Here is a 142620-nt window from a genome sequence, read left to right on the forward strand (position 1 = left end):
TTATACTTGCACCAATCCCGCTATGTTTGTGGTTCACATTCCCAAGCTGGTCTCCAAAACTGCCTTTTAAATCAAAGGAGAGTGGGATTTGCACTGTGCAGGTGTGCTAAGGGAGGCAGCAAATCCAAAATGACCAGGCTGCAGGGTGCTGATAGTACGGGTTTTGGACTAGAATTGCTCCGGCATCTCCCTATAAAGAGCAATAATCATGCACAGCCAATGCCTGTTGCTACAACACATTTGTGAGCAGCTCGAGAACAAAATTCTCTTTGCACCGGAGGGTTTCCGAGACTCCACTTCTCCCGTGATGGGGAATGCCCACGTGCGTGCTCGCCACTTGGCAGCTGCAAACGAAACACCGGCTGGGTTTCACTAAGCTTTGAGGTGCTGAGCTGGGATTTTCTGTGCACTGAAAAGGTGGCGACGGAGAGCAGCCGAGCCCCTCCTCCCCTGCCAGCTCGTCCCCTTTCCCTCTGCTCTGGGCAAGGAAAGCAGCTGCTGGGACAGAGGCTGACCTATATTCCAGCGCTGAGCGATGCCTTACTGGCCACCACTTCCCTCCCCCGCCACCATTCTGGGCTGGAAAAGGCAGAGGACGGCCAAATCTGAGCACAGTGCGAGCATCACTTCCATACCCCAAAATAAGCCAGGGGAAACGAGACCTCAGTCCTTGCAGCAGGGTGTGCTTCACTTTAAAGATCGTGACGCGTGCGATCATCCTGGAGGAGAGATCTGAGCAGGAGATAGCGCTGAGAAAGGAAGGATGTTTCGGCACCGGCACAGGTGAGGGAGGAGGTGCCATTCGACTCGACAGGAACCCTGTGCCGAAAAGATAATTTCAAGCAGAGCTGTGGTTTACCGCAGTGTCCTCGTGACCGGCTGAGCGGTCGGGTGGCAGGGGTGGCAGGGAACGGGCTCATTTTCCCACAGCCAGGGCCCGCGCAGGCGTGTCAGGGCTTGGCTGCGGCGAAACAGCGGCTTTCTACTCACCCATGTGGCCCCCGGCTTGCATTAAACCCTCTCGCATTACCTCCTTGCATTAAAACCCTTTCCCCAGATTTCTGAAGCCGCCGGCGTGAAGGGTGACAGCCATGCACAGCGTGGTGCACAAGGACCTGTGGGTCTTTTCCCCCACTGGGACGATGCCCGAAGCACCTGGTGATAGCGATGCTCAGCTGTTACGGGATGAGAATCGAGGAATGACAAGAATCGTGAGGCTTTTCATGATCTCCACAGGTTTAGCACCATGACCTCCAAGCTGACAGCAATCTGCCCCGCACCCTCTTTGCTCAATGCTAGACCTCTCCACTTGCAATTGGGCAATAGCTCTCCTGGGGTTATTTCTCACCTGTTTCCATTCATTCATCTCCAGAGGAGAAACTTTGCGCGGCTTTTCCTGAAAAGAAAGCAAATCACTCTCACTCCTCCTTGACAAGGGCTGTTTCACTGACATGTGGGGCTGCTTCTTCTACAGGGGCTGCAAGTGCCGGCCGGGCTTTGCAGCACCGCGGCGGTATCATCACCGGCTGATGTCGAAGGTGCCACCTGAATGTGAGAATTAAGCAAAAATCCTAAGGAGGCTAATAGCGAGGCGGTGTGGTGAGACAGGCAGAGCGGCAGCCGGCGGCTCCGGGATTTCAGGGCTTCAGCTCTGCCATGCAAAGCGGCTTATGGACGGCACATCTGAGCCAGAGCCTGGATTAGAGGCAAAACCGGCTCTGGCCCCAGGGAAATCTCTGCGCAGCAGCTCAAGGCGCTTGCTGGGCAGCTCAGAGAGTGCCCTCGTCGTTGTCCCCAACAGCACTCGGGCTTCTGATCCCCGCACCAGCCTCCTAATGGCGTGCCACCAGCCATCTGGAGTTTGTTAAGTTGAATTTTGCAGCGTGGAGCAGCTGAGTTGGCCCAGGTGCTCACAAAGCCCTTCGGTGCCGGGGCTCAGTCTGCAGTGGAGGTTGGGAGCGGTGACCCAGACACGACTGCACAATTTGGGCGGTGCAGGGCCAGGTTCCTCTTCTTTGCGCTATTTCAAAGAGGAACTCATCTGTCAGTATTGCACGCCACATTGGTGCCGCTGCTCAGCAATGTCTGTTTTTAACCTGGTGCTGTACCAGCACGGTGTTGTCCCTCCATCAAGAAGTGCGGTCACGGTGGAGGATGGGGATGCCCCAACTTGCCCAGACATGGCCCCGAGCAACCTGCTGCAGCTGTCCTGCTGGGAGCAGGGTTGGCCCAGAGACCTCCACACCTTCCTTCTCAGTCACACATGCCTTCTAGAAGAGCCAAATATGACGATGCTGGCACACCCCAAGGGCAGCAAGGTCTCTAGCAAACCCTGGCCTCTGGAAGACCAGGTCTTGCTCCAGTGGCTTTGGCTGCAGGGATGTTTCACAGCTCAGTGCTACGGAAACCCACCATGTATTTTCAGCTGGGCAGCATCTCCTATCTGCAGCTGCCTTTTAAAAATTAAAAAAATCAACCAAACAACAAACCCAAACCTAAAATAACTTCTTTTTCTTCTTCATATGCTTGCATAAAAATACGGCCCAGATCCTTGGAGACACGCGGTTTGTGAATTGATGTGAACAGAGAAGCTAGGCGCCTGTCTCCTCTTCCTAGCTCTTTTTAGAAATGCACTAAATTCCTACAAACTGCAATAAAACACACCAAGACGTTTGCAGATGATTTCATAGATCTGGGAGAGTTATTCCAACTAACAAACAGCCACAATATGCTCAGTGCAGGCAGGGTCATACCAGCCATCCTCTCTGCAGCCTGGCATAGGGGCAGATGACGCCCTGGTGTGGATGGAGGTGTTGGGAGGGGGTTGCCTAGACACGGCAGAGTCCTGGCCTTCAGCTGGGAAGGTGCATATGGGCTTGGGCTACCCTATATGGCCACAGCTTCTCACTCTGGAGCTCACCTAGAGCTAGTTTAGCCTAGACCTGAACGTTTTCCCCCAAGGGCATCGCAACTCATGTGATGAGCATCTGGTCCCAACATCTTCCTCGCCTTGGGAAGGGAGAGGTCTCTGGGACACATGAGAAGCAGATCTGTCCTTGTTGGGTCTGCAGATGTAAAACTGGGGGTAATGAGAGCTCTTTCAGCACATCATTAATAGCACTTTTTGGAGTCAGGCGCTGTGGCTCTGATGTGGCTCTGCCACTGCAGAGTCCTGTGGCTTCCTATGACACTTGGTTTCTAAAAGGCTTTTATCCACTTCACAGCACTTTTGCCCCACCTCAGGGATCTGCAAGCGGGGTCAGATGCCAGGAGTGGGTAGAGAGCCAGCAGGGTCAGATCCTCACCCACAGGGCCCTAACCCCATGCCAGACGGATGCCCCGCAGGAGGAGAGGGTGTGCCATGACTTCGAGCCCATCTCTGCCAGGGCCTCCTCCAAAATTTGTCATGGCATGTGATATGACAGGTCCGCCTTAGTACCCGTGACATGGTAGCAACAGCACGAATGCTGTGCCACACAACCTGCCCACCGGGCAGAAAAACACCAAACATCTCCTTGACCATGCCCAAGATTTCAGTCAGTACTGTTTCCAAAAACATCTCTGCAAGAGCAGTGCATGGATGGGCGTGATGCTCAGCTCAGGCACCTCCTAGAAGAAGAAAGGGCTGCAGAGATCACCCAGGGCGGTCTGTGAGGGGAAGGGGTGGCACAGTATGAGGTCCAATGGCTCAGTACAGCACGCTTGGCTTTCTCAAATGCCTTTGATTGAGGACCACACAACAGTTGTGATGCAAAAATTGCCTTGCACAGTGCTAAGGAGGCAGATGTCAGGTGGATCACACTTGGCTGAGCCACAGATCTCACAACGCTTCTGTTAGCAGGAGATGTCAAGGTTTAGTTGTGTCTACCAGGCCTTCCTGCCAACACCTAGTCTGCTATTTGGCCAATAACATAAAACCTTTCCTGGTGAAACATGCAGCTGATGCAGCCATTGATGGAACAGGAAGGATTGCTGTTAGAGACCTACAGGTACAGTTAAATGCTCAAGAGATCAGCAAAATGCATCGCGCACAGCTGAATATATTGTAAAAGCAGTGACTGCGCTAGATGCCATGGGCCAGCCCTGCAAAGTGATGTTCACTGGGTGGAAGTTAACACAATGGTGAGTTAGAAGGCTTTGATGGTTTACAACCCCTTCTTTCCTTGAGATGAGGAAGACAATAACATGGTCATCTGAGAGTTGAAATGCTTTAATTCAACTTTGGGCGTTAGTTGTGGCTCATGACACATAGGAGACCAGACACAGCCGTCACCCTTGTCTGGGAACAAGGAGATACGGGTTGTAATTGATGGATCTGCCACTTAATTGAAAACTACATCCATCCAGGGAAAAGCCCAGGAAATCAACCAGACAAGTCTCTTCTGTTGCCATCCTGTTGGATATAGTGGCCTCTCTGAACTATCACTGCTTGTTACCTGCCTTGCATGGGAAAGTTAATACCGTCATCTCTCTGCTCACATCTAGAAAATGAGATATTGCCACAGAGACACTTAAGTGCCCGCTGTCTGGAGCGTGTCCAGAGGAACATGTACATGAACTTTTCTACTCCACTTTAAAAAAAACCCATGTAGCTTTTGTTTAAATCATCTTAATCTAGGAGGAAGCTATAGGAAAGAGGTGTTTTGATAGTCTGTCATGATATGGGGAAGGATGGGAGCAATTTGAGACTCACTGTGATTCATGTTCAAAAACCTCTGAATCGAAAATCTCATTATTTGAAAAATCTCTGAATCTGTGATTTGCGCATTATTGGGTATTTTGAGGTCTCATAACGACCAAAGTTGTAAGATTGCTGAAAGGATGGGGTCAGAGACATCTCCGCTTATCTGTCACTTGTGGTATCAAAGGCTGCTGCTGATACAAGGCCCCTGTGAGAGCATCACGACTCTTCAGAACATACCCATTTGCGAGGCGGCAAGAGGAACAACACAGTGTTGAGTCAAAGATGCCTAATTTTCAGTTTTCTGCATGTCACATACTTTCAGGATTGATCTTTATTTGGATTTTTAGTGGTTTGGCTTGCTTCCATTCAAAACTGAAGGAAGGGGAAGGAAGTGCAAATTTTAGCGTGTTTTAATGCAAAATCCATCTTTGAAGAATGGAGCAAAAAACAAAGAGTGAAGATGAGGACAACAGCACAAGCAAAGAGTCTGGAAAGATCCCCTGAAGGTACAGCCTGCTCCTTCACCCCTGCAGGTAAAGGACCCACATCCCTCCATAAGGCACAGCTTGGATGAAGGCAGACTGGTGGGATAGGTCCCCAGAAACCATCACCATGGGTCCAGCAATGGCTGACCCGCTCGCCCTGCCGACGCTTTCCAGGGGAACTGATAACCCAGCAGAAAACCCTCTTGTATGGTTCAGCATGTTACTCCCTTGGGGACCGACTCCCGCAGGATGGCCGGCTCTGGGTGGAAGCTGAGGAAGCTGAGGATCACATAGGAAACATGAGGATTGGTTGCTTTCGCATGCCACCCTCCACGGGGTACAGCTCTTTGGTTAAGGTTTTCCAACACTGCGACACAAAACCTTACTTCAGCTGGGACTTTGGCTGCTTTTGAGCTTGTGCTAAATTAGTTGATACTAAATGCCTGACGAGATTAGATTTATTCCCTGACTGAGTGGGTCTTCATGACTACCTTGATCTGTGGAACACAGGAGATAACATCTCTTTGTAAAAGATTTGTGAGCATGCATGACCACCAATCATCTTCCCCGTTTCTATACAACATGCAGTGACTGAAACCTGAGGGTTTGGAGCTGGTTGGTTCAGACACAACACAACACCTAGTTTTAAACTTGAGGAGTTCATGGAAAGAAGAAAAAAATAATCAATAAAAAACCTGCATGTTATCATGAAATATCCTTCAAAGATGGTTTTTAACTTAAGTTTTAAAGTTCTTCGTGTCACTTAAAATACCGTATTAGAAATGGTCAAGCACAGCAGTAAATTACAGTGTTCAGCTGCTATGAATACAGGATGCTGGATTTTTGTGAAAGGCAGGGGTATCAGAAAAAGAGGCTGAATTGTACTTCTCTAATGGTTAAAATTCTCTCTGCTGAAAATAGCATTTTGTTATTTTTAGTGCTGTAGTAGAGAGAGGTACTAAACTTGTGATACATGATTTAAGAAGAAGGGTAAGCTAAAATCAAATTTAGAATAAATAAATGATTTCTTGGTTAATTTCTGAGTAATTTCAAAATCGACTTCACAGAAACACAGTTTAGTAGCTTAGAAATACTTGAAACTGTGATAGGTAGTATTTTCAACACAATTATACTTGCTGTTTATTTTTTTAGTATTTCAAATCACTCACACATGTATTTATATCCTTCCCTGGACCTGTCTCTCTATTTCTACACCTGTTCTGCCAAAATATAGAGCTGTCTAGAACTCATCTCATTTTCAGACTGGCTGTTTAAATGAGTTTTTATGGTGGTGGTGATGTAACCCTAAGCCTGAAATGTCAGCAGAGTTTTCTTATTAACACACTGCCACAGAGCATGCTGAGCTAAATTCTTTTCCCTCCTTCCTCTCGGCATTTTCCAGGCAAAGGAGCCAAACCACCTTCCGTATTGGCTGATCCTACCCCGATTCCTCCACCACCTGGAAGGAGGAAAGGGCTGCTCCTGGTTCAGGGGGCCCTGGACCAGCAGAAAGCCATGATGCACCGGTGACTCTCTAACCTGGCAAATACTGAACTATTTTAAGTGCATCCACCTTCCTGGCCAGTCCGCTTTACTGTGTTAAACTCATGTTACTGCCCAGCTGTCAGTGTCTATTCCCAAGATGACTGCGATAGCAGCCCTATTGCTATGAGAGCACTGGAAACATGCACACCTTCTCTTTCACCTTCTCTCCATTCTTTCTTTTACGAGCACGGCTGGGCTGATGCTGCTTAGACTGCACCCAGGGCAGGTACCATGGTTCAGGGGTGCACCATTGACAGTAACGTCATCAAGCTCTTGAAATGACCTCTTACAGCAATCTGCAACCAGGGCTCCAGAAAACCATGGGCTAAGAAAGCTGGTCGGCAGACAACTACTATCCCTCACTTAAAAGCTGTCGATGCCCAGAGACATGGTTAGACCTTGAGTCGATATGGTTAGACCCTGCCTAGGCCGCACAACTTGAGAAGCATAGCAAGGTAGGCCCCATCGCTGATTCCCCATGGCCAACACAGTAACACTGACCAGGGCTGATCTGCACCACAAGAAATGACCACAGGTATGTATGAAAGCTCTGGGATCAATTGTGCGTGTTCCTTCTGTCACTTCCAAGTGCTCAGAGAAGGAGTAAACTCTGCAGCTCCATGGGTTTTTGGGCTGCTTCAAGTCAGGCTTCTCTCCTTGACATAATTTTCATGGGCTGTAAAAGTATCAGGAGACCTGGCAAGACTGCTGCAGCTCGATGCCTCTGACTAGAGCCAGAAAAAGCTTTACTTCAAGTAAAGTAACAACTCACAGCACAGATCTTGGAAAATTCAATTCCATCCCAACAATTATTACGAATTATTACCAATAGATCTTCCTTTATTTAATTTTGCAAGATAGAAGCCAGTGATGTTAACATTAAACTAGAATTCAAGCCATATTAGTAAAATTCATCATAAATCTTGACTATGTTTAGCAGCTGACTTAGAAATTGCTACAAATGAGACTTTACAGCCTCTGCAAGACTCATAGCAGAATCTATGCAGCCATTGAAGTTGGATTGAGTAAATCCATCACCCCCACAAATCAGGAGAGGTTGAGTATGAAGAGTCATTTGTCGCGGAAAATTGGGCACAGCTTTTGTAACCTGAAAAAGAAAAGCATACAGAGAGATGGAAAAGAAAGTATTTTATTTACTTCCATTTCATGCCAGAAAGGTCAGTATTCCTGACAAACATGCCTTCATATGAAGCACCCCTCCCATCCCAGACTGTAGGTCCAAGCATTAACGATGAAAGTACCATAGTAATATATTTATCTTCTGGAGTTAAATAATTAGTATAAAGCTTTCCTGCTTGTGGACATTTAGAAACTTTACAGTCTCACCCTGTCTTGTGCTCAACTCGCCTCAGCAGAAATGAATTGCCTGACCCTGGACAGATGAGGCATGGAGATCTCTAAGCCAAAAACTATGAAGATACATGATCTCACATCGGCAAAGGTGGGCTTGCAAAAACCCCCAGATATGTAACTGTTCAACAAAGGAAAGGGAGCCTGACGTTTCCAAGAGCCTGCAACGTGACGGGGTTGACCAGCCGACCTCCCTGGATGGGAAGTGAGGGAGACTGCAGAGTAACAACTGTCACGATGACCTGCCCATGCTTCATGCTGCTGTGCAAGCGTACATACAGCCTTGGGGCAACCCACCCTGTCTCCAGCTCTGCTGTGCTGGTCTCCTTTTTCATCTGAGCAGCACAAGAATTTTTAGACATTGCTAGAGATACAACCAACACTTCATCTGGCAGTAGCATGGGATAAGCTCTGAATAAGGATGCTTTGATAAATACTTAATGTCATTCTCAATGTATGTATTGTATTCATTTTAAATATAATTTTCCTGGCACTATACGCTCAATTAAACTTGTATCTGTGGAGTGGCAGCTCTTGCACAGTTCTATGTAACATTTCTAAAAATGCATGGACTTTCTTTTGGCCAGTACCTATTAACCTGAAGCTACCTGGAACTCATGGGGAGAACAAGACCTCTTTTCGGTATTGTACGTTATGACAAACACCAATGTGTGTCAAACGGCAGAGCAAAAGCACACTGTGTTTGTGTTTTTACCATGCTTGGCTGTGTCACACGTTGTTCTAGCCTGTTTGAAAACCTATGTACAAAGGCTGAGTGTCTGTGCTGTACTAAATCAGTGCATCCCAGAGCGGCACTGGGGAATCTCAGAACAGAGATAACGCGGCAGCAGCACTGGCCTAAAGGTAACCGTGAGGGCAAGGCAGGCTCAGGAGAAGGGGTAAAAAAAGATAAGAAGATGCTGGACAGCTTGATGATGAAGTGATCAGCAGAAATAGTCTGAGAAAAAGAATGACAAAACAAGACCCATAAGGATGAAATGTTGAAAAAGAGGAAAAAATATCTAGAAAGCCAGAGAGAGAGAGAGACAAAAAAAAAAAAGCCCAAGAGCAGAAGCACAGCAGTAGAGCAGCAATAGAGATCAAACCACAGAGATCATAAAGCATGACACAGAGAGTACAATTTTCTTTCGATCATTTCTTGACTTTCTGCCTTTGGTCCAAAGATAAGTTTTGGATTCCATTACTGTATCCCATCATGCAACTGTCGGCTTTGGTGAACAAGACGTAAAGCCCAATGCATCTTGTTCAGTCCTTGGAATTTTTCCATTGACTCAAATGTACACTTGCCTAGCCACTGCCATGCCATTATCTGCCATTTCCAAGTTTGGATCAGCTGCAAATCACCCACATTTATGTTACTGGCTGCATTTTGTGTAAAGGAGGAAATTATCTGAAATGAATTTGTAGATAGTTGTGATCCATTCTCCATTATTCAACTTAACAGAAGAATCTTGTCATGTATGGTAAATCCAGCCAGAGATCGTCTTTCTCAGACTAATTTTAGGTCAGTACTTAATTTATTCCTAACTTTTTCTTACAGATCAAGGTCACTGAGCATAAAACAGTGAAGAAAGGTTTAGCAGAAAAAGGCTTTCTGAGTGTCCTTGAGCTTCTTGACTACCCAGTGCTTATTTGATGCTGGCTGTACCGAACAGCTTCCGGTTTGTCATACTGATCACAGGATCAATATTTTCACATCTCAGCCTGCATCTTTTTGCCTGTGTGGCAAGACTCTGTGCACAATGTAGTAAAGGCCCTCGCTCTAGACGTAGCGACTGGGGAAAGGAATGACCCTGCCCCTTCTTCAAGGGGGTGTCCCACATAAATTCCAAATTACCCTCGGTCATATGGCACAGCCTGTTGGATCTCCATCCTTGAAGACTTCAAGACTCAGCTAGACAAAGCCATGGTCGAGGTCACCTAGTGCTGGCAATATTTCTGCTCTGAGCAGAGGTCCTGAAGAGGTCCCTTCTGAGGTCCCCTCGGAAGAGGTCCAATTTCTATGATTCTGTGTTTTCCCACTATCCCTTATACATATAAAGTGCTTCTGTCAGAGGGACATGATGGGTTGGGAGGCTGTTGGCTCTGAATGCTAACAGTGTCTTATCATAATTAAGGCAGGGGATCCAGAATTGCAGCTGTGCTGCTGAGTAGTGTCAGTAGAAGTTTGGAAGTCCTAATCCCTCATCCGCCACAGATAATTGTAATGTCTGCATTTTAATCCCAGGATTGTGTTTGGCCATGTGAAGGATGTTACAACCGGATTTAATTAACAAGCAGGATAAATCCTGTCTAAAAGAGTCAGGGGAAAGATGCACCCATCTTATCAGTTCCCTTTACTTCTGTGGCAACAGCTTATTATAATTGAAAGTAAAGACAGCTTTAAGAGAAAGAGGGAGCTCTGTCCCAGATATTTAATTTAGGCAGTGATTATTTTATAGGGTGGCAATAGAGATCTCTTTATTGAGATAATGGATCTGACCTACACTGACTTATTTGCAATCTAAGACATATTGACATTCATCCACCGAATTAAAGACTGGTGATAATTCCTCCTGTGACACAGCCATAAAGCACAAGCAGCTGCTGAAGTCGGTGGTTTTGGTCAGTAGCAGCACAGTCGATAGCAGGCAACAGAGGCAGGAGAAGGAAGCAAGAAACTGTAGGGAGGTTTGAGAAAACAACAGAGCATCATCCAGCAGTATGATGTCTGAATGTAATTTTTAAATAGGGAAACAGGACGCACACCTAGTGATTTAGGAAATCGACAATTTTGAAGCAATTGTGGAAAGTAAGAGTTCATTCCTACAGTCACTGTTCCAGCTGCTTCTAAAAGATGAAGCAATAGGTACAAGGTTATAGTTAATCCTGTGTGGTCATAATTTTGCCAGGATTCACAAAGCATAGTTGTTTGGTAGAATGCAATTGAGACTTTTTTTTTTTTAATTATTCAGTAGTAAGAAATTAACTGCCATTCTTCCCTTTTCCTTTATCCATGTTTTCATGGTGAAATAAATCAGAACAGGCCATATATGATGCATGTGTTTATAGGCCACCTTTGACACTACGCTAAATGTGTGAGTAGTGTAAGGAAAAGGCATATTAAGCCCTTTTCTTGCACACATAAACAAAGTAGCTGAATTTGACAAATTTTATGATAGAGCTCTGTGGTAGCACCAGTATCTAGAATGCACTAATTCTGTCTAAAAATACTTCTTTCTTTGTTTTGGGAGCCCTTTCCAGAGTTGGTCAACCAAGTGTCTCTCTGTTGGAGACAGATCCAATTCTTCTCCTCCCTACCACCTGCAGCTCTTGTACTCGCAAGCAGTTTGAAGCAGAAAGGTAACAGATAATGCAGAAGAAGAGACCAGAAGTCACAACCAGAAAAAGATGCCTTAACAGTGACAACTGTACAGAGATACTGTTACAAGCAAAAAAAAACCAACCCTGAACTGATAAAAGAGGAACATACAAAACGTAGCATGATTTTTGTATGAGTCATCTGAAACACTAAAACCTATGTTAAGGTCATTTTTATATGACAACTGAGAACAAAAACTATGAACTGGGAAGTGATTTGCAAACTACCAATGCCTAACTCACAGAAAAATAAACTTTGTGCTAACGAGACCAGGTTCCTAAATTGGATGCAGATCAAGGGGTAAGAGTAGACTTCACAGCAGTCATCTATAGTAACTTTTCCAGACTTCATAAAAGGAAAAATTTTGAGGGGACTGCTTTAAGTAAATAGTTTGCATCAACTTCCACATTCAATTTCATGAACGTAATTTAAGAGGCTTTGGATAAACATGTAGATATACTCCAATACTTTAGGAAATTGCCAACAATTTCCTTGGATTTTTAAAAGAAGTCTGTAAAATATACACATTTTGCTATTATTACCCTTAGGTAGTTTACTTTCAAATATTTTTCACATAACATTCTATTAAATTGAACTGGGCCAAATCAAACAATAACAATTAGTACATATGAACGCAAGCACTTCTGCTACTCTGTGGTAGGGTGGGAATTTTGCTAATAATATCACATACTTTCGGATACAGAAGAGACAGATTGAGTCATATTTTTAAATACCAGCAAAAATCCCACTGAAATATGTGGGATTTACTTCCTTCCTGTGCAGTGCTCGTGTCCCTACTTACCAGAAGTGCTGCATGACTTACCACTGAGCCAGGTCCACTACATAAAAAGATGACTAGAAACGATCTGGCTGTCATTGGCCAGCCTTGGACGCTGCTCACGGCTACGTGGAGGAATGTATTATGGATATCGAGCAACTACTCCCTTTCCTCTTGCTCCTTGAGCATGAAAACCACTGGCTTGTACTATGTCCTGTGTCTTGCGATACACTGGGCACTGCCTTGGCAGCACCCTCCCAGCTGACTGATCCCACCACAGATTACCTGAGAATATCTCCATTTCTGACACTTGATGCTGGCTGGTTTAGGCAAGGATGGCACAATCCTCTCCAGGTGACTGAGAATTAACTGCTGCACCTCTGCAGGGTCTGAATCCAGGTGCTCGCTTCCAAACGTCACAGTTGTGTGAACTACAACTGAGGGACCTATTTCAGGAGACTCTGAAATAAAGGAGAGAGATGCATTTGAGATTACTCATTAAGACTCGCCTTCCCCACATGGTGACAGTTGTGCCTCTAGCCTAGGAATCAATAAGAAGGAAAATATCTGTGGCACCACCCTGTTCTTCCAGCTGGAAAAAAACACAAGGAGTAACACCACAAATTGTTCGTGAGAAACACAGTGAAGAAATCCAGGCTTTTTGCAAAATTTGCGATGGTTTTTCCACTGCAATAACCCTAGCTCTACATATGTCTCCTAGAGGAACCTCAAGGCATTCCCACACCCTGCAAGTAGCAGCTGGCAGGAGCAGGGAATATACTGGAAGCAAACCCTTCCCCTTTTTCCTCCTGGATATTTCAACAGGCTCTACAAGGAGGGCGACGAACTGGCAATTGTGGCAAACCAGCAAAAGAGAACAACAAACAAAAACACAAAAATAGGATTTTTTCCAGTGAGGTCTATGTATAGTAACAATCAGTGCCCCTACAACGGCAGGGCACTCGGAGGCACACAGTCACAGCCGCCCACCTGCAAGGCGAGGTGAGGCTTCCCAAAGGGCTATGCTTGCGGCTGGGACTCGTGCTGTCACTGGCGAGGGTCAAGGAGAAACCCTTCACCAAAGGCTGAAGCTCACCCAGCCATGTGATAAGATTAAGGTATTGGATAATGCACCTTTTTTTTGGTTTTTTTTTTTCAGATGGAACATTATTCTTGGCAATGGAATGGCTCTGACGTTGCTTGTGGGATCGATGCCCAGGGGCTTCATGAAGGCACGTGAAGTCCTTCTGAGCTCAGCAGCGCTCACCAGATGTAAACCAAACAAAACGCAGTTGTGGTCACCGTAAGCCCGATGCACACAAGCCACCACACTGGCAACGGTGCCACCTCAAGTCTCATGCCAACAAGCCACCTGCTCTGTCGAAGAAGCATGGGCAGTTGGGTCACCGGAGCCCATTTCTTACCCACCTATATCAGACTAATTTATATTCTTCCTCCCCTGAGTGTTTGAAATGCACGTCCCCTTAAGGGGACAATCTCTGCAACAATACGAAAGACTTGAACATGAAATCATCACAAGATAAAAAATACCTTTAAGGCAAAGGACAAAAAAAGAAGAGTGTTTGTTGCATTACTGTGAAAAACATCTGCTCCCCTAATAATTGGTTGTATGTTGGCCATGCAACAGTATTGACATAGTTGAAAAGCTAGAAAAAAACCAATACTTTACATTTATGGAGGGGAAGAAAGGGAACAGAAACCAGGGCAAGTTAGCTTGAGAAATCAGGGCCTCCTTTTGGCCTGCACAAGTGAACTCAACTCAAATTTTGCTGCTCTAGCAACTTCCAGGAAATCGATGTGTGGTTATCTACATGCACATTTTGGGGAGTGTGAACCTTCAATACAACTTGGTTCGACTTGATGATCTTAAAGGTATTTCCCATCCTAAAGGATTCTATGATTCTGTCCTCAGGCAAATACGTGCAAGTGAGCAAAACTCAAAAAAAAAGTTTGTCCCTTAAAAATCAACCAGGCTGCAGTGCTGGGGGAGGAACGGAAGGCAGTTCAAGTGCTGATGTTCATCCCAGCAGACTTGGAAACGGCCAGGCTTTGTTAAGGCTGAGGTTGGTTGCAGGTTCTCTACAGCAAGGGACTTCTGTCTCCACCAGCATGTTGCCTTGTCACCTTATAGACTTAGTCTGGACAGCCAACAACCAGCAGACATAGAATTTGTCTAGAACAGGGGATTTTCAGACTCAGTGATTTCCCTGTGCCAAGGCACGATGAGGACCCAGCAGGTGCTTGTGCAAGTCGTCCCTGCTGAGGCTGTTCCGCTTTCAATGAGCAGGATGCATTTGCTGGAGCAAGGACGCAACCTGGGTTTTGCTACATTTCAGCTGAGAGCTCAAACTCACCAGAAAGGCAGAAAGCCTTTTTTGGCTAAACCTTTGTTTGAATTAGCACATTCCTAGAAAAATATTTTAGTTTCATCAAACGAGCACTTTATGACCAAGGAATCCACAAAGAAAGAGGCAGTTGAACACTTTCTGATCAGTTCTGGCTGTTAGGTACCAAGCTTGATAGAAATTGTTCTCTCTGCTGGTGAAGAGATCTCCAGCACAGCTCCTCCAGTTGGGGATCCCATTTGAGAAGATGAGAAATTCCAGCTTTCCAAAGGCAACCAAAATGTCCTTCTCTGATAAGCTTTCTGTCCTGGGCTGATCACTTCAGAATACACCAATGAGGCGCAGCAGCACCAGGTCCTAGCACCCACAGCAAGCATGAAAACAATGGCTTTAACTTCAGTTGGAAGGACCCCTTCATCGAGTCTTTTTCTTGGGTGGGCCAGCTCAGTCAAGCCTTGCTCTCGAAAACTGGGAAAATGTGGCAAAAAGGGTGGGAAGATGTTTCCTGGTTGTGATCAGGAATGCACCCTGACAGACAATGTCTGAAGGCACCAAGCCACAGTGCTGCCTTTTCTCAAAGTTCTCCTTTCCCAAGTGAGGCACTCCTAAGAGCAGAAGATCACTCACTTCACTGCCTGGGTTGGGCTTGCAAGCTCTGTTTTCAGCAAGTACTAGAGCTCTTTTCCTGGGTGATTTCCTGAAGTGTCCACAAACTTTGAATTTGTTTTCTATTTTAATCTGAAGTGCTGATTTTGCTCTCTTGTGTCTTGGGCTTGAAAGTAAGACTTAACCAGCAGGGATGGACAGGTCCCAAGATGGATTTGGGATGAGGATAAGGCAGATTTAGGGATGAAGACTGTAGAGTGAAACAAGGACCACTCTTGTCTAGAAGCAGCGGCTTAGCCAAAGGGGCCATCTTCTTCCCTGAGCTCTGATGAACTGGTTGCCCAAGTCTAACACCCAGCCTCAGATTCATCTTCCTGGGATTCTTCCTGACACCCCCAAGCCTGGTTTCACAGCCTAGCACAGGACATACCTCTGTTCGCATCAGCTTTTCCAACTGTCTGGAAAAACATCAGGAACACTGCTCAGTCTCTCCTTCCCATTCTGGGGGAGAAAACAGGTCTTCTGGCATTTCTACATAAAGCGTGTCAGGGACAAAAGACCAAGTGGGGAAGCCTATTAGGTACCTTGGGGTTTATTATAGTGTACATGGTATTTGGCAAATTCTTCCACATAAACTTGGCTCATTAAAAGATGTCTAAGCATTTTAATAAAATAAATATTCATTGCTTGCTGTGACTTGTTATAGCCAATGATTCTTGGACAGGACCGCCTTCTTTCAAATCTCTCATCTCTTCCATAGCATGTACAAAACAAGTTTCAGGAGAACAGGCAGTTCGTTGAGTTTTTAATTCCTCCTTTGAGCTACTCATAGCTTGGAGAGCTTCCAGAGGCCACTGAGTCACAGCCTTCCAGTACTGAAATATGCAGCCTGTGAGGATCAAGTTTAGCCTCAAGCCCTTTTCTTTCTTCTGCAAAAATACTGGCTAAGAGAGGAGTTTAAAATAGATTTTTCCCTGAAAGCAATGGGGGTATCTCAGCCTTGATGCACTGGGTATGAACGACTGTTCAGCTGTCGCAGGAGTTAAAACTGTCGTTTTCCTCCCAACGCATTTAGAACAGGCTGCAACATCTAGCTTAAAAACAAGAGCTTCTGGCAGAGCTTCTCATGAGATTTTAATTTCCTTTATTTGTGGCAAGGAGGCAAGCCGTCCACGGCCATGCTAGCTGATGACGAAGTAGCATGGGACATGTGGCAAGCCTGGGAATGCTCGGCAATGTAAGGGGTAATGATCTGAGGGTGAATGGAAGCAGCATAAAAGCTTTAATCTGCTCCCAGTTCTCTCCCCCTCTCATCCCAGCTGCACGGCAATTAATGCGATCACTTGATGCGGTGGCAGCCGTAAGACGCCGGGTAGATCAGAGCTAGAATGAGACGGCAGAGTTGGCTGTAGCTCATACCTACTTAACGAGCAAGGAGCTGCTCTGCCAGCGTTGGCAGCGCCCTCAGCATCTGCCATTGCTGAGGGACCCTACTGAAAACCGACGAGCGGTGAGCTTGCGCCTGGACCTCCTTCCTCTGTCCAGCCCACGCGGCAACGTTGGCTGCAGGGGCTGAGTGCGTGATCCCCGTCCCCTCTGGTCTGCCTCTGTTAACTGGCACCAGGAAGAACGCAGCTTTTTGTGCAGAGACCCCGGTGAGGCTGCGGCCCGGGAAGGAAGCGACGCAGTCATCTCGTGCAGTGACAGCAGTCTGTGTCCGAGGTTCAGACTGTCCTCTTCCCCATGACATAGGGAAGATGCAACACTGTATCTACAGGTTTCTTTTGCTTCTGCATTAAGTTTTCTTCATTTTACTGTTAATTTCTTTTGCTCTGCTGCATTGCACAGGACTGACACAGGCAGATAATAGATGCAAATTGATGAACATGAGGATAAACACATTTTTTTCAAGAATCGTTTTGTTTCCATGTAAACAGAAAAGAACTGTGTGATCTTTGGTGTATCGCCTCATCCAGCTCAGTGTCCCGTCCGTGACAGCGAAGGTGTTGCAGGAGCCGCTACGTCCCTGCCTGGCCCAGCAGCAGCAGCTGGGGCTGTGCAGACCCTGCAGACTGTGGAGCAGCCGGCTCGTAGGGATGGGAAGAGGGGCACAGCCAGGCTCTGATGTGGGTCCCGGATTTAACACGACCACCCTCCTTGGGATGTCTTGGCCACCACCACTATCTACACGCAGTCATTCTGAGCAGCCTGCAAGGCTGGGCAGAGTATTAGGGATGAACAAATCTCAGGTTTTTTGTCTCAAAGTATGAAGTTCCACCAGTCCTCCACAGACAAGTCTAGTCCACAAAGACCTTACGGGAGACACTGAAGCACTTCAGACCAAAGTCCGGCTGCACTGTCAGTCTGATCAGCAGTGTCTTCCCCTCTTAGCGAGTCTGAAACCACGTACATGGAAAAGGAAAATGGATGAATTGAAAAGACGGGATTAAATAAATGCAGAATTAAATAAGTGAGGAATTGAAAAGTGAGGATCTAACCGCATCTTCCGCATCCTAAAGGGACGGTGACAGAGATGTCAGAGCCAGAGTTTTCTCAGTTCAAAGCAACAGGACAAGAGTCAATGGGCACAATGGCAATGAGGGAAAACCCCAGTTGGACATGAAGATCCAGCCCCTTCCCATGTGAGTGGGGCATCCCTGGGATGGGGCCCTGGGTGGTGGTGGGTCTCCATCCTCAGGGACTGCCCCGACTCACCTGGACACCTGCTGTAGCTGTGACGTTTGCTCTGCTGGGAGCAGGGTCAGGCCAGAGACCCTCACCCTGGTGCCTCCAGCTGGAGCCTGGTGGGTTTGTATAAGCCCACGAAAACAGACAAGGAAGACCTCCAGCACTGAGTAACGTGAAGTACAAGCTGTCACAGGTAGAGGACACATCAGCTATGTGTAAGGGGTGTCAAAGACAGAAAGCATGAAAACAATTAGAGCTCACCATACATTGCATTTCAGCCATTTACAACTGTGAATTAAGCACTGTCAAAGTCTCCCCATGTTGAACTCTCTGGGGGAACTGGACCTTGACCTGCCACCTGGGAATGAGGGGAAAGGTGTTTGGATTGTGAGCAGAGGAAGGTGGCCATCAGCTTTTTAACATTTCGGGACTGTCTCAACACTCATCATTAATTCCCAGCTAGAGAAATCACACAGGCTTTATAAAGAAAGAGAAGGACAGACTGCTGACAAGTGAGAATTTATGCAGGATTAAGCCTGTTAGGAGTATTATCTTCCAGAAAAAGGATGGGGCTAATAAAAGACTCCCCGGAGAAGAGCACAGAGAACAGAGCCCAGGGCCACTTCCCCAGCACAGTGGCTTGTGGCTCAAGAGCATCTGGCACCAGAACGGTGGCTCCTAGCTTTGAATAACGTGTAGGGCAGAATGATGAGACGGAAGAGCATGGTGTCCCGGGTGAAGCTGCTCAGCAAAGCTGCTCGGGCTAGAAGCATAGCTGTCACTGTTATGGTGGGGAAAAAAGACTTGTGGGCAAATTCCTCCACTCATTCTGTACTGCAGGATGGTGACAATATGAACAGCCCATGGTGCCAAGTCCTTTCACAGGGATCTCTTCTGCCCTGGGAAGTTCTCAGATGATATTAAGGGTGTAAAGTCAGCTCCTGTGGTGGCCATGTCCTCCTTACCATCAGTCTCAGGGAAGGAAGGGGACGGACAGATCACTAAAGCATGAACACCTCAATAAAACAAAACATAACTTCTCAGAGAAAGCCTACAGTGGTTTATCTGTCCACCAAAATCTTCTTCCTTGCAAAATGCAGAAGCTACTTTTCTCTGGTGAATCTATGCCAAGGTCAGGGTTCAGAGTCCCTACGTTCAAGAGACATTTTAGAGATCAGTTCTGATCCCTGGGATCCACAGAGGCCTGAAGTTTCCTGAGCAGGGAGAACACCATCAGAGCCTGAAAGTCATAGGGTTCATTTGGCAAATGGTCAGGATGGTATCTGTCATGTTCTGGGAGTGTGACAGGTCGAAAAGTAACTGTGGAAGGGAGGAACCGGGGTAAACATGGATTTCAAGGTGCCAGGAAGGGGACAGATCACAGTGGTCTTGGGACTGTATTCATGGCAGAAAGTACCCTAAGAAGGACCCATTCGCCCTTTGACACTGCCCGTGTGGCTAGCAACAGAGACTTGGCAAAGACGTGGAGAAGCAGCTATAGCTTCTCCTACTATCCCCAAGAAACCAGAAGCCAACTGGATTTGTCCAAACAATAATATTCTAGGAGAGAAAATCATGTCTGAGGGCCATTGTGGAGCATATCCTGCAGTTCCTCAGCTGAAAGGCTTTGAAGCAAGAAACCCCGTACCGCAAGGGACACAGCGTCCATCCACCAAGGCACCAAGGCCAGAGTGTTCAGAGAGGCTGATCAGCCTCAACCTTAGTAGTTGTTGCACTGGTCTAGGACTTAAGGACATTTTTGGGGAAGTGTGACGCAGCACTGGCTGCAATCTGCATGCCCTGGAGGTGCCCTGTGGCTCAAAGGCTCTGCAAAGCCCATAAATCCACCAACCCTTGGGAGAACGAGATCTGCTTTGATAAAGGCATAAAAGACCTGCAGATCAGTTTGCAGGCTCCATAGATACATCCACAAAAGGTCCACAAAGAGAATTGAAAACTTTTACTGGTTCAGCTGCGCTGACATTAAAACTTGCCGGACAGCGAAGGTTGAGGAATTGTCTGTTTTCGCCAAGGGGGTTTGGTTGGAGTCACTTCCTAGTTAATTTATTAGTGTGTTCAGTAAATACTCAACATTGTTTGCCTCAGAGTCACAGGATTTAGGTAGGGAGGGACCTCTGGAGGTCTCTAGTCCAACCTCCTGCTCAAAACAGGGACCAGCTTTGAAGTCAGATCGTACTCCTGCTGTTTGAGTGCTCAGCTGAATGGCTGGGAACCCCTCCAGTGCTGGCATGGACATCTCTCCTTCCTAGGGGATCGATCCTATGGTTACAACCTAGTCTCCAGAAGAGACCTGTATATGGATGTGATAGGCACACATCTTTGACAGGAACGTCTTCCTCATTCCTAGAGGGACAGCGTCAAGCATTTTCCTCGTGTTCCTGCCCAAAACCTGGAGTCAGAAGAGATACTGATAAAAGACAAGACGTTGCTTCCTGCCCCTCAGGATTTTTTAATCTTACTGGGGAGATGTGTTTTTTGCTATCCAAAACCCATTTTGGTCCTGGGTAGCACGAGGGGAAGGGGAAGAGCTTCATCACTGCCATGCCAAACAAACCCTTGAAGCTAGGCTGTAAAGGAGATGCTGCGGGGTTAGCGCGGAGGGCAGCAGAGAAGCTGGACACCTCCAGATGGGCTGGAACTGCATCCCTGCTCCCTGGGAAGGATCAGCAGGCTGCCGGAAGTCAACATGCAGGCCTCATAGAACTATATCTAAAATTAATAAAAAGAACAGTGATTAACTTTACCACACCTAGCAAACGAGCAAGAGAGATGGAGGTTCACTTTCAAAATGCCACGCTGCTATTTGGCAAAAGGCTTAGTGAGCTTCCTGAGTTACCCCCAGATGTTCCCGTGGTTCATAAGGTCTCCCTGGAATAAAATCTGCTCTGTCTCACAAGGCACATTTTGGAAGAGTCCATGTAAAGAATGGCACTAATTTTTTTATATTCAGAAATTCAGCATTTCATTAGCCTTACAGTCTCTGATTAGTTTTCTAAAAGGCAGGCAGGGCAGGCAGGGGTTTACAAAGCAGTTGGCCATGTAATGAAGTGAAAACCTAAATAACTCTTTAACTCTTCCACCTTTCAAAAAATTCTTATTTCAGAACTGAGAAGATAAAGGAATCTGTATTTTAAAATTAAAAAGGATACTCAAGAATTACACCGATCCTGAAAACCTGTAAGATGAATCTTCCCTTTAAATTATATAACCTTGCAATCCTGAAGCGAAAGAAGGGAACCGCTTCCATTTTTGTGTGTCATCTATCTTTAGTTCTCCAGAATGCAAAGAGATGCAAAGACTGCAGTGTTACAGAAATGAGGCTTGAAATAATTTATACCGAAGAATTCCCACTGTCCCCTCGACCAGTTATAAATATTGATGGGGTGTTTAAGGCAGCCAATCACACAAATATTTAATATTCATACATACCGCGCAGGGAATTAAACATACACTTCTTGTAGGCTCTTCCTTATGTAACGTTCGAGCGCATTACCTTTGTGGATGGAGACACGATTTTATGAACAGCAACTGACATCCTCAGCTGATGCAAAAAGCCTTCCTTCTTGGAGGCTCATCGCACTCCAGATTACATTAGTAACAGCAGTATCAGAGAAACAGTTTTATTATTGATTCGTCGGCATAAATCGGGAAGAAAACAGATGTCATCTGTAGTTATCAGTAAGGAACTAGGCTGTGTCACGATGAAGCCAACTAATGGTAGCACGTTGTGCTGCGGGGGCTCCCTGGGTGCCGGTGCCTTCCCCAGCAGGCTCAGCTGTGCAGGGGTAAGGCTCGCTACCTCCTCCCCATCGCAGCAAGGATTCATCCATCGCAGAAGACCGTATTCCTCTCTAGCAGTGCAAACAAAGACGAAACTCTGAGAAGTCATGCTGTTCTGTCTCACCCACCTGGACTGACAGAAAGACGGCATGGTCATCCAGCTTGTTCTGCATTATAAAGTCCAGGGGACATGCTGATGAGAGTTATGTTGAATGCAAAGTTATGATTTAAAGAATAACATTACACTACAAATATCTGAAGAACCAGTAACCCTTGAGCAGTCTGCATAAAGGAATTAAGGAGAAAACAAAAAGAGAGGGGATGCCTCCGTATGAAGAGGCTTTATGAGTTTGTGAGTGCTGTGCAACAAGCAGTGATTCAGAGTGCTGCAGCTCGTCACAACGCAGTGAGGTGTGAGCCGTCCTTAGGGAAGCAAGTAAAGGCTGAGATTTCTGGAGAATTACAGACTGCAACTCACTGGCTCTGTTAACAAACACATCCTATTGTATAATTGTAACAAGGCTGTTTCAGGTATTTCACCAGTAAAATGTGAAATTTGCGTAAGAAAGAGAGTTTTACACATCTGCTTTACTAAATGAGTCAAAGCAGGGATTACCACGTCTCATACAAACGAAAAGGACAGTTTGGACTTTCATAGTGAGGGCTAGACTTTGCCTTCTGGCCTTTGAGGGCTAGCCTACCTGCTTTTAGGTAGACATTATATAGATGTAGATATTTTTTGTATAATGACGTGTTTAACAAAAAGTCCCTTAGCAGAAAGCTAGAATTATCTCCTTTGGGTCTCTATAGTTGAATGCTGTTTACTAAAATGTTACCATTTGAGGTGGTAACGAGGGTTAGATAAACCTCCGTTAATTGTGGATACATCAAAGTAGGTGTAGAAACACTAGAAAAATCAAATTTCTGTTTGTGTCTGATTCATTAGTCATTTTTACTTGTGCCTAGAGAACTGCAGCCATGCTCCTCTATCTGTTGAGGATGCACTCCTGATAAGCATTGCAGCCACATCTGATGGGCAGCACCACAATTTTCCTATTTAGCTTCATGCAATGGAGGGCGGGATGCATGCAGGTGCTTGAGAAATAATAAACCACTGAAAATACAGGGACAGTGTATACGGCATAGAGGAGGAACAGTGGAAGCAGGACCATTCAGGCATCAACTGGAGAAGGTGACGGCTTTTTGGGAAGGATGACTGTCCTGAAAGATCTCAGCTGCTTCACCCAGGAGACCCAATGTAAATCTTAGTCTGAGCATTTCTGCTTTCTCTCTTTGAATGCTTTCTTCTTCATTGTCACCATCATCTTCTTCAGACGAATCGGGATCAATCAAGGTTGAAGAATGGGAAGAACGATGAGTGACTGGAGTGTGGTGTTAAAACATCAGCAATGGCACCCCAAAAAACCAGACAGCAGACAAGGGACAGTGAGGTGCTGCTGTGCCTCCCATTGAAATGTTCTGGAGATCAGTCAGAAGCACGGAAAGAAAAATCGAAATGCAAAATACTTTCATATGTGCTAAAACAAACATAAAGGAACTTTATATTCAAGTATTCTGGCTGCAGCATTCCATACATGTAAATAAGTTTCACATTGAGCCCCCATTGCCCATGCTGTCATAGTACGTATGTGCGTGTGTGTCTATTATCAGCAGAGCCGTGCACGTGTTTGAAGAAGAGTGAATCACTTGGTGACCGCTTTTGATTTTTATACTTCTGCACGTCAGCATTACTGAACCAAATACAGGCACACCTTCCAATCCTTCTGTGCTCACCTTGAGCACTTGCAGCCAGAAATACTGCTCCAGCTAACATCTACTGCTCTCTCTCTAGTACTGCTTTTCCTGCAACAAAGTGCAAACCTGCAAGATGCAAGTTCACCAGGAAAGACGGTGCAGTCAAGGTGGCTGGTTGACTGTTTGTATGTCACAAGGAGGGCCCTACCAGAGAGAAATCATCTTCAGTTGCTGGTCCCCAGCTTGTTCCAGCCCTATGAAGGTATTCAATTTGTTCTTCTTGGAAAAAATCACTCATATAAACAGATCTCTCCCATGATATGAGGGAAATTTCAGTGAGAAAGGTATGTGTCAACACTGATGTCCTGGTAGTTTCTATGTATTTGTAACAATATGCCCCAAATAACACGCTATTTGGTTAAACTGCATTTGGAGACAGCAAAGACACAGTACTTAGCTATTTGATAATTCCATCGTAACGCCACATTTGTTGTTCTCAGTGCTGGCGCTTTGAGACCACATATGCAAGCAGATGAGGAGAGGATGGGTGAATTTCTCCCTTGCGCTGTGTCCTCTTCTGCACAGCTAGAATCAGGCAGCTGGGATGGACAACACCAGCAGGTGCTATTAACTATCAAGTACTTACCATTGAAAACAATGATGGCAATATTATCTTAGATGGAAGAAAATCTTCAGCTGCACCTTGTCAGTAACAAGCAGACAATGCAAAAAAAAAAAAAAAAATCACTCTGTATTTGGCTTTTCTTACACTCTTTTTTTACATACTCACTATTGATCCCTGCTGGAGGAAGCATATCAGGGTGGATGCATCTTTGTTTTGGCCAGTTCAGCCATTCTGTTGTTTTATTTCCCCTCTTTTCAGATGAACAAGCTAAATTCTTAGGAGAAATAACGAAATTGAGCTTCCATAGTGATGAGTTGATTCATCTCTCCAACTCCTTTGCTCCCAGCATAAACTGCTGTTGCACTTCCAAAAGCCATTGCTACCCAGCTGGCTTTGGAGCAAAGAAGGGCGTAGTTGGAAGAGCTGACTTGAACTGTACTATCACCCCAACAAGGACTGGTTGCGGTGACACAGGACAGCCCCACCCATCAGTCTGGCTGAGCAACAGACCTTTCTGAAAAGATCCTGCTGGTTATGGTGCATCCACGGCTGAATATAAGCCAGCAGTGCAAAGGTGGCAAATCACATCACATCGGGGCCTTGAGCAACATGATCTAACTTCGCAGCTGGATCTAACTTCAAACCTTGCGTGGGAGTAGGACCAGACAACCTCCAGTGGTCCCTTCCAACCTGAATGACGGTGACTCTAATTGGTAGAGGCAGACAACGGAACAGGAGGCAACATTCACAGACTGAGCCCTGGGAACTTCAGATTGCAGATAAAGAATCACTTCTTCCCTCAGTGGAGGTGCAGCCCTGGGACAGGTCACCAGCAATGTGGAGGATCTCCACCCTGTTGTTTTTTTTTTAAAAACCTCAGCTAGACAAGGCACGGCTGCCCTGTCCTTGTGTTAGCACAGCCTGCTGTGAGTGGGAGCTGGAACAGAGATCTTCAGAGGTCACAGCCAGCAGTGTGGCCGCTATACTGTGACACTCCCTCATGATAGCTTATTACATTAAATCGCATGTTTATGGTGTAAGAGAGGAAAGGCATGCTCAACCTTACGGCTGATTTCTAGCATGGTTATGGAGCGTGGATATAAGGACAAGTTTTGCAATTCCCTGCCCAGCAGGTACTAACATCACTGGTGTCTGCAGACCATGGGCAGGAAGCAAGGAATCCCAACTGAACAAGGAAGACTAGAAACAGAAGTCTCCCAGGTCTAAATCTGAACATGCTTTAGCGCAGTGAACTTGGTAATACGTAATAATTATGTATTAGGCAGCAGCTGATAATGAAAATCCTTCCTTACTCTGTGACAGTGAGTCACAGTGCTTTGTAGATCACCACAAAGGTGGTAGGTTTTTACCATCACTTCACGGATGTGGTTAAACCTGGTCATCGTCGCAATGTGAGCAATAACAGAATGGGGAAGCATTTTCAGCTCCTAATGAACTTGATTAAAGTCAAATGCTAGCGGTTATTCTTGAGCTATTCTATGCCAACACACTCTTGGTATATGAAATACATTTAATAAATAAAACATATACTTACTCAACTGCCATCTTCCAGAAACAGATGAGAAGTTTCTGCCTTGTGGAATGTCCTCCAAGCTTTACCGAGCAGCCGTACTATGTGCAGCCATTTCAAGGATTTTCCGTGATTATAAAAGCACACTGGCTAACTCTGAATTAGACTGAACAGCCTCAATTATATAACTCATTACTACTTCCAAGCACGCTTAGTGGAAAGGAGTTGTAAAGTAATGGATGATGGGAGATAAATTGGCATGTGTATGAATCAATGTTTAAACAAAGGAACTCCAGCTCTTTCTTGGAATAGCAACATTTTGATGTCTCAGATCCCCTGACACTGGTTTCATAAATGCAGTAACGTAAACCATGTGCTGGGTGGTGATTTTCTGAGGACCTTCCCGCTTTCATTGTGTATTTTATTACAGGCCAAATGTGACATTAAATGTTATCCGCTGTGGCTTGGAGTTAAATACTTGCTCTGTTCAGAATAGCAACACTCAATTAAACAGCATTTTTCATGATCTACACCCTCTATTGTCACTGTGTTTAAGGGAAATAATAGGAGCACTGACCTATATTGCGTTTCTTATTATCGATGGAGATGAAGCGTATGCAGGGATTATCGGTGATGTACTGTGCAGCCCAGGGGACATCAATCCGTGTACTGGCTTCATAAAAAAGTCCCAGAGCGTAGCGGGAGGAGTAGCTTGCAGATTCCAGTTGCTGCTTTTGACTTTCATTAATTACTGTGAAAGAAAAAAAAGAGAAAAATCAGACAATCCCTCTTCTCTTCAAACATTAAATGTGTGAATGCTGTGCTTAAACTGATTATTCCTTCCTGAAGATGACCGGACTGCTAAAACTAAGAATTTAATATTAAGCCTAGCGCTTTGTAGTATTTTTTCTGGGACACCTCTTCATGAAGTTTTAATGGCGCATGATGTAGAGTACGTCCTTCACACACAACCCTCCCCCATCTGTTGGTGGTTTATCTCCCAGTTCTCTGCTAGTTGCCTCTGACTTGAAACTTCGATGACCAGTGACTTTTTTCCAAATCTTTTCTCAAAGGGTGAATAAATGGGAATAAAAGGTTTGGGTTGCCTCTAACACATCAAGAAAATGATTGTATGACTCTGCAAAAACCCCAGTGACTTCACATATCAACAAAATGAACACAGGGACTCTTGGGGAAAATAGCCCTGCAACTTCTGTGTTGCAATTCAAGTGGATGAAGAAAACTCTGCACTTCAGCACACAAAGGGCTCGTAGTGAAGTTCAGCTCCTTCAGCTGAAGGTATTTTAAAGCAGTTTAGAAAATTTCAGAGCAAATATAAATCCATTCCTTCCTCTGACTGACTCTTCTAATTACAGTAAAATCTGCTTTTTGCCTCAATTTTAGAATCCACATAAAAACCTGCGCAAAGTAGCATTAGCCCCCCTGTGCATTCAAATGCTGTTTTATTTCATGCCAAAGAGAAATACAACAGTTTCACTAATCGTGGAGTTAGGTACCATGTCTTTCTTTGTACTGTTGAATGGACAGTCAACGCTTCTGCAAGCTGGAGCAGGATGTACAAAGACAGAATCACAGCGGTCTCCCGCTTGTTCGCAAAACTGCACGCTCTTTTGGGCTTGTCTGGAGATTTGATATCGAGAGGCAAAGAACAACCACCGACGTGCTTCATTTTTGTGCAAAATTCAGCTGACATGACGAACATCTTGTACGAAGAAAGGAGCAGCTGATGACTACATCCACTGTGGCGCTTCCCACAGGCAGCAGGTCAGGTGTTGAGTGGTATCTTCAGAAGGACTTCAGCAGAAGTCCTGCCCCAAGACAGACCAGCCCTGAACAGCTTGCTGCACCTGCGGTGTAGGACCTGCTGGGACCAGCGTTAGGCTGGAGACCCCCACCCTGGTGCCTCCAGCCAGAGTTGGTGGGACTGTGTGATTCTGCAAACCTTGCCCACACCACCACCACGCGACTCAATTAACGTGCTTCAGAGAAATACGCTGGCGTGACTGACCTTGCTGTCGTGACTAGTGCTGCTCCTCAGAACTTGCAACCAGGATGGCTTCATCACACACTCACTCCACCAACACGTGCTCTTTTCCTGGGAACCGATACTTCCTGCTGTGCCAAGGTGAGACTTCTAGGAACCAGGACTATAAATCAAACCTCCGTGCACGGTGTCGTGACGCAGGCACTCCTGAGTCACGCAGTGCTGGCCAGGGGCAGGGGTCCAGCAGAGTGTTCTCCAGCAGTATGCACGTTTGAGAGTACGTTCAGTTGTGCTGAGAAGTCCTTGCAACAACTGCCACTAAACCTGTAAAGCCTACATACCACCAGTCCACATCAAAGTCCATTCTCACCACTGCTACCGGCACACTCCCTTCTCAAACTGCATCAAGGCTGCCTGTGTTTGGAGTCTGTTTGCAAGCAGAGGACAATGAGCAGGGGAGAGTGTTATTCCTGACTCAGTCCTGGTGGAGAGGAGGGCTGGTGTCACCCCAGCTCTTACCAACCTGTGGGTGACCGTTTCAGCTGTGCAAGTCTACAGGTGCCAAGTCCAAACTCCTTGTCATGACTGATCCATTCTGGCAACATTGCCATGTGACGTCCCAAAATGTGCAGGGAGACAACTGATGTCCCTATTCAGTTCCCCTCTGTGAGGCTCAATAAGTAAGCCATGCAGCCTACTATGTCTCACAAGACAAGGTTCACCAAGGACATAGAGTACACTCTTTACAGACAGGTATCTTCTACAGGAGGATGCACGGTCTGCTGTCACAATCTCTCACCTGAAAACCCACCAGGCTACTCGTAGGTATCTACTCGATTCCATTGTTTCTTTAGTTGTGTATTTTTTCTGTGATGTCTCTCCACTCTATTCCTCCATGGATCATGGAGAAGATTGATTTCAGAGGCTGCTTTCTGCCTCCTCCCCTGAAACAGCGACCTCATGTACAGAGTGCTCTCCTAACTCAGGGTCCTGGCTGTTTTCCTCCACCCCACCACGACCTCTGCACCCACACCAGCCTTACTTGATCACCAGAGGATCACAAGTCAGATTCCATCTCAAATCCCATCAGAAATAAACCTTGAAATGCCCCCCAAGAAAAACCCTCACAAATTTTAACACAAATACGCTGGGGAACAGAGAAATGTGGACGACACATAGAAACACTGATCAACCCATGAAAGCTAGGGAGAGGAAAGGAGGAGAAATGAGGCATCTGGCCCTAGGGGGGGTGGTGGTGGAGCTGCCTGACAGAGGAAGCCAGAGGACAGGCCTGCTCCAGGAGGGTAGGACTGACTGAGCACAATGGGTTTTGAAGAAGCTCCTTTTCCCTCTTCAGCCCCCCTCTGAGGTGGTGTTGAGGAGGCCCAGTTGCCTGTCACCTCACTCCTGCACCTAGATCTTTCCAAGGAGGATCCACTCCTCTCCATGGACCTCAGGAACTCCTCTAAGCGTTGGCTTAAAGACCTCTTGACCTCTGCTGTCACTTTACCTTGGCAAAGCTGCCTCTATGTAAGTTATGGCGTGGTAGGGTTCCCGTTTGCCATACTGCTGTTCTGTGACCAAGACCCAGTAATAGTTTGGCATGGAGGATGCCCTGGGGAGACGGAATAGCGCACCGGCTAAGGACACCGTTTGCCATACTGCTGTTCTGTGACCAAGACCCAGCAATAGTTTGGCATGGAGGACGCTGTCGTTATGCTACTGCCTTGAACGCGCTTCTGCAGCACACATACATGCTCTCCATGGAAGAACAACCCCGTACAACGTGCTCCAGGAAAAACCTGAGCGCAGCAGTTGCAAGAGCTGCTCTTCCAGGTCATTTCTTCTTGCTTCACCCTGAGCATGTCCCACATGAGGAAGTGGTGGCTCCCATCTTGCCCCAGGATTCCAGATGTGGTGTGGACCCTCTGCCTGTGTGTGCTGACTGGCTGATCAGCTCCGAAAGCCACAGTGTGCAAAGGACCCTGCCCAGGCTCACTCTGCCTTCCTTCAGGCCAGGCTGCTCCTCTGGGGAGCTCCCGGGTGTGTGGGGCCCCATGCCAAACCTTCAGTGCAGCCTGGCAGGGCGGCTGCCCTAGGCTGTGGTGGGGTGCTGGCTTTCATCCCGGCTTTTCGTGCCTTTCAAAGGTTTTGTAGTGACCCGGGCACTGGCAGCGCTCCCCCAGTTCCGTGAGTCTTCTGCAGGCTGTCATCTCCGTCCTCCTCCATTCTTCCCCTCTCCACAGCTTCTCTCCAGCCTCTGCAGCCCCCAGGACCAGGAGATCTTGCAGTGTGGCACTGCCGCTTGGCAAAGCCTGCGACAAGGAGGGGAAGGGACGGGGTTAAGCGGGGTCGCGGGTCAGGCTGGAACACTGCCCCAGAGGAAAGGATGCCAGCGGGACAGGACCTCGCACATCCCGCCTCGCTGGAAATGTTCCCTGGCCTGTGCTAACTCCCTGCTAAAGCCGTGAATTTAACAGCACAGGCACATGGTGCCAGCATCCGTGAACCGTCTCAGGGGCTCTTCACTGCCAAGTCCGAACGGCGACGTTAGCAATTTCAGTGCTCATCCCAGTTCCTCCTGGCAGACCACAAGAGCCCAGACAGCGTACAGAGCTGCTGCTAAACACACGCTGCACGGCAGAGGGGACAGATCTTGTCCAGAAACTCCCGTCCTTCCAGGTAAGGCCTCTGCACAGCTGGGTTTTGAGATCTCCATCACCACCAGGCCCTCTTCCTACAGCTATGATAAATAATCACAATGTATTACGCATTCTTATCGTGCTTCGAAAGAATATAAAAGTCCTATAAACAAGCAAATAAATATGAAGCTGCAATATCCCATCTAAAACATTAGTCTTTGTCCACCTTACTTTGGCAACTCCTTTCTCCTTGGGGAGAAAAAAATAAACAAGAACTCCTCCAGCCTGCAAAGCAAACTCCCCCAACAAAGCTCAGGGCATCTGAGATAGAGACAAACTGCCCAGCTCGGGGGCTGCAGGTGCCGTACCCTGCCTCTGCTCTGCAGCACACGTGGACTGCTGCAGGGGAAGGGACCGGTGGGTTTAAATTTGCTCAGGCAAATGGTTTATTACACGGAGCGCTTCAGCAGGTACAACCTTCACAACATGAAGTGTTGCCAAAGCCGAGCCGGCCAGTTGGCTCTGAAGTACCTTGTTTAAGACTTAACATTACTTTATGGACCGGTCTTCACAAGCTATAAAGTTTCAGAAGGTGTTAGAGGTCATTGGGGATGGATGCTGAACAGCAGCGTGACAATCAAAGGTAAGTTACAATTTCATCAGCTTTAAGCGTACACATATGCATGGAGCTTGGCCGGGGTATGCTGGGAAAGCGGATGAAGGCAGGCAGTGAGCCCAGCTGAGCAACCTCCCTCCCAGGAGAGGGGAGAAGAGGGAGGGCAGGCAGCTTCCAGGGTGTGGGCACCAGCCAGAAGTGACAGAGCTGTGACTTAACAGATCAAAGGGCTGTGAACAGCTAGGGTAGCTGGTTCACAGTGGCGAGGGAAGAACAGCACAGGCTAAGGACACTGGGTGATACTGCCCAGCACCTGCAGGCACTTCGGGGACAGTGGCAGACTGCTCACTGGCAAGAAGTGAACTGCAGAAACACCAAGGAGTTTCTCCAGACTCAGTTCTGCCCTGTCCTTGGGTAACCCAGAGCTGGAAGGTGCAGAACCTGCAGGGTGGAAACAGAGGGGCAGTGCTGCAATGCTAGCCACCCCACACGCGAGTGCATTGGACTCACAGTGCTCTGGTGTGAGGCAGCTGCAGCAGGGCTGGGCATCCCCGGGGATGGGGATCCCCCACCGCTCGGGGCTCCTTCCCGGGGACACCCCGCTTGCACGAGGCCGAGCTGCTTCCTTGGGGCCGGCTGGGGTTTCCCGTGCTGCAGCCCATGCCAGTGCCTCTGGGGCTCTTTCTGACCGTATGTACCATAGACCAGAAATGACTAATACCCATTGTCCCAAATAGGTTTATGTCTCAAAATTTAAAAGTGTATAAATTCAATTACTGATGTAAGTTTGCTAACCAATTTGCTCAACTATTACTTAGGTTTTTTAAAAATAACGTCTGTGGTTCACCAGATGCAACTGGCTGCAAATTTACAAAAACGAGGAAGTTTTTATACCTTGAGAAGACAGGCAATAAAGTGATGTCAAGCTTGAAATCCAGCAACAAAAAAGCTGAACTGTACATGAAAGCAATGCTACGGGTTGTAAGACTGAGGTTTTTCCCCTGCTCCATCCATTATGTGTTTTAGCAAGGCCAACAAGTTGATCTAAGGACATGAAGAGAGCCTTCATTTTGAATTTCCATACTTTTATTGGCTTAAATGAAAACCAGACTGTTGTTTTAATGTTGTGTATGAAACCACAAAATAACTATTAATTTTTCCCCTTCCAACAAAAACGGTTAAGATGATTTTAATAACATTTTGGAAAAAAAACCCCAGCTTTCAGACCACGGAATTGTCCAGCATACAAGAATCAGCCATAGCGGTATTTTTAAAGCAAAGCATAAAGACATGAAGATCTTATATTTTCCACTGAAAAACTCAGCTACAACTGCATTGCGAATGTCACTGAAGTAAATGTCCTCTGGAGATTTCATCACATCAAAGCAAGGGGCATGTATACTTTATTTGCTGTTTCTCTAGACACTGACAGCAGAGTGGATTACTTATCTGTAACACTCAATAAATATAATAAGGGCCTTTTATCTGCTGTTCCAGTACTTTAATGTCACCTCACTGCCTCACTCGTGTTGTGGGAAGGAGAGGACCCAGAGATCCCATTAGGGCCAGCAAGAGAGAGGACAGCCAAGGCATCAGCTGGCAGGCTGGGAGCACAGGCACCATGCCATTCAGGAGTCCAGGACTGAGCCCTGCCTACCATCACGGAGGCCAGGGAAGCAAAAATAAACCCAGCTGCTCTGATGGCCAAGAACCGATTAGGATGATCAAGATTTAATCCTGGATGTTTAGTCATTTGCCAGCAAGTAAGGGAGGGGATTGCAATATGCACTTTTATCTGCAGAAAGGCACCGCAGCAGCTAGGCAACACCTGGACCGTTCACCGCCAGCTCGAGGCAGTTGTCAGAGGCTCCGGCAAGGACCAGACTTGCAACTTTGAGCAAGCAGAGATGAGGAAGAGACATGATGGGTCGGTAAAGGATTCAGGGCAGTCTGGTAACTGAAGCAGATAAGTTACTTGTAACTTCACACAAAGTCCTGTGTACCTGTCACTGCAGGTCACAGCTGCTGGGGACAGGGAAAAACCACACTGGGAACTGCAGGGAAAAGCAGATGCTACAATGTGAGATGCATTTAAAATAATACTTGTTTTGGAAAGTTTTGCTATTCCTAATTCGGTACTTCTAAAAGCTTGTGGATACTTATCTCCCTATCAAGTCACCAGATGATTCCAGAGCTCAGCTGGGATGCTTGTGTCCAGCTCTTGCATGCACATAAGGATGTGTGGGCAAACTTGGGTAAACAAATTAAGATCCTGGTTTGAAAGACTTCCAAGGATGAGAGGGAAAACACTCTTATTTTGTTTCACCGTACAGTCTCTCTGGGTGGCACAGAGGATGTTGCATCCTGACAACTAGCAGCTCCAAAGAAGACAACAGACAGATACAGTTTCTGTTATCACACACAGCTATCGCTGGATATATTCAAAATCGCTTACTAGGTATGGCCAAGGTAACTGTAAATCTAGAGACATCTAGACATTAACAGCCTCTGACGCACAAAGAAAAAAAAAAAACTATAGCAGGACTTTTAATGAATCATAGTGCTATTAAAACAGTAAAATACAAGGATGCTTGACTTACAGTGTTTTCTTTTAGGAAAAGATCACTCTTTTTTAGTCTTAACTTCTTTTACTGGAAACTCCTTATTCTTCTAATAATCCAACAGCTTTAGCTTTGGTGGTATTAGAGCCTGGCTTGAGCTTTGTGACTTTTCCAGAGTATCCTCCCAATTCAGCGTAACTCCTGCTCTGCGTGGGCCTGCTTTCAGAACTTTCTGAAGCCATTCCTAGCAAGCAGGTCTGACACGGTGTGTCTGATGGGACTAGTGGCTTCTGCTCAGCACAACAGTCCTGCTGGCGCTGTAAGAAATCAGGAAAAATGAAAACACTCTGAATGATACTGTGATTTGTTTTAAGGGATGAAACTGCCCCCCGTGTCCCTCCACAAGGACTACAGGAGGGAAAAGGTACTTCTACAGTTACCCTCTATTCCTCCCTGCTTGAGTTTTAGGCAGCAAAAACTTGAGCTGAAGCTTTGTCGGCAACCTTGGCTTATGCAGTGCGTCAGTACCAGCTCCTGCTTCGACATGTTTGCAAAGAAAATATCCCCTTCATCTCTTGAAAGGCTCAGCATTGAGGTCAGACAGGGAGATGCCCCTGCACCCCGGGAGGAAACCAGCTATCTTTTGTCACTGCCCAGCTGCCCTCCAGTCTTCAGGACCTTCCTCTTCTGGAAATAAAACCAGTCCTGCCCAACTCCCAGTCCCCACCTGCCATGGGATGGCACAAAGAGAAATAAAACGTCCTGCCCCTGTCTCCTTTTGTTCTCTTTCCCACCTTCCAGAAAATTTTGTCAGACATTTGGATTTAAGAAAACCTGACGAATTTATGAAGGATTTTGGTAGGTGTTGCTTGTTTCCCAGCAGAGGGACAAGCTGGTGCACAAGCCCCCCTACAATCGCCTAGTACTCAATTTGGCCTTTGACTAGGAAGGTTTCTCTCTGCTTTCTTCATTTTTTCCATACTTTATTTCTGTAACCATATGCTTCTTTCACAGCTATGCCCTCAATAACCCTGCCACTGACGCTATCCCCCAAAAGGTTTTGTTATTTCCTTAGACTTTGCTTAAGATTTTATTTGCAGCATCTGACTTACTGATATGCTGACAGCAAATCTAAATGTGTCAATCAGATGTTGTCAGTGACACAGTATTTGTAAGCGGCTAGTAATCACTACTATTTTAAAAGTTAAAAAGGAAACTCTGTGGTTAAACGGCAACAAAGATATTTTTAGCCGAGGTATCAAGAGATTTTAGTAAGACGCTCACCCAGCAGAATAGGCAGCTCAGCTAAGTACCTGGAGTTACGGTTTATTGTCACAGCTGACAGAGTGCTACCAGAGCTCTGTTCGGGAGATGAATTATCAGGACAGCACGTTATCATAACCTTCACACAACGAAGCCTCCTTGGATGGCAACCACTCCTTCCCCCGCAGGCTTGTGGAGACCTTTCCTGCCGCTCTCCGGAGCAAGAAGCCGCTGCCCTGAGCTCTCCAGTTGAGCGGTGACAAAGGAGAGACTTTTCAGGCAATCCCCCTCTGCATGGTCATCAATGCTGACACCACGCCATGACGCTGGCCCTCTGCCACCGCGCTGACCGTTTCAAGATGCAGGCTGTTCCTGCTTCTGCCTTTGCGTAGGAGGGAGCAGAGGTTATGAGAAAGGCTTCATTTTTAAGTTCAGTTTCCTTATCAAACAGCTCGAGATTCTTTTAAAAAGGCAGCAGAAAAGTTAAATGGAACAATGCCTATATCTGCATTGAAATACTCACTAAACATACTTTTAATTTTCTAATCATGCTCAGCTTTTGTTTGAATAATCTTGTTTGGATCCAACACGATGCTCACTCCTGCGTGTATGCAACATCCTTAACAACTCGACTTAATCACTGCAGTCCTGGCTGACTTGGCAGAAAGCTTCTTTATCTAAAGTCTGTGGCACAGGAATGAAAGGCATATTTAGAAATGCAGATGATTAAGCGGAAAATAAAGATGCTGGGGAAAAAAAGACAGTACACGTAAGTTTTTATGAAGCTTCTAATGATTTTGAGAATTAAGCTTGAATACCTATCCACCAGCTGCTCTTGATAAGACGATTAGCAATCCACTCACTATTAAACTAAGGCCTCCATCAATTTTCACAAGAAACATTTACGTTAATCCCCTACAGCACCGCACATTGTGTTCGAGTCAACTATTGCTATCAATAGAGAAGTGAAACTGCACCGTTTCTAGGATCGAGGCACGAGGGCAGAGCACCACCAGCTCCTGTCTCCTGGAGGAAGGGCAGGTGAGGAGAGGAGGGATGAGGAACCGGGGAGATGCTCCATGGGATCTTTGCCAAGCGCTGGACTGTGCTGCAGCTGCTGCGCTAACATTCACTCAGCAGCATGGGAAGGGCTGATGCATTCGGGTGCGAACACCCTGGCACCACCCCAAAGGCCAAGCCCAGCGTCTGCCTCCTCCAGCCCAAACTGGCATAAATCTTGCGGTTTTGTTGTAGGAGACTGGTATAGGAGCACGCTGCAAAACTGTCTTCGTTTTCTCTCCCTTTAAATTGAACCCTGTTATACCTCCTTATACGCTCAGGTCATACTTTTTACCCAAAATAACCCTGACCCAAACCTACAATCTTTTTTTATATATATATATATATATACACATTTTTATTTTACTTTTAATATATAATTAAATTTTTAAATTTAACAAACCTCTCTCCTCCTTCCCCAATTCCACAGGTTATTCTTAACCTGTATACTGTATTATACACAGCTGAGGAGCTCCATGCTGTTCTCTTCAGCCTGATAGCTCAGGGTCCAATTTGCAGGTGGATTTAATGTGTTTGTTGACATTAGATTCACAGTTTTTGTATTTGTATTAATGGGGAAAATAACTTTTGAGACTCATTATTTGGATGACTGGGTTGAGAGTACAGAAGCTAACTCTTAACCAAAAATCTAGTCATTTCCACAGTGATGCCATTGGAAGCAACACAGCCCCGAAGATGTGTACGACGGCGGCGCAGGGCATTTTAGTCTCATGAACCTGCAGCATATGCGATACCCAACACATAATACCCACAGAAATACCGCTCACTGTGGTTTATTATATCTATGGGTTTGATTCAAAATTGATGACACCTTAGTTTAAATATGAACCTCTGGTAAGCTTCCACCCTGGGAAGAACATGATATGACATTTATGAGCAAGTAAAACTGAAGGAGAAGACAATAACTGATTTTTCACAATCCAAACTCTTCCTATGGTTACACCACCACCCGCCTGGGGAGAGAAAGCCAGTCTCATAATGGTTTAAAATGCCCATATTTTAGCTGGGAAATTTCTTCCAGTTTTTCCTGGGAGAGAGGAGAGATAAACACCTTTGTGGAGCCACCAGAACAGACTGACTCCTTCCAGCAAAGAATGAAGATACCCAGGATTTTCCAGGAGATTTTGGGACATGCTTGGAACTTACAGTCACTTACAAAGAACCCCAAGAAATCAGTCAATAAAGTCCGAATAAAAAATATAATAAACATGTATACACCAGTTCTACTTTGTAATCATTTGTAGGTAATGACACAGAATATATACATGCCATCATACAACTCTCACTAGCACAACTGCAAATATAGTTTCCATACTATAGACAGAACAACATTTATTAGGTGTTATTCTGGCAAAGCCCACTAGTTTCTGTGACTGGCACTGAAGTCGATAGAAGCTGAAGTCATATTCCAGAAAAATCTGATTTTATTCAGAGACCTCTGTATAGATTTAAGATCTTATCTTTGAGCTAAGAGACTTTTAAAAGTTTAGCTAGAAAAATAAATAAAGCTCATTGTCACATTTCCTCTGGATTAATTTGCAAATTAATCCAGATTCATCTCCCTGCTGCGCCACATCATTACAGAAGACTTAGAAGAGTGTCCTTCCTACACCAAGTTACAAAGTACTACACGCAGTTTTGTTAATCTCTGGTGCCAAAATGTAAAAGCTCATTACTTACATAATCTTCATCATAAAACATTTAGCAAATAACTTATGCACCTACTGTACACAGCATTGAGCTGAATAATAAAGTTGAGAGGATTTATTTTCTTGAAGTATGACACTAGCTGCCGAAATAGCATTAAAAGCTTTTCAAGGCAATACAGGCAGACATTGGCTTACTGCTCTGTGTTTGGACTTGGACGGGATAAACACATAAATAAATTGAATTAGATCTGCCTGATGTTTCAGGCTTCTAGGCTGCAGCTCCCCACTGACTATGGTAGAAGACCCTAATGGCATGCAAAACTGAAGCATGGCAACCGGAGGATCATCCACAAGGTCTCAGAACAGACCGACTCCTTGCAATGCTTTCCTATGACTAAACTCAAGTCAATAGCTGTAATGCAATACCAGACAGTGGTAATGCACGCTCACAGAATCAAGATGCAGCTTTACAATAATGGACAACAAAGTTATTTCAGTTTAAGTACTAGAGAAAATGCTTCCAGGCGTTAATTATTGAGGAAGGATTCAGCTGGCCACTGGAAATCTCCACTTAATACAAAAAAATTAACATATTTTCCTCTCTTTTTAAAGTTGACACACATGTCTAGTTCATCACCAGGAGGATGCAAAAGGAAATAATACAGGGTAGAGCTGTGCACATCACAAAGACGCAGCGATTGTATTCAACTTGTACAGGAACCGCCGTGGGGTGATTTTTAGGGGATTTTTCCCCCCATTCAGACCAGACTTGTTAGTAAGTGCCAGTATTACCTCTATTCAGACCTCTCCTTTTTCTGTTTTCTCAATCAGTCCAAACAGCTTTATTGGGCTTTCCAGTTCTTGTGCTGGAAGAGAGGTTTACACTTCAGACTGCTAATACAATACAGCTGTCTCTTCCAGGCTGAAGAATCCCAGGCTATTTAGTCCTCCCTTGCTGAGAAGCCACCCCATGCCTCTGGCCATCCACCCCTGTGGGCATCTCTGATGCTTTTTGAATGATGAAAACACAACTGCACGCAATATTGACGTTGCAGGCACACCAAGGATGTATCCAGCAGCAGTGTGATATCCCCCTCCTCTGTTCACTATTTATTTAATTCATGTTTAACATTCAGTTTTCTTTCACAGTCCTAGGGAGAGATGAGCTTATATTTTCATCGACCTCAAGCTCTCACTGAAGTTGGTCAGATCAGGTCTCTGCATCTGATACATGAAGTTAGGATTCTTTTTTACAAATCACTTGACATATTTACGCTTCTGATCACGAAATCAAAGGGGGACAGAAGAAACCACTGCCCTTTGTGAAGGAAAACAGAACAGGTTATAAGGACTGGTGTCTGTATTCACTTAAAACTGTATCTGAATGGAGCTGGTGAACCATGGTGAGAGGCGGCAGCGTTGGAAGCATAGTGCTGACATGAGTTTTGGAAATGAGTGGAAGAATACATACAGAAGATGCTCCAATCAACTTGTATCTTTCTTGAGTAGGCCAACTACACAACCACACAATCAGGAGAACAACACTAGAGAAAGAGAGGTCCCTCCCTCCCCAAACCTTCTGCTAACGCTTACCTGGCTTTCTGTCACAAGGCAGACCCAGCATCAGCTCTGAGCGCGTCCCAGCCCACCAGTAGTGCTTTTACCGGATGTCACTTTTGTACTGCAAGTTTAGTAGTACCTCATATTCCCACACATTTTCCAGACAAGGAATACACAAACGGGAGGAGTTTGGCCTAGTGAAACCTGAACAGGAGCCTGAGTGGCCAGTTCTGGTCTACCTCCTCACTTATGTCATTGACCTGCAACACAGCCTTGGGCAAGGCATGTAACCTTCCTAAACACAGGTTTTCTACTGCTCAAACAAAAGTAACTAAAATGATCTTTCTCATAACATTGTGGGAATTAATCAATCAAATTCCTTCCTAAACAGTAGACGTAGCAGAACTGAAAACGCAGCCAAGAAGTGCTTTGCTGCCATCCCCTCCTCCTGTGTACAGATATAGTTTCCATATGGTTTTTTACTGGTAAGGAAAGATTGTGTTAAATACTGGAGCATCTGTCTGCTGCTTTAAATACTAAAGAAAAATGGTTACTGGGGAACTAAATGACCTTACACATCTGTAGGGAATTTTTGGACATCTATTCTACTGTTAATTCTCACTACTAAGTTTTGTTTTCTCAATTCATCATAAATAGTCTCCCTTCTTTAATATTAATATTCTTTAATATTATTAATGACCATGAATTTAATATTAATGACCATCTGCCACATAATTTAGCTTAAATGTTTCCAAGCTGCTTCTCTTCAGTTCATTACTTCGGCCTGAAGTTGCCTATATATTTTGTCATCCTCAGATGCATCATCTAACAGAACTGCTAATTTCCACTCTCTTTTACTGCAGTAAACCTGGACCTATTGACAGGGACCTCACTGCATACTGATACATCTCTTGGAGCGTGTTGGACCTAGCGAGAACGGTGTTCTCCCAGAATTGCTCTCCTGATGCACGGCTAGGCACATCTCCAATCGCACTGACCTTGCGCAGTCACTTCACTGAAGAAATGTGAACTGCACTGTATTTACTGATTTTGCTATACCTTGGAGGAAGCTGGGCACCTGACTTCTCTAAGACACGTAAGCCGTGATGGTACAGTCAAACACATACATGGATATGAATATCATTTAGCATGCTGTTTTTTAAATCTGCAAAGAATTATTCCCTTACGGATGGGAGAGCAATCAGCTGCCTAATCTATTCTGCTTCCACCATAGCAAAGCTGGGACCAGTATTAAAGCAAAGAAGGAAACAAATAGTAGCACAGAATAAATCCAAAAGTGAAAAGGGATTCTGAAGTCAGCCTCAGTATGACAAGTCCTGAAACCACTCCGGAGTGGTAGAGTTGCTGCAAGGAGACTGTTTTCCCCATTTGATAACACTCTGTCCTCTCCCTTGGATTGGTGAGCTGAAAACCCAAGAAATATCGAATCATACTGCTCATGTCACCATATGCTGAGCAAAGTGTCCACTAACTAAAAGGCAAAAGGATCACGAAGTTACCAGTGAGAAGTGGAGGAACAGCACTGGCACAGAGACATGCCAGTATCGAGGTGCTAGAAAATTCATGACAAATCACACACAAATATTTGCAGAAAAAAGGCCTAAATTATATTCGGAGGAAGTCTGTGATTTTCTACTGTTGGGAGAAATCTTCTCATCATGAGCTTAAACACTGAATACATTTAAATGTAATTTAAAACTCCCAATGAGGCTTTCAAGTCGATGTTTTCAAAGGCACACAAATTATTTCAGAGGATGGGCTTGTATTCTACTAAGACAAGACCAAGAGAACTGTGCTTGGTTTGTCAGTACACTTACCTATAAGACAAGCAGCAAGAAGATGCAATAGGTTTCAAGAGAAAAGACACAAAGTGAGAGACATTCTGAGAGATGACACAAGGCAAAGACACTTGTTTCTCGCCTCATTACCACGGAAAACAAATACTTGCTAAATGCAATCCACCACAAAGGGGCATGTGTAAATACAATGCCCATACCTAGGCCTACGCTACCTTGCACCAGTAGCTTTCTGATTATCAGCCTTTTGCCTAATCACATCTACTTGCTCCCTGTCTTAGAGGATTTTTACGAAGCCTTTAATTCACCGCAAATGCATTTTAAAAGCAGCCAGTAAATATAAGGCAGTAAAATACTGCCTTATCAGTATTTTAGAGGGTTGTGGGGGAGGAAATAAAATCATAAACTTTATTCTTTCAAGAGGAAAATAAAACTTTTCTGAAAACATAATATCTAATGGAAAAGTTTATTTTTAGAAGCTGTCTGCTTCTGTAATAATTAGTTGAACAGAATTTGGGACATGCAGTTTCAGGAATCCATACCCTGAGGTAAAGCTACGTAATACTGGAGCATCACAGGGCTGATGATCTTTATAATCATGTCACAAACATCTACAGATCCAAATTTACATAGAATTTAAAGCTTAATATTCACAATACTGTGTACAAAGTGTAAAAAAAAAAAAAAAGAAATAAAATCCATTTATTTTCATTTGAGAAACACCTAAGCAGTCTTGAAAGATAAAGCAAATCCACTTTCTGGGGAAGAAGAGTCTATTGTACAATGGCAAATGCCAAGATTCACAACTACCTGCCTGGACAGACGTTTCCTGCAGGAAGAAATTCTCATCTGCCACATCTTTCAGAATTTACATTACTCTCATCTTCTCTAAAAATGCCCCAGGTAAACTGTTTTCTTTTAATCTCACACCAAATTATGTTAGCTTTACTATCAACCACCAGAACTGTGGAATACCCAATAACCCCCCTCACATACGCAAAAAGACCCAGGATATAAAATGCCACTGAGAACTACATGTGCCATACTGACACTGTCAATGGGTAGAGCACACATGAGATTTGTGGGGTTTTTTTTAATCAAATAGTTTGTGGCTGTGTTTCTTCCTGATTTTTGTTTTGCTTTTATTTTTTTCCCCTGCAGCTGAATTAGTTACAGACTTTATGGGACTTTCCTCCCACAAGTTCTAATAAAGCAAAGACTGAAAAGCTGAAACAAACAGTTTTATCCTTTTACTATTTTTAGAAGTGTATTTGAATTCTTATGTGCATATTTCAGTAACGAAAAGGGCAGGGGAGAGGGGAAAACATCATTTCCGATGTATTCCAGCACTGCAAACGTAAGAATCTGATGCAGTGGACAGAGAGGGATAGGAAGGAGAGAAAAAGGAAGAAACCAGGACTGAATAAAGAAATGCAAGGAGAGAAACAGAAGGGCAGATGAGAATCAAGGTACCAGGTGGTATGTACAGAAGACAGACAGCATGAACTACAAGGCAATAGGGCAGGAAGAAAACAATAATGGAAAACATGGCAGAGGTAACAGATTTACAAACAAAAAAGGTTAAGGAAAATCACTTTTCAAAAAGAAAGTGAAGGATGAATCAAGAGAAATGTGAACTAAAAGAGGAAAACATAGAACTGAAGTTAAGAGAGAGGCAGAGCAGAATGAAGGCTCACAACCAAGATTAACACACACTTTTGTGTATTTCCATGGCAGATGTTCTGTCTCCCTAAATTTAGAAGAGATAATGGGATGAATCCTTTTACTGAATTGGCAGGGTACTTTATTTTCGATTATGCAGTTTAAGAATTGAAGTTGCCTTGGCTGGTGCTAAATGTCTGAAAACCTCAACCATACTCTGGTACCTTCTCTATGGGTAATGTGGTTTTTGGAGATCCTGCTTATATTAAAAACATTTTTCTATTTTCTCCTTTGTCTGTCCAGTGTTTTGCAGCACACACCAGTTTGAGGGTCTGTGCCCTTTCTTCAGGTCTGGACTGTAGCCACATAAATAGGCAGGCTCTTTAGTTCCTGATGTTTTCATGCTAAAATTTAAACAAGTATTTCAGGTTGAAATAAGGGACACAAAAGATGTGCTGGTGGAATAAATCTAGTCTGTTGGACACTGCTGAGAATGTTACTGACAGGAGTCCATCCAAATGGAGACATTTAAGTGAGGTTCACAGATGTCACTGGTTCATTAAGAAAAAAGATGATTGGAATTTCTTTTGCTTCTGCAGTCAACTTCGTCTAAAAACCCCATCATCTTTGCTTTTGAAACATCTCACATAACTCAGGCAAGTTCAGCCGACCACACTGGACTCAACATTTAATGCAGGGTTGCCCGCAACTGCAGAAAACTAGATATCGTGCTCTGAGTGGACCACAGCAGCCCATGCTGCCACTGCTAACACCACCATGCCGGTCAAGGATTGCTTCCCCAGGTATGTTCGACAGACAGCTTTTGCGCGTGTTGCTCTACGTTTTAGAGCTCAAATGGGAAATAATTTTATGGGGCTTTATATTGGATGTCTCCTATCAACCAGAAGTTAGTGGAGCAGCTGTCATCATCTTTACAGTTCAGGGTTAAAACTGGTGACTGAGCAAATTAAATGTCGCTGCTTACTGATGGAAACTTTATAGGAAACCTGCAGTCTGTGTTTACCAACACTTTGCTGAAGCTAAGACAGTTACCAGTTTAAGTTTTTGTAAAAGATTTTTTTTTTTTGTTAAGATTACTCTCTCTAACTTAGAATTTGGTTACCAAATATAAATTAAAATTTCCACCCACCCATCCCCCAACAGGGAATACCTCAGGTTCTAGGAGACGTTGTCAGAACTTAAACAACTCTCTAAAGATTTCCATTGTAACTGCTGAAAGGAATAATCTAGGGAGCTGCTTTTCTTCTCCCAAATATGCTATGTGGGTTGTGATGTACTCTTCTGAACTGCAGAACCATGCCAGAACAGATCTCTCTACCATAAAGTACCTTAAAAAATTATTATATTCTATGATTGAATGCGCAGCAGTCCCAAACAAGTTTTGAGCTCATTCTACATTTTCAGAAAACAAACCGAAAGGCTAAGACAATAAAGAAATAAACCTGAATAATGACTTGGGCCCACCAGCAGATGCAATGGTAAAATACACTAAAATACAACAAATGCAGGAATGTTCTTCTGTACTATTGTCCAAATATAGAATAAAAGGAAGCGGAATTCTATCACATAAGGATGGATGACAAAGCATCTTCAAATACAGAAATACAGTACTGAGAAAGCTGTTACTTTTTATAACGTCTTGACTGGCAACAAATAATAGATAGTTTCCACTGAAAAGTGCTAAAACAGCTGGCTGATCTCCCTGTGGCCTCTTTGATGTAGATTTTTAACACATCCTGGAATTCTAAGGAAATCACAAAGATGTGCAAGGGTTTCAATATTGTGCCAAAAGGACAAACAGAAGAGACTCAGGTAGGGGGAAAAAAGCAGTTCATCAGTCCCCAAGTATAGTGAGTGCAATCTGATGGGGAGCTCACTTAATAAAAACGACAGAATTAATGGTAACGTGACTCCAAAACAGGTCTTCCTGGCCTATTCCTGAACAAATCTAAGCTCTCTTCAGAGGGACTGCCCATTTGGTTGGTTAAAGTAAGTACATACAGGCAATACATGAATCTTTGTGAGGTATACAACTCAGCCCTGTATGGCATAAGGCTTAAAAGAGAGCATCATACTCTAACAATAAAGGTCATGCTAAATGGGTTAGGAACTGGTGGGCTGACAGGTCTCGAGGTGCAGCTGTCAGTGGGTATTTCTAGCAGGTCTCTACAGAGACTGGTAAGAAGCTTAAAAGTATACAAACAATTTAATTGCTGAAAAATTAATGGCAATGGAATTTGCTAATGGCACAAAGCCTGTCTGAGTGGGCACTCATGCATGATCTGTAGCACCATGCAGGAAGCTAGAGTAGAGCTTGAATTTGTATACAACAGGTGCATACTGAAATGTTGTGTCCAATTTTGATCTTAAAAAGGATCTGGAAGAAAAAGATGTCCGAGAGGTGGGATAATTAAAGAAGCTCAGCACTCCTCTAGACAGAGAATTCCCGTCACTAGAAGGGTCTGCAGCTGGCCCCGGAAAAACACTTCAAGAACCAACAACTAGAAAGAAAACTTTTCAAAAGCAGTTGGTTAACTAACAGGTGCTTCATCTTTGATGGTTTCTGCAAACCCAGAACAAATTTCTCTACTGAAGTGCCAGAGGGAAACCTAAGTATGCTTTATTATCATCCAGGTTACTGGGCTTAACACAGAAGGTACGTGGATGAAAGGTGACAGCCTGTGACATACCAGTGAATAGACACATCAAATCATCTGCTCGATCCTTTCAAACTTTGCACAATTTGTGAGACCTGCACAAATGCTACCCTCTGATATCAATCCACAGATTTCAATGAGCTTGAAACAATGTCATCCTTACTCACCTAGGCATAACCTGGTCCTCCTCAAAGCGGGGAATGAATTATAGGAGCGCAAGCATTCAACATTTGGCTTTCCTTCCAAAGGCTTGGTTGATTTATGCACTGGGAGCATAGAGACTGCACTCCCATAAGGAAAGGGAACTCAGATGAAGAACACAGGGGAGCTTGCTGCACTGGCCTTTCCAACTGCACCTTTAGACAGGAGCTCTGGAGGAACGGGTGATGCTCCCTCTCCCCCTCACCCTACTGCACCAGCCTGTATGACTCATGGAAGGCAGGATCAAAACATGACTTCCCCACATATAACAAGTGACCTCATATCTAAGATAGAAAAGTGATACTCTATTATATGCCTCTCAGTGGTTCTGGTTCTTCACACTGCATGCCGTCTGACAGAGGAAGCACAGCGCTCAATTACTGACTAGACACAAGGCCTTACAGATAAAATAGCTGCTATTATTTAACAAAACAGCTGTCAAGAACAGCTATCAAACAGCCTCTCATTTCAAGAGAGTAACTGTCTGGCATTAGTGAATAATTCTTAAGGAATGGGCAGGCCAGGGAAACTTCCCATTTTGGCAGCGGAGCCTGAATTGAAAAGAATTCTGAAGTTTTATACAAACTTCATAAGAAGGGGGGGAAAAAGAGGAGAAAATACCTTTAATCAAAAAAAACCCCCAACAACCAACAAACATTCATGTGTATCCCAGGTTGCCTGCTTGGTAAGAAAATGTGTCAGGAGCAAGCCTGAACAGCAATTGCCCTCCACCTGTCCTGGCACCGCCACTTACTTCAACACAGCCCCCTGGCATTGCTGCAGCCCCGTACCCCACGCAGCGCGTCTGCCCCCTCCTCCCCAGGGCTGATTCACACAACCCCTCTGCCTCACCTCTTCCTACCTGGAGGAGTGCCTATGGGGAAGGCGAGAGCCCACAGGCGGCCAGGCAGTTGAGCTCAGAAAACAGGGTGCAGGATGTGTCCCTCCACCAGCGCACAGAGCGCTGGTAGCACTGCCATCTGCCGCAAGAGCGCTGAACGTCAGCCAAAGGCACGGCTGGAACACAAAGCAGTACAAAGCACCTTCCGCTCTTAGGCACGCGGAAACGTATTAAAGGCAGCCTTTGCTGTGCGAAGCGTTATGTTGCTATGTAAGCGTCATCAAACTTCAGCATCCCCAGCTCCTGTGTCAGGCTTTGAAAGCAAGTGTAGGGCTCTGTTTGCCTCATTTTTTCCTTATTTTTCATTTAAAACTTCTCTCACTAGCTATACAAAGTACAAAATTAATTTTTCGGACATGGTCAAAGCAGCTTACAATTTTATGTGAGACTAACTCTGGATTTAAAAAAAAAACCAAACAAACGAAAACCAAACCCACCGTATGTTGCAGAATAAAACTGATACCGCTGTAACCACATGAAAAATACTATCATGATTGTTGCAAAAACAGTATTTCTGTTTCTGAATAGCTGTATGACATAATCAAAGCTCTCTGCCAAAAACTGCCAGAGGAAAAACTCTTGCAGCTCCCCTGCCCCCATCATAACAAACTCATGACAGGAAAAAAATGTAAAGAATAATAGTAGAATTATGTCAGATGATTAAAAATCTCCAGTAGAGGAGAATCACAATTAAAAAAATACCAAGTTTTTGATGAGACACTACAAATTTGGGACCAAATATCTTGATTCACAACAAAAATCCCATTGATGCCCACGGGAATCTATCTGGGCCAAACTGTTTACTGAAATAACATCTAAGTTGCAAAGTCACTGTGGCAATAAGCACCACTTCACTGGAAAAGATGATATGGATCATTTCCTGGGCAATGTTTAACTCTGCCCTTTTATTATGTGTTGCATCATTGTTAATTCATATCTAGTAAGGAACAAAGGTCTTCAAATTAACACGCTTAAAGCCGAATAAAACTGCCACTACATCTCCAGGCTACTGTTCAGAAGGTTCACTCTCAATCACTAGGATTGAAAATGACTTATTTTGGACAAATCCCTTCATTCTGTGGAACTTGGACTTGTCACAAAGGCAACAGAAACCCATTAAGTGAGTGGTCCAGGCTTCACAGAGTATTATGTCTCTTCCCTGGATCAACTTGTGTATGTTTAAATATAATCCAGAACAAGCAGCTAAATGTTATCACATTAATAGTAAATAACAGCAGTGCTTTTCAACTTAAACAGGCGAACCAAAATAGGAAACTTCTTTTGGAGGAATAAAAACCCCAGGAAAACCTTGTTATATTTCAGAACATTCTGCTGAAAACCTACTGGCACAGGTTCTTGTCCTACAAGAATCTCTCAACAACCAGTTACTGGAGGGAAAATCAATTACAGCTCAGTCCCTTCTGCAGGAAATTGATACGGTATTTTCTCACCTGACTAACGAGAAGTCAGAAAAAAACCCCCAAAATCCAAACAACACAACAAAACAAAGAAAACCTGTCCGGTTATCTGGAAGCAGTTCTTTCCAAAAAATCACATCCTGGACCTTAACAAATGGTCTACTCTGTTAGTTCACATGTAATCCACCTGCCTCATTAAAACATATTATTCTAAGTTTTCTACTCACGGCACTGGCTAACAAAAAGGCACAGCAAGCGTATCCTAAACATGCGTAAAAAGTTGCAATTTACCTCCACTCTCGCTTGGCATAAAACATGCCCCTTCCTACCCTTGCTCTGCTGCAACTTACAGGAAGGATGTTAAAGTGCAGAACTCTCTCTTCTTGTATTTGAAATTGATTTAGCACATAAGGTCCCAGTCCTAAATGAGGCTTTTTATACTGTCACACAAACAATAAAAGATACTTCAGTATTCAAATTACATCAAACTATAGAATGACCATAATGGTTAAAAATATCCTAAGCAACAGAGTCAATACCAGCCACTTAAATATGCATTGTTTATAAGACCGAAAACTCTTCTTTTTATAAATAAAGATTTTACCTATTCCATTGAAGAAAGATTTCTGTGCAGCCATACTTTAAAAAAATAGCTTAAGTTAAGAAAACACTTTAAGGTTGAAGCTTTCCTAGTCCAAGTCTCAGCCTGCAGCAGATTTTGCAGTTGAGTAATAAACCCTTTTAAAATATGGTTTATTATGGAAATACTGTCAGAGCCTTAATTAAAGTAGGCGCCACAACAGTAGAGCTGCTTACACAACAAATGGATTCTGCAAAGAACATCAGGCACTCGCTGACCTCTGCATTAAGTGCTTTTATTTCAGCCCACCATTTCAAATGGCACTGTCGACAAAGTCATCCAAATGAGATCACTCATATATCCCGCTGCACAGCCCACGGAGCGCTTGACAGAAACGAGAGAGATGAAACAGCAGCTAATGTCACCAGCAGCAGTTTGAAACTATGAATGTCTCCTACAACAGACCAAGGAATCGTTGTTGTCTGGGAAATGAAAAAGGACCTTTAAACCAGACTTTCAGGTCTGAGATTTAATTCAACTTTGGGTCAAATCTGCTGTGTAGATCACAAAAGAACTACGCTCCCTTGTCAACAATATTTCTGTCTTATTAAATTTTCATAAAGGGTGAAATCCTGGCCTCACTGAAGTCACAGGAAATTTTGCCAATGGCTTCAGAGCCCAAGTTTTACCCAAAGTGAATCAGAGAATCACCTGGTCATTAGAAAATTCGAGGCTTTTAGAAAAATGATGCTTTATGACAGGAATTTGTGATATGCTAATGAAATGGATCAAGATGGAAAGAGTCTGATAAATAACCTTAGTATCCTTCTATCACAGAAATTCAGAGTCCACGTGTAAAAATGCATTCAGCGTGCCTATCCCAAGCAGGAATGTTCCCAGGGCACAGTGACTCCCATCTTACTACAGCCTTCATTTTGGCATGTGCGCCATGTGTCTAGGTTTAATCCCACAGTTCCTTATCCCGAGGCAAACAGGATTCTTTCCCAGTCAATTATGTTAATTGCAAAAGAACTTGTCTGTCCCTAGGGAAACTGTGGGAAGATCGCTGCATCACCACGCCAGCGATTCTGGCCACATCCTCAATGCCGCTGCAAAAACTGCAGGGGAGGACTAAGAAAAAAGGGCTTTGGCCTCCAGGTTTAACTAACGCTGTGGGCTGCACAAGTAGACTGCTTGGAGGGGATGCTGAAGGCTGTCTGAATGGACAGTGGCCCTGGACACTAACAGTTTTTACGTGGTGTGCGTGGGTGTGTTTTTCAGGGTGCAATGCAGGCACAGTCTCCCCTTAATTTTTGAAAATGCCACCTGGGCATCAGCAAACGTCCCCACTGCCAACTTCCTTTTGTGTTCAGTCTTCCCAAAAAAAACATTAGGAGCATACAGGACGTCAGGTATTTTGTGACAAGAAAACCAGTCATATAAAGTATGCCTTGACATTCAGGTTTCTTTGGTGAAAGAAATGCAGTGCTAGCACATGCAAGGAGCCCTGTTTAGGAATATGTGAAGACACAGAATTGAAAGCCGTGTCTGCTAATGAAAAGCTCGCAGACTGCGCTGTATCCAGCCCACAAAGAGAAGGCCAAGGAATAACTTAATCCCACTGTGATTGCGTAAGAACGGGAAACAAACATTTGATAGAGGACTTTTCACTTTGGCAGACACAAGTCTAATAGGAAATAATGGCTTGCTAAATCTAGACTCATTTCAAGGCATGACATAAAGGGAGAAATAAATCAGTCAGAGGAAAGGAATGGAAGACCTCTTGCTCTTCCCAAAAGCTGAAAAATCACAAGCCAGAGCAAACCCCACTAAAACATACCAAGCATCATTTGGATCATCCATCACTGAAAGTGTTTATGCCAAGATGGGATGTTTCTTTCTAGATCGGCCCCAATTAAAACAGTCTTATGGTCTGCAGGGGACTCTTTTATCTGGTCATAGCGGTCCCTCTGGGCTTCCTAATCTGTAATCTAATTTTCAATCATGGAACGGGACTGCTATGTACTCTCCTTGGTTCCATCCTCGGAAGTGTCATGCGGCGCAGGATGTGGTAAATAAAAGCACACAGCACTTATTTTTTAAAGCTGGCTGGGATGAGATAGGGAGGAAAGACTATTTGTGGGTGGTTTAAATGAATGTACTGTATTTAATTCATGGCATTCATCAGATGACACAGCAAGAGGTGCATAACAAGGATCAAACAATTAAGATTTACTGAGAAAATGCTGCAATTCTACTTATTTGGAATGAGTAAAGATGGCTGGTCCTCAGCCAGCCACCAAATTTTCCTTTTCCATTCATCAGTTTCCCCCAAAAGCCTGGGAGTGAAATACATATCTATTTGTGTTGGGTTTAGTGACATCGTATTTAAGAACATACCAGGTCTCACTGTCCCGCTGACAAAGTCTGGTGTGTAAAATAGGGACAGAACTAAAAAATAAACATGTCTGAGCATGGTCCCTCTGTTCAGCATTTAACCGGCTCCAGCTTGCTTCTGATCATTTTTAATTCTTTGTGGGTTTGCCAGAGTGGAGGTGGCCAAGCGGCTCTTCTACCTGCCTGACATTGCTGCGCTGCTCGTGATTTCAACACACTTCACGCTTGGCAGAGCGGGGCCCAGGTCTGCCAAAAGCTTGGGTACATATTTGTAATAAATAATAATAAATCTACCTCACCCAAGAATGCATTTTTTCAGCAATGCCCTAGTCTCTCTCCAATTCTCCACATGATCAACAGACAAAAGATGCTCTTATCTTGCGTGTTTCTTTGAAAAGAATGTGTGTAATTAGAAAGAAATATAACTGATACAAAGTTAGCTCAGTGGAAAACTGCGGGAACGGTGAAATGATCAAATTCATTTGTAAAACCAGACAAAACTAAACGTTTGCTCATGTTTACCCAATGGGGCTCTAAAAAAATATTAAAGAACGTTTTAATAGTACATTTCACAGCCTAGATAACAACAGATAACAACTGTATGAAAAAAACCCTAATTCCAAATCTTGGGCAACTTGTCTTTTGAGCATAAATGAAAACACTCAGTACTGCTCTGAAATCAGCAGTCTCCTACTTTCTATATGATAAGCAAATCTGTTTATTAAATATCAAGTGGCCAATTTTCATGCCACAAAAGCTGTATGTATAATTACTTTAAGTTTTTCTGGAAGGCAGCACTGCAGTGTTCTGGACAGACAGTCATTCTTTTAATCCGTTGATGTTTGGACTTCATGAGTGGGAGCTCCTTTAAAATTAACATGAAAGAACTATACGCACATAAAGAGCATATTCACAGCCAGACAAATAATAAATAGTTCAATGAGGTCAGATTGTTATATTACAGCAAAGACTTGTCTACCATGTGTGCATGTTATTTAAAAGTTCAAAAAGTCACACACATTTTTAACAAACCAAAAACACACATTATGAGGTTATTACTATTGAGTCTTCAGAGCAATAGCTTAGCGGACTGGAATAACAACCCAAGTTGAAGTTTATGATGTCCCAGGTCTTTTTCTGCACGTCAGATTTAAGCCCCATGCAGCTCTGTAACCAGACAGCAATTCCCACCCTTTACTCACTCAACCTAGGATTCCCATAAACTGCAAACTTCCTCCACCGTAACTAAGAGAAACTAAAACCAAAAATCATGCAAATCACTCCCCAAAACACATATCTGTCTGTCTCAGAAAAGGAAAATGAAAATAATTACTCTACTGTAGTTTGAATTCTACGTAATTATTTTCTCTCACTTCAGTTAGCACGAGAGAAACAGAAATAGCCTGACTGCTTTGTGGGTAAGTCGCAATGCATTTAGCAAATTTCCACAGTCCCTGCAGTAGATTTAAGGCTCATGAGCTCCGTTCGGTTAAATTAGAAATTCCACAGTTTTGAAAAAATTAGTAACTCCTCAAAACAGAGAAGTGCAAATGTAGCTGTTTAACCACCTTAAAACCCTGTTTAAAATAAATCCAGTTCGTTAAGTAAGGAAAGGAAGTAAAAATGTCAGCATCACCCCTACCACATTTCCTCCGGAGTGCTGTATGTGGGGAGCATGTCAGCATGAAAACCATGCAGTGTCGTCAGCCCGCGGAGCAAACTGTGGTTATTTGCACCTCCAAAACCCGGGACTTGGTTCCGCCAGGGAGGGCTTGGCCCTGTGCACAATGCAGGGGTGGTCCTGCTGTCCTCAGCTTCCTGGAAGCCTGACTGGAAAGGGAATTTTTTTGTTGCCAGATTGTAGGATTTGGGAAAGGCCCTGGAGGGGGATTCCACCATCAGGCTACGCTAAAATGTTGAACAACCTGCCAGGGGAAGCTCAGCTGGTCACTGGGTCAGGGCTCATTTGTCCCTCAGACTTCATGTTTCCGGGATATTTGAGGAAAAACCCACATCACAACCTTGCTGGTGGCGTCACTCCCCCTCGCGCAGCTGCATTTCTTGTGTGGCCCCTGGAAGCTGACACACTCATCCCTCCCTATAGGTAGGTGGCTGAATTTTTCAGTGGAAGAGGAAGCCTAACAAAACTCTTTCCCCTACCTTTGCAAAGGAAAAGGACCACCAAAACACAGTACTTCACTTCATCCGGGCCTCCATAGTGGAAGCAAACGGGGCAAAGAGGAAGCTAATTTTGGTTTCCCACCTTTGTGCCATCTCTGGGAGCAAACTCACAGCTCTATAGGCTTGGGCACATATCCAGCTGCAGTGGTCGCTTCTCTGGATGATCAGGGTCACTGAGATGGAAAAGGCCAAAAAAATCCTTGATACCAACTCCACAACAGGGGGGACATGCTCCTAACTAACTAAGTACCTCTAATGAACAAGGTTACAAATATAGCTCACTAATTTTAAACCGAAATAGTTACCAGCATCCAAATCAAAGTTATTAAATCCCCAAAGAAAACACAGTAAGTGCTGATTTTATAAAAGCATTCAGAGAAATACCCAGTGATACCTCTGTAAGATGCACAATTACCTGTGGCAGCAGAGGAACCCCTTAAAACCGTGTTGCATCCTTCATTTCACCAGTCAAAATCACAGGGATTACAAATCCCAAGGGACCTAATTGGTACCTAAACGTGCTGTCTCTGCCTGCTTTATTGTTTAACTTTTAGCTGGTGACACCGCTCGGAGCAGGACAGAGCCGGCCATAAAACTAGTGTGTCTACTTATTCTGGCAAGTCCCTGCCACTACCAGCCTCCTGCGGAGATGCTGGAGGATGTCTCAGCCCCCTCCACCAGCCGTTTCAGCCCGCAAAGGTCTGTCTGAACAAGCCCCAGCCTCCAGCAGCTCCAGGATGTTTGCCAGACAGAGAAGCTGTCTGTCAAGTCAAACTGCCAGCCTCGCTGTCCTCTGGAGGCCACCACTTCACTGCTCACTTAAAACATGGTGGATCTATGTGTTTTCTGGTTAAGTGCTTTGAATGGGCCCGGCAATCAAGTGTTTTCATGTGCCCCCTTATTTTCACACTAAATAGAATACCCGCCTAGAGTTTTAATTCAACAACTCTCCAAACTAAAGCAGGTTACCTTCTCCTAGTTGTTATGAAATACAAAAGGTGTCTACAAAGCATTTCGAGAAGTGTAAATTGCATTAAAAACCTGATTTTAAGGTTTTTATAAAAACTTGGACTGGGCTTAAATTTGAGAAAAGACTCAGTCTGCCCCTGATTTGTAAATTGTAGATTCACATGGAGGATATCAGAGGGAAAAGTGTCTCAAATACTTCATGCATTCATATTAACCAATAACACAAATATGAACACTTACGGAATTCCTTTTACTTTAAAGGGGAGGAATTTAAGATACAGTCTTCAAACTGACTGTGAACAAGATGACAAAACCTGACAACTAGGAAGGCGATTCAGGCTACCTGAAACACCATGGGCTTCCCTAAACAATTCTTTGCATGCAACCGATGGTACTATCATCAACTGAAAATTAAGTTTAAGGCCTGCACTCCCAGATAACATTGCTGCACCTCAGCTTTGGCACCATCATACAGATCTGAAAGATCATGCACATCACAGTCAAATTTCAAGTTACTATCAAGTCATGTACACGTGATGGAGGGAACAGTAAGGCAGTGCAAAGTTCTCGTTACTTGCCCAAACAGGCCCGTATTTAAAGGCTGCATGAATAAATCTGATGCTGATCTATGTACTCTGGTTAGCTGCTTCTAAAACGAAACCTCCATCCTGATGTGATCTGATCACTGTATTGTTTATCCAGTCATGCTGGATCCACTCCAAAATTTCAGGCAGTCTGTTCAAAATTACCTAAGTTGAAGCTTGCTATAATCACATCTGATTTAGCCTACAGCTGTGTCTTACCAACTTGATTAAAAGAATGAAAACAAAGCCCCAGTGAAAATTAAAGCCACAGGTAGACCCCACCTTCAAAATACCGAGAGGGAAGAATCTGGCTCATCGTTCCTGTGCTACCCAGCAAAAGTCACTAGCATTGCTCATTGTAGTAAGGGTGGATCTTAAGGCACGACTTCATTTAAAATGGTCTGCAAGTGATAAGCAATAGCCAATTAGTATCTGTCTGATCTGCTGAACAGAAAAACTCAAAACACTGTAGCCAAAACAGCTCATCTCATTTGAGGGCTAAATACATTCCAAGCTCCAGTTGCAAAAAAGTAGTATTAGTTCCCACTTCAAAACATGAAATTAAATAAATAAATAAAATACCACTTCTAGCATGCTCCATGTTTTGGGATTGACAGAACTCAATTTATCAAAGAATATACAGGATTTCCCCTTGCTATACCCCATTAATTACGAAAAATAACACCATGCAAATTAAAATAACAGAAAACTTGGCAGAAGAGATTTTTGGCTTATTGGGCAGTCAGAGTCCTGACTTGCTTTAATTTGGCTGCCACAAACCTGAACTTCTCCTTGTTACCCTGTAGCTTAATAGGGAAGGAAAAAGGAGAAAGGATGCTATGTACCACGATTAGTGAGGAATCACTTCAGGGATAGTCTTACTATGAGAAAATATTGACATTCCAGATGTTTCCATTCAAAATTGTAAAACTGCGATAACATGGAATTCTCAAACATCACACACACACCTAGCCAGCCTTGGAAAATTCACCAAAACCTAGTGAACCTTGTTTTTAAAGAATATCATACACAAAGCATACATACACACCTACACAGACACACACACTCAATATATACTCTTTTAAAACTGTGCAAATCTAAAGCATCCCTGAAGCTAGTGCAAAGCAACCAGGCTTTCCCCAAGTCTTTGCACATACAGTCACCAGGGCTTAGGTGCTGTCAGAGGAATGCTTTACAGCAGTCTGCCAACCTAGCTCCGATCACCTCGTGCAAAAGCAGATTGATAAGCGACACGGAGGTTCTCTCTGAAACGGACAGTATGCTTTATTTTGCAGGTCTCACTCCTAGTTCTCCATTACTGTGGTTTCCAGCAGCCTAAACAGCAAACCTTCACTTTCCAGCCAGATTGCGGAACTCCACAACCTTTACCAAGGCTCAGGGAACATCTGAAAAGATTGAGGGACACAGAGGTGTCCGCACCCATGCTCACAAATAAAGACTGCTGGAGCATTTCTCCATTCCTGTGCTGCATGTGAACTGGCACATTAGGTGTCTGATCTGGATATTAAACCCCAAGGTACTACTGTCTGGGAACAAGTACATGCAAATGATCCATAAAACAAGAATAAGCCAGAAAAAAAATGAACCAGAAATTTGTTTTTGCTCTAGCTTCCAGAATGCGTAATCCTCTATTATGCTTGTGCAGATGAAGAACATGCAACATTCTCTTCATCGTTCTAAAAACACTTAGAGGAAGTACAAATAATCTAGCTAACATCTTCAAATCTTGCACAAGATTTGTAATCCTAATACAATTGATGACTCACAATTTGTAGCCTCAGTCAGTGAAACTGCTGACATCAAAATCATTGCCAACAGTGAGCTGGCACGATTATTATGCCCACTTACTGTCAGCTGGCCAACTGCCTCTCAAAAATAGAACCAGAGATATGAGGTCTAATTAGAAGTGTCTGAATTACCAGGGTTCCTATATTTAAAAAAAAAAAGTTATTGATGAGAACTCAGCAGAAGGCTTCCATTCCACTACAAGTATTCCAGTAAAATATTCTCTGTACAGTATACAGAGAATTAAAACTCCAATTTAATGACTGGCCCCATGAAAAACTTCCTACCTGGCAGTTTTGTCCTTTGTTCAGAGTGGAAGATTTACAACTAATTCTTTAGTTTTTATGAGAAGATGTTTTAGGTGCACTGCAACTAAAGAACATCTCACAAAGGATCACAACCATCAGACATCCGCAAAGAGAAGATACATGCTATAAACTGTGTTGAGAGTTTTTGAAGTCCACTCTACTGTAAGCCAGTAATGTACAATGCGTTTATAAAAACATTTAAAATTTAGGGCTGGTCAGATTACACATAACCATTTATTATGAAAACACGTTTACCACATGTGTGCAGTACTGGTTTACTTCCTACATTATTAGAAAGCATGCTGAGAAAGCACAGAATTGTATGTGAAATCAGAGCCCATATCTAGATGCATCCTGGAGGTCAATACAAGTCCACATTAACTCCTTCAGCAAGGACCTCATCTTGCGTCTATGCTTTGGAGCCTTCTGCATTCAAGATGCTGAATTTAATCTCCCTAACTTTCTTAGATCCCCAGGGCTCCCGTTTCCAAAAGCGCACATCCCTTCTGCTATTGCCTTTCTGACTTGGGCAATAATTAACACGGGGTCACAATGACTGGACATCTGTTGTTGTTTTCACTGCTTTTTGTAGCATCTCAGGATGCTCCATGATGAGCCACAGGCTGGGATACATCAAGGAGACCACCTTCAACTTTGTGCTGTAGACGAGATATTGCTGTCTAAGCAGGACAAAGGCCTTCCAACTCAGAGCTCTGATCCCTCTCTTTGTGGTCTTCTCCCATGGTTTACTTGTTCTGCATCCATGTTCCCACACTGCTGATGCTACCATGCTCCATATCCCATATTTCTCTGAACTTCTCCCACCTTCCTGCCAATTCTCCCATCATCCTTCCCATGAAGCAGAAGTAGGATACAGTGAAAGGACTTTCAGACATCACCCAGCAGCAAGGCATGGCACGGGAGACAAGAGAGGCATGAAAGCGCCTGGGATGCAGAACCAAGTCTGGCTTCATACAGGAGAATCAATGCTTCACTCTTCCACACGGGCATGACTTCTCTCTCTGCCGCTCAGACACACCAGAAAACAAACTACCTACAGAGTAGCAACCCAGAGAGCTGAAACGTACAGTCCTTCTGCACGACAGGATCCAGCTCACTTTTCTGGAGTTGTTCTGCGATGCACCACAGACTCTTAAAAGTGAGACAGCAGCCAGCTTGGGTGACAGTTAAAGCGTAAGGAGCACACTTCCAGCTAGGCTTTGCGTTGCACGACTGATCTTCTCCAAGAGCCTTTGGCTACTAATGGTCACGTTTTTCCAAACCCCCAGGAGTCTCTGGGCACCAGCAGCACAGCCAAACTGAGTGTGCTATAGGAGCGGGGCTTCCGTTGTCACAAACGTGGGATTCTTTCCAATGATTAAACATCTACAAAGGCTATTGGAGTTGTCAGGACCTATAGATCAATATAGGTTTACGCTTACTGGATGTAGTCCCTCCCCCCAACCCCTGACATACATTTATGTGCAAAAAGTGATAGACGAGTGTAATCACGTTGGACAACACATTGAGAAAGGATCTCAGATTTCTCCTGACGAGCAATACTATAGTCACACCTCTTCATTTTACTGCAGTGTTGATGAAGCTGATGTAACAAAGCCAAAGTATATGCAGTGTGCTCCTGCTCACCAACCTACCTGCATTTTCCTTTCCTAAATTCTGGTAATGCTGATGCCCATACACAAATCCATCACTGATTCATGTGATGCTTAGATTTTGTTTCACACGTTGATGGAAACGGAACGTCCTTGTTCAACAGTGACTCAGAGTCTATGGAAGCGGTCTGGAGGCTATGCAGTTTGCTTGCCCAACAAACTATGAAAATTATGAAGCTGAGAGCAGAAAAAGCTGTTAGTCAGCACAACGGCCTGCAAGAGCACTGCCCCTTTCAGAAATGCAGCTCCTACTTAAGCAGAAACATCTGGTAAACCATCCGGGACTCATCCTGTAGACACCTGTATGCACAGCTTCATTTTATACGCAGACAGTAGACGTAAGAAGGGAAGAGCAAAACCTTTCATTTCCTAAAGGTACTTGTTACAGCAGCCACTGTGCAAAATTCAGCAAAGTTTTTCAGGCACTCCAAACCTCAGTGAGACATTTGATTTAATGCTTCCTTAGAGATAACTGTTCTCTATAGCATAAAATATCGCCACCTTTGGAAAAAAGTGCTAAAACTTAGTCAAGCCACAGAAAGCAGTATTTGCACCACCCTGAAATGAACATTTTTACATACCAAAATGAAGCATTTTTGGTACCAACTGTTCCCACAGAAAGGGAACACTCACTCTGATTTCCCCAAACAGAAAAAAAAGCAAGGAAGGACATTTTTAGATCATACAAAAATACAAAGAACTGATATAACCAACAAGGAAGCGTGGCTTGTGTGTAACACTATTAATCTATCTTGACTGAACAATATGTATTTTTTATTTCACTCTTCCGCCTCCACTTTTTGTTTGCTGTTGAGGACAGATAAGTGCTACTGGCAGTATCTTGGCACAGGCATTTCACTTAACAGTAGGTATTGTAACAGCAAAAAATCTTAGTCCCTCAGATTTTGCAGAATTTTACTTCAGGCCTATTTGACTGCAAGATCCCAGTTCCAGGTTCATATTGGAAAACCAACTATTTACAGAACAACAACAAACGTTTCCTCTGTAAAAAACGCCAACCGAGTCAAATGAGGTATTTTTAAATTCTGATTTTAACTCCTGTAAGCTTCTGCCAATCACATACTATGAAGGCAAATAGTAACAGAGACAAAGAATATCACTTCTGGAAGTCATGGGGTATTTACAATCAGAAGAATGGCTGGTTGAGTGAGGCACATAAGGAGTCCTAGCACAGAGACAAAAGCACCATGGTCAAGTTCAAGGACTAGTGCTGGAGACCACTTAATAACTGGAAATAGAAAGCAGTTTTGCTACAAGCTAGCATTTAGGAGAAGGACATTCAGCACAGAAACACACATAGTAATTTTGACACTAAGCAACAAAGTGTTAGTAGCAAAAATTGATTAAAATTTCTGTTGTCTTCCTCTGGTGGTGGTGTAAAAGCTACAAAAAGGACACAAAAAGCTTTACTGAAAGTAAGGTGAAGTGGGTTCTGAACGGAGAGAAAAAACAAGTCCCATGACTGAAAATGCCAAGGCCAGGCTGAAGAGCTCTGTATCCCTCTGTATCTTGATGGAAACTTAAGCGCAGAAGATGCATCTTCTCTTTGCTTTGCAAGAGACAACTCAGAGTACATGGGAACCCCATCTCTTGGTGTGAAGGTGATGGCGGCAGAGATCAAGATCGGCAGAACAAATGTCACGCCACGGTGGCAAGACCCGTCAAGTGCTACACTCTGTGCTTCCAACATTGCCAGGAGCAGACAACAGAAGAGCAGGTGAAAATCCCAGACCATTTTGCGAACATCAAGTCATGGTTGCTCAGCACTGACAGCATCAAAATAACCCTGGAGAGTGCTTTAACAACCACAACCACCCAGTGGTAGACTACTCCCGGAGGAAACGGTAAATGGCCCAATCTTGCAGGGCACTACTTTAGACCTGACCAGAAGGGTGCCCAGGAAAGCCAGACAGACATCTGGAGAGTCCCTTCATGAGCCTGGGAAGTCTCAGTCAACCGCAGCACTCCATAAAGGCAAGAAGATGGACATCCAGCTGGAGATGTTTTAGTCAGTATTCCCTGGGGTAAGGCTGCACTGGAAATCTAGGAGGGATTGAGGACAGAGGCTGAGATGATGAAGGGGATGGAGAGTTCTTCCCTCACCATGTGAAAAATGAAAGAGCCAATCAGCAGCAGCTGACACAGCAGGAGTTTTCATATGGAAAAAACAGGAGCAAGTTCCTTCTAGTAAATAATCAGAATTAAGGTGTATATGTTTTCTTTTTAAGGGATTTTTCAAAATCAGTTCACATCTTTTGTACCAGTTTCATCAGGGCTAATAAATTAACTTTATTTACTCTGAAATGTCTTTTTAGGGAAGATTTATATCTGTGCCAAGACATAAAAGTGTTAAATCTTCTTAGACATGAAGGTATCTTAAATAACTGTGTCGCTGTGCCTTTGATCATTTAAGAGTATAAGTTTGGCACGTGCTGCGGAAAGAAGTCATACCCTCTATTAGTTCAGCAGATACAGCACAGAAAAAAAGAGACATACTTTCAGGCTCACTAATCTTGCCTGCCTTTATCAAGTCTGAAATGGAAGCTGTAATTGGCAAACTAAGTACTAATTGAGAGCAATTGCTCTGACTGTAACTTGATTATGTTAATCAACTAACAGTTTGGAAAAAAAAAAAAGATGGTTGATAGTAATTATCTTCCTCTTCTGCAAGACTAATGCATGCATGATCTTCCTCTTTGCTAAGATCCTTTTACTACACGGGCATCCACTACCTTTTCTTTCAAATTGTTTGACACACAGCCGTGCCTCCACAGAGCAGGATGTTACACAGGCAATGTTCAGGTTTGGGTTTAATTTCACTACTGTTCTGCCTGTAACAAACCCAACCAAGTTCTTCGAGGCAGCCTGGGGATTTCAGACATACTTTCCATAGCGAGAGGTGTATGAATACTGTAAACGGCACTGAGAGCCCAAATCACATCTGAATCTGAATGGGAGGACGCAGCCTCTGGACTATAATTTAGCACTTGTTTCCTAGGAAAAAATCAACATGTTTTTTTCATCCCCACCTTCAGCTAGATTTATTTATCCCCTTACTATTCTCAGTAGCTCTGCAAAACTCATTTCCTTCATTTTGTGGCTTTCTTGGATAAAGAGGCAATTGCATCCTTCAATACTCAATATGGTTGAAGAATGCAACCGAGGCAAAATCTAGTCATGATAAAAGAGTCAATAGAAATTCTGCTATCAACTTTTAACAGGACAAGTTGAACAAACTGTCGGATCCAGCATCCTCTTTCTTTGCTGGTAATTAATTTATGACAGTACTATTTTAAAAGTAAATATAGTTTTTCTGTATACTTTTCCAGGATTCTCTTACTCCTGCTTTATCATGATTCTGAGAAGGCACGCATTACTGCATATATCCAATATTCAAATATCCAGCACGTACTGGCAAGTACTTCTGGGCTTTTTCAGATGCTCAAGTTTTCCATCAATTTTAATAACCAGTATTTCTTCTGCTGACTGCTTCTCACTTCTTCCTTTTATTCCTGAGTTCAGGGATTCCACATGTTATTTCCTCTTTTTCTTTCTGTTGGGACTTTTTTTTTGTGTGTGTGTGGCCAGTTCCTGAATTTTGTATTTTTTTTTTTCATTTACCAAAGTTCTCCCAATATAATTACCTTACTCAGTGTTCTCCACTACCAACTTGATGTCAAATATTCCCTGTACAATCAAGGCAACTCAATTTAAAATTAATTTTTGAGTAAAACAAAAAACATATACCTAAGTTGCAGCTAAACATGTACCAAACCTTGCAGTGCACTTTTTCAGTGAAGGACATGCTAAAAAGTGTGAAGAAGTGATAAAAGGATAAGGAAGAGGCTCAAAAATACCTTCCCACAGGAACACACATCTCAATTCTTTATTGCAGTCCAAAATACCCCTTGTCTTTTGATTCAAAGAGCTTCAATCAGCTTAGCCCATCAGTATCATGGAAAGCTAGCAATAATTCTTATTAAAACTCACTAATAATGTCACTGGAGGAAAAAACCTCCCAAAGCATAGACTTTCCTAGAGCTAAACATATAACATTAAAAAGCTGCAAGCAGTGATTGTAACAAAAGGTGAGGTGCCAGAAGTTTCAAAAAGAAATTGATAAAGCCTTCAAGACCCCAGTAAAATCTCCCCTGGGAATAATTTGCAATCTGCTCTACTTCATGCAGACATTGGATTAAGCATCTGAGTGTAAAACCTAATCTAGGTTTTTACTTCACTATGGGTTTCCTTCCTCTCCTCCCCCCATTTCAAGCGATTCAGCAGGCACACTTTCTCCACACTACCAGCAGCCCCGTTACTCTGTAAAGGAGAAGGATTTAACTGATCGCAGCATCACACAAATTTCACATAAGCCTGTGATCCTGTTGCTAGCATCAGTCAGCAGTATGCCCTCTAAAACCAGTTTGGACTCTGCAGCTTTTAACAGATGGCAGGTCCTCCTATCCCACTGTTATTTGGTGCAGAAGCGAGATGACACCCACAGAGCCCTTCCTTTTCCCCTTTTCTCATTTCCATCCCTTTTCAAAACACCACATTTACAAACTTTTCTTAATCTACTGGCATTTTCACTGGCTTTAATGCTAGGCAATATCACAAATAATTTTTAGCAGTATTGCAAAAGAATCAAATGGTATTTGCTCATGATGGCTTTGGGCACATTATAACATCTCTGTTATACAGGCTTTTTCATGGATCATATCCTGTTATTACCATAACACCCTATTGGCTGCAAACCTGCATCTCTCAAATATGTTTCAACGAGCTGTCAGCTGCATTTCAAAGCAATCAAACAGTGAATTAGGCACCTCAAAAATAACAATTTATTATTACTCATCACCTTGGGAGATGATGTGCTTTGGACACATGAAAGCTGATCATTGTCTTCCACTTCCCTCTTTCATAAAGCAGCTTTATGTGAAGTAGACGAAACCTGCAGACTGGTGACAGTCAATAGGATTGCTGCAACCGAAAGGGAGAACTGCAATAACAGAGCTCAGAAAATACGTGCAGGAATGTGCATGCTAAATCATATTGCAACTCTATCATTAAAAAAAAAAAAAGACAGAGAAGCAAGTATAGAGTAAAAACTGGAACTAGAAACAAAGTGTACCAACTTTTCTGTAGCTGCCTATTGTTCTGGAGAGTGACTCAGCAGAACAAAGGCTTTTGTCTTCATTTAGAAATAGAGTCCATATTGCACAGGAAGTGGCAAAAATCCGCTGTCTGGAATGTGACCATAGTTCCATTTGTTTTCATGGGGACATACCACAGAAAGTCCCCAGCTTTATAGAGACGGTAAATCATGACCCTGTTCCACATGAGCTGATGAGACCAGGGTAAGACTCCAGTTTTCCTGTAAGCGTGGAGAAGCAGTCAATGGAAAAATGGAAATTTGTAAAAAAAAAAAAAAAAAAAAAAAAAAAGAGATGGTCATAACTGAGAGCATTGAATTTTTTACTTGCATTTAATGAATCAGCAAATACCTGTATTTATAAATTAAAATAGAAAGAACACTCTGAGAAGGACAGGGGTACATGACAAAGTCTGTGCTACCACTACGATCCAACACTGTGTAACAGTCACCATAAAAAAATGCCAGCAGGCTTAATACTAACATCTATATTTGAAATATTTGTACTTCCCTTTTTATATCATATCTGTCACAGACATAAATGTTAAAGAAGGCAGAAAAGGGAACATAAACATCAAATAGTTTCTAAATCATCAAATTTTAAAAAACCACACTTGTTTTAACAGTACCAAAAGATGCTATTAATCACTTGGATGTGATCAGACCAAGAGGCTGCAGTTTATTAGCATTTTTAAGTTAACCATCATGTAGTAAAAAAAAAACCCAAGCAAGCAATATGTTCATTTAAGGACACATTTTACCGTTCATGCACACACCACAATATCTGTGTTTGGACTACTTTCTGTCACTCTCCCTTCTTCTCCAAGCATTCCCATATCGTCAATCATCAATGAATTTTCTGATGGAAACACAGCATTATTCTACATACAGAAATTACCTGCTATCATGCAAAGAAGTATACTTGCAGTAAAGAAGTGTATGTTTCTTCTACTATATAAAAGCTAATTTTCTTTATCTTACTGAAGTAATGTTTATAGTCGTTTGATAAAATAAAGCTCCACCTACTTCCATGTGCTTTTTTTTTTGTTTTTCTTAAAAACGTGAGTGCACATAACAGAAGTTTTTGCTTGCTTGCAGAGTGAATGAGTAGGAGTGTAATACACAAGTAAGCCCTGTCTATGAATGTCACAGTTGTGAAATGCCTTATAAATAAAACCATATGCTCTTAGATGAAATTTTCATCTCTCCCCTTTTGCTGCATGCTGAAGGAAGTACCGGAGCAGACCTCAATGCAATAGTGAGAGCCTGCAAACACACGTACAACCAGGTTTGCAGAGAACCTGACAACAGAATAACTTCTCTAGCTGTTCTGCAGAGTGAATGCACTTCATTTTAACAAGAATTATACGATTAGGTTTCCTCTCTAATTTTCTGACTTGTACCAGTTAACACCAATTCACAATTGTTTCCTGTGATAGATGCCTGATGTTTTAGTGTCTGTTTCATACTTCAGTGATTTCCAGAGCACATATCTCATGATGATGGGGAGGAAAAAAAGCATCAATCCACTGTACTAGTAAAAATAACTGAATTAATAGGAAATTAAATCTAGAGTTGGTTAGAAAGTTCTGTATAGTTTGACCTACCAGTTAAAAACTTTAATGGTGCACTGTGTAGCACTCCTCAAAAAAACCCACCTATGAAACCAAACAATCCATTTTGTTAATTCATTGTAACATTTTGTAAAATATGCCTCTGACATGCAATGATAATAGTTTCTTTTACTGAAACCATGTTCTTCTTTTTCCTTCCTTATTTTCTTTTAGAATACGTGCTTTGGTGACAAAGGAAGACTAACACAGAATGTGTCAAACAAAGATAAACTACCTCATTTCTTTCTTGTATCATGACTTCTTTTAGTGATCTAAAACATACCAAAGGGGAAGTGCCATAACTCCTCTCAGTGCAATATCAATCTATTTAATTTCCATTTCTGAGTTATGCAATGATCTCTCCCGTGAACAGTTTTCTTTCCTGGGATAGTATTACGTAATGTGCAGACATATAAAGCTGACTACATGTTACCATCACAGTATTTTTCTCCTATTCTTTTGTATCTCACCTGCTAATAAAAGGACAACAACAAAAGCAACGTTTTGTTCAAATGTTGCAGTTCTGTAATGATGGAAAAATTAATATTGGGAAAGAAAATCAGCAAGCCTAAAAAGTCAGGTTATTTAAATGCGTGAGAAGGATAGCGAAAAACACCTTGGAGACTGACAACAGTCACAGCATTATACAGGGGAAAATGCTTCTGTGGATTAATACAAATATGTTTAGCAAACACTGTATATTTTACTAAATATACATGTCCATGTTCTTTACCATCTATAACTGAGCTTGTCTGCAGAGCTAGAGAGCGGAAAAGCACCAGACAGGCTTTCTTGTCTCAAAATCAAGCCCTAATCGAACCTTCCTATCCTAGCCTCAGCATTTATCTGTGTGGTAAGCATTAACCTCCGTTTGCACAGGCTGAGATACTGATAAAAGAAGTTAAGCTCTCCTCAAAGCTGAAAACGGCACTGGCACACAAACCACATTCACACTTGGGAGTTTGCAGGTCCTTGTTCTGACAACATTTGTCATTAGACTACTGTTCCATTAATAATAGGGGGGGTTGCTTATTTTTTAAGCAACTTCCTTGCCTGGTATTGAGATACACCTAAAATATAATCACTAACAGAAAAAGAGCATGAAATAGCTAAAAATAAATTAAAGCTGCATACATTTGTAACACTTCACTCAAAATCAGTGCGTCATTTCATGTGGCTTCAACTGTATCACACATTCTGGATGTCTTATCTGTTTTATTTCTTTTGTTTTATCACACATTCTTTCATTTTGCATCCTGTCTCTCATCTCAGACTTTCCAAAGGATTTAGACATGCAACCAAGTATGCATAGCACGTGTTCTGAAAGCACGGATAAATTAAGAAAGCTGTACCTGATTATAAATGGCCTCTCTCTGCTGTAATTTATCCAACTTTCATAAATTAGAGCATGCATATCATGCACGCAATTTTAAACATACAATCAAGTCTATAACTTGAAGTATATAACTGGTTCCCCAGTCTCTTTTTTTACTTGTAAGAAGGTAAGCCACTGCTATAAAATATTAATGCTCAAAATGTAACACAGTGGAGGAAAAAAATTGGTTCCTTGAAAGTTATTGACAGATCAGCTGCAACCTACCAGAGGATGAAAAAAAATACCAGATGGAATAGAAAAAAAAATAATAATTCCTTGCCGTTAGTACATCATACCAAATGGTGTATTTGAAAGCCAAACTCTCCCCTCCTCCTGCCACAACAAACAGTTTCTTGGAAAATTGTTTATGCCTTTTTCAACTATTGATGGTATCAACTCTAATAGCTAAATCTGACAAAGACAAAAAAAAAAAGGCAGAAATACTGATCTCATAAAATGCTGCTCAGACTCATCTGCCTTGCAAATCCCATTAAAAAAGAAAATGCAGGTACTCATTGAAAATTGAACCTTAAACCCCACAAACTGTTATAATACCCAGCATCTTGACATTTGCCTTTACAGCAAAATACAAGCACCTCCAGAGTGACACATAAAAAAAAGGTAGGGAGATAACATTTATGGCTAAAGGCTACATGACAGAAAAGAACAAACACTAATTTAAAAGAAACCAAGTAAGTACGTATCTCACTGCCTATAAACACACACGTATCAGCAGCACAGTTTCACTGCCAGGAGATTTATGAGGGCTTAAAAAATACAAAGCCAAAACTGGTATCGATAAAAACCCCAGTTCAAGCCAGCAAACCACCTGAAAACGCCACTTAGATTGGTTCCAAAACCTCAGGCTATCATGACATTTTTGAGTACCTACAAGACATGAAAGCTAACCATTTTCCCTAACAAACCTCGAACTGAAGCTGTTCACAAGGAACTGTCAGACTTCCTCCCCATGGGATTACTACAGCATTTTACCACCTCGTAAGGGCCTAAAAACCCCCCAAAAAACAAAAAACAAAAAAACCCTGATGTGTTACATTTATGTTCCAAGCATCTGATGGATTTTCTACTGCTCCCATAGTATCTGAAGCAGAAAACATGGCATTGTGACTGTTATCATCAGACAGGAGAGTGCTAGAAAAACCACATATACTTCTAAAGACCAAAGGGGCAAAAAACTTTGAGGAGTTGAGGTTTAAAAAGTGCTATCTCTTTTGCTTGCCAAAATTATGACTTTTCACAGTATTTTAAGCAGTACACAAATTAAGACTAGAATGCCTTCCTGGAAGCATTTTGACAGCACCACAGATACGTAATTTATTAGTTTACCTTTTTCCAACATTACAGATGCTAACCTTGCATCACGCTTGTGCTGGCAAACAGACTTACACTGACATCTAAAGGTATCTATTATGTGATGCCTTACAAAAATGTTTGGGAAGTGCTAGCACCCTATAAAGGGCTAACAATATAAAGATGAAGAAAGTCAATTTTTATATCCAGGAGACACATTCTTGCTGAAACATGAGATACTGTTAAAAGTTTAAGATTCCACACCATACCATGAAGAGATGATAACCTCCTGTAAATGCAAATGAATATTGACATACAAAATATTAAGTTACCAGAAATTTGTATTTCTGAAGTTTAAGCAAGGATTTACTTGGTAAATTACATAAGCAAGTATGGGAAAGGACACTGAGGCCCTAGAAATTTCAGTTCAGTCAGTATTCAATTCTTCCAATGATCCTTTGTAGATAAATTAAAAATATGCAGAACCCAAATTTGAGGCAACTTTCCTTGTTTCAGTAAGAATTACATGGAATTTTCTTCAGAGTAGAAAATTAAGCTCTTGCTTAGACAATTCTGTCTCGTGGAAATGACCAACCTTTTCAATCGAGTTGGGCATAAATTCTAAAAGTAGTTCAGCTACTTGAAAACAAGTGATCATTTCAAAGTTAATTTTTTTGCCTGCTTCTAAGTTATCTTTGAGCATAATGTACATTATAAAACGTGAACGTTGATTTCAAGCTTACTTTTGCAACAGGCATGCCTTAATTCAGAATAGATGAAAGGGTTTTTGATCGATGTTCCAAAATACACTTCCTACTGTGTCAGTGAGAAAAGCATATGCAACCAGCCAGCAAATCTATTTCCTTTATGCTTTACAAGGTCGTACACCACTTTCTTGTTCTGTAGTCACTTAACAGTCTGCAAGACACGTAAAACACTTGCTGTCTGCACATAGTTCATTTAATAAAATTTACTTTCCTAAATTTTAGCTGCCCATAGGCAGCTACCCTGTTCTCCCTAAAGTATAAATACAATGAGAAGAGATCAATAAATCCTTCTTTATGTAGTGATGTATACATATCCTCTCATACCTGTCTTTACAGAGGAGCACCAACCAGCCTAATTTCAGTCCAGTTGTATTTTTAAAGCATAACTTTTGGGAATAGAGTTGGAGGCTACTGGTGCAACAGGACTGACTCTGGAAAGCCTTATTTGCATGTCCCTTGTCCTTTTGAATAAATCAAGTGAAAAGGTAGCTTTAATCCCTTTAAATAAGACAATGCATTCTTTACATTTTTTAATAACTTGTAGCAACTGAGTCCACTGCTATAACATAGGGTGCTTCATCAACTAAATCAATAAGGTTGACCAATCACACCTTTATTTCTCACCTAGCCCGTTCCATTTCCCAAATTAAATAAGCTTTGGGACTGTGAGACTGCCTGCTTGCCCTGTTAGACAGCAGTGGAATGGGAAAACAACTATGCACATGGTGCTTCCTGAAACGTAACATTAAAACCGACGCTGATGACCCTAACAGCAAATCCTGATCGGTGAGATCCAAACACTTACAATCACCCAACTGACAACTGCTAATAAGCCACTAACTAGTGTTTTAAATCTTTCCACCAAGTTTTACATACATGAGGACTTCTCATCTGGAGTGAGATAACTCATAATTTCAAAGATTAAAATTTCAGTACTCAGTCAATAAAATAAGCAAAGCCCAACACACCTTTGGGGCAAACAGGAGATGTTTGAAGTTTACTACATTCAACTGCTATACTTTCATTAGGTAGTCCAGCCATTACAAATGATATGAATTTAAAAAACAAAAAGTTAAAAAAAAAAGTGAAGCAGTACTTAAAGTTGTTCTGCAAACCACATGTGAAAAAATCCTCAACCCCTCAAAACATCACTAGCTGAAGAAATGCTGGTAGATACTAAAACAGCTGCTAAAGAAAACAGAAACTCAGGTAAATGAATTCAAGACCCAAAGATCTTTGGGAAGTCCCACATGTGACTAATTATAAAGCTCAGACAATATTTACAGCTTTCAAACAATCTATTAAGGTACATGACAAACGCAAGACCTTACCTCCAGGCACGCTACTTGATACAGCACGCTCATTTACACAGACTTCAAGCTCTGCTCCGGTCATCTGATCTAGGCACAACCAGGTGAGCACCCACGGTCATCTGCTCGCTCTGGGGAAACTCATGTGGAGCAGAACAGCAGAGCGGGTCTGGTGACTACAACTCTTGGAACAGAGTTCATTCTGTCAAACATACCACCACCGTTAACCAACTCTAAATGATAAATCATGTTACAAAATACTGGAAATAACCGTAAGCCTGAAGAAAGTAGTATTATGAGTAACTTCTGGAATACTGGGTTACAAAGCCAGATTCTGTCTTGAAGTGAGGCGAGAACTACACTAGTCACTGAACAAAGTTTATCAGAGTTTTGGTTTTTGGGTTTTTTTTAAAGAATAATGTCACAGGAGACCCACACAGTGCTTTGAGTATCTCTGGGAAGGTGGATTTAGCAGGGAATTCAAATCCTAAGGAAGAGCAAGGCAACCAACAGTAAATGCAGACTTCCAAGGCAACGCAGGTAAATCCAAACCACCATACAGCTAATAGGCTAACAGGATATGATAATATTCTGGATGGAAATTATAGAAGAAAAGAAGCCACTGTTTTTAGCTTCTCTGACAACATAAGCCACTGCCAGTGCTGTCTGGTCTTTTCTGCTACTACACTCCCCAAACTAATTTCAGTTGGGTTGGCACGGCTGCCGGCTGGCCATGCAGGGAAGACGGTTAAGGAACGAACCCAGCTTTTAATCTGGTAAGGAACAGAGAATAGGCAGAAGGAGAGGAGACAGAAGAAACATGCCTGTATCCTAAGTTTCAGCTTCAACTGACCCAACTGCAAATTTCTAAATAAAATGGGGTTCACATCTCTCTCAGGTTTGCTCAGCTCTAGAGCCCACACAGCCACAGACTAAACCAGACCAACCTGCTGACACAAACACAAACCTTTTCAGCGGTGGGATTTTCCCCCTAGTGTTAGTTGTCAGCCACATCAGTGAGCTGACCCATCTGACACCTCTAAGGCTGACAATGTGCGTTGCAACGCTTCTGCAAAATAAAAATCTCTACCATCTACATCACCTCACCTGATGGCACAGGAAAAGGAACAGAACGTAGTTTGTACAAGAAGTGCCTGAGGGTAAGTTACTCCTGAGGGTTTTTTAATACAAGAGCATACCATACATTCTTGGAAATTATGATGCCAAGTGTGAAAAGCTGACTGCAAGCTCAATGCAAATTTTATGCTTGACTCAATGGAGCCAAAATCTCGTTAAGTTTAAAATTAATATTTTTTTTTTCCTACTCTAATCCAGATGTGGACTGCAAAAATAACTTAAAAGTTTGCAGACATATCTGTGGGAGGCAAAGATAATCTTTATAAAGAACAGTCTCAATTACAGTAGTGTGAGTGGCCAGCAACTGTTAAAAAAAGCCCTAGAAATCCACAAAAACCCATCCATTCTAGAGGCACTGCCTAAGCTAGGAGAATATATTAAAATGCACATAGCATTAAAAAAGTGTGTTCCAGTGAAGACTTCTGTCTGCTTACTTGACTGCAGCACTAATTTAAAAAAAAAAAATCCCAAAGCAAGCATATAAATGTTAAGACTGCTTGCAAACCTGTACCAGACTTTTCAAAGGTTTTCCACTTTATAAAAGCAATGGTTTGAGTCGTAGATTTCACATCAAAATGAAGGCTATGAAGTCATGAACATCAGCCTACAGTCACCTTCATACATTTCTCTCCCAAGTATGCTGAGCAGGTGTGGTAACAGGAAAGGAGGGAGAACTTTTCTAAATGTGTTTCCCCCCACCCTCACAAAAAAACCCCAACCAAGAACAAAACTTCAAACATAAAGGATTTTACTCAAAAGGAGAGGCGAGATATACATTATCATTGCCTCCCAAAATCAACCATCAAAACTATTTTAGATTCAGGACCTAAAAAACCAAGTCTGATATAAATACCTTCACTAGACTTACTGAAGAATAAGTTATTAGTAGCACACCCAAGCTTCTTACATCACAGAAACCATCAACTCATTAAACGCGTGTCCCATGAGACACAAATAAAGAAGTTTCAGAATTGCTCAGTTTGGTCACATTTTTTGGTAGGGAATTTTTTTTTTTTTTCTCTTTAAGTTCATGGCAGCAGCTTTGGAAAGACTTCTCTATCTAAATACATTCCCCGGACAGTACCGAAGACTGTCTGCTGTTGGGAAAAATTGAGAGGTATCTGTATTTATTGTCAAGATAAACAGATTTTAGAGCATTTATTTGTTCTGTTCCAAGTATGTCCTGTGTTCAACTACCATCACCTTTATTACTTAGAAAAAACCTAACGTGTTCATACGCACATGGGCTCATGTTTAACTGATCCGATATTCCTGGAGTCCCATGCCCTATTTTGAGATACACTGCTGGGATGACATAAAGAGGCTAAACAAGCATTAAATAAAGTTCTGTGATCAAGCCCCCTGGTATTGAAGCACTCTGCCAACCAGCACAGGCAGCAGGGACAGGAAGAGAAGCATGTCCAGGTTACAGTAATTACAGATAGCCAGATCAGGCTGAATTAAATCTGTCAACACAAAAGCAGCCGTGCCTTCCTTACATGTCAGAAGTGATTTTTTTTTTTTTTTGTTTTTAAGAAAACAGTTTAGCTAAATCAGCACAATCTTCTGCCAGTTTAAGGTGCAGGTGCTCTGAGTCTCCCCTGGGACTACACAGGAAACCTAAGCTTAGAATTCAAACCACAGATTCATGAGCATTTCAATCACTTGCACAGCCCCTATGCTGCTCTCCTACCCTCGCTGAAAGTGTGTAACGTGCCAGTAAGTCTGTGGGCCACATGGTGAACTGAAGATCACACCACTGATCTGGATAAAAATAGCTCCCCTGGCTTTTGGGGCAAAGGGGGAGCTGCACTACTGTGGTCCCACAGACAGTTTTGCTAATACAGCTGACTTGCCAAAGGTAGGGTAGAACAAGTAATAGCAACTGCTGGAAGAAATGTTTCTGCAACATTACCAGGCACTAAAAAGAGATGCTGTGACAGAGTGAGACCCCTCTGCAGGGTTTCTGTTTAAGAGCTGTCATCCTGGTCTGGCCAAAGGATACAACGCAGGTTCCCCTGGAGTGCGAAGTAGCTGCCCCACTCCCTCCAAGTCCTCCTCCAGCATTCTCTCTTGCTTTTTTCTTCTGTTTTACTCAGAGATCTGTCAGATCGAAGTTTCAGTTTTCTACCAAAGGCAGGCACTGTTGATCGGCAACAATAACATGCAAAGTAGCCCCTTTATCTAATGTATATTCTATTTCATTCTCCTTTTCAAATCTTTCATGCTCACACACCTTGGGTTTAATCCTCACACTTCTCAGACGAAGAGGATGACTGAAATCAGTGTGGTAGCGTATTTGACTTTTGATAGGCTTTCAGTGTGGTCAACCAATAACTGCAGAACAACTCCATTATAAGCACTCTAGATATAAAGAGACGCCTAAAAGTAGGCTCAGTCAAACACACACTTAAGAATACACACAGCCTACTTTGATTTTTTTTTTTCCCTGATGTGCAATTCCAGCTCCTGTAGCCTTTTTTAAAAAAGTGCTCCCTAAGAAGGGAGACTATACCTGAGCAGCAGAAGTCAGAGAAGATGTAATAACTTCACCTGCTTTAAAGGCGGACGTAGTGGTTTCAGTGGCAGCTGAACAGACAAGCATGCGCTGCTCCTCCTTAGACCCTCCCCTGCTCCCAGATGTGTAGTTCCACCCTCTCCTTTCTGCCTGCTTTCTCATGCTTGTCAAACCATGCCACAAGCTAACCCAACTGCTTGACCAAGCAACAACTCCATACTTGCATATATATAACCACACACACATATGTGGATAAGGAATTGGCTGGACGGTCACACACAAAGAGTTATGCTCAACAGCTCAATGTCCAAGTGGAGACCAGTGATGAGTGGTGTTCCTCAGAGGTCAATACTGGAACTGGTGCTGTTTAACATCTTTGTCAGAGACATGGACAGTGGGATCAAGTGCACCCACAGCAAGTTTGCCGACAACACCAAGCCGTGTGGTGCAGTTGACAAGCTGAAGGAAAGGGATGCCATCCAGAGGGACCTGGACAGGCTGCAGAGGTGGGCCCACGCGAACCACATGAAGTTCAACAAGGCCAAGTGCAAGGTCCTGCACGTGAGTCAGGGCAATCCCAAGCACAACTACAGGCTGGGCAGGGAATGGATGGAGAGCAGCCCTGAGGAGAAGGACTTGGGGTGTTGGGGGATGAGAAGCTCAACACAACCCAGCAATGTGCACTCACAGCCCAGAAAGCCAACCGTGTCCTGGGCTGCATCCCCAGCAGCGTGACCAGCAGGTCGAGGGAGGGGATTCTGCCCCTCTGCTCCACTCTGGTGAGACCCCCCCAGAGTACTGCGTCCAGCTCGGGGGTCCCCAGCACAAGAAGGACATGGAGCTGTTGGAGCGAGTCCAGAGGAGGCCACGGAGATGATGCGAGGGCTGGAGCACCTCTGCTATGGAGACAGGCTGAGAGAGTTGGGCTTGTTCAGCCTGGAGAAGAGAAGGCTCCAGGGAGACCTTAGAGCCCCTTCCAGTCCCTACAGGGGCTCCAGGAAAGCTGGAGAGGGGCTGGTGACAAGGGCAGGGAGTGACAGGCCAAGGGGAATGGCCTGAAGCTGCAGGAGGGGAGATGGAGATGGGATGTGAGGCAGAAATTCTTCCCTGTGAGGGTGCTGAGGCCCTGGCACAGGTCACCCAGAGAAGCTGTGGCTGCCCCTGGCTCCCTGGCAGGGTTCAAGGCCAGGTTGGATGGGACTTTGGGCAACCTGGGCTGGTGGAGGGTGTCCCTGCCCATGGCAGGGGGTGGGACTGGATGGGCTTTGAGGTCCCTTCCAACCCAAATCGTTCTATGATATTCTATGATATATATGTATATCTCCTTGCTGGATTGGCAAGTCAGATCAACTCACAGGAGAGTACAAAATGCTGCAGTGGAAGGCAGAAGGTGGAGCCAACACCAGCGGTGGGAAGTAGGGACAGGATGCCATTTACTGAATCACAGGTGAAATTCATAGCCAGAAGCAAAACAGAGAACAGCTCACCATGACTGAGGTTATGGCTAAGGAGAGCTGTATTCTGTCTGGCTGCATCGTGCCAACAGCTCTCCCACAGGCAAGGACAGAGGGTTTCACTACAGAGTAAAATGCCCTGTGTTTCTGCTGCAGCACTGATAACCCAGACAATAGCTGTCATGCTTCTATCGGAGTGTGTCACCCAATTTCACCAACGCTGATCCTTCCACTGTCACAACCTCAGTCAGCATTGGGATGCTTCCATTTGGAATGAGTGACAGATTTTTAAAGGACCACATTAATATCAACAGCTACTCTCCTGCAAAACTAATAACTACTTGTATTTCCAGAAAGCGCAAATATTTGCACGGTGTGACCTCAGCTCCTAAGGTCTGATAAGTAACTAACAAATCAGTCTACATGTTTACACAAGACATTTTAGATATGTTAGGTAATGAAAGCAAACTCAAAGCCTGGATAAGCCCTGCTAAGATTGCTTGGAACTGGAACTACAAAATTCAGAATTTATCATCATCCTATCCAAAAATAAACATACCCAGAAAGTGCTCAGCAAGAACTTGGGACTCATGAAAAATTATCAGAGTTGTGCTTCCCTAATTTACATTATAAAGCCTCCCTACGTAAATAGAGTCCTATTTTACTTGTATCTTCTCATCAGCTTATATTATTTAAAACATGTGGGACATTCACACAGATGGAAAAAAAAAAATAGGTCAGGCTTGAAACAAAAGCCAAGCCATTCCATTTTATTAGCAGATTAAACATGTGGAACTGTAATTTTAAATTCCAAGTAAAGCAATTTAATGAAAACATTCTGAACACACAGATAAAAACTACTGCAAATTGTTGCACTCTTTTTTTAATTGCCATGCTGCCAAAGTCTTACTAAAACCAGAACTGATAAATACGTTCATCAATCTGATTTGAAAATGTACAAAAAAGGACTACATTGCTTAGTGATCATATGGAATCCAGTATACAAACCTAGGATTCTTCTCACATTGGCAGCCAGCACTTCTGAAATACTATTAGATGATCAACATTTGCAAAATCTAGTCCTTTCATTTGCAAAGATCCTGCTTTTAAGCAAATTTATCCTTTTCTGACACCGAATTTACATTACAAAAAACTCAGAAACACATTTATTTGTTTTCCTTGTACCTTGTGCATAACCACAATATTTACTACCAAAATATGTAAAGCCCAAATACAAATAAGTGCACTAAATTCAATTTAGTTGTTTAAACTGAATGTCCTGAACATCATTTGATTGCTGCCACCTATTGTCGTTCCAAACATGTTGCAAGGAGCTATAACCCTTTCCCCCTTTTGCCTCAACCCAATACTAGTACTCAACTATTTTAAAAGCTTATGTAAAGAAAGCAGGGGAAAAATTAAGAGATTACGAAATGGTTGGGGTTTTTTTTTCCCTTTTGATTAATTTTGTTTGGTAATTCTACTGTAACTTCAAACAAATACAGGACATGCAATTTCTGAATGGAAACCAACCAAATCAAATCAGTGAAGACTAATTTCATCAGATACCGGTATCAAAGAGCCCCAAGAATGCCTGTTTCACAGACTACCAATTTGACAACTTTACTAGTTTAAGAGATTTCAAGGCTTATGACTTCCAGCAGCATTATTACTACTTCTGTCTCTGCTGTTGCTAAATATGCAACTGACATGTCTATTTGGGCAATAGAAGGAATGAATAAAAGTTGAAAATGAAGATGAATAAGGATGAAAAAATGGAAAAAGATTGGCCATAGGCAAGTCACTTCCTTGCCTGCCCCCTTTCAGCAAAGAATTGGTAAATGCTGGCAAAATTCAAAGAATACAAACAAACAGAACAAAAGAATACAAGTAAACAGAACAAAATACTTTACATATGTAAACACAGACATATACATACCTACGTGTATATATACACATATAAATATATAGGTATGTGTACAGTTCTGGCTTTACACTCCTAAGAAAAGTAATTCTGGAACAGTCATTTCTCACACAGTCCATTTAAAATGATAATTGTAGATTGCCAAAGGCGACTTAATTCTGTCTCCTCCTAAATGTATACAGCTTCACAATGACATAACATTCAGGCTCATCTAAAAGGTTAAAGAACAGGAAAAAGACACAAACTAACAAATCAACCTAACAAAAGCTTTACTCTGCAGAGCTTTAAGTATTAAAATGGAAGCTTTGCTACTGAACATAAAATTTAGGAGGGTCATTATTTCAAAATCTTAATTCTCTGAATATCATGCAAATAAACAAAAATTATTTTCAAAAAACTTGGGAGGGGAAAGAAGACTTCTCTCAAGCAGGCTGTGATTTCCCCTGTCTTCATTCTTAAAGCCAGAACACAAACCCAAGAACTAGTAAGTCATCTCACTGAAAGTAATATTTCGGTCTGTTTCAAATTGATAAGCGTCATTTCCTTTCTGCAACAGGATATTAAAGGTATCTAAAAGATGTCCTAAAGATGCCGGAATAAAGATATAACTTAACATTTGCAAATCAAAGAGCAGATCAGCCACTGGACACAAAGGCACCTACTTTAAGGTAACCTGATTGCCAGGTGCTGGCCATTCACGTAGTCCGGTGTAGGCACACACACCAGTTCTGCAATGAAGAGGTACTCAGAACACACACGCTCACAGGATGCTGTTGCTGAAGCACCGAGCTACAAATACAGGAGCCTAAATTTCAGGAGACATCTCTAAAAACAGGGGCATAGGTGTCAAAACTGTTTTGTTATTAAAAAAACCCATACTGCACATTTATGTTAATAATCTATGGGACCACTGCTTAAAATTACAATATTCAGACAGTTAAATACTCTCAAGCAAGGGGAAAGTAGGGATGTGACAGAGTCAATCTCGAGGCTCAAAGAAGAAAATGGTGAATTCCTGCAAGGGGTGAATTACCACGTCATTTGACCTCTCCAACTCAGGTTCTTTTACGCACAAATATCAAAGGCTATTCCAATGCTTGCTAATGGATCAAAGCATTACCTACTCCACACAGCCATTCCTTTGCACCTTCACTTATTTTACAGCCTTCATCTATACATTAATGCTAACAATCCCTCATAAAAATCCATTTAAAACTTCATTTGGCTTTGAACTGGTAGATACAATTATACTTAAGTGGCTAAAATGGAACCTGGCACAGGTCCACAGTTAGCAGCTCAGTCTCCAGCGTGCAGCAAAACCGATACGGAAAGGCATCTCAGAGCAACCTCAGATGTTAAAAGTGGTGGAGGAAAATTATGGAGGGTCTGGAAGATCTTTAAACTAGCTGCCCCTGATTAAGAAGCTGTCAAAGCGGGGATCATACACTGAAGCTAAGGAGGGCATGCAGTAAAGGCTAGTTACAGTCAAAAGCAGGGCTGTTGGGGAAACAAACCTCACTCCATTGACGCTGCTCATCACAAATCACAACAGTGATGGAGATTAATATTACCACAAAGCACCAAGCCACATCTTTCATCTAGCTTCAGTGTCTGTCTTATCTATAATAAAGGCCTTCAAGATCAGCAACTAAGGTAGCTGTACTCCCAAATCGTGCCCCCCTTCACTTTAAGCCCCTTGCCTGCAGCCTCAGTGTAGTTACACATGACCTTTCAGCTGGCCCCACAGGGTGCTGTGGCTAGAAGGAGAAACCCTCCCCTTCATCCAACTCTGCACATCCTTCATTTTAGCTGCAGCGTGAGCACAGCAGCAAAATGATTCTTCCCACTCCGAGTGACAGCAAGGGGAAAGTTTGCAACAAGGAGCAGGAACCTCCCCTTCCAGGAGCAGCTGGAATTGCTAGCTTGGATACCGAGAATGTTTTCCATTAGAATCACCAAATTTGTCTCCGGATTTGGAAGACCAGAGCACACAGATGATTGAACTGCTTTACGGGTAAGGAAGCCGCCAGAGCATATGTGGAAGCTAACGAGGCAGTCACTTAGCGAGTTAGATCAGCTTGAAGTGAAAACTAACAAATTCATTTGCACCATCAGTTTTGGGTCAAAACAGGGAGCAGATCTGACTCCCAGCACGGTACCCACTCACTAGCGCTGACAGAGGAGGTAAAAGCAGGATAGTGTCAGTGTGGAAGGAAGAGGACAACCATTCCTTTCAGCAGCTGTCCACAGTTAAATGCCTTAAGCTCAACATGAAATTGCATCTTAAATCCCAAGACAGGTGGATCCAGGAAACCCCCGTTCTCTGTCAGCAAAACTCAGCTCTTTGACATGCAATCAATGCAAAGTTGAGATGTAGAGATAGAGTGATGTACCCTGACCCTCTAAGTCAAAAAAGATCTGAAATCTACACCCTGTTCAGGCTCTGGAACACCTTCCTTACACTCTCCTCACCTATTTTCTGCTCACTACTTAGCCTAAAGAAACAACAGTAAATAAGTCAATAGCTCCAGTGCTCAGGAACTCCAGGGTACGGGCAGTAAGCCCCGTTGCCTGAGACAAGGAATTAACAATTGGCTGGAAATCTGGAAACTGGTCTCATGCAGGGTACAGGCAGAGAGAGGAAGAGAAATGAGGACAAGGGGAGGAGAAGACAAGACTTGATGGGTTCCCTCAGATAAAAGTTGATCCTGCAGTTATACAGAAGATTAAGAAAAGGATGTTTTGGAAAGCATCTGACAGTTCCAGCACTCCAAGAGCAAGTGAAATTAACTGTTCACCTTAACTACATCTTCTGAAGGGGACCTGCCTGCTTTTTGGACATGAAAGGATTTAATTACCCCAAATTTAATTTGAAATACATCAACTCCAACTGAAGACAGGCCTTGTGATGCAGACTAGAAGAACCTTGGAAAGACTCTGAGAAAACAGTACTACACACAACCTTTTCTTTTCTTCTGTTCCCAGGGCATTCACTATCGACCACTGTTAGAAAGGACAGGATGGGCCAGACCCACCCCCACAGTCATTTACTCCAGTAATGAGCAATCGAACAGCCACCTCGTTATGCCTGTCCCCACGTGCTACTACAGTTTGGGCTGCTGAGCTGAGCTAACCAAACTGAAATGGCTTGAGAGTCAGCCATGACTGCAAACATCTCCAAGCACCGTTCCATGGTATGTTGTCGTAATAAGCCTAACAAAAATCAAGATGGCGTCTGTCCTTGCAGACAGGGGAACAGCACGGCCCATCGTAGTTGTTACACAACACTCTTACTTTCTAATGCTTGCAAACCTGCGCTTCAGTTAGTGACCAGTCTATGTTTTTAACATTAGTTTATTGTTTCTTTATATAGGAGAAGAGTACACATGTGACTATTAAAAGAAAAATACATAATTATGAAAAGGATGTCTATACATTTACCCTGCTCGTATGATTCAGAGTATGAAGTGAAAGAGCACGCTCGCTAACCAAGAAAATTCAGCAGGGATACCATTACTTTCCATGGTAAAGGGACAGAGGAAATGAGAGCGCTAACAACGCAACGAATAGCAGAGAAGTCCTGTTCTTACAGGATATTTATCTATTTAGGCACAAAGCTTAAATTAAGAGAAAATGAAATATGAAAATACTTCTCTTCTTTACCGTGATCAGACATCAATTTTCCCTTTGCTACTGTAAGATGCTCTGCTGCAGTACAATGTCCTGCTGCCATCTATTCTTCTCTTCGCCCGCCCCGTCCTCCTCTTTTCCCTCATACAGGTCCTGGTTGCTATGAAGTGACTCCAGAGAAACCCTGGCAGCTCACTCTAACCACCTCCATCTATTGCGCTGGTATCTTTTAACAGACAGACAGCTTCCAAACCACACTCACATATTTAAATACGTTAAAATCCGAGATACGGCAAAGCACAAGGAGCCAAGCATTGAAGTTGGCTCTTCATCTTTCAAGGACCAGTAGTTTTTCTATAAACTGAGCGCAGAAAACCCACAAATTTTAAAGCATCTACTTCAGGAGCTGGCAGCAGAGAGGCACCAAGCCCCGTCTGACCAGAACTGACTCGAGCCACATGGATGCCCCTGTGCTGCTGCCAGCATACTGAGTGCAAAGAGGGGTTATTAGCCAGATGCAGCACATCTTTGGTACAACACTGCAGCTGAGGCAGTAAATCCACAGCCCAGCGCACTTCAAACAGCTCTACCAGAGTCAGCACAGGCCTGGCTAGCCTTCCTGGCTTCTGCTCAGCATCGGTCCTCAGAGCCATCTCCTGTAGAGCTGCATCAAGATCTCTGCCCTGTAAATCCTCGCGGTGGCTGTTCTGTGAGGATCAAGTCTCAAACCTACTCAGAGGCTCGGCAGCACCTCAGCTAACCAGCCCTCCCAGAAACAATGCTGCTGGGAGCCCACTGTGCACGAACACTGACTGTGCGCAGAGCCAGCGTGGGCAAGCAGGATTCATCAGCCTGACCTCAGAGAAAGGCTGGCCCTGGAAGCCTCACACCTGAGACAACACGCCTCAGCTAGTAAACCTGTCCAGACCTGAACTTACACTTCTTCCTCAGCTCCGAGCTGCTCTTTCTAAGCCTCCATGGCACTGTTAACACATTCACCCCAATAAGTCACCGAAGGGTAACCGAGATTTACTCATGATTGGGGAATACAACTCCCAGGGGGCAGCCAGAAATAGCAAACAAGCTGGAGGGTCTGAGAGGCTTTCATCTTATAAACTAGAGACCAGAGAGTTCTGATCTGGGCCTCCTCCTCCCCTGCAGTTCATATGATTTTAGCCTCACTGAAATGCCCTAGACGTTTTCCCCACAGCGCAAAAAGAAAAACAGACTCTTGAAAAAAATAACTCTCTATTTTGATATTTTTGCTATCAAGGTTTTACTGCACATGTGCCACATGAGCACGGGCCTCAACATAACCCACCTCCTATCATTTTCAGATTCACCCTATTCTGGTGGAAATTAATAGACAGCTCAGACTGTTGAGTGTTTCTTTGCTATCCAAGATGCTCAATTGCCATTTTAGGCTAGATACCTGCGGTATTGAGGTATGAACTTACTGTTTACAATGTCACCTTGCAGCTGAAGAATTTGTGGAACAGGCATTGTGAGAATAACTACATCAAACTGTTCTGGCGGTCCCATTTTCCTGGAGACTTCCCATTTCCCATCTCGGAGACAGATGTGAGTTACATGCTGTTCATAGAAGACATCTGCACCTGTGTGGAAAAAGAAGTTGTTAAATACACTTAACAGTGAATCCCACTGAGAAAATGCAGACTAGTTTCCCTTAGTAACTGGATGACTTGCAAACAGCAAAGCACACAGTTTTAGGGCAAAATTTCACAAATTGGGTTGAATCAATTGAACAGCCAGCATATGACATTAAAAGAAGGGATCCTCACCAGCTGAAAAAGATCCCATTGCTCCCCTGGTACTGGCACTCATCTGACTCCTCTCTGACATGATTAAGCTCAGTAAACGGATGGAAAACTACCAGCTGCTCTCTTTTTCAGGTTAGTTTACTGTGGCTTTAGTGAGCTGAACCAATTCAGAGTGAAATCCGATGAGTGCAGGAGGCAGCCCAGGATAAGCAATCAAAGCACGCCCACAGGAGCTGAAAAAGAGTGTTGTCCCTGTTAGCATCTCTCATATATCAGAAGACAGGAATGTAGGTAATTATTTGCAAGATTAAGGTCTAAAAAACCCAGATAATTAAAAAAAGACAACGATCACATGAAAGAAGCAAAACTTGACTGCTCATAATCAAACTAGAGCTAAATTAGTCACTAAACTGTACAAGTGGCTCTGCCACATTACACCTAATGCAGTAGTTACATAGCTTAAACTAGCAGATGATCTCCTTCAGAGTTTTCTGAAGGACTTTCAACACAGCAGGCTCACATACTGCACTCATTTCTATGAAACACAGGATGGAGCTCACCACTACGTTCCCAGCTGCTCAGTTAAACAGCTCAGCTAAGTACACACTCGTGAAAAAATACCCAAACACTCACTTCATTCAAGCTGCAACTCAATTCTCTTCTCAATGTCACTCCCACTAAGTTATCTCTGTCCTAACTGTTAGGTCTGACTTTCGTATGCTAAAGCCAATGGTGTAAATATAAGCTTGGCCTCTGATCCTACACGTTATATTCGGATAGAGATTTTTATATGCCAGCAGTACAGCTGAAGTCAGTGAAGCGCTTGCAGGACTTGAAAATTCATAGAGCTCGCAGACACGTTTATCCATCTAAGCAACTTCAAGACATACATAAACAAACAAGGAACTCGAGCGTTCTCATTGGAGATCTAAATTTGAAAGACAACTCAAGAATGCCATCAAAACCCACAATCATTAAACCCTTTCATTTCACACAAAGGCATCCAAAAAAATTACCTGACTGTTTTAAATAATACTTGACAACCGAGGAGATGCCCTGGGGTGCCACATAATTGCACGAGCCTTCTTTCACTACCATTCCTTCAATGGGTGCAGTCAGCGGTTTCAAGATGCCGTGAGACAGAAGTTCCTCACAGAAGCTTAAATGAAGCAAACAACACAGAGATGAAAATACACAGCAGGAAAACCAACGGCAGCTGTCGTTATTTTTCACAAAGTTCAGACCAGCCTAACTTTTGAATTTAGAGAACAGTTTTTAACTACCTCATACAACCTGTGTTTCAAGCTATACGGGAACCATAGCTATAAAAAGACAAACTACCTTGCTATTTGATTGGGGGCTGACCAACGCTACCTACTGTGCCTGTAACAGAAACCGTTGGTGGTTTCACCTGAAGGTTTCAGGACTACCTGCAGCAGGAGCACATATGACAGTTACTTAAAGCTCTGAATATCAGTGCAAACTGCATTGCCACCATGGAGCACAGGAATATGCCAGCAGCTGGACACGTGTGCCTGCAAAACACCTCTTTCCCCTGATTTCCACACAAACTTCACATTTTTAAATCACTGTTACATCACCATCCCCTTCCCCAGCCTACAGCGAACCGCCCTGTGCACCCAGCAAGCCCAAGCAAGCCCCACCGATGCAATCCTCCCCATCCCCAGTCAGCCACCACTCTTCTTCAGGGCAAAGACGTCACGTCCCCACAGAGACGAGACCCCTCACGCTTTTTCTGTCATACCTAGCTTTCCTGCCACCTGCACGGTGCTAAGGTGACGCAGAGGCACGTTAGCTCTCGAAAGAGATCTCTGTGGATTTAAGCGGCAGGGTCACGGCCACCTGCATTTCCTACGGTGGGTAGGCGTGCACCACGGGTGAAAACCGCCGAGCCGTGACAGCCGTGGGCAGGGCAGGGCAGGGCGCGGCGCTTCGCCGCCGAACCCGCCCGACCCCGCGTACCGCCACCTGCTTCGCCCCCCAGGCCCCCTTCCACCCGAGGCAGCAGAGATGGGCGGGCAGACGGAGGGAGGGCCGCAGGCAGAGCCCGGCGGCAGCTCAGTGACCGGGCAGCGGCTCCCGCGTTCCTGCCCCGGCCGGCACCTCCCCTCAGGGCGGCACCTCCCCTCAGGGCGGCCGCGCGCGGGGCGGGGCTGGGGGCGGGGCTCACCTGCGGCGCGGCCCCGCGCGCTCAGTCTCGAGGGTGATGTACTGCGCGCCCAGGTCCGCGGTGCAGGCGGCGTCCCGCGCGCTGCGGCTCGTGCTCATGCGGCCCCCTGCGCGACAGCCAGTCAGAGACCGCCACGCCACGCGACCCCCCCCCCCCCCCCCCCCCCCCGCTCCCCGCCGCGTGCCGGGCCCACCTGCTCCGCGCGCCTTGTCCCAGACGGCGACGCGGACCAGCGCCACCCCCCGCAGCAGCGCCGCGCAGGCGCCGCCCGTCAGCCCCGCGCCCACCACCAGCACCCGCGCCATGGCCCGCCGCGCCGCGCCACGCCCCCCGCGCCGCGCCACGCCCACAGGCGGGGCGGAGACGTGAGGGAGCGTGCGCGCGCGCGTGCGTGGGTGTAGGCGCGCGCGCACGCACCCGGGCGGGCACGCACCCCTGCACGCACGCACCCCTGCACGCACACCCGTGCGTATACACCCGCCCCTGCGCACGCACCCGTGCACACACGCACGCCCCCCTCGCACGCACAGTTCTGCTGCATACGCGCCCGTGCACACACACCCACACCTGCACACGCACCTGTGCAAGCACACGCACGCACGTGCACACCCACACACACCCCCCCCTGCACACTGACATGTGCCCACACGCTCCCCCCTGCGCGCACACCCCCAGGGGGCACACACATGTATGCACGCATGCACCCCCCTGCGCGTGCACCCCCTGCACGCACACCTGTGCTCACCCCCCCGCAGGCCCCACCCAGGGCCACCTCGGTGGGCTCTGCCCTTGGCCCCCTCCCCCTTGCGCGGTGCTGGTGACACCACCTCCTTGGGATGAGGCGACCAGTGCAAGCCACGAGCAGGGCTGAGGCACACCTCGGAGCCCTGAGGCACGCCTTGGAGCCCTGAGGCACACCGCTGAGCCCTGAGGCATGCCTCGGAGCCCTGAGGAACACCTTGGGGCCCTGAGGTACACCACCGAGCCGTAAAACTTTGTGGCAGGGCAGCCTGCGGCACGGAGGGGCTGATACCTGCTGAGCTCCTCTTCTCAAGGACGGTCGGATGCCGGGAGCTGAAGCCGGTAGAGATAAAGCAGCCTCTGAAAGGACGTGCTCCACCTTGCCGGGAGAAAGGGGTCAAGCAAGGAGATGCAAGGAGTCAGCGGAGCTGTTAAAACGACAGGTCAGACGCTGTTAGTTGTGAAAACCCAACTGATCGTCCACCGGTTCGATCAGTTATGGGCAGTGAAATGTGTACTTGATGGACTGATGCCTTGCCAAAAGACCTCTGCCCTCAGCGAGGGTTAAGTGCTGTGCATCCACCTGGCACATGTTGAGTTTTGAGTAGTGCGGAGTGTTGCATAATGATGCTTGACCAACTCAATGAACTGCTGCGATGACGTGATTGGCCTGCTAGATGAGGGGAAAGCAGTGGATATTGTCTACCTGGACATCACTAAGGCCTTTGACGGTGTCTCCCATGAGATCCCCATCGAGAAGCTGGTGATGTAGGGGCTGGATGAGCAGGCAGTGAGGTGGGTTGAGAACCAGCTGAATGCCTGGCCCCAGAGGATAGTGATCACCAGTGCAAAGTCTAGTTGGAAGGCATTGACCAGCGGTGTGCCCCTGGGGTCAAGACTGGGTCCAGTCCTGTTTAACATCTTCGTTAATACTCTGGATGGTGGGACAGAGCATACCCCCAGCAAGTTTGCAGATGACACCAAAGTGGGAGGAGTGGCTGATGGGCCAGAGGGTTGTGCTGCCATCCAGAGGACCTCAACAGGCTGTAAAAAATTGGACAGGAACATCAGGAAGTTCAGCAAGGGGAAGTACGAAGTTCTCCCCCTGGGGAGGAACAGCCCCATGCACCAGTGCATGGTGCAAGTCACCCAGCTGGAAAGCAGGCCCTGGGGGTCCTGGTGGATACCAAGTTGAACATGAGCCACCAGTGTGCCCTTCTGCAAAGAAGGAGAATGGTGTTCTGGGCTGCTCTAGGAGGAGTGTTGGCAGCAGATTGAGGGAGTTGGTCCTTCCCCCCTACTCAGCACTGGTGAGGCTGGACCTGCAGTGCTGGGAACAGTTCTGGGCTTCCCAGTACAAGAGAAAGTCCAACTGGAGAGACTCCACCAAAGGACCACTAAGATGATTAGGGCACCAGAGCATCTCTCCTGTGAGGAACGGCTCAGGGAGGTGGGGCTGTCCAGCTGGTAGAAGAGAAGGCTCACAGGGGGAATCTCATCAATGTCTATAAATGCTTCGAGGGAGGGTGCAGAGAGGACAGAGCCAGGCTCTTCTCAGTGGTGCCCAGTGACAGGACCGGAGGCCGTGGGCAAAAATGAAACACCAGAGGTTCCCTCTGAACATCAGGAAACACTTTTTTACTCTGAGAGTGACCAAGCACTGGTGCAGGTTGCCCAGGATGGAGTCCCCATCCTTGGAGATAATCAGAAGCCATCTGCACGTGGTCCTGGGCAACCAGCTTTAGGTGGCCCTGTGTGAGCAGCGGGGGTTGGACAAGATGACATCCAGAGATCCCTTCCAACCTCAACCAGTCTGTGATTCTGTGATAAGCCATCCCTGCCATTCGTCCTAACACCAGTCATCAAGGAATGCTCTGGAACTGGGTCCAATCCACCCTTCCAGCATAATCCTGCCCACCTGGAGGTGCTGCCTGGCCGGAATTGCTCGAGGGTGTGACAGCTTCCAGAAAGTGTCGATGAGCTGTCTCCAACACGCAGAGTTTTCGTGTAACCGTGCCTGGCATGAGCTTGTATTTTGCAAGAAGCTATGGCTTGATGTTAGGAAAGGGGGATCCTGAGATGCCGAGACCGGAGCAGATAAATGCTCAGGGGCAGTGGCATGTGTGCGCCGCCTCTGCCTGGGGAGGGACGACATTTTCTGGACACTGGTTTCAGAAGATACCCGCCAGGAGGTGACAACCAGCAGTTTCTAAGGACATCTTCATTGGCCTGATAATGCTTCTTCTTGGAGCCCACAGGCAGCAGCTGAAGGATTTTCACTCTGCCTGTTGTCCTCATTGCAGAGCTGCCCCTCTCACCTCCAACCCACTGCCAGCAGTTTCTCCGGTAGCCACAATTCAGGAAAACAAGTTCCCATACTGCCAGCCTTGCGAGTGGGCGATTGGGGGAAGTATTTGGATTACTATCCTTACCTAGCTGCGTAGGTGAGAGGAGAAGTTCCAGAGAACTGCTGATAGGGATCACTGTGGTATGGGGGACACCACAACCTGACACTTTGGCATAGGTGTTTAGCAACACTGATGTAAAGTCCCTTATGTGGAGCTCATTGCACCTAAGGGACAGGGCTTACCTGCTGAGGGTGTTGGTGATACTCATCTTCAATGGGAGCTCCGAGTTGGCCTCAAGGCAGATGTTTAATAAGCACTTCTTGGAGAGAGGTTGGAGCCCCTGTCACCCCTTTCCATGTGAGTTGCGGGGCAGTCGGAGAGGACAACAGGTATTCAGTCTGGGGCTTCCTCCTTTTTTTTTTTTTTTTAAACTGAGATTGACTGTATAACTGACCCTCCCAACATGTAAGAGCTTAAAGCCGTGAATTCAGATTTGGTGGGAGGTTTTCTCTTCTTGCCACTGTTGCCCTGGGAAGAAGCGTCAGGAGGTTATGTCCGTCTCCTCAGCACGTCCTATGGAGAGTACCAGTTGGCCCCTTGCTCTGCACCCTGCCTGCTGTGGATCTCCTCCGACACCCCCTCTCTGTGCACCACACTGAGAGCTCAGGCAGCGGTCCAGAGCTAGCCTCTCTCTTTGGGCATCAGGTGCCTAGGACATAGACATATCCAAGCTGAAGTCCACTGTGGTCCTAGGACTCGTGGCATCTCTGGCTTTGCATTCAGCCTTGCTCAGGGGCATGGGAGGTCCTGAATGGAATTCAGTTGTAGCTGCTGTCTTCTAAAAGACCCGCTGGACCGCACAGTTGTACATCTGCTGGTGGGCTGGGCAGTGGTTTGTCGCTACAATTTACTTTTTTATTCATGAAAAAGAGATTTCTCAAACCTCGTAGGTATTTGGGCTGTGACCAAATGGTCTGTATGTTAAATGTGCTTGGGAATGGTGTATTGCACCAGTTACCTGGCAGCTTAATTTGCAAGAGAGTCCAGTAGAGTTTCTTAGATGTGCGTTTTCTTGCTAAACTGTGGCCTGGTAAAAGCAGACAGGAGGGTAGTAATTAAGACAGTCAAGGAATAGAGGCCAAAAGAGAAATATCAAGAATTAAGACAGAATCTTTGGCAGTAGTTTTATAGAAAATATGAATATTGAACTTGAGAACGATGGGTAGTGAAAACACCTAAAGAAGAACAGTGTTGCAATGGAAAAAGCTCTGCGCTCGCTGGGGAACGTGCAGTGTGGACTGCTAGCAGAGAAAGCAAGGGTATCGCAAGAAAGGGCTGCATGAGTTGGGTGAGAACTCTTGGATGTATGACATATTTGGCTTTGGGGCCAAACACCTACCTGAAGTATGTGCCAGTGGCAGGCAGCCCTGGCTGAGGGCAGGGCACGACAACGCTCTGATTAGGAGCTGTGGCGCAGCTGCCTTACTGGAAAGGACCTGGGAGGGGCGGTGGATGCCAAACTGAACGTGAGCCAACAGTGCGCTCTCCCTGCGAAGATGGAGAACCGCGGTCCGGGCTACAGGAGCAGACAGGTGGCCGCCTGGTCTCAGGTAGTTATCACCCCCGCCGTGTGGTGCGATGTCCGGATGCTAGGTCCAGTTTTGGTCTGCCTGCTGCGAGGGATGCTGAGACGCTGGTGAGGCTCCGTAGAGGTTGGCTAACTGGCAGTGACCCTACAGCAGGAGGTGGACAGAGCTGAGCTCATTGGGTCTGGCCATGAGAGCGGTCCGAGAGCAGCCTGCGACTCCTTGGAGGGCAAAAGGTGATAAAGTCAAGTGCCTCTCTGTACTCGCAGATGATACAGCGAGAGAAAATGTTGTTGCACCTTTGGACATTGATGCTAGACATGTGGAAATGCTTCTTTTTCTGGGGAGTGGGGAGCAGCCCTGGGATGGCCACCACAGGGGTGGGGGGGTCTCCATCCTGGGTGATTTCCAAAACGTGACTACTCAAAGCCAAGGCCGATCTGATCCAGTACTGGCAATAGTCTTGCTTCTAGTGGAACAGTGGATAGAGATCTCTAGAGATCCTTTCCCACCAACATTTCTTTGATGTCACGGCTATGTAATGAAGTTCAAGGGCCTCTCCTTGATCCCATTCAGCCTCTACAGTGGTGATGCTTCAGCAAGAGCTGCATATGACTTTTGGGAGGCCTGAGCATCTTGCAAGACCTGTGATAACGTCTCAGTCTTCAAGTGCTATGGGACACTACGAGTGCAACTTTAGTCTTGCACCTTTCAGGAGGACAGTGCCTCCAGATGAGCGTGACCAGAGTTGCCCTGCCCTTTCCCTGGAGTATAGACTTCCATTGTCTGTTTCCTCAGAAGGTGAAAGTCAAAGGTGTCTTAGTGAAGCGTGGCTTCTGTACTCTAAAAGCAAGACACTCTTAACCTCCAAATCTCTAAGTGATGAACCAATGTTCTATTATGGCTATGTTTAAAGAGTGGGACCAATTGCCGAATCTCGGTGTCTTGGACACCTCTCAGGTCCACTCCAGGCTGACAGCCAGAAGACATCTTTCCCTATTGAGCCTGCGCTGTGACTTCCAAAGCAAACCAACCCAGAAGACAGCCTCAGCCTTGGCAAGGGTGATGGAGAAGGATAACTGTCCGGGCCCACAGCATGCATGTAGGATAGAGTGCTCAGGCACTCTTCGTACTTTCCTGTAAGGGTGTGAAGAACAAGGATGTTGTGGTGGGTTGACCCCAGCCAACAGCTAAGCACCCACACAGCCGCTCGCTCGCTCCACCCCCCACCCCCGAGTGGGACTGGTGGAGGGAATAGGAAGAGCAAAACCAAGAAAAGTGGTTCAAGAGAAAGACAGTTTCGTAGGTGAAGGAAGGAGAATAAAAACAAGTGATGCAAAGGCAGTCACCACCTCCCACGGGCAGACCGATGCCCAGCCAGTCTCTGCTACCTTGGAGGACAACGTCCCCCTCCCCAGTTTTTAGTGTGCGGTATCACATATTGCTTAGGCCAGTTGGCTGTGTCCCATCCCAGTGCTGTGAAGGAAGTTAACTCCGTCCCAGGCAGACCCAGTACAGATGGTTTTAGACTGTTGCCTGGGATTTAATCTCCAGGTCACATTTAACAGCTCTGTCCATAATACCGTATAACAAAGGGCTGTGGAGCTCTGTCTGGCACATCATCATTTCTAAAACACAAGGTCTTGCCATTGGAAATCCATTTTACACTTCAATCTTCCCTTGTAATAACTTAATCATTTCTCCTGTAATGAATAATTAAAATGGCCATTGAAACATGAAGGTGGAAACTTCCTTCAGAGTTATCAATTAAATCGGTTTATCGATGGAAATCACCTTTCAACGTCCATAGTTATTTGACACTGCCTAAACAGTATTTAACCGGCCTGCACAAACAAATTCTGGGCAACCGTGCTTCCTAAACTACAGTATTGCCTAATGATTTATATGTTTAATATCTCAGTGTGTTTACATTTAGCCTTCTCTGTTCTTGCTACCCCACCCTCCAGACGGTTCAAATAGGGTTGTGTTAAGAGGGATGAAGAGCTCTGTGCCGCACACCAGCGAGTGGTGACGGTTGGTCCTCTGCTGCCGCTGCGTGCCCTGTCCCCATCTCCTCTGCACGCCAGGCATCGCTTCCCTACACCGTCCGTCCATCCGAGGGGCTGACATCTCCCCATCTCCTCCCGCAGGAGCTGTGCCGCCCCACGGTTGGGCTGGTGGGCTTGGCTTTTATAAAGGTGAGTGTGGGAAAAGACATCGGCGGAGCTGGGTCTCTTTCTAAGTGTGGATGTGGATGGTTTTCATGGCTCCAACTGAAGGAAAACAACTCCGACCCAGCTGCCCGTGTTGGTCTGAGAACAGGGGACCGAAATCTGATCTGCTGGGTCGGGTCTAGAGGTCGGTCCAGCCTGGTTTTCTCTGCCTGGTACTGGTGAAAGCAGAGACCACCCAGGGGAAGCATGTCAGCCTGGCCATTTTCAGTGGTCCATCACCTTGTAGTCGCTAACATCTACAGCTGTCGTTGGAGGGAACAGCCCTGTCCAGTCCTTTCACTGTCTGTTCACGGACCTATTGCCCATAACTTTGTGTAGAACCTGCTGCTGCCCTTGAAATGTAATCAGTTATTGTCCTCCTGTGATCAAGGAGAAGGGCAAGTGGTCAGAGATTTTCTTTCCATGATTTTATTAGGGAGTACATTCACTGTTGGCTCTTACTGGACTGATCAGAATCAACTTGCTGTCCTCACTCTGCCTCCTGGGTAGACTTGGACAGCTGTGTTAACGGGTGATGCAAACAGCGTGGCAATGTTACAAAGCTCTCCCTCTCCATCATACCCTTTCCTGTAACGCAGCTGGGAGGAGAGAGCGGAGAAGTGGCTTGTGCTGTGTCATAACTGATGTGACAAGTAACACCCTTCATCCTGTGTGTGTTGGTAAGAGAACGTCTGGCTTGGGATCTGCAGCCCGTGCTGGTGCCTCTGGGGCTCTGGCTGTGCCCCTCTGAGCTGAGTCTGGCCCTGGCACCTCCGGGACCCATTTGGGCAGGGGGAGATGCTGCGGGATCCCCCTTCGCCTCCTCATCTCCAGCTGAGCGAGCCCAGCTCCCTCAGCCTCTCCACCCGCCAACACAGCAGCCCTGCACGGGACTTGCTCCAGTTTGTCACGTAGGTCTCGTACTGGGCAGCCCCCAGCAGCTGCTGTGCCCGCCCAGTGCCCTGCAGAGGCAATGGCCTCTTCCCTGGACTGCTGCCTGCCTCTGGCCGGTGCAGCCCTCACCGCTGCCGGGGCGCAGCCTTGGTAATCTCCTTGTCCCCTGCAATTCCCACCTCCTTCTCCTCAAGCTGTTTTTTGTCTGGTGCGTTTCTTTTTACCCAGTCTGCCCGCCTGGTACTGTGGCATGGGTTTGTTGGGGTTTTTTTCCTCCCTTGTGGAGGACTTCGTACTTCTCTGCCTCGTGTGTCTTGCCGAGATGAGAAACGGGTGGCTGTTTTCCAAAGGTGATGTGGGAGACGGTGTTTGCACAGCTGTCAGTCTGCTGGGGGAACCACGTGGCGAACACTGGGATTTGCCATTTAAAATGGGCGCCCGCGGTGCTGTAATGGATTGTTTCTAAAGCCGTGATTAAGCGCTCAGTGATTTTCTGTTTGACATGCCTTGCCTTGCAGTCCTGTAGAAAGCACCAAGTTGCCCTTGAGCTCCAGCAGCTCATTGCACCACAGACTGGTGTTCAAAGGCGTTTTCTTGTGTCTTCCGGACAGGAGCAGATACATTAGAAAAAAATAACAGAAAGAAAGATCACACGTGTGACATTGTGTTTTAACACACTTGTAATTTCCAGTGGTCTGTCGAGCATTGCAAGGATTGCTTGTCCCTTTCTGGAATTACTCTCCTGAGCTTCAATTGCTGAGCAGTGTTTCTGGACATCAGGCAAGCATCTAAGCGGTATGAAATCAAAACCTGGTAAGTACGGATCTGGTCTGAGGTTCCCTCGCTCCCGATGACACTGACGCCGTGAATATGTTGTTCTAGGCAAAGTGAGGATGTGGCTGGCTCTAGCTCTGACGTCTGTGGTCCATGGGATGGTATCTGGGCAATGTGTCTTTAATTTTCCATGTTCTAAGAATCCAGAAGCACGGATGAACATTGTAAGTATGAGGGCGTTGGAGCAGAAGCAGTAAGTGTCTGGGAAACAATCAGTTTAAAATGCTGATAGTTAAATACTACGTTTACGGATTACCTTGAAGGCAAGCGTTGTGGAACCTTGAAAACATTATTCTTTGCTTTTTATTTCTTGCAGAGTGAAATGATCTCCTTCTGGGGATACCCCAGTGAGGAGTATGATGTGGTGACGGAAGATGGCTATATCCTTCAGATTAACAGAATTCCTTACGGGAGAGGAAATGCTGGAAGCCAAGGTAAAATTGGTATTTGTGTCATACAGGAAGCCCACACCTTATGATGTCTTCTCATTGGGATAACGGGGCTTGTGCAGGAGACTTTTCAAGGTCACCCCCGGCTTTGGTATCGGTAGCCTCTGTTTCGGTCAGTAAGAATTTGTAGGGAAGGCTGATCCCTTGCAGTGACGTTTTCCCACCCTGCGTGGACCTGAGCGCAGGCAATGCCCCATGCACCCAGCAGGCTGCAGCCCTAGAAATGAGAAGTAGCCCATCCATCCATCCTACCCACTTGGTGCCCCATGCACATCTCGGATTTTCTCTGGGAGCGTGGCCTGTAGTACGTGGTCCTGCAGCCATGTGGCAGATCAGTAGACTGGTTTGCTACTCCTTGAGAAGTTTCCAGGGAACGCTCCTGTCCTGTGAGGAGTGACGACTGGGAGGCTCTAGATCCATCAAAAGGTGCATCTTGTCCTCTCACCTCTCCAGGCATCTCCATGTTTGCCTGCAGAGCTCCCTGGGCAGCCCAAGTTCTGCTAACACTCCTGGAGAACCATTTCTACCAAAAGCCTGCTGAGATGCAGAGCCTGGGTACTGCTCTGCTTGTGACTCTGAAAATACCCGGCTGGGCAGTGTCCTTGGAGACAAAAGCAGATGCTGTGAGATGTCTCTGAAATAGCAATATCACATTGCGTATTATAAATATTTATGATAGTAATGAGGGCCCTGCCGCAAGGTCGGGGAGACAGGTTCAGTCCTCTTCCCCATCTCCAGGTGTTCAAATCTTTCCCTCCCAGCCCCGAGAGCGTGGCCAAAGTCACGGTAGGCCAGATGGAAAAACGTATTCTGCCTCTTGGTGAAATTTGTCACTCCAGCACAGAACGCACGAACGCATCTTGGTGGGACATGGCTAGGGGTGGATAAGACCTTCCAGCATTGTTCAGGGGTTGGAGAAAATAAGGAGTGTGCGAAGACTTTGGGTTTTTTTTTATACTGTCCCTCAGCTCTGGGTGTTCACTTTCTTAATGATAGGTCGTCTGCAGAGAAGGTGGGAAGGGGTGTAGGGGATAAAAGGCAAAGTGCTCTGAGATATGGCACACCTGGTGCATCTGCTACATAGCAAACCTGTTTTACTGAAATCAAGGGGGACAGAGCTACCTAACACCGACACAAACCTCCATGCACTTTGGCTGCCATAATTAAGGAGGAAAAGAGTCCCTAATCTGCATCAAGTGATAACAGACAGCATTAAAAAAAAAGTCATCATGATGCCTGTCTTCCAGGTCCAAGGCCCATCGCATTTCTGCAGCACGGATTGTTTGGAGAAGGCAGCATATGGGTTACCAATTTGGCCAACAACAGCCTGGGCTTCATTCTCGCAGATGCCGGCTATGACATTTGGATAGGCAACAGCAGAGGGAACACTTGGTCCAAGCGACATCTGGTCCTGTCTCCCAAATGGGAGGAATTCTGGGCTTTCAGGTAAACGGGTAGTTGGAGGATCTAAGAAACAACTGACTTCATTTGTCTTCAAACGGTGATGCTCGAGGAGGAATGAACCAGGCTGAACTGGCACATCCACTTATTTTAGGTGAAAACCCCAAGGACACACTCAGTAGGATGAAGAAGTTTGTGGGGTTGTCCTACCCTCCCTGCTGGTTTTGTGGTTTGTTCATGATGGTTGTTCAGATGTAGATGATACACGTCTCGGTAAGATGACTACTTTTCCTTCTGCAGCTTTGATGAAATGGCTAAATATGACCTCCCAGCAATTATAAACTTTATTGAACAGAAAACGGGACAGAAGCAGTTATATTACATTGGTCATTCGCAAGGCACCACTATAGGTGAGTGAGTCTTTTTGACTGATCTTGATGACAGCATACAATGTCTCCATTATCTTTGGGATTTGTAAAATAGGTCTTACTAAAGTTAAACTATATACATGAGAATGTCTTGAAAGAGTAAGCTGGTTTTTCTTCTTTTTTTTTTTCCAGCTTTTATAGCCTTTTCCACTATGCCTCAGCTGGCTCAGAAAATCAAGATGTACTTTGCTTTAGCACCTGTGGCTACAGTTATATTTGTTCGAAGTCCATTGAAAAAGCTCGCATTCTTTTCCGACTATGGGCTTAAGGTATGTTGGTCGAGACTATGTTCTGCATAGCTAAAATGGATGCAGTTTTTCATAGAGATTGTGAAATTACCTGCACAGCACATTTCACATAATTTAGAGAGAGAGGAGCTCCATACTCCATCTATTTTCATAATGCAGGGAATCACACATCTTAATCCAGAGTGTTTCTGTCCTGTCCTGAATTTACTCCCCAAAATGTTCTGGCAGAATTAGAGCCAAGAGAGCAAGTGGTATGGGCAGACATGCGCGCAGCAAGTGTCAAAACGTTGGCCAAAAAAACCGATGTGAATTGAACCCTACCATTTAACGCAAGAGGAGTACAACGGTGTAAGACGTCACGCAAATAAAAATCCTGGAACAGAAACATTTAACGGGGTACACAGAAGGGTAAAATGGGCAACCTCATACCGCAATACTGGGGTAAAATAGAAGCTATGAAGTGGTGGTACTTTCTGGAAAAGCATGACCAGTCTTCGTATTTTATGAGTATCTTTGTAATTTTACAGGAGAAGTTTGGCACCAAAGAGTTCCTACCGCACACTGCCTTGGGTGAGCTGGTCCTTTCCAAATTCTGTGCCTGCTCGAAGACCTGCAAGAGCGTCTTGTCTATGCTCTTTGGATTTAACTGGAAGAACGTAAATATGGTACGTAGGAATAAATTAGCAGAGGGCCCCCAGTATCATTCTGCAGGACAAAGCCTTGGCTGCCCTGTTTTCTGGAGGTGAATGAAACCTTTTGTGAAATGGCACTCGTCTTCTTTCAGAGCCGAGTAGATGTGTACGCAGCGCACTCCTCAGCAGGGACTTCAGTACAAAATGTAATCCACTGGTTGCAGGTAAACTTTCCCAGCTACTTTCCTGTGCAAAACAGAATACAGTGTATTTTAATGGTCCTTTGTGGTCAGTCTTCAGTCTCTTGTATCGCTGTGCTGCAACACGTCAGCGGTATCTTTGTCGGGTTTGTTTTCATCCCTTCATAAAATGCTCGGCAGCTTCTTGAGCTGCCTGTACATCGTCGAGTAGAGTGGCCCCAAAGGAGCGGGTCTGCAAAGAGAAACATTTGGGGCTGAGGACCCTGCATCCACAGCAGGCACATTTCAGGGGTCTTATTTCGGACTAGCTCCATCTTGCCCTGCAGCCTGAGTGCTGTTAGCGGTCAGACTGCGGCAGAGATTCTCCTGGACGGCATCCAGTGAAGCTTAATACCAATTAAGCTGATTATTTCTCCTTCTTCCCATTGTAAGCATTGAGAACAGTCACTACCAGAGCCCCTCTGACACTGAAATGGTGCTGTGCTGCTCTCATCCTCTCTTCCCCAGGCTAAATGTACTCAGTTGTTTGCACGTTTCTTTGTTGATCATGGATTCAAATCCATAGGACAAGGGGTAATGGTTTTAAACTAAAAGAGGGTGGATTCGGACTGGATATAAGGAAGAAATATTTTATGCTGAGGGTGGTGAAACACTGGCACAAGTTGCCCAGAGAGGTGGTAGATGCCCCATCCCTGGAAACATTCAAGGTGAGGTTGGACGGGGCTCTGAGCAACCTGATCTAGTTGAAGATGTCCCTGCTCGTTGCAGGTGGTTGGACTAGACAATCTTTAAAGGTCCTTTCCGACCCAAACTATTCTATGATTCTATGAAATTGCCTCTTCTTGATCTCTCCTGGACCCTCACCAGTTCATGCATCTTCTCTGAAGTGTGTGCCACCGTCTGTGTGCAGAGCACATCTTCCTAGGGTGGCACTCCTCCTCAGAGACCCCAAAATAACTTTGTTGGTTTTGCAGCAAGAACACACACTCCGTCTCCCGAAGGGTCGTTGCTCAGTGGTGTTAGTCCTCATTCTGTATATGTCCACCAGTTTTTCTTTTCTATGTATAATTTTTATAAGACCTCAGTTTATCTGATGAGTAGTGAGTGGCAAAGAGCAAAACTAGAGGCAACGAGCACAAATTACAGCCCAGGGAGGTCAGGTTGGAGGTGGGGAATCAATCCTGCCTCCCCCAGAGCAGGGAGCAGCCCTGGGACAGGTGCCCGGGGAGACAGGGGGTCACCATCCTGGGGAGGTTCAGGTCCTGGCGGGGTCAAGCCGTGGCCGCCCTGACCTCACATTGCTGCTAGTCCTGCTCCAGTTAGACAAGTGATGTTCAGAGGCTCCTTCCAACCAACACACCTTTCGTCATGTCATTTCAGGCCAGTTCTTCAGTCTACAAGGAATATTTTGAGTTCTAATCCCACTTTCTAGGATATTTTAGCTTCCTCCCGTCCTGGTGTTAACCACAAGCCATATAAACATAATCTCTGATCATTTATCCAAATTAATGACAATAATTAATTGTACTGGCACAACGGCAGACGTGAGATACACTTGAAAAATCTTGCCAGTTCAATGATGAAGACCAACTTTTGAGTTTCCTCTTTTAACCTGATTGCACCCCCACAGAACTATGATTTCATTTAGACCATTGCATGTCTGAATTTGCTGCAGGGAGTTCAAAGCGGTGCGCTGAGAGCTTATGATGGGGGGAGCATGTACAACAGTCTTCGCTGTAGACAGGTAAGCTGCTTCCAGTGGCCAAGGTCATGGTCTTCCCTTTCCCTCACACATTCTGTTCCCATTCGTTCCTGGTGCGATTCCTCTGAATTTATTGTCCTCTCCTCACAAATTGGGCGTGCAAGTAGCAAGTCAGCAGGACCTCCGCTCGAAACAACGGTATTTTCTATTTTCTAAACTCTATTTTACATATAGAGTTCCCTCTATACGGAATAAAGTATTAGATGCTTTCCACTTATCCAGCATTTTTGTTAGAGTCCATAATCTGCCACAGAAAAGCAACGATAGTGACTGTGTGACCAGTTGCTACCTGAAATCTGTAAAACTGAAGTCTGCATGCTGGCTGTAAGTTGTCTAGCCATGATGCAAAGCAAGAACGGTGCTGAGCCCTTCTGTCACCCAGACCAAAAGTCGCAAGGTGGGTGGTGAGCAGTTCGCTCTGCGTCCCTTGGCAGCTCAGGCAATTCTTGTTCTGTGGCAAGAGGAGTAGCAGAGACAGGAAAAAAGCTTCTTTCTTCCTTAAGCGAGAAAAATCAAATTGTTCATAAAATGGCATAGTTCTTGACTGGAATAATTACACTGCAGGTAAGGAGATACGATGCTGACAAATCACCTGATGGCAAGTCCTCATGGTGCTGAGCTAAAGCAACCCTCCAGATGTGTCTTATTGTCAAGAACTTGCTTCTGAACACTTTCCTGCTGTTACCAAGCTGAAGGAAAGGCTAGTGCTTGCATGAGGCGTAACCACAAACCGCAGCAGAGCTGGTTGGAAGGGACCTCCAGAGGTCTCCAGTCCAACCTCCTGCTTGAAGCAGGATGATCCACCAGCGTTAGATCGGGGCAGCTAAAATTTTGCCTGCTTATCAAAGTTGATCAAATTGTCTGTAGTATCTGAACCAGAATTCCTAGCAGGGCAGAATTAATTTACTATTTAAATTAAATTTATTAATTCAATTTACTCATTAAATTGCAGCGCATAAACACCACGTCTTTTTGTAAAATTTATCTTCTTTCCAGAAGAAAACCTTTCCAGTTTTGGGTTGGTTTTGTTTTTGTTTTCTCCTTAATTCCCAAAGAAAAGCAATCGCTCTTGCGCGGTGCATATTTTATTGCGTTGCAGCAATGTCTGTCCTTTGCGAAACCCCGGTTTTCCGTCTCCTCAGATGGGTCCACCACACTACGACGTGAAGGACATGGAAGTGCCCACGGCCATCTGGAGCGGTGGAGTGGACTGCCTGGCTGATCCCCGGGACGTCGCCCTCCTGCTCCCCCAGGTCAGGAACCTGGTCCACCACAAAGTGATTCCCCAGTGGAACCACCTCGATTTCGTACTGGGGCTCGATGCAACCAAGGTTTTGTACCAGGACATCGTCGACATGATGAAGAAGCATCCGTAAAGCTGCTCTTCCGGTTTAACACATTTTTTGCTGATGTGTCTTGTAAGATTAATGCTATCTTTAACAGGTTTTGAAATTGGCCGCTGTTTGGACCACCTGAATGTAGCTGGTTAAAATGTTCTGCTTCTAACTAGAGCAGTGACAGGGTGGGCAGAGGAGCCTTTATGCTATTGCTGACTGGCACTTCATTTCCTTTCTTCTTCCTTTTTTCCTCCCTTCTTTCTTTCTGTTTTTCTCTTTTTTCCCCTCTTTTTTCTTTTTTTTTCCCCCCGTTTATTTTTTCTGTTTGTTTTTTTTTTCCTGTTGTTGGTTGTTTTGTTTTTTCCCTTCATCGGCCGTGTTTATTTGCAAAGTACGGTAAACACAGATGAGGAAACTGGGTGTTGAGATGTTTCACTAAGACTGGTACCGCAGTGATCTGTGCTCTGAGACGCAACGGACCCTGCGTAGCCTTTTCCATGTACTTAGCTTTATAGCGGCTTCAGTTCCCCTGAGACCTGGGGGTCTGGACCCCCTTGTAACGCAGTTGATTCTGGGCTTCATCAGAGATGCGAAATTCACTATTTTTCGTCTCGGAGCTGGCACTGTTGCTGCTGGACCTTTGAAACTACCAATGTGGAGCAGAAGGAGATCTTAACAGGTCTGTGGTGGAAAGCCACAGCAGAAATACATCTTCTTAGAGGCAATACAGTACTAGGGGTTTTGAAGTTCAATAAAAATTGTAATTAATCACATTTTTAATGTGGGTGGGTGGTTTTTATTTTTTTTTCAACAACTGAGAAGCCCAAAAGGAAGAATCGAGACAGAAATAAATCCTGCAAAGTAATTTCGAGAAAGACAGTCCAGCGTGTGATTCTGATACGCAATGTGCAAAATCCAAATGAAAAAGGGGCTTAAGGGAATGTACAAAGTGCCCACGTCTTAGGGTTTATCCGAGATGTTTTGGTAATATGATTGAGTCATTCAATTTGTGTTGCATATTTTCTGACTAAAGTGCTTTCTTCAAATCCAGGATGTATACAAGTGACCACGCAGCACTGCAAAAATTATCCCTGGTAGTGCATCATTTATGCAGCAGACCGGGCATGTGGGCAGCTGCCAGCCACAGAGGAGGGTTCAGTCTGGGTTTGGCTTTATTATTATCAGTATCAGTACTTTACAGAGAAATAAGATGAAGTCTGGCTACTTTAAGAAATAAGACTTCTACGTATTTGTGTCTTTACAGGTTTATAGTAACAGTTAAGAGCTGAACTGTTATACCTGAGCTCACGTGAAACAAAAATTTGCAGATCCTTTCTAAAACCCAACTCAGTGCATTGACTTTTACTTAGGAACAGAAGAGTTGGCTTGGATTTCAATGTTAAACATGGTGACGGCTATTCTTCCCATTTTTTAGCAATATTTTAGACTAAGCAAGGCACGTGGACCAAAAGAAGACAGGTCAGGGAATTATTCCTTGTCTTAAACAGGTCCATCTGCTTTCTGCCGTGGGAAAGAAGCCTGCTCGTGCCATGCAGCACCGGGATGCTCTCTAGCTGCCGGTGTCACGTTGATCAGTTGTTCTTTAAAAATAACTATTTTTCCTGTGCTGTAGTACAGGAAATGCTTTCCAGCCTTCAGGGCAGAAAGACATCATCCTTCAACCTCGCTGGTCGCCCCCAGTACGGCACCTCTTACGATGGATTGCATGTCTTTGCATGCGGTTCCCCCGAAGAAGAAAGAGAAGAGGGTCTGCCACGGTGTGGAAAGCTCCTCGAGGAAGGTTGTCGTTCCCTTTTAGGGGGACTGGAAAATTTCTTTCTGAATTTCGTTCCAGCCAGTCCCTTTTGGAATGGACGCGAGCTGTATTATTTTTGGTTAGACTTGCAGATCAGGCCGTTCCGTTTACCCTGAGCGGCCTCATTTCTGCCTTCAGTTCAATGCGCGTCCGTAGACCAACCGAACGGGTGGGAATCCCAGCGGGAAGCCCCACGCGCTGCGCCGTGCCGCACCTCTTGCGCCACGGCATTTACAGAGAAAGCGGTGATCTCAGAGGTGCCGCGGTGTGCCGGCGACATTTTCTTTAGCCTGAAGGAAGAATGGTTATTTTTTTATAACCACATCCTTGTTTCTGCTGGCCAAAATTCTGAGGCTCGTCAGAAGAACTTGATAAATGCGTTAACGATGTGACCATCAGAAGAATCAGCTTGTTTCAGGGAGGAAGAATCTAGTTGTGAGGCGAAGCAACATCTCAAGGAGAAATTACTCGACATTGTGCGGTCGGTACTGCCAAATTTTCAGTCTGTCATGCTTCCTTTAGAATTTCCTGGAAGATCTGTGTCACCTAGAAGCAGCCATGAAAGCCAAAGTAGATGTCCTTGTGCGGCCCTTGCTGACCAGTGTAGGATGCTACTCTTGTGCCGGCTTGCATTCGTTATGGTTTCCTGGTGTATCACGAGGCCATGTTGGTTGCAGTAAATAATTCACATTTAAATTCTTTTTTCACCCTGTTTTCATCCTAAGTATGTTGCTTCTGCTTCTGCCTCATTCCAAGAAGCTTTCTGTAAAATTGTCTTTTGAGGCAATGCTCTTTACCTAATCAGATTTTTCAGTTTGTTCAAGACAGTCTGTTTCCAGTAAATACTTTTGTCTCTTCTAAAAATGAAGAATGCCTGTTTCACAGACTACCAATTTGACAACTTTACTAGTTTAAGAGATTTCAAGGCTTATGACTTCCAGCAGCATTATTACTACTTCTGTCTCTGCTGTTGCTAAATATGCAACTGACATGTCTATTTGGGCAATAGAAGGAATGAATAAAAGTTGAAAATGAAGATGAATAAGGATGAAAAAATGGAAAAAGATTGGCCATAGGCAAGTCACTTCCTTGCCTGCCCCCTTTCAGCAAAGAATTGGTAAATGCTGGCAAAATTCAAAGAATACAAACAAACAGAACAAAAGAATACAAGTAAACAGAACAAAATACTTTACATATGTAAACACAGACATATACATACCTACGTGTATATATACACATATAAATATATAGGTATGTGTACAGTTCTGGCTTTACACTCCTAAGAAAAGTAATTCTGGAACAGTCATTTCTCACACAGTCCATTTAAAATGATAATTGTAGATTGCCAAAGGCGACTTAATTCTGTCTCCTCCTAAATGTATACAGCTTCACAATGACATAACATTCAGGCTCATCTAAAAGGTTAAAGAACAGGAAAAAGACACAAACTAACAAATCAACCTAACAAAAGCTTTACTCTGCAGAGCTTTAAGTATTAAAATGGAAGCTTTGCTACTGAACATAAAATTTAGGAGGGTCATTATTTCAAAATCTTAATTCTCTGAATATCATGCAAATAAACAAAAATTATTTTCAAAAAACTTGGGAGGGGAAAGAAGACTTCTCTCAAGCAGGCTGTGATTTCCCCTGTCTTCATTCTTAAAGCCAGAACACAAACCCAAGAACTAGTAAGTCATCTCACTGAAAGTAATATTTCGGTCTGTTTCAAATTGATAAGCGTCATTTCCTTTCTGCAACAGGATATTAAAGGTATCTAAAAGATGTCCTAAAGATGCCGGAATAAAGATATAACTTAACATTTGCAAATCAAAGAGCAGATCAGCCACTGGACACAAAGGCACCTACTTTAAGGTAACCTGATTGCCAGGTGCTGGCCATTCACGTAGTCCGGTGTAGGCACACACACCAGTTCTGCAATGAAGAGGTACTCAGAACACACACGCTCACAGGATGCTGTTGTTGAAGCACCGAGCTACAAATACAGGAGCCTAAATTTCAGGAGACATCTCTAAAAACAGGGGCATAGGTGTCAAAACTGTTTTGTTATTAAAAAAACCCATACTGCACATTTATGTTAATAATCTATGGGACCACTGCTTAAAATTACAATATTCAGACAGTTAAATACTCTCAAGCAAGGGGAAAGTAGAGATGTGACAGAGTCCATCTCGAGGCTCAAAGAGGAAAATGGTGAATTCCTGCAAGGGGTGAATTACCACGTCATTTGACCTCTCCAACTCAGGTTCTTTTACGCACAAATATCAAAGGCTATTCCAATGCTTGCTAATGGATCAAAGCATTACCTACTCCACACAGCCATTCCTTTGCACCTTCACTTATTTTACAGCCTTCATCTATACATTAATGCTAACAATCCCTCATAAAAATCCATTTAAAACTTCATTTGGCTTTGAACTGGTAGATACAATTATACTTAAGTGGCTAAAATGGAACCTGGCACAGGTCCACAGTTAGCAGCTCAGTCTCCAGCGTGCAGCAAAACCGATACGGAAAGGCATCTCAGAGCAACCTCAGATGTTAAAAGTGGTGGAGGAAAATTATGGAGGGTCTGGAAGATCTTTAAACTAGCTGCCCCTGATTAAGAAGCTGTCAAAGCGGGGATCATACACTGAAGCTAAGGAGGGCATGCAGTAAAGGCTAGTTACAGTCAAAAGCAGGGCTGTTGGGGAAACAAACCTCACTCCATTGACGCTGCTCATCACAAATCACAACAGTGATGGAGATTAATATTACCACAAAGCACCAAGCCACATCTTTCATCTAGCTTCAGTGTCTGTCTTATCTATAATAAAGGCCTTCAAGATCAGCAACTAAGGTAGCTGTACTCCCAAATCGTGCCCCCCTTCACTTTAAGCCCCTTGCCTGCAGCCTCAGTGTAGTTACACATGACCTTTCAGCTGGCCCCACAGGGTGCTGTGGCTAGAAGGAGAAACCCTCCCCTTCATCCAACTCTGCACATCCTTCATTTTAGCTGCAGCGTGAGCACAGCAGCAAAATGATTCTTCCCACTCCGAGTGACAGCAAGGGGAAAGTTTGCAACAAGGAGCAGGAACCTCCCCTTCCAGGAGCAGCTGGAATTGCTAGCTTGGATACCGAGAATGTTTTCCATTAGAATCACCAAATTTGTCTCCGGATTTGGAAGACCAGAGCACACAGATGATTGAACTGCTTTACGGGTAAGGAAGCCGCCAGAGCATATGTGGAAGCTAACGAGGCAGTCACTTAGCGAGTTAGATCAGCTTGAAGTGAAAACTAACAAATTCATTTGCACCATCAGTTTTGGGTCAAAACAGGGAGCAGATCTGACTCCCAGCACGGTACCCACTCACTGGCGCTGACAGAGGAGGTAAAAGCAGGATAGTGTCAGTGTGGAAGGAAGAGGACAACCATTCCTTTCAGCAGCTGTCCACAGTTAAATGCCTTAAGCTCAACATGAAATTGCATCTTAAATCCCAAGACAGGTGGATCCAGGAAACCCCCGTTCTCTGTCAGCAAAACTCAGCTCTTTGACATGCAATCAATGCAAAGTTGAGATGTAGAGATAGAGTGATGTACCCTGACCCTCTAAGTCAAAAAAGATCTGAAATCTACACCCTGTTCAGGCTCTGGAACACCTTCCTTACACTCTCCTCACCTATTTTCTGCTCACTACTTAGCCTAAAGAAACAACAGTAAATAAGTCAATAGCTCCAGTGCTCAGGAACTCCAGGGTACGGGCAGTAAGCCCCGTTGCCTGAGACAAGGAATTAACAATTGGCTGGAAATCTGGAAACTGGTCTCATGCAGGGTACAGGCAGAGAGAGGAAGAGAAATGAGGACAAGGGGAGGAGAAGACAAGACTTGATGGGTTCCCTCAGATAAAAGTTGATCCTGCAGTTATACAGAAGATTAAGAAAAGGATGTTTTGGAAAGCATCTGACAGTTCCAGCACTCCAAGAGCAAGTGAAATTAACTGTTCACCTTAACTACATCTTCTGAAGGGGACCTGCCTGCTTTTTGGACATGAAAGGATTTAATTACCCCAAATTTAATTTGAAATACATCAACTCCAACTGAAGACAGGCCTTGTGATGCAGACTAGAAGAACCTTGGAAAGACTCTGAGAAAACAGTACTACACACAACCTTTTCTTTTCTTCTGTTCCCAGGGCATTCACTATCGACCACTGTTAGAAAGGACAGGATGGGCCAGACCCACCCCCACAGTCATTTACTCCAGTAATGAGCAATCGAACAGCCACCTCGTTATGCCTGTCCCCACGTGCTACTACAGTTTGGGCTGCTGAGCTGAGCTAACCAAACTGAAATGGCTTGAGAGTCAGCCATGACTGCAAACATCTCCAAGCACCGTTCCATGGTATGTTGTCGTAATAAGCCTAACAAAAATCAAGATGGCGTCTGTCCTTGCAGACAGGGGAACAGCACGGCCCATCGTAGTTGTTACACAACACTCTTACTTTCTAATGCTTGCAAACCTGCGCTTCAGTTAGTGACCAGTCTATGTTTTTAACATTAGTTTATTGTTTCTTTATATAGGAGAAGAGTACACATGTGACTATTAAAAGAAAAATACATAATTATGAAAAGGATGTCTATACATTTACCCTGCTCGTATGATTCAGAGTATGAAGTGAAAGAGCACGCTCGCTAACCAAGAAAATTCAGCGGGGATACCATTACTTTCCATGGTAAAGGGACAGAGGAAATGAGAGCGCTAACAACGCAACGAATAGCAGAGAAGTCCTGTTCTTACAGGATATTTATCTATTTAGGCACAAAGCTTAAATTAAGAGAAAATGAAATATGAAAATACTTCTCTTCTTTACCGTGATCAGACATCAATTTTCCCTTTGCTACTGTAAGATGCTCTGCTGCAGTACAATGTCCTGCTGCCATCTATTCTTCTCTTCGCCCGCCCCGTCCTCCTCTTTTCCCTCATACAGGTCCTGGTTGCTATGAAGTGACTCCAGAGAAACCCTGGCAGCTCACTCTAACCACCTCCATCTATTGCGCTGGTATCTTTTAACAGACAGACAGCTTCCAAACCACACTCACATATTTAAATACGTTAAAATCCGAGATACGGCAAAGCACAAGGAGCCAAGCATTGAAGTTGGCTCTTCATCTTTCAAGGACCAGTAGTTTTTCTATAAACTGAGCGCAGAAAACCCACAAATTTTAAAGCATCTACTTCAGGAGCTGGCAGCAGAGAGGCACCAAGCCCCGTCTGACCAGAACTGACTCGAGCCACATGGATGCCCCTGTGCTGCTGCCAGCATACTGAGTGCAAAGAGGGGTTATTAGCCAGATGCAGCACATCTTTGGTACAACACTGCAGCTGAGGCAGTAAATCCACAGCCCAGCGCACTTCAAACAGCTCTACCAGAGTCAGCACAGGCCTGGCTAGCCTTCCTGGCTTCTGCTCAGCATCGGTCCTCAGAGCCATCTCCTGTAGAGCTGCATCAAGATCTCTGCCCTGTAAATCCTCGCGGTGGCTGTTCTGTGAGGATCAAGTCTCAAACCTACTCAGAGGCTCGGCAGCACCTCAGCTAACCAGCCCTCCCAGAAACAATGCTGCTGGGAGCCCACTGTGCACGAACACTGACTGTGCGCAGAGCCAGCGTGGGCAAGCAGGATTCATCAGCCTGACCTCAGAGAAAGGCTGGCCCTGGAAGCCTCACACCTGAGACAACACGCCTCAGCTAGTAAACCTGTCCAGACCTGAACTTACACTTCTTCCTCAGCTCCGAGCTGCTCTTTCTAAGCCTCCATGGCACTGTTAACACATTCACCCCAATAAGTCACCGAAGGGTAACCGAGATTTACTCATGATTGGGGAATACAACTCCCAGGGGGCAGCCAGAAATAGCAAACAAGCTGGAGGGTCTGAGAGGCTTTCATCTTATAAACTAGAGACCAGAGAGTTCTGATCTGGGCCTCCTCCTCCCCTGCAGTTCATATGATTTTAGCCTCACTGAAATGCCCTAGACGTTTTCCCCACAGCGCAAAAAGAAAAACAGACTCTTGAAAAAAATAACTCTCTATTTTGATATTTTTGCTATCAAGGTTTTACTGCACATGTGCCACATGAGCACGGGCCTCAACATAACCCACCTCCTATCATTTTCAGATTCACCCTATTCTGGTGGAAATTAATAGACAGCTCAGACTGTTGAGTGTTTCTTTGCTATCCAAGATGCTCAATTGCCATTTTAGGCTAGATACCTGCGGTATTGAGGTATGAACTTACTGTTTACAATGTCACCTTGCAGCTGAAGAATTTGTGGAACAGGCATTGTGAGAATAACTACATCAAACTGTTCTGGCGGTCCCATTTTCCTGGAGACTTCCCATTTCCCATCTCGGAGACAGATGTGAGTTACATGCTGTTCATAGAAGACATCTGCACCTGCGTGGAAAAAGAAGTTGTTAAATACACTTAACAGTGAATCCCACTGAGAAAATGCAGACTAGTTTCCCTTAGTAACTGGATGACTTGCAAACAGCAAAGCACACAGTTTTAGGGCAAAATTTCACAAATTGGGTTGAATCAATTGAACAGCCAGCATATGACATTAAAAGAAGGGATCCTCACCAGCTGAAAAAGATCCCATTGCTCCCCTGGTACTGGCACTCATCTGACTCCTCTCTGACATGATTAAGCTCAGTAAACGGATGGAAAACTACCAGCTGCTCTCTTTTTCAGGTTAGTTTACTGTGGCTTTAGTGAGCTGAACCAATTCAGAGTGAAATCCGATGAGTGCAGGAGGCAGCCCAGGATAAGCAATCAAAGCACGCCCACAGGAGCTGAAAAAGAGTGTTGTCCCTGTTAGCATCTCTCATATATCAGAAGACAGGAATGTAGGTAATTATTTGCAAGATTAAGGTCTAAAAAACCCAGATAATTAAAAAAAGACAACGATCACATGAAAGAAGCAAAACTTGACTGCTCATAATCAAACTAGAGCTAAATTAGTCACTAAACTGTACAAGTGGCTCTGCCACATTACACCTAATGCAGTAGTTACATAGCTTAAACTAGCAGATGATCTCCTTCAGAGTTTTCTGAAGGACTTTCAACACAGCAGGCTCACATACTGCACTCATTTCTATGAAACACAGGATGGAGCTCACCACTACGTTCCCAGCTGCTCAGTTAAACAGCTCAGCTAAGTACACACTCGTGAAAAAATACCCAAACACTCACTTCATTCAAGCTGCAACTCAATTCTCTTCTCAATGTCACTCCCACTAAGTTATCTCTGTCCTAACTGTTAGGTCCGACTTTCGTATGCTAAAGCCAATGGTGTAAATATAAGCTTGGCCTCTGATCCTACACGTTATATTCGGATAGAGATTTTTATATGCCAGCAGTACAGCTGAAGTCAGTGAAGCGCTTGCAGGACTTGAAAATTCATAGAGCTCGCAGACACGTTTATCCATCTAAGCAACTTCAAGACATACATAAACAAACAAGGAACTCGAGCGTTCTCATTGGAGATCTAAATTTGAAAGACAACTCAAGAATGCCATCAAAACCCACAATCATTAAACCCTTTCATTTCACACAAAGGCATCCAAAAAAATTACCTGACTGTTTTAAATAATACTTGACAACCGAGGAGATGCCCTGGGGTGCCACATAATTGCACGAGCCTTCTTTCACTACCATTCCTTCAATGGGTGCAGTCAGCGGTTTCAAGATGCCGTGAGACAGAAGTTCCTCACAGAAGCTTAAATGAAGCAAACAACACAGAGATGAAAATACACAGCAGGAAAACCAACGGCAGCTGTCGTTATTTTTCACAAAGTTCAGACCAGCCTAACTTTTGAATTTAGAGAACAGTTTTTAACTACCTCATACAACCTGTGTTTCAAGCTATACGGGAACCATAGCTATAAAAAGACAAACTACCTTGCTATTTGATTGGGGGCTGACCAACGCTACCTACTGTGCCTGTAACAGAAACCGTTGGTGGTTTCACCTGAAGGTTTCAGGACTACCTGCAGCAGGAGCACATATGACAGTTACTTAAAGCTCTGAATATCAGTGCAAACTGCATTGCCACCATGGAGCACAGGAATATGCCAGCAGCTGGACACGTGTGCCTGCAAAACACCTCTTTCCCCTGATTTCCACACAAACTTCACATTTTTAAATCACTGTTACATCACCATCCCCTTCCCCAGCCTACAGCGAACCGCCCTGTGCACCCAGCAAGCCCAAGCAAGCCCCACCGATGCAATCCTCCCCATCCCCAGTCAGCCACCACTCTTCTTCAGGGCAAAGACGTCACGTCCCCACAGAGACGAGACCCCTCACGCTTTTTCTGTCATACCTAGCTTTCCTGCCACCTGCACGGTGCTAAGGTGACGCAGAGGCACGTTAGCTCTCGAAAGAGATCTCTGTGGATTTAAGCGGCAGGGTCACGGCCACCTGCATTTCCTACGGTGGGTAGGCGTGCACCACGGGTGAAAACCGCCGAGCCGTGACAGCCGTGGGCAGGGCAGGGCAGGGCAGGGCAGGGCAGGGCGCGGCGCTTCGCCGCCGAACCCGCCCGACCCCGCGTACCGCCACCTGCTTCGCCCCCCAGGCCCCCTTCCACCCGAGGCAGCAGAGATGGGCGGGCAGACGGAGGGAGGGCCGCAGGCAGAGCCCGGCGGCAGCTCAGTGACCGGGCAGCGGCTCCCGCGTTCCTGCCCCGGCCGGCACCTCCCCTCAGGGCGGCACCTCCCCTCAGGGCGGCCGCGCGCGGGGCGGGGCTGGGGGCGGGGCTCACCTGCGGCGCGGCCCCGCGCGCTCAGTCTCGAGGGTGATGTACTGCGCGCCCAGGTCCGCGGTGCAGGCGGCGTCCCGCGCGCTGCGGCTCGTGCTCATGCGGCCCCCTGCGCGACAGCCAGTCAGAGACCGCCACGCCACGCGACCCCCCCCCCCCCCCGCTCCCCGCCGCGTGCCGGGCCCACCTGCTCCGCGCGCCTTGTCCCAGACGGCGACGCGGACCAGCGCCACCCCCCGCAGCAGCGCCGCGCAGGCGCCGCCCGTCAGCCCCGCGCCCACCACCAGCACCCGCGCCATGGCCCGCCGCGCCACGCCCCCCGCGCCGCGCCACGCCCACAGGCGGGGCGGAGACGTGAGGGAGCGTGCGCGCGCGCGTGCGTGGGTGTAGGCGCGCGCGCACGCACCCGGGCGGGCACGCACCCCTGCACGCACGCACCCCTGCACGCACGCACCCCTGCACGCACACCCGTGCGTATACACCCGCCCCTGCGCACGCACCCGTGCACACACGCACGCCCCCCTCGCACGCACAGTTCTGCTGCATACGCGCCCGTGCACACACACCCACACCTGCACACGCACCTGTGCAAGCACACGCACGCACGTGCACACCCACACACACCCCCCCTGCACACTGACATGTGCCCACACGCTCCCCCCTGCGCGCACACCCCCAGGGGGCACACACATGTATGCACGCATGCACCCCCCTGCGCGTGCACCCCCTGCACGCACACCTGTGCTCACCCCCCCGCAGGCCCCACCCAGGGCCACCTCGGTGGGCTCTGCCCTTGGCCCCCTCCCCCTTGCGCGGTGCTGGTGACACCACCTCCTTGGGATGAGGCGACCAGTGCAAGCCACGAGCAGGGCTGAGGCACACCTCGGAGCCCTGAGGCACGCCTTGGAGCCCTGAGGCACACCGCTGAGCCCTGAGGCACGCCTCGGAGCCCTGAGGAACACCTTGGGGCCCTGAGGTACACCACCGAGCCGTAAAACTTTGTGGCAGGGCAGCCTGCGGCACGGAGGGGCTGATACCTGCTGAGCTCCTCTTCTCAAGGACGGTCGGATGCCGGGAGCTGAAGCCGGTAGAGATAAAGCAGCCTCTGAAAGGACGTGCTCCACCTTGCCGGGAGAAAGGGGTCAAGCAAGGAGATGCAAGGAGTCAGCGGAGCTGTTAAAACGACAGGTCAGACGCTGTTAGTTGTGAAAACCCAACTGATCGTCCACCGGTTCGATCAGTTATGGGCAGTGAAATGTGTACTTGATGGACTGATGCCTTGCCAAAAGACCTCTGCCCTCAGCGAGGGTTAAGTGCTGTGCATCCACCTGGCACATGTTGAGTTTTGAGTAGTGCGGAGTGTTGCATAATGATGCTTGACCAACTCAATGAACTGCTGCGATGACGTGATTGGCCTGCTAGATGAGGGGAAAGCAGTGGATATTGTCTACCTGGACATCACTAAGGCCTTTGACGGTGTCTCCCATGAGATCCCCATCGAGAAGCTGGTGATGTAGGGGCTGGATGAGCAGGCAGTGAGGTGGGTTGAGAACCAGCTGAATGCCTGGCCCCAGAGGATAGTGATCACCAGTGCAAAGTCTAGTTGGAAGGCATTGACCAGCGGTGTGCCCCTGGGGTCAAGACTGGGTCCAGTCCTGTTTAACATCTTTGTTAATACTCTGGATGGTGGGACAGAGCATACCCCCAGCAAGTTTGCGGATGACACCAAAGTGGGAGGAGTGGCTGATGGGCCAGAGGGTTGTGCTGCCATCCAGAGGACCTCAACAGGCTGTAAAAAATTGGACAGGAACATCAGGAAGTTCAGCAAGGGGAAGTATGAAGTTCTCCCCCTGGGGAGGAACAGCCCCATGCACCAGTGCATGGTGCAAGTCACCCAGCTGGAAAGCAGGCCCTGGGGGTCCTGGTGGATACCAAGTTGAACATGAGCCACCAGTGTGCCCTTCTGCAAAGAAGGAGAATGGTGTTCTGGGCTGCTCTAGGAGGAGTGTTGGCAGCAGATTGAGGGAGTTGGTCCTTCCCCCCTACTCAGCACTGGTGAGGCTGGACCTGCAGTGCTGGGAACAGTTCTGGGCTTCCCAGTACAAGAGAAAGTCCAACTGGAGAGACTCCACCAAAGGACCACTAAGATGATTAGGGCACCAGAGCATCTCTCCTGTGAGGAACGGCTCAGGGAGGTGGGGCTGTCCAGCTGGTAGAAGAGAAGGCTCACAGGGGGAATCTCATCAATGTCTATAAATGCTTCGAGGGAGGGTGCAGAGAGGACAGAGCCAGGCTCTTCTCAGTGGTGCCCAGTGACAGGACCGGAGGCCGTGGGCAAAAATGAAACACCAGAGGTTCCCTCTGAACATCAGGAAACACTTTTTTACTCTGAGAGTGACCAAGCACTGGTGCAGGTTGCCCAGGATGGAGTCCCCATCCTTGGAGATAATCAGAAGCCATCTGCACGTGGTCCTGGGCAACCAGCTTTAGGTGGCCCTGTGTGAGCAGCGGGGGTTGGACAAGATGACATCCAGAGATCCCTTCCAACCTCAACCAGTCTGTGATTCTGTGATAAGCCATCCCTGCCATTCGTCCTAACACCAGTCATCAAGGAATGCTCTGGAACTGGGTCCAATCCACCCTTCCAGCATAATCCTGCCCACCTGGAGGTGCTGCCTGGCCGGAATTGCTCGAGGGTGTGACAGCTTCCAGAAAGTGTCGATGAGCTGTCTCCAACACGCAGAGTTTTCGTGTAACCGTGCCTGGCATGAGCTTGTATTTTGCAAGAAGCTATGGCTTGATGTTAGGAAAGGGGGATCCTGAGATGCCGAGACCGGAGCAGATAAATGCTCAGGGGCAGTGGCATGTGTGCGCCGCCTCTGCCTGGGGAGGGACGACATTTTCTGGACACTGGTTTCAGAAGATACCCGCCAGGAGGTGACAACCAGCAGTTTCTAAGGACATCTTCATTGGCCTGATAATGCTTCTTCTTGGAGCCCACAGGCAGCAGCTGAAGGATTTTCACTCTGCCTGTTGTCCTCATTGCAGAGCTGCCCCTCTCACCTCCAACCCACTGCCAGCAGTTTCTCCGGTAGCCACAATTCAGGAAAACAAGTTCCCATACTGCCAGCCTTGCGAGTGGGCGATTGGGGGAAGTATTTGGATTACTATCCTTACCTAGCTGCGTAGGTGAGAGGAGAAGTTCCAGAGAACTGCTGATAGGGATCACTGTGGTATGGGGGACACCACAACCTGACACTTTGGCATAGGTGTTTAGCAACACTGATGTAAAGTCCCTTATGTGGAGCTCATTGCACCTAAGGGACAGGGCTTACCTGCTGAGGGTGTTGGTGATACTCATCTTCAATGGGAGCTCCGAGTTGGCCTCAAGGCAGATGTTTAATAAGCACTTCTTGGAGAGAGGTTGGAGCCCCTGTCACCCCTTTCCATGTGAGTTGCGGGGCAGTCGGAGAGGACAACAGGTATTCAGTCTGGGGCTTCCTCCTTTTTTTTTTTTTTTTTAAACTGAGATTGACTGTATAACTGACCCTCCCAACATGTAAGAGCTTAAAGCCGTGAATTCAGATTTGGTGGGAGGTTTTCTCTTCTTGCCACTGTTGCCCTGGGAAGAAGCGTCAGGAGGTTATGTCCGTCTCCTCAGCACGTCCTATGGAGAGTACCAGTTGGCCCCTTGCTCTGCACCCTGCCTGCTGTGGATCTCCTCCGACACCCCCTCTCTGTGCACCACACTGAGAGCTCAGGCAGCGGTCCAGAGCTAGCCTCTCTCTTTGGGCATCAGGTGCCTAGGACATAGACATATCCAAGCTGAAGTCCACTGTGGTCCTAGGACTCGTGGCATCTCTGGCTTTGCATTCAGCCTTGCTCAGGGGCATGGGAGGTCCTGAATGGAATTCAGTTGTAGCTGCTGTCTTCTAAAAGACCCGCTGGACCGCACAGTTGTACATCTGCTGGTGGGCTGGGCAGTGGTTTGTCGCTACAATTTACTTTTTTATTCATGAAAAAGAGATTTCTCAAACCTCGTAGGTATTTGGGCTGTGACCAAATGGTCTGTATGTTAAATGTGCTTGGGAATGGTGTATTGCACCAGTTACCTGGCAGCTTAATTTGCAAGAGAGTCCAGTAGAGTTTCTTAGATGTGCGTTTTCTTGCTAAACTGTGGCCTGGTAAAAGCAGACAGGAGGGTAGTAATTAAGACAGTCAAGGAATAGAGGCCAAAAGAGAAATATCAAGAATTAAGACAGAATCTTTGGCAGTAGTTTTATAGAAAATATGAATATTGAACTTGAGAACGATGGGTAGTGAAAACACCTAAAGAAGAACAGTGTTGCAATGGAAAAAGCTCTGCGCTCGCTGGGGAACGTGCAGTGTGGACTGCTAGCAGAGAAAGCAAGGGTATCGCAAGAAAGGGCTGCATGAGTTGGGTGAGAACTCTTGGATGTATGACATATTTGGCTTTGGGGCCAAACACCTACCTGAAGTATGTGCCAGTGGCAGGCAGCCCTGGCTGAGGGCAGGGCACGACAACGCTCTGATTAGGAGCTGTGGCGCAGCTGCCTTACTGGAAAGGACCTGGGAGGGGCGGTGGATGCCAAACTGAACGTGAGCCAACAGTGCGCTCTCCCTGCGAAGATGGAGAACCGCGGTCCGGGCTACAGGAGCAGACAGGTGGCCGCCTGGTCTCAGGTAGTTATCACCCCCGCCGTGTGGTGCGATGTCCGGATGCTAGGTCCAGTTTTGGTCTGCCTGCTGCGAGGGATGCTGAGACGCTGGTGAGGCTCCGTAGAGGTTGGCTAACTGGCAGTGACCCTACAGCAGGAGGTGGACAGAGCTGAGCTCATTGGGTCTGGCCATGAGAGCGGTCCGAGAGCAGCCTGCGACTCCTTGGAGGGCAAAAGGTGATAAAGTCAAGTGCCTCTCTGTACTCGCAGATGATACAGCGAGAGAAAATGTTGTTGCACCTTTGGACATTGATGCTAGACATGTGGAAATGCTTCTTTTTCTGGGGAGTGGGGAGCAGCCCTGGGATGGCCACCACAGGGGTGGGGGGGTCTCCATCCTGGGTGATTTCCAAAACGTGACTACTCAAAGCCAAGGCCGATCTGATCCAGTACTGGCAATAGTCTTGCTTCTAGTGGAACAGTGGATAGAGATCTCTAGAGATCCTTTCCCACCAACATTTCTTTGATGTCACGGCTATGTAATGAAGTTCAAGGGCCTCTCCTTGATCCCATTCAGCCTCTACAGTGGTGATGCTTCAGCAAGAGCTGCATATGACTTTTGGGAGGCCTGAGCATCTTGCAAGACCTGTGATAACGTCTCAGTCTTCAAGTGCTATGGGACACTACGAGTGCAACTTTAGTCTTGCACCTTTCAGGAGGACAGTGCCTCCAGATGAGCGTGACCAGAGTTGCCCTGCCCTTTCCCTGGAGTATAGACTTCCATTGTCTGTTTCCTCAGAAGGTGAAAGTCAAAGGTGTCTTAGTGAAGCGTGGCTTCTGTACTCTAAAAGCAAGACACTCTTAACCTCCAAATCTCTAAGTGATGAACCAATGTTCTATTATGGCTATGTTTAAAGAGTGGGACCAATTGCCGAATCTCGGTGTCTTGGACACCTCTCAGGTCCACTCCAGGCTGACAGCCAGAAGACATCTTTCCCTATTGAGCCTGCGCTGTGACTTCCAAAGCAAACCAACCCAGAAGACAGCCTCAGCCTTGGCAAGGGTGATGGAGAAGGATAACTGTCCGGGCCCACAGCATGCATGTAGGATAGAGTGCTCAGGCACTCTTCGTACTTTCCTGTAAGGGTGTGAAGAACAAGGATGTTGTGGTGGGTTGACCCCAGCCAACAGCTAAGCACCCACACAGCCGCTCGCTCGCTCCACCCCCCACCCCCGAGTGGGACTGGTGGAGGGAATAGGAAGAGCAAAACCGAGAAAAGTGGTTCAAGAGAAAGACAGTTTCGTAGGTGAAGGAAGGAGAATAAAAACAAGTGATGCAAAGGCAGTCACCACCTCCCACGGGCAGACCGATGCCCAGCCAGTCTCTGCTACCTTGGAGGACAACGTCCCCCTCCCCAGTTTTTAGTGTGCGGTATCACATATTGCTTAGGCCAGTTGGCTGTGTCCCATCCCAGTGCTGTGAAGGAAGTTAACTCCGTCCCAGGCAGACCCAGTACAGATGGTTTTAGACTGTTGCCTGGGATTTAATCTCCAGGTCACATTTAACAGCTCTGTCCATAATACCGTATAACAAAGGGCTGTGGAGCTCTGTCTGGCACATCATCATTTCTAAAACACAAGGTCTTGCCATTGGAAATCCATTTTACACTTCAATCTTCCCTTGTAATAACTTAATCATTTCTCCTGTAATGAATAATTAAAATGGCCATTGAAACATGAAGGTGGAAACTTTCTTCAGAGTTATCAATTAAATCGCTTTATCGATGGAAATCACCTTTCAACGTCCATAGTTATTTGACACTGCCTAAACAGTATTTAACCGGCCTGCACAAACAAATTCTGGGCAACCGTGCTTCCTAAACTACAGTATTGCCTAATGATTTATATGTTTAATATCTCAGTGTGTTTACATTTAGCCTTCTCTGTTCTTGCTACCCCACCCTCCAGACGGTTCAAATAGGGTTGTGTTAAGAGGGATGAAGAGCTCTGTGGCGCACACCAGCGAGCGGTGACGGTTGGTCCTCTGCTGCCGCTGCGTGCCCTGTCCCCATCTCCTCTGCACGCCAGGCATCGCTTCCCTACACCGTCCGTCCATCCGAGGGGCTGACATCTCCCCATCTCCTCCCGCAGGAGCTGTGCCGCCCCACGGTTGGGCTGGTGGGCTTGGCTTTTATAAAGGTGAGTGTGGGAAAAGACATCGGCGGAGCTGGGTCTCTTTCTAAGTGTGGATGTGGATGGTTTTCATGGCTCCAACTGAAGGAAAACAACTCCGACCCAGCTGCCCGTGTTGGTCTGAGAACAGGGGACCGAAATCTGATCTGCTGGGTCGGGTCTAGAGGTCGGTCCAGCCTGGTTTTCTCTGCCTGGTACTGGTGAAAGCAGAGACCACCCAGGGGAAGCATGTCAGCCTGGCCATTTTCAGCGGTCCATCACCTTGTAGTCGCTAACATCTACAGCTGTCGTTGGAGGGAACAGCCCTGTCCAGTCCTTTCACTGTCTGTTCACGGACCTATTGCCCATAACTTTGTGTAGAACCTGCTGCTGCCCTTGAAATGTAATCAGTTATTGTCCTCCTGTGATCAAGGAGAAGGGCAAGTGGTCAGAGATTTTCTTTTCATGATTTTATTAGGGAGTACATTCACTGTTGGCTCTTACTGGACTGATCAGAATCAACCTGCTGTCCTCACTCTGCCTCCTGGGTAGACTTGGACAGCTGTGTTAACGGGTGATGCAAACAGCGTGGCAATGTTACAAAGCTCTCCCTCTCCATCATACCCTTTCCTGTAACGCAGCTGGGAGGAGAGAGTGGAGAAGTGGCTTGTGTTGTGTCATAACTGATGTGACAAGTAACACCCTTCATCCTGTGTGTGTTGGTAAGAGAACGTCTGGCTTGGGATCTGCAGCCCGTGCTGGTGCCTCTGGGGCTCTGGCTGTGCCCCTCTGAGCTGAGTCTGGCCCCGGCACCTCCGGGACCCATTTGGGCAGGGGGAGATGCTGCGGGATCCCCCTTCGCCTCCTCATCTCCAGCTGAGCGAGCCCAGCTCCCTCAGCCTCTCCACCCGCCAACACAGCAGCCCTGCACGGGACTTGCTCCAGTTTGTCACGTAGGTCTCGTACTGGGCAGCCCCCAGCAGCTGCTGTGCCCGCCCAGTGCCCTGCAGCGGCAATGGCCTCTTCCCTGGACTGCTGCCTGCCTCTGGCCGGTGCAGCCCTCACCGCTGCCGGGGCGCAGCCTTGGTAATCTCCTTGTCCCCTGCAATTCCCACCTCCTTCTCCTCAAGCTGTTTTTTGTCTGGTGCGTTTCTTTTTACCCAGTCTGCCCGCCTGGTACTGTGGCATGGGTTTGTTGGGGTTTTTTTCCTCCCTTGTGGAGGACTTCGTACTTCTCTGCCTCGTGTGTCTTGCCGAGATGAGAAACGGGTGGCTGTTTTCCAAAGGTGATGTGGGAGACGGTGTTTGCACAGCTGTCAGTCTGCTGGGGGAACCACGTGGCGAACACTGGGATTTGCCATTTAAAATGGGCGCCCGCGGTGCTGTAATGGATTGTTTCTAAAGCCGTGATTAAGCGCTCAGTGATTTTCTGTTTGACATGCCTTGCCTTGCAGTCCTGTAGAAAGCACCAAGTTGCCCTTGAGCTCCAGCAGCTCATTGCACCACAGACTGGTGTTCAAAGGCGTTTTCTTGTGTCTTCCGGACAGGAGCAGATACATTAGAAAAAAATAACAGAAAGAAAGATCACACGTGTGACATTGTGTTTTAACACACTTGTAATTTCCAGTGGTCTGTCGAGCATTGCAAGGATTGCTTGTCCCTTTCTGGAATTACTCTCCTGAGCTTCGATTGCTGAGCAGTGTTTCTGGACATCAGGCAAGCATCTAAGCGGTATGAAATCAAAACCTGGTAAGTACGGATCTGGTCTGAGGTTCCCTCGCTCCCGATGACACTGACGCCGTGAATATGTTGTTCTAGGCAAAGTGAGGATGTGGCTGGCTCTAGCTCTGACGTCTGTGGTCCATGGGATGGTATCTGGGCAATGTGTCTTTAATTTTCCATGTTCTAAGAATCCAGAAGCACGGATGAACATTGTAAGTATGAGGGCGTTGGAGCAGAAGCAGTAAGTGTCTGGGAAACAATCAGTTTAAAATGCTGATAGTTAAATACTACGTTTACGGATTACCTTGAAGGCAAGCGTTGTGGAACCTTGAAAACATTATTCTTTGCTTTTTATTTCTTGCAGAGTGAAATGATCTCCTTCTGGGGATACCCCAGTGAGGAGTATGATGTGGTGACGGAAGATGGCTATATCCTTCAGATTAACAGAATTCCTTACGGGAGAGGAAATGCTGGAAGCCAAGGTAAAATTGGTATTTGTGTCATACAGGAAGCCCACACCTTATGATGTCTTCTCATTGGGATAACGGGGCTTGTGCAGGAGACTTTTCAAGGTCACCCCCGGCTTTGGTATCGGTAGCCTCTGTTTCGGTCAGTAAGAATTTGTAGGGAAGGCTGATCCCTTGCAGTGACGTTTTCCCACCCTGCGTGGACCTGAGCGCAGGCAATGCCCCATGCACCCAGCAGGCTGCAGCCCTAGAAATGAGAAGTAGCCCATCCATCCATCCTACCCACTTGGTGCCCCATGCACATCTCGGATTTTCTCTGGGAGCGTGGCCTGTAGTACGTGGTCCTGCAGCCATGTGGCAGATCAGTAGACTGGTTTGCTACTCCTTGAGAAGTTTCCAGGGAACGCTCCTGTCCTGTGAGGAGTGACGACTGGGAGGCTCTAGATCCATCAAAAGGTGCATCTTGTCCTCTCACCTCTCCAGGCATCTCCATGTTTGCCTGCAGAGCTCCCTGGGCAGCCCAAGTTCTGCTAACACTCCTGGAGAACCATTTCTACCAAAAGCCTGCTGAGATGCAGAGCCTGGGTACTGCTCTGCTTGTGACTCTGAAAATACCCGGCTGGGCAGTGTCCTTGGAGACAAAAGCAGATGCTGTGAGATGTCTCTGAAATAGCAATATCACATTGCGTATTATAAATATTTATGATAGTAATGAGGGCCCTGCCGCAAGGTCGGGGAGACAGGTTCAGTCCTCTTCCCCATCTCCAGGTGTTCAAATCTTTCCCTCCCAGCCCCGAGAGCGTGGCCAAAGTCACGGCCAGATGGAAAAACGTATTCTGCCTCTTGGTGAAATTTGTCACTCCAGCACAGAACGCACGAACGCATCTTGGTGGGACATGGCTAGGGGTGGATAAGACCTTCCAGCATTGTTCAGGGGTTGGAGAAAATAAGGAGTGTGCGAAGACTTTGGGTTTTTTTTTATACTGTCCCTCAGCTCTGGGTGTTCACTTTCTTAATGATAGGTCGTCTGCAGAGAAGGTGGGAAGGGGTGTAGGGGATAAAAGGCAAAGTGCTCTGAGATATGGCACACCTGGTGCATCTGCTACATAGCAAACCTGTTTTACTGAAATCAAGGGGGACAGAGCTACCTAACACCGACACAAACCTCCATGCACTTTGGCTGCCATAATTAAGGAGGAAAAGAGTCCCTAATCTGCATCAAGTGATAACAGACAGCATTAAAAAAAAAGTCATCATGATGCCTGTCTTCCAGGTCCAAGGCCCATCGCATTTCTGCAGCACGGATTGTTTGGAGAAGGCAGCATATGGGTTACCAATTTGGCCAACAACAGCCTGGGCTTCATTCTCGCAGATGCCGGCTATGACGTTTGGATAGGCAACAGCAGAGGGAACACTTGGTCCAAGCGACATCTGGTCCTATCTCCCAAATGGGAGGAATTCTGGGCTTTCAGGTAAACGGGTAGTTGGAGGATCTAAGAAACAACTGACTTCATTTGTCTTCAAACGGTGATGCTCGAGGAGGAATGAACCAGGCTGAACTGGCACATCCACTTATTTTAGGTGAAAACCCCAAGGACACACTCAGTAGGATGAAGAAGTTTGTGGGGTTGTCCTACCCTCCCTGCTGGTTTTGTGGTTTGTTCATGATGGTTGTTCAGATGTAGATGATACACGTCTCGGTAAGATGACTACTTTTCCTTCTGCAGCTTTGATGAAATGGCTAAATATGACCTCCCAGCAATTATAAACTTTATTGAACAGAAAACGGGACAGAAGCAGTTATATTACATTGGTCATTCGCAAGGCACCACTATAGGTGAGTGAGTCTTTTTGACTGATCTTGATGACAGCATACGATGTCTCCATTATCTTTGGGATTTGTAAAATAGGTCTTACTAAAGTTAAACTATATACATGAGAATGTCTTGAAAGAGTAAGCTGGTTTTTCTTCTTTTTTTTTTTTCCAGCTTTTATAGCCTTTTCCACTATGCCTCAGCTGGCTCAGAAAATCAAGATGTACTTTGCTTTAGCACCTGTGGCTACAGTTATATTTGTTCGAAGTCCATTGAAAAAGCTCGCATTCTTTTCCGACTATGGGCTTAAGGTATGTTGGTCGAGACTATGTTCTGCATAGCTAAAATGGATGCAGTTTTTCATAGAGATTGTGAAATTACCTGCACAGCACATTTCACATAATTTAGAGAGAGAGGAGCTCCATACTCCATCTATTTTCATAATGCAGGGAATCACACATCTTAATCCAGAGTGTTTCTGTCCTGTCCTGAATTTACTCCCCAAAATGTTCTGGCAGAATTAGAGCCAAGAGAGCAAGTGGTATGGGCAGACATGCGCGCAGCAAGTGTCAAAACGTTGGCCAAAAAAACCGATGTGAATTGAACCCTACCATTTAACGCAAGAGGAGTACAACGATGTAAGACGTCACGCAAATAAAAATCCTGGAACAGAAACATTTAACGGGGTACACAGAAGGGTAAAATGGGCAACCTCATACCGCAATACTGGGGTAAAATAGAAGCTATGAAGTGGTGGTACTTTCTGGAAAAGCATGACCAGTCTTCGTATTTTATGAGTATCTTTGTAATTTTACAGGAGAAGTTTGGCACCAAAGAGTTCCTACCGCACACTGCCTTGGGTGAGCTGGTCCTTTCCAAATTCTGTGCCTGCTCGAAGACCTGCAAGAGCGTCTTGTCTATGCTCTTTGGATTTAACTGGAAGAACGTAAATATGGTACGTAGGAATAAATTAGCAGAGGGCCCCCAGTATCATTCTGCAGGACAAAGCCTTGGCTGCCCTGTTTTCTGGAGGTGAATGAAACCTTTTGTGAAATGGCACTCGTCTTCTTTCAGAGCCGAGTAGATGTGTACGCAGCGCACTCCTCAGCAGGGACTTCAGTACAAAATGTAATCCACTGGTTGCAGGTAAACTTTCCCAGCTACTTTCCTGTGCAAAACAGAATACAGTGTATTTTAATGGTCCTTTGTGGTCAGTCTTCAGTCTCTTGTATCGCTCTGCTGCAACACGTCAGCGGTATCTTTGTCGGGTTTGTTTTCATCCCTTCATAAAATGCTCGGCAGCTTCTTGAGCTGCCTGTACATCGTCGAGTAGAGTGGCCCCAAAGGAGCGGGTCTGCAAAGAGAAACATTTGGGGCTGAGGACCCTGCATCCACAGCAGGCACATTTCAGGGGTCTTATTTCGGACTAGCTCCATCTTGCCCTGCAGCCTGAGTGCTGTTAGCGGTCAGACTGCGGCAGAGATTCTCCTGGACGGCATCCAGTGAAGCTTAATACCAATTAAGCTGATTATTTCTCCTTCTTCCCATTGTAAGCATTGAGAACAGTCACTACCAGAGCCCCTCTGACACTGAAATGGTGCTGTGCTGCTCTCATCCTCTCTTCCCCAGGCTAAATGTACTCAGTTGTTTCCACGTTTCTTTGTTGATCATGGATTCAAATCCATAGGACAAGGGGTAATGGTTTTAAACTAAAAGAGGGTGGATTCGGACTGGATATAAGGAAGAAATATTTTATGCTGAGGGTGGTGAAACACTGGCACAAGTTGCCCAGAGAGGTGGTAGATGCCCCATCCCTGGAAACATTCAAGGTGAGGTTGGACGGGGCTCTGAGCAACCTGATCTAGTTGAAGATGTCCCTGCTCGTTGCAGGTGGTTGGACTAGACAATCTTTAAAGGTCCTTTCCGACCCAAACTATTCTATGATTCTATGAAATTGCCTCTTCTTGATCTCTCCTGGACCCTCACCAGTTCATGCATCTTCTCTGAAGTGTGTGCCACCGTCTGTGTGCAGAGCACATCTTCCTAGGGTGGCACTCCTCCTCAGAGACCCCAAAATAACTTTGTTGGTTTTGCAGCAAGAACACACACTCCGTCTCCCGAAGGGTCGTTGCTCAGTGGTGTTAGTCCTCATTCTGTATATGTCCACCAGTTTTTCTTTTCTATGTATAATTTTTATAAGACCTCAGTTTATCTGATGAGTAGTGAGTGGCAAAGAGCAAAACTAGAGGCAACGAGCACAAATTACAGCCCAGGGAGGTCAGGTTGGAGGTGGGGAATCAATCCTGCCTCCCCCAGAGCAGGGAGCAGCCCTGGGACAGGTGCCCGGGGAGACAGGGGGTCACCATCCTGGGGAGGTTCAGGTCCTGGCGGGGTCAAGCCGTGGCCGCCCTGACCTCACATTGCTGCTAGTCCTGCTCCAGTTAGACAAGTGATGTTCAGAGGCTCCTTCCAACCAACACACCTTTCGTCATGTCATTTCAGGCCAGTTCTTCAGTCTACAAGGAATATTTTGAGTTCTAATCCCACTTTCTAGGATATTTTAGCTTCCTCCCGTCCTGGTGTTAACCACAAACCATATAAACATAATCTCTGATCATTTATCCAAATTAATGACAATAATTAATTGTACTGGCACAACGGCAGACGTGAGATACACTTGAAAAATCTTGCCAGTTCAATGATGAAGACCAACTTTTGAGTTTCCTCTTTTAACCTGATTGCACCCCCACAGAACTATGATTTCATTTAGACCATTGCATGTCTGAATTTGCTGCAGGGAGTTCAAAGCGGTGCGCTGAGAGCTTATGATGGGGGGAGCATGTACAACAGTCTTCGCTATAGACAGGTAAGCTGCTTCCAGTGGCCAAGGTCATGGTCTTCCCTTTCTCTCACACATTCTGTTCCCATTCGTTCCTGGTGCGATTCCTCTGAATTTATTGTCCTCTCCTCACAAATTGGGCGTGCAAGTAGCAAGTCAGCAGGACCTCCGCTCGAAACAACGGTATTTTCTATTTTCTAAACTCTATTTTACATATAGAGTTCCCTCTATACGGAATAAAGTATTAGATGCTTTCCACTTATCCAGCATTTTTGTTAGAGTCCATAATCTGCCACAGAAAAGCAACGATAGTGACTGTGTGACCAGTTGCTACCTGAAATCTGTAAAACTGAAGTCTGCATGCTGGCTGTAAGTTGTCTAGCCATGATGCAAAGCAAGAACGGTGCTGAGCCCTTCTGTCACCCAGACCAAAAGTCGCAAGGTGGGTGGTGAGCAGTTCGCTCTGCGTCCCTTGGCAGCTCAAGCAATTCTTGTTCTGTGGCAAGAGGAGTAGCAGAGACAGGAAAAAAGCTGCTTTCTTCCTTAAGCGAGAAAAATCAAATTGTTCATAAAATGGCATGGTTCTTGACTGGAATAATTACACTGCAGGTAAGGAGATACGATGCTGACAAATCACCTGATGGCAAGTCCTCATGGTGCTGAGCTAAAGCAACCCTCCAGATGTGTCTTATTGTCAAGAACTTGCTTCTGAACACTTTCCTGCTGTTACCAAGCTGAAGGAAAGGCTAGTGCTTGCATGAGGCGTAACCACAAACCGCAGCAGAGCTGGTTGGAAGGGACCTCCAGAGGTCTCCAGTCCAACCTCCTGCTTGAAGCAGGATGATCCACCAGCATTAGATCGGGGCAGCTAAAATTTTGCCTGCTTATCAAAGTTGATCAAATTGTCTGTAGTATCTGAACCAGAATTCCTAGCAGGGCAGAATTAATTTACTATTTAAATTAAATTTATTAATTCAATTTACTCATTAAATTGCAGCGCATAAACACCACGTCTTTTTGTAAAATTTATCTTCTTTCCAGAAGAAAACCTTTCCAGTTTTGGGTTGGTTTTGTTTTTGTTTTCTCCTTAATTCCCAAAGAAAAGCAATCGCTCTTGCGCGGTGCATATTTTATTGCGTTGCAGCAATGTCTGTCCTTTGCGAAACCCCGGTTTTCCGTCTCCTCAGATGGGTCCACCACACTACGACGTGAAGGACATGGAAGTGCCCACGGCCATCTGGAGCGGTGGAGTGGACTGCCTGGCTGATCCCCGGGACGTCGCCCTCCTGCTCCCCCAGGTCAGGAACCTGGTCCACCACAAAGTGATTCCCCAGTGGAACCACCTCGATTTCGTACTGGGGCTCGATGCAACCAAGGTTTTGTACCAGGACATCGTCGACATGATGAAGAAGCATCCGTAAAGCTGCTCTTCCGGTTTAACACATTTTTTGCTGATGTGTCTTGTAAGATTAATGCTATCTTTAACAGGTTTTGAAATTGGCCGCTGTTTGGACCACCTGAATGTAGCTGGTTAAAATGTTCTGCTTCTAACTAGAGCAGTGACAGGGTGGGCAGAGGAGCCTTTATGCTATTGCTGACTGGCACTTCATTTCCTTTCTTCTTCCTTTTTTCCTCCCTTCTTTCTTTCTGTTTTTCTCTTTTTTCCCTTCTTTTTTCTTTTTTTTTCCCCCCGTTTATTTTTTCTGTTTGTTTTTTTTTTCCTGTTGTTGGTTGTTTTGTTTTTTCCCTTCATCGGCCGTGTTTATTTGCAAAGTACGGTAAACACAGATGAGGAAACTGGGTGTTGAGATGTTTCACTAAGACTGGTACCGCAGTGATCTGTGCTCTGAGACGCAACGGACCCTGCGTAGCCTTTTCCATGTACTTAGCTTTATAGCGGCTTCAGTTCCCCTGAGACCTGGGGGTCTGGACCCCCTTGTAACGCAGTTGATTCTGGGCTTCATCAGAGATGCGAAATTCACTATTTTTCGTCTCGGAGCTGGCACTGTTGCTGCTGGACCTTTGAAACTACCAATGTGGAGCAGAAGGAGATCTTAACAGGTCTGTGGTGGAAAGCCACAGCAGAAATACATCTTCTTAGAGGCAATACAGTACTAGGGGTTTTGAAGTTCAATAAAAATTGTAATTAATCACATTTTTAATGTGGGTGGGTAGTTTTTATTTTTTTTTCAACAACTGAGAAGCCCAAAAGGAAGAATCGAGACAGAAATAAATCCTGCAAAGTAATTTCGAGAAAGACAGTCCAGCGTGTGATTCTGATACGCAATGTGCAAAATCCAAATGAAAAAGGGGCTTAAGGGAATGTACAAAGTGCCCACGTCTTAGGGTTTATCCGAGATGTTTTGGTAATATGATTGAGTCATTCAATTTGTGTTGCATATTTTCTGACTAAAGTGCTTTCTTCAAATCCAGGATGTATACAAGTGACCACGCAGCACTGCAAAAATTATCCCTGGTAGTGCATCATTTATGCAGCAGACCGGGCATGTGGGCAGCTGCCAGCCACAGAGGAGGGTTCAGTCTGGGTTTGGCTTTATTATTATCAGTATCAGTACTTTACAGAGAAATAAGATGAAGTCCGGCTACTTTAAGAAATAAGACTTCTACGTATTTGTGTCTTTACAGGTTTATAGTAACAGTTAAGAGCTGAACTGTTATACCTGAGCTCACGTGAAACAAAAATTTGCAGATCCTTTCTAAAACCCAACTCAGTGCATTGACTTTTACTTAGGAACAGAAGAGTTGGCTTGGATTTCAATGTTAAACATGGTGACGGCTATTCTTCCCATTTTTTAGCAATATTTTAGACTAAGCAAGGCACGTGGACCAAAAGAAGACAGGTCAGGGAATTATTCCTTGTCTTAAACAGGTCCATCTGCTTTCTGCCGTGGGAAAGAAGCCTGCTCGTGCCATGCAGCACCGGGATGCTCTCTAGCTGCCGGTGTCACGTTGATCAGTTGTTCTTTAAAAATAACTATTTTTCCTGTGCTGTAGTACAGGAAATGCTTTCCAGCCTTCAGGGCAGAAAGACATCATCCTTCAACCTCGCTGGTCGCCCCCAGTACGGCACCTCTTACGATGGATTGCATGTCTTTGCATGCGGTTCCCCCGAAGAAGAAAGAGAAGAGGGTCTGCCACGGTGTGGAAAGCTCCTCGAGGAAGGTTGTCGTTCCCTTTTAGGGGGACTGGAAAATTTCTTTCTGAATTTCGTTCCAGCCAGTCCCTTTTGGAATGGACGCGAGCTGTATTATTTTTGGTTAGACTTGCAGATCAGGCCGTTCCGTTTACCCTGAGCGGCCTCATTTCTGCCTTCAGTTCAACGCGCGTCCGTAGACCAACCGAACGGGTGGGAATCCCAGCGGGAAGCCCCACGCACTGCGCCGTGCCGCACCTCTTGCGCCACGGCATTTACAGAGAAAGCGGTGATCTCAGAGGTGCCGCGGTGTGCCGGCGACATTTTCTTTAGCCTGAAGGAAGAATGGTTATTTTTTTATAACCACATCCTTGTTTCTGCTGGCCAAAATTCTGAGGCTCGTCAGAAGAACTTGATAAATGCGTTAACGATGTGACCATCAGAAGAATCAGCTTGTTTCAGGGAGGAAGAATCTAGTTGTGAGGCGAAGCAACATCTCAAGGAGAAATTACTCGACATTGTGCGGTCGGTACTGCCAAATTTTCAGTCTGTCATGCTTCCTTTAGAATTTCCTGGAAGATCTGTGTCACCTAGAAGCAGCCATGAAAGCCAAAGTAGATGTCCTTGTGCGGCCCTTGCTGACCAGTGTAGGATGCTACTCTTGTGCCGGCTTGCATTCGTTATGGTTTCCTGGTGTATCACGAGGCCATGTTGGTTGCAGTAAATAATTCACATTTAAATTCTTTTTTCACCCTGTTTTCATCCTAAGTATGTTGCTTCTGCTTCTGCCTCATTCCAAGAAGCTTTCTGTAAAATTGTCTTTTGAGGCAATGCTCTTTACCTAATCAGATTTTTCAGTTTGTTCAAGACAGTCTGTTTCCAGTAAATACTTTTGTCTCTTCTAAAAAAATGACTTTTAAATTTTATCGGATGATCAGATTATCGGATTAGGCAATAGTGTACTTTTTTATCTTTAAGAAATTCTCTAAGCATCTTCTGGTAGTACAAATTCTTGCGTAAGTCAATCCTGTTTAAACACATCTTTTTTTTTTTTTAATTCTCTTTCCAGTTATGCAGAAACAATTTGCCCAAAGCAAAAAAAAAAAAAAAAAAAAAAAATGTGGCTTCACATGGTATTTTGCCATAGGTACAAAAGGGATTTTTCCCGGATTGCTTTGTCTCCTTTTCTGTGCCTAAACATTTTCTTTCTCTTTTAAAACCCTGAATCAAAGCTGTGACCCAAATACTTGCTGAAATGAAAATAAATCAGCTCCCAGCAGCGGAAGACATTTGCAGATGAGACCCGTGACACGTGGCTGGACTTGGGAGGTGGATATCAATAAATGAAGAAACTCCCAAATCCTTCCCCAGGGTGGGTGTGCTCGGTGGACACCCCGGGAGCTGGGAAACACTGTGCCCCTTGGTGGGACCGCTGGGATGGCACCTGAGCCCTCCATGCCCACCAGCTCCGCCATGAGGCCATCACCACCCTGCAGGAGTAGAAGACCTCTTTTGTCGTGTACAGTCTTGGTGGGAAGGGGTGATTGAAGCTCGACCAGGCTGCACGCCAGACTCCACCACCTGCTGAGTCGGCAGGTTGTCTTTTGGCTGACGGACAAACACACCCCGAAATAAAAGGTTGTCAAACAGGCTTTTGCCACAGGGCTCGTGGGCTCCTGGAAGAGCAAGTCTCAGCTGGCTGGCTCGAGGAGGAGCTGAGCTGCTGCTGCACCAGCCGAAATCCTGAGGTCCCCAGGGGAGCAGCGGAGGTTTGTGAAGGGCTCTGAAGGAAGGGGGAGAGAGCCACAGGTGTCACGAGAGGGACAGTCTCAGCACCGGTCTCTTGTCAACACCAGCTGGTGGGGTGGTCAGGGTGGTCCTGGCCTGATCCTCCTGGCCCCACAGGTCTCCCTTTCTCCCTGCCCAGAGACGTCGGATGGATGCCGGGGGCAGCTTTCCAGTGCCTGGAGGCGCCCAGTGAGCGTGGGTCCTTGTTGCTCTTTGTTGCTCGCTTCCCCATCCACCGTCCCGGAGGTCACGCTAAACCCATTGCTGAAGGACACCCATCTCGGTCTTAACCCACAAGGGCTGCCACTTGTTCCACCCTGCGATACCTCCGGCAAAGGTTTGGGAAAGCAGCGGTCTGCTTCCGTGTTAAACGCAGTGCCGCATCCCCAGACCCTGCCCGGGTTGTCCTCTTGGCATCTCCTCCGGGCGCAGAAGCAATACCACCTCCTGCTGTCCTTCTCCTCCAAGGAGCCACCAGCTCCAACCCCAGGCACACACAGGGGGTTAAGGCGGGCTGCGAAATCTTACACAAACCAGTCGGTCTTGTTTCAAGCGCCGGCAGGTTCCCCAGCCAACACCCTCTTCGTTAAACCCTCGCCGCAATGATTGGTACCCGGACCTGCGGGTGCGGAGCGCTCTCGTCACTGGGACGAGGACGTTGTGGCTGGTGGAGAAGGAGCCCCAGGGCCAGGTGGCGTGGGGCCGGGACGCCCTCTGCGAGGGTGCGCACTGGGTAGCTCAGTGGTTTCACGCAAAAGGTGACGTAGAGGCATGTATTTTCTAAGCAAAATTCCTTGTGCTACACGTGTGTGTTAGCCAAAGGTCATGGCATACCCAAACCAGAAATCAGAGGGGAACAGAGATGCTCTTGTGCCCGCTCTGCCTTTCATGCACTGAAATTGTACCAGGAGTGAAACAGCCAGAAGGCAAAAGGCAGGGTTGAAGTCTGAAGACTGCCAGGGGAGAGGGAAAATCATGAGTGTTATGAGACTTCAGACAAAGGGGTCATGCCAGGCACAACATGAATTTCATGGTTAATATTTCCTCTTCTCTACTCACGTCTTGCCTTACGTCTTCTCACAGTTCCCAGCTTTCTGCTCCTTCACCAGGGATTGTTCCAGTCGCTATGATTTAATTTCTGATTTTTTTTTTTTTAACAGAAGTGGTAGCTGGCTATTTTTTTGCTTTATTAATTTTTTTACCATAGCCAGAACACGCAGTTGAGAAAGCAGATATTTGCAGGTGTTAAATACATTTGTATTTCACTTTCTTATTCAGAAACACCAAAGAAGTTGAGGGAAAAAGTTGTGTCTGGAAAAGGATGTCCCTCTACTAACAAGATACGCTGGGAAGAACCAGACAGCAGCTGGAGGCAGGAGAGAAATGAGAAGGAGGGAAATTGATAATCCATCCCATTGCTGCTGTGATTTCTGTATTACCCCAAATTTCTCATAGCCTGGAAAACTAGCCTTTTTGGGATGGCCTGGAAATCTCTGACTTTAGGGACAATGTTTTTTCCTTACTCTTTTAACGGCAAATACTTTAGAGACATGTCTGCACAGGCAAACCACCTCATCTCGGATATAGCCACTGGGGCAAGCCCTGGTTGCCAGTCAATTTAACGCATATTGACTGAGGCAGCATTTCCTTGCTGTATTTTGTTGCGTATAGATGCAATAAACTTTCCCTGAAAACATTTTGGGCGAGAAAAAGAAATGAAGGATGCTTTGGAGCGTTCACCCAAGGAGCCCTCAGAGGCTTCAGTATTTGTAATTGGTCAAAGCAGACTGATAGAGAAGTTGAGGAAGACGCGGCTCTTTTTGTGAGCGTTCAGCACGCTGAGATAACCGGACACGTCTCGTGCCACAGAATCGTTCTCCCACAGAAGAAGAGCTGAGCCTGGGTGAAACCGGGTGAAACGGGCGATGGTCTGGAGACGGGTCCATCCGAAGACAAGAGCCTGAGTGTAAATCCCTTCATGATCACACCAGTTGAAAGGTGAGTGAAATCTTTGTTCAGGCGAATGAGATGTCCTTCACAATACACGTCAAGTGCTGGTGAAGAGCTTCCTCTTGAGGCGGAGGTAGCTCCAGTAGCTCCCGAGGGGTATATACTCCCCTGTGCATCCAGCATCCCGCAAAACCACGGCTGCTGTGGAGATGTTTTCCCAAAGCAAAAATGTCCGTGTCGTCAAGCACAGTGAGGACTGGAGGGAAGTGATTGTAGATCATTTTCTTTCTCCTCTGTATTAATGATGGGTTGGGTTTTGCTCATTTCAGCAGTAAATTAATCAGCCTGGAGGGTCTGTTGAGCAGGGCTGCTAGTGCACAGGTTAAGAACTCCTCAATCCCCTCGTTTTCCCCTCTGCCTCCTGACTAGTAACTCACAATGTAGATCTATAGTAATCTGTTGTATTCCCGGGTATTTTTACCTCCTCATCTGGATCACGATTTGCCCACTGTTTTTGACAGCTGTCCATGCATTTGGTGATTAGGACCCGTGTGGGAAGAAGTACGCCCTCGCCCTATTTTTCTAATTCTACATAACTAAAGGGGTGAAACCACAACACAGGTGAAAGCCCCCAGTGGGCAACTGGACATTTTCAGGTTTGGGCTGGAAATCCCAGCTCCCATCTGAAAAGGCAGGTCCTGCTGCAGGCTCGGTAGGAGCAGGGGGACAAAAAATCTCCGGGCTGGTTTTTTGGGTGGAGCTCAGCAAGTTTATAGCTGGGCAACAGCCGGACCTGCTGGTCCTTGGCTCCTGAGCTTCTCTAGTTTGGTGCAGCAGATTCATTCTTTGTGAAAGATCCCAGTTTGGGGAGCGATATAAAACAGCGGTTAGGGCGTTCTCTGAGGTCTCATAATTTTGTGGATGAAATAACGTGATCCTGACTTCATTTCACTTGGAAGAGGAACCTGAAGTACACGGTTTTAAGTATTCATGTGATTTGTCCTCAGCATCATGTTGCAAAGCGACGGTGACAGCCTCCAATCCCGCATACCAATTTCTTACCCTGTCAACCTTTTGTTAGGGAGTCTATTGAGAGATTGACTTTGACGGATGCTCCCTGAGGTGACTTCTTCTCCTTTTACTATTCAGACACAGGTCAGGGCTTGGTTTATTTTTGCAAACACTAAGCTGCGCACTCCGAATTAAGCACGGTGTCTTGCAGAGACCCACAGTGAGGCTGGTGGTGGTGGTGGCGGCGGTGCCGCCAGATGCGTTGCGGCAATCGATGCTTTGAGAGCATCTTTCCAGTCCCACGAGCGGTTTGGCTGACATCAGTTTGGCTTAGAGAGCAATGCTTTGTCCTTTAAACATATTTTTCCCTCTGTTAAAAGGTAAGGGATGCAGAGGTTGCAAATTAATCTCACTGAGTCTTCATCCACCCAGACTGTCAGCAGTTTTATTCTCTTTGGATTGGAGGTCCTAAAACCTCCTGCTCTTTGGATCACTGTGGGTATCTTTTGCCGTGTGCAGAGACTTGCAGGCAGAGTCGTGCACAACGCTGCAGGCAAACAGCTGTTTTACCTACTGGCGAGCACAGGCAGTAAACAGGGCTAGCGTGCTGCTAGGCTGAGCACGAGTATGCTCGCCACACCTGATGCAGGCACTGATGATGCTGGCTGGGCAGTCGTCAGTGAGGTGGGGAGATGCTGGTGTCTGTTTCTTGGAAACCTTTGATGTCCCTGACCTGCTGTTTCTGATTGTTCACCTCTTTAGTCGGGTTTTCACGCTGAGGGTTTTCTCCCGAGCCCTGGAGTAGCTGACAAGATAGAAACAGCTCAGTTCTGGTCCCTGGGCAACACCAAGAGGGACTCCCTGTTGACCCAGGGCATCTCCTTCTTGGTGTCAGCTTCTTCTATTCAAATTGCAATACTCTGCCATTCCCACCCCCGGCATGAAAGGTGGAGCTCTCAAACCTTAGCTTCCACCACTTGGCAAGCTGAAAGGCACATACAGAGGACTCATCCATACGTGGATGCTCTGCTGCTTAATGGCTTTGGCAATTGCAGAACCGACCTCTGAATAGTCCCGTTGGTAAGGCAGAACCAAGAAATGAGGTGCTCTTCTACCGTTTTTGGTGGGCCCTGGAAACGTGTCTCAGCACTGCTTCTGGCTAGTGACCTTTTTCAAGGTCCTCTGTTTCCACCTAATTACTAAACATCGTTTTGTTGGTTCTTCTGTTTCTGAAGGTTCTTTCTCCATTTTTGTATTACCGAATTTGTGGCAAATTTGCACATGCTCTTGGATCTATTTCTGTGCATGTGCCCACACGCACACCCAAGGAGGGAAGCTGTCCCCAGAGTCTGAAACTAAGTCACGGTGCTACGATTTCCTACCCTGTTTAATGCTACACAAATATTGGAGAAAAAAAAGATCCTATGGATTGCAGAGAGGCATTAATGAGTTAACCCCTCTGGGGTAAACAAAGTTGCAGGCATTTACTCTCTTTGTCCTGATGCATTTTTTTTTTTTTTTCTCCATTTAAACACTAAGAAGCTAAATGGGATGAGCAAGAAAAGCTTGGCAGGAAGCAACGTGACTGGAGAGGGCTAGCTAGGTGGATTTATGAGGTGAGGAAGGGCTCAACCCCTCCAAGCTCCTCTTGCACATTTTATCAGCAGAAAATCACCAGATTTTGAACTTCACTCAGCGCAGCGAGGAGGCTCTGGTGTGTAGGGTCTCCTACTGCTTTGACCTTTGCCAGCTGTGCCTGGGTCAGCATCCCCCAGGCCAGATGTGGCCTCTTTCCATTTCATCCCCAGCCCCCTGCCCCCGCTCATGCCCTGCATCCCCTGGGGACCCCCAGCTCTCGGCACTCACGTGCCACTGCTGCTGCCACTCAGGTGGCTTTGGCTGGAGCTGCAGGATGCTAATGGGCACCTGATGCCGGGCAGAGGGTCCCGTATGGGGCCACAGCCAGCGTGGTTTGGGCTGGAAACACCTGCTCCACGCTGCAGCATCAGGCAGTGGCGGTGCTGCTGGTGATGCTGGAGCTGCACGGTGTTTGCTCGTGCCTCTGGCGCACCCACCATCCTGCTCACCCCAACCCCGTTATCCCCCAGGTGCTGTGGAGATGTGGCAGCTGCTGGTGGCCCTGTGCCTGGCCCAGGGGCTGGGTGACGCTGTCCTGTGCACAGGAGCCAGCCACGACAACCCCGAGCAGTTCATGAACATCGTAAGTGCTGGGGGGGGCGTGTCTGGGCTTCAGCAGGCAGTGTCCCCAAAGTCCTTCCTGAGTGACCAGATGGGCTCTCCCCATCCCTTCCTCTGGCATCTGCACCCAGGGGGGGTCAGGGCATGGCCCCCAGGCTGTGCTGGGCTGTTGGACAGCTGGTCACTGCATTGCTCCTTTGCCACTTGTGTCACCCCAGCACCACTCCAGGTGCCCTCCATGCCCTTCAGAGTGGCTCTTCCACAATGAGAACCTCTTCAGGTCTCCTGGAGGTGGTCAGATGGCATGTCCCATGTCTTGCCACCCCGCAAGTGGAAGCCACTTTTGAGGGGGCAGGGAAAAAGTCTGAGCATCTTCCTTGCATGCAGCATCTCTGCCCATCGCTTGCTCCTCACTGTCCCTCCAGACCCCAGCAGCACCAGGAGGCTGTGGCTATCTTACACCGGCTTTCCCTTGCTGCGTCATGTTTTTAGCAGTGATGTACAAACCACACTATGCCACACTGGGGAACTTCCTACCCACATAAGCTCTATTAATATATTGAACTTTTGAGGATTGCCTCGTTTGTCACGGGCAAGAAACACGACAGAGTCAGCTGAGCTCTGCTCTCTCCAGGGATAACTTAACCTCTGACGTACATCATGCTTGGGATAAGTTCTGCCAGGAGTCAAGCCAAACCCACCCACCTTTTCCCACACTGTTTTTTCTCCTTGCAGAGCCAAATAATCTGTTTCCATGGATATTATAGCGAGGAGCACCAAGTCCTGACGGAAGATGGCTACTTCCTTACCATGAACCGGATTCCTGGTGGCAGAGAGGAGGCTGGAAGCAGAGGTGGGCACTCATCTCCCCGCAGCCAGGCTGGACAGGTCCCCTTCTTCTGAGCAGGGAAGGCAGGACAAGGAGCTAGGCGAAATGAGCATCTGCTAGGCAAAATTAGTATTGTCTTTTCAGAAAGAAGGACGTGACTGGAGTCTGCACTGCAAGGAGGGGGGGAACAGTAAGAGATGTGGGACCTCCTGAGACACGAACACGCTTTTCTCTGTGCAGTGGTGGGGAGGGAGCAGCCTTGAGCTGACCCTGTGGATGCAGGAGCTCCACACCGTGTTTCGCTGTGTCTGGGATGTGACCCAGTGAGCCCCAGCACCTGGAGGAGGAGGGCCATGGTGGCTCCTGCCCTGGAGCAAACCCCCTGCCCTGCATTTCCTGACAGCTCAGGGCCAGGGGTGGCAAAAATATTTCAAAATATTTAAAACTTGAGGAGAAAAAGCACCAGCAGAGAGAAGAAACTGCAGGGGAAGCTACTTTCTCCCCTGCAGAAGACTTTCCATTTGTGATATGAAAATGTCACACTCCAATGGGTTGGAGGTGAAGGCAACTCCTTTCCTGTTCCCAGGTACTCCATCACACAAACAACCTTTTGTTTTTTCTGTCATTTCCAGGACCCAAGTTGCCTGTGTTGCTCCAGCATGGCTTGGTTTTAGATGGTAGCAACTGGGTTTCCAATTTCCCCAGTACCAGCCTGGGCTTCATCCTCGCAGACGCGGGTTACGACATCTGGATCGGAAACAGCCGGGGCAACAGCTGGTCCCGCCGGCACCTGAACCTTTCTGTTGACCAAGAGGAGTTTTGGGATTTCAGGTGAGGAGGCCACCAAGGATGGGGCTGGGATGCTGGGCTGCCAGCACCAACCACCTGACGTCCATGGGAGGCTGGGAGATGGGCATCTCCTCCAGCTTCTCTCCTTGCTCCCCAGCTTCCACGAGATGGCCGTGTACGACCTCCCTGCCATGGTGGGCTTCATCCTAAGGCAAACCGGGCAGGAGAAACTGTTCTACATCGGCCACGCGCAGGGCAACTCTCTGGGTGAGTGAGGAGGAGGAGCGGGGTGCCGGGATGCCACGGGAGAGGGGCGCCAATGTCTGTCCCAAACTGGAGACTGCTGGGGACAGGGCTGCATTGGCCCGTGGGGCCACTTTTCCAACCTGCCGCCTTGGCCCTTCTGCAGGGGAGAGGATTGCCGCGTCTTGCCAGCCGTCCTGCGCTGCGCTCACATCCAGGAGCGTTTCATTTTGTTCACACCCTGTGTCTCGCACAGGAGGTCTGGGATGCAAGGAGGGGATTCATGTGCTTGGGTCTACGTGGCAGGTGCTTGTAGGATCTCCACAGTCTCTTGTGGATTGTTTTTTTAGGGGGTTTTTTTTTCAGGTTTCATAGCATTTTCGAGCATGCCGCAGCTGGCTGAGAAAATCAAAATGTTCTTTGTGTTGGGTCCTGCCTACGCTTTACATACGGGTAAAGGTCCGGTATTAAGTCTTTTCTATCTTCCTGATGCAATAATTAAGGTAAGTGGTGTGTGCTGGTTTTCTCATCCTAATTAGTTACATGGTTAATAATTGATAGCTGAAATCAGGAAGTGGAGTTGCTTGTATCACTGTGGCAAACCTCCCCCTGAGCTCCCACCCCACCACTGAGTTGGTGCTGCCAGGATCCGTGGGGAGATGGGGAGGCATCCGGTGAGGGGGAATTTAATATGGCCAGCTCACCCTCCTCCAGGGGACAAGAAAACCCACAGATGCTCCTGAGATGCCGGACTGGACACCCCAGCGGTGTCAGTGCCGGGCAGGGACCAACCCGCCGTGTCCGTGCCCCATGGCAGGTGATTTTCGGGAAGAAAGAAGGAGCTCTGCTGGGACAGGAGCAGAGGGCGGCGCTGGCCAGGGTGTGCAGTTGCCGGCTTCTCGGCAGGTTCTGCGCAGATGGACTTTTCCTCGCTGGTGGATTTAACGAGAAGAACTTGTACACAGTAGGCATGTTTCCCCCGTGATTTTGGCTGACCGTGTAAGAAATGTCATAATGTCATCGTAGGTGCCACATCTCATTAGGGGCTGGGTTACTTAGCAGTGATACTGTCATGGGACAGGGGCACCAAAGATTTAAATGATGAGTCCAGAGATTTAAAAGCCGGGGGGGGGGGGAGGTTGGGTCACCATTATTTCTGTTGGTAGCTCAAACAAATGATGAGAAATAAATCCAATCTGAAAGTTTGCATGAACTAATTATGAAGAGTTGTCTTTCTCTTGGGTCATAACATCAAAAATGAAAAACTCATTTTGACCTTCTGTTGACTCCAGCGTGGTGTTTTAGCTTTGTACGACCCACCTGGATGTACAGCGCAGGAATGTATAGGCATGAGAGTATGTTGCGCTGTTCACTTGCATTGTCTTGAAGTGGACACTAGTGGAAGGCCAAGATAGATACCAACACCAAAGCTCTGAGGTGGCAAGGTCCTTGTATTGCTGTTGACATCAGATCAACCTTAAGATGAAAGTGGGATTTCTGCTGCCAATTACACTGAGGTGCCCTAAGGTATTCGTGTCTGTGACTGAGAAGTCAGGAGGCCAGGTGGGCACTCAAGGCCCAGAGATCATGTTGAAGCTGTTCCTCAGTGGTTTCCCCAGGGTAAGATTCACTGCATCCTGCTTTGGGGCAGCCTAGGCAAAGCAAACGGATAGCAGACTGGATGACAGTCAAGTGCTGTTGACTTTAGCCTGAATAAATCCTCATTGGATTGTCCCTTCCTTCAGAGAGTAACATCATTAATTTAATTGAATTTCAAGCATAGTCTGAATGGTCACGGTGGGTATCTTGAGGCTAGGAGAGTGGATGCACCTTGCATTTCTTGCTGGTTATGAAGAGTTCAACCGCAGCTCATCACCTCCTTGGCTGGTAGGCATGGTCACACTGCCCCAGGAATGGCTGAAAAGCTGCACAGTGCTGGCAGCTCTCAGAAGACCTAACGGGCTAATTTTCCAAATAATGCCCAAGAGAAACTCCCCACCCAGCCAGGTGACTTGCACTCTGTCAGTCCATTGTAAGTGGTTGAGGTTGTTCAGAGAGTACTGCAGGACAGTGGATGAGTCCTTCTCTCTCCTACCATGGTAGTAAAAAGATATGCTCAAAGACAGCCCAGGTGACCACACAATGAGCATCCTCCATTTGCTTTGCCCAAACCTCCAACTGGGCCAGCTGCCCCACTGCTTTGCTGCTCTGCTGTAGGTCCAAGGGATGGGCAGCTGCAAACACCAGCCCAGACATCAGGGTTGTGCTGGGGCAGAGACCCTGCAGCTGCACTTCCCCCATGGTGGGGCTGATCTAAGGGACTACCTGCACAGGGTTAACCCTTTGCCTCCGCCTTTCAGACTGCCAAAACTGAGGAGTTCAAGCAGTTTGACTATGGGGAGGAGAACAAGGAGAAGTACAACCAGGTAAGCAAGAGGTGCCTCTTGCTTGCAAGGATGGATGACTTGTTTGTGCTAAGAGAAGAGGATGAGGTTGGCCAAGACCGGGATGAAGGCATCCTGTGCATCCTACACCCATGTGTCTTGTAATCCCCTTGGTGGCTGGGGCTTACATGAACACTCAACCACTCAGTCTCATTTTGGCCAGCTGGTGCTGACCCAGCCTTTTGGGTTTTTGTCCACACCTGGTGGGACAAGTCCCATGGGGATCTTGCAGGACACATTTGCCCCACGTCACATTTGTTCATGTTTCCTAAATGAATGTCCCAGGAGGTGAATACCCCGGGACTCTCAGCAGCTCTGACGGTTAAATCCATCTGATACCTTTCTATTTCACCTTCCTTTGAATAACCTGATGATTTTTCTCCCCAGACTTCACCACCCTTTTACAGGACAGAAGACATGATGGTGCCAACCGCCCTGTGGAGCGGTGGGGAGGACTGGGTTACCTCTACTGAAGAGACCCAGTGCTTGCTCCCCCGCATCACCAAGCTCGTTTGTCACGAGCACTTCCCTGACTGGAACCACTGGGATCACATCTGGGGCTTGGACGCCCCTCAGCGCATGTACAGGCAGATTGTCGCTCTGATGGAGCAAAATCCATGAATGGTCCACGTGCTGCCCTGGGGTGTAGGAGCCACCCGTTACCACGTCCTGTGGATGACTGACTTGTGTACCAGGACTGTCGCCTTGCTCTCTCTTCACTACAAACATCTCCTGTCACCCTGTTTCACGCTGATTTGGTGAGCTGACACAGTTTTGTGATTTCTCTCTGCCTTCTCTGACTTCAGAGTGCCCTGGTGTTTTACCTTCCAAGCTTCTTCCTGGTGCACAGTGATATTTCTTTCCCTTGTTTTTCAGAACTATTTAAGTAATAAACTCCCATGCTGAAGCCCAGTCTGACTGTTCCCTTGGTGGGCATCACCGAGGTTGTGCTGCAGGGCAGCCGTGCAGGATTTTGGGGATCCCAGCTCTGGGCATTACAAGCCCCTTCCTGGTCACCCCTCACATCCTGCCCTCTGGGACGTTGCAAGGGGCAGGTGGGGCCCTTCCAACCTGCATCATGCCAGCACATGCAGCTTTGTCACCTCTCTGGTGACAACCACATCCTTGCAGCAGTCTGGTCACGCATGATGATGCTCTGCAGAGTGCCCTGTCCAGGGCCAGTGACTCCATGGCTGGTTGTGGCCACAGGCAGTTTGGTTTCCCTCCCGGTGAATCCATCCATCACCGTTGGCAGGGGAGGAAGGAGCAGGAAGAAGGGGAGTGGGGGGGGAGCAGAGTGCAGTGCTTGTAAAACAAACCTTTACTTTCCCAGGAGCAGCCCATGAAAGCAGCATCCCATAAGACACATGGGCAGCTCCGTTCACAGATCCTGCAAACTTGAAGTTTCATCCTGTACCTTTGCTTTTCACCCTGGTTAATCTGATGGAGACCAGTCAGACCACATGGGAACGTACCTGGGGCAAACACTTCTTCCCTGGGAAATACCTTGAATTGGGAGCATACCTCCGTCTTTTCACCACCGTCACTGGCTTGGCTCCTGTGGCCTTCATGCAGGAGGATCAAGCAGAGGCTCTGAACTGATGGACCCTCACTCTGACCCCACAGCTGTCCCTCCCACAGCACACCCCATTCCTGGGGCTGAAGGGTCCCAAGGAGATGGGACAGTGGAGCAAGAGGGCAAGGGAGGCTGGCAACACCCCTTGATGAAACCCAGTGCCCCTGTGCTGCTTGCTATGTCAGCAAAGCCACTTTGTCCCCATGCTTACATGGCACAGGGTCACACAGGACATTTCTGAGCTATTTACCTACAGCATGAGCTCAGACCACCTCTTCACACCTCTTGCCCCATCTCTGCATGGGCACCTGGTGTGCAGCGTTGCGGAGTTGGGCAGGCAGCTTGGGAATGTCTCACCAAAATCATCAGTGCTTTGGGGTGGGGGGTCCTTTGCCCCGAGCCCCATGAAATTCTCTTTTCAGCTCCTGTCTTTTGTTCACGGTGCTCTTCCCACCCATCCTAAACTTAGACAGACTTCACACATCTCTTGGAGGTATGTATGGGTGGATGGATGAATGGATGCATAGATAGATAGACGGACGGATGGATGGATAGAGTAAATAGGTAGGTAGAGGGATAGATAGATAGATAGATAGATAGATAGAATAGGTAGGTACATAGACATTTTCAGACATACATGCTAAGAACAGAGCGTGATTCTTAGATAACACTGAGGACCATGTTAAATTCAACTTCCTAGAAAACAGCTGGGTTTTCACCATAAGGCATATCCCAGGACATGATGTGGGTGGGTTGTCCCCCAGGAAAGACTGAGCCTAATGCCAAGGCCCAGATGTTTCCCTTTCACCACCTCTCGGGTGCGTGGTGTGCATCAGCATCTCTGGATTCATTCTACTGGGAGGAACGTTCCTCTCCTGCAGTCAGTGCTCACGCACTCCAGCCTTTTCAGGGCCACAGACAAGGTCACTTTCCACCCTTCCTTCACAACCCAAAGCACACGCTCAATTTCAGGAGTAAAATTTTGTGCTTGCAATGCCCTGAGCCAACAAAAGCTAAAAACCAAAACAAAGCAGGGTCTCCTGCACACCTTGCCCTGGCGATGCCCACCAAGCAAAGGGTTGGAGTATGGCTATGATACAAGAGTTTATTGCAATCTCTAGTCACAGATGGCAAGCAGAAATTACACCGTTACATTTAAGGCATTAAATCACTGTGGAATATGGTGAAAGGAGACATTTTTAAGTGGGCAGGAGCAGTTTGGCAGCCCTCACGCAAAACCCATGTCCCCAGGCACATGGTAATGGGTGGCTCCTCCTCCTCCTCCTTCCCGGGGCAGCACGTGGACCGTTCATGGATTTTGCTCCATCAGAGCGACAATCTGCCTGTACATGCGCTGAGGGGCGTCCCGACCCCAGTGGTGGTCAAAGTGGTTCCAGTCGGGGAAGTGCTCGTGACGAACGAGGTTGGTGATGCGGGGCAGCAAGCGCTGGGTCTCCAGAGGGGGGTTCACCCAGTCCTCCCCACCGCTCCACAGGGCGGTTGGCACCGTCATGTCTTCTATCCTGTAGAAGGGGGGAGTGGTCTGGGAAGGGGGAAACACTCTGGTCATTCGCAGGCTCTGGCACTAATAGCACTAATGGATGGGGTGTGCTGCCCCTGGCATCCCAGCAGAGTTGGGGTATGCTGGGCATTGGAGGAGGCCACCCCTATCCTGGTCCTATCCAGCCTCATTCTCTGCTCGTCCCTCCACAAGTGCCTGTTTACCTGGTTGTACTTCTCCTGGTTCTTCACCCCGTAGTCAAACTGCTTGAAGTCCCCAGTTTTGGCAGTCTGAAAGATGGAGGCAAAGGTTTAACCCCGTGCGGGTAGTGCCCTGGATCAGCCCCATTGCAAGCAAAGGGCAGCAGCAGGGTCCAGGCGAGCACTCTCTGCCCAGCACAGCCCTGGTGCCCGTCCCGTGGGCCAGAGCAAAGAGGGAGTCCAAAAAACACCTACATGGGGTCCTTACCTGGGATGGAGATGGGCGTCTGGGTAGCTCTGCTTGGCCAGCCAGAAGCAGTAGCTAGCAGCTGTGGCTTTTGAGACACCTTGGTGTCTCAACTTCAAAATAACTTTTATTGGCTTTGTCTGATTCTACCTCCTTACCTGTCTCCAGGGTGAATGAAGCAGCATTGTAAAATATCATATTCGCAGATTAAAAGAAAAGGTATTGGTTACAGTCAGTATAAAATCAGAATCTCTACCTGTCCCCAGTGGAGAAGAGTTTTTACTGATGTATAGTCTGGAAAATGAGCTAGGTACACATCCAGTCGGCTCTATGGGAAAAAGAAAGTATTTAAGTGAGTTGGGAATGATGAAAGCCTGTCTAAGAAAAAAAAAAAAAAAAAAATCATTCTGTCTTATAACTGCAATATGAATTTTATATTCTCCAGCAGCTTTGTTCTGATCAGAGCTAGGAGAAGCTTTTAAAGGTAAACCAGTTAACTGCCAATTTAAAATGGAAATACAACTGGTCCAGTCATTTTTTTGTTTTTCTTTTTTCTGTAAAGTTGTCGCAGGTCAGCAGTAAATGAGGCAGGAGTTACCTTTCCTTTGCAGACAAGACCACAAGTGATTCTTTCCTACTGAAGCCTCCATTAGGTTTAACACCCCAACACCACTGAAAGAAATCTCCAAATGACTGCTGCCTTGAACAGTGCTTTTCACACCTTATTTTGGTTTTTTATACTCATTTTTGTACATCATTAGCTATCTCCAGGGGTCTAGGGAAACTGGAGATTGCTGTGACCTAGAGAGGGATGTACTCACCACATTCAAGTTCTTCTTGTTGTACCCGCCAATAAGGAAGATCTCATTTTCACAGACTTCAGCTGTTAGCAGGTTGCTGCATGTCTTTGCAAGGATGGCTCTCTCCTTCCTCCCCA

General features: G+C 46.0%; 6 protein-coding genes across 6 annotated transcripts in view; 3 read left to right on the forward strand and 3 right to left on the reverse strand.

Annotated features, from left to right (window-relative positions):
• Window positions 1–4899: 4899 nt before the first annotated feature.
• On the reverse strand, window positions 4900–84675 carry RNLS (renalase, FAD dependent amine oxidase). Its single transcript, XM_054831809.1, has 7 exons — window positions 84546–84675; window positions 84353–84458; window positions 83178–83320; window positions 81838–81996; window positions 26195–26368; window positions 12531–12706; window positions 4900–7822 (listed from the first exon to the last, which is right to left on the reverse strand). Exons 1-7 carry the CDS (start codon window positions 84655–84657, stop codon window positions 7670–7672), a joined length of 1023 nt encoding a protein of 340 aa, XP_054687784.1. The 5' UTR covers window positions 84658–84675; the 3' UTR covers window positions 4900–7669.
• An 8352-nt stretch (window positions 84676–93027) lies between these two features.
• On the forward strand, window positions 93028–99464 carry LOC129208731 (lipase member K-like). Its single transcript, XM_054831968.1, has 9 exons — window positions 93028–93132; window positions 93285–93402; window positions 94665–94863; window positions 95119–95228; window positions 95379–95515; window positions 96022–96159; window positions 96279–96350; window positions 98002–98070; window positions 99231–99464. The coding sequence occupies exons 1-9, from the start codon at window positions 93028–93030 to the stop codon at window positions 99462–99464; spliced, it is 1182 nt and encodes a 393-aa protein (XP_054687943.1).
• Window positions 99465–103108: 3644 nt separating this feature from the next.
• LOC129208732 (renalase-like) lies at window positions 103109–110365 on the reverse strand. The gene is made up of 5 exons (XM_054831970.1): window positions 110247–110365; window positions 110063–110168; window positions 108873–109015; window positions 107533–107691; window positions 103109–103173 (listed from the first exon to the last, which is right to left on the reverse strand). Exons 1-5 carry the CDS (start codon window positions 110356–110358, stop codon window positions 103109–103111), a joined length of 585 nt encoding a protein of 194 aa, XP_054687945.1. The 5' UTR covers window positions 110359–110365.
• Window positions 110366–118739: 8374 nt separating this feature from the next.
• LOC129208733 (lipase member K-like) lies at window positions 118740–125173 on the forward strand. Its single transcript, XM_054831971.1, has 9 exons — window positions 118740–118844; window positions 118997–119114; window positions 120373–120571; window positions 120827–120936; window positions 121088–121224; window positions 121731–121868; window positions 121988–122059; window positions 123711–123779; window positions 124940–125173. The coding sequence occupies exons 1-9, from the start codon at window positions 118740–118742 to the stop codon at window positions 125171–125173; spliced, it is 1182 nt and encodes a 393-aa protein (XP_054687946.1).
• An 8601-nt stretch (window positions 125174–133774) lies between these two features.
• LOC129208666 (lipase member M-like) lies at window positions 133775–138780 on the forward strand. Its single transcript, XM_054831808.1, has 8 exons — window positions 133775–133876; window positions 134590–134707; window positions 135316–135514; window positions 135630–135739; window positions 136082–136218; window positions 136533–136679; window positions 138076–138141; window positions 138547–138780. The coding sequence occupies exons 1-8, from the start codon at window positions 133775–133777 to the stop codon at window positions 138778–138780; spliced, it is 1113 nt and encodes a 370-aa protein (XP_054687783.1).
• A 2134-nt stretch (window positions 138781–140914) lies between these two features.
• The window catches only part of LOC129208669 (lipase member M-like), a 7259-nt gene continuing 5553 nt past the window's right edge, over window positions 140915–142620 (reverse strand). The window contains exons 8-11 of the mRNA XM_054831811.1: window positions 142505–142620; window positions 141940–142011; window positions 141461–141526; window positions 140915–141278 (exon numbers count right to left, since the gene is read on the reverse strand). The exon at window positions 142505–142620 is cut by the window's right edge and continues 31 nt beyond it. Coding sequence (XP_054687786.1) covers window positions 141045–141278; window positions 141461–141526; window positions 141940–142011; window positions 142505–142620 — 488 coding nt within the window. The 3' untranslated portion in view covers window positions 140915–141044. The remainder of the gene's footprint in view (window positions 141279–141460; window positions 141527–141939; window positions 142012–142504) is intronic.

The sequence above is a fragment of the Grus americana genome, chromosome 7 (assembly GCF_028858705.1).
Source record: "Grus americana isolate bGruAme1 chromosome 7, bGruAme1.mat, whole genome shotgun sequence".
In the NCBI taxonomy this organism is placed as follows: domain Eukaryota; kingdom Metazoa; phylum Chordata; class Aves; order Gruiformes; family Gruidae; genus Grus; species Grus americana.

Excerpts from the sequence above, each read along its gene's own strand:
- RNLS (XM_054831809.1), bottom strand. The coding sequence starts at position 84,657 with ATGGCGCGGGTGCTGGTGGTGGGCGCGGGGCTGACGGGCGGCGCCTGC. Across the intron at positions 84,459-84,545 it reads GGACAAGGCGCGCGGAGCAG|GGGGCCGCATGAGCACGAGC; the intron begins GTGGGCCCGGCA and ends GCTGTCGCGCAG. Across the intron at positions 83,321-84,352 it reads CGCGCGGGGCCGCGCCGCAG|CTTCTGTGAGGAACTTCTGT; the intron begins GTGAGCCCCGCC and ends GCTTCATTTAAG.
- LOC129208731 (XM_054831968.1), top strand. The coding sequence starts at position 93,028 with ATGTGGCTGGCTCTAGCTCTGACGTCTGTGGTCCATGGGATGGTATCT. Across the intron at positions 93,133-93,284 it reads CAGAAGCACGGATGAACATT|AGTGAAATGATCTCCTTCTG; the intron begins GTAAGTATGAGG and ends TATTTCTTGCAG. Across the intron at positions 95,229-95,378 it reads TTCGCAAGGCACCACTATAG|CTTTTATAGCCTTTTCCACT; the intron begins GTGAGTGAGTCT and ends TTTTTTTTCCAG.
- LOC129208732 (XM_054831970.1), bottom strand. The coding sequence starts at position 110,358 with ATGGCGCGGGTGCTGGTGGTGGGCGCGGGGCTGACGGGCGGCGCCTGC. Across the intron at positions 110,169-110,246 it reads GGACAAGGCGCGCGGAGCAG|GGGGCCGCATGAGCACGAGC; the intron begins GTGGGCCCGGCA and ends GCTGTCGCGCAG. Across the intron at positions 109,016-110,062 it reads CGCGCGGGGCCGCGCCGCAG|CTTCTGTGAGGAACTTCTGT; the intron begins GTGAGCCCCGCC and ends GCTTCATTTAAG.
- LOC129208733 (XM_054831971.1), top strand. The coding sequence starts at position 118,740 with ATGTGGCTGGCTCTAGCTCTGACGTCTGTGGTCCATGGGATGGTATCT. Across the intron at positions 118,845-118,996 it reads CAGAAGCACGGATGAACATT|AGTGAAATGATCTCCTTCTG; the intron begins GTAAGTATGAGG and ends TATTTCTTGCAG. Across the intron at positions 120,572-120,826 it reads GAGGAATTCTGGGCTTTCAG|CTTTGATGAAATGGCTAAAT; the intron begins GTAAACGGGTAG and ends TTCCTTCTGCAG.
- LOC129208666 (XM_054831808.1), top strand. The coding sequence starts at position 133,775 with ATGTGGCAGCTGCTGGTGGCCCTGTGCCTGGCCCAGGGGCTGGGTGAC. Across the intron at positions 135,515-135,629 it reads GAGGAGTTTTGGGATTTCAG|CTTCCACGAGATGGCCGTGT; the intron begins GTGAGGAGGCCA and ends CTTGCTCCCCAG. Across the intron at positions 135,740-136,081 it reads CGCGCAGGGCAACTCTCTGG|GTTTCATAGCATTTTCGAGC; the intron begins GTGAGTGAGGAG and ends TTTTTTTTTCAG.